The sequence below is a fragment of the Phyllostomus hastatus genome, unplaced genomic scaffold (genome assembly GCF_019186645.2).
Source record: "Phyllostomus hastatus isolate PE091 unplaced genomic scaffold, TTU_PhHast_1.1 phas_scaffold_78, whole genome shotgun sequence".
Lineage (NCBI taxonomy): Eukaryota > Metazoa > Chordata > Mammalia > Chiroptera > Phyllostomidae > Phyllostomus > Phyllostomus hastatus.
The window spans coordinates 7,045,767-7,189,048 of NW_025334041.1; the positions used below are offsets into that span (position 1 = coordinate 7,045,767).

General features: G+C 49.8%; 1 protein-coding gene across 1 annotated transcript; it reads right to left on the reverse strand.

Moving 5' to 3' along the window:
* Positions 1-4,289: 4,289 nt before the first annotated feature.
* Positions 4,290-105,643, reverse strand: NPSR1 (neuropeptide S receptor 1). Its single transcript, XM_045828423.1, has 9 exons — positions 105,500-105,643; positions 81,475-81,607; positions 38,925-39,028; positions 30,734-30,827; positions 27,335-27,536; positions 16,907-16,983; positions 9,487-9,573; positions 5,191-5,371; positions 4,290-4,380 (listed from the first exon to the last, which is right to left on the reverse strand). Exons 1-9 carry the CDS (start codon positions 105,641-105,643, stop codon positions 4,290-4,292), a joined length of 1,113 nt encoding a protein of 370 aa, XP_045684379.1.
* Between the last annotated feature and the right edge of the window lie 37,639 nt (positions 105,644-143,282).

Consider the following 143,282-nt stretch of genomic DNA (forward strand, 5'->3'; position numbering starts at 1 on the left):
GGGGGGTGGCTGGGACGATGTACTATTACCCAAAAGGACCCCCCAGGTTCATTATGTCCACTGCCAGAGGAAAGACGTCTCTCAATGCCAGAGATTCGTGAAAAGGAAAGGAAATGTTTATTTAATGCTGTACAGACTTAAAGTAGTGACCTAATGTCTTCATCAAAATCCCAAAGTCCCTTAAAACACCCACAAACACACACAGTCCTTCCTTCCTTCCCCCTTTGCCCAGTCCGGGGTACCGTATCTCAGGAAAAGAAATAGAAGTCTGTGGCTCAGGCAGCTCCCGGTTCTTCCCAGTAATCCGTCTCAGCTGGTAGGCCTCCCTCGGTTCCCGGAACCATCAGCCATGTCACCGGGATCTCTGCTAAAGTCGGGTGGTGGTTCCCCCTTCTAAAGCTGTGGGGGTCCCCACTCTGGCAAAGCTGTGAGGTCCTCTCTCCACTGCTCCAGCTGTGTGGTCCTCTCTGCACAAGGGCCTCAGGAGTCCCCACTCTGGCAAAGTCTTGTGGTTCTCTCTCCCAGGGCCACGGGAGTCCCCACTCAGCCAAAACCGCGTGGTTCTCCCAGCACAATGGCTGCAGGAGTCTGGGTTTAAACCCCCACACCAATCTTCCTCTGCAGCCCCATTTCCCACTCCTCCCACAATCAGCTACACCTGCCAGCACTCCCATATCCCTCCAGCTTCACTGGGCTGCCATCCTGAGTCTGGGCAGGTGTGGCCTCATGTCATGGAGCCTATCTTCTCCAAGCTCTCATGCAGGCGCTATAACTTGCCCCCCCCAGTTACATCTTGGTGGGCAAGTTACTTCCATTCCCCTGGCTCAGAGCATGACCACAGCCATTTAACATATCTATGCAACCCATTAAAGGTTATAGATATGTTAAATGACCACACCAGAGGGTAGCTGCAAAGCTGTTGTAGTACAAAACAGCTCTCAATGGCCCTGCTCCATGTGTCCCTTCCCCCAACCCACACCTGTGGGGAGTGGAGGGTGAGGACATCCTAGTATTTCCTGGACACCCTGAGTTCTGGACCCCATTCCAAATCCCTATTTGGGGTCCCCCCTCTTGCAACCCCCTCTTGGCTGCACCCTGTTACAGTTGGATGATTCCTAGATCCAGCCAGGTTGGGATTTTTTTTTTCAGGTTTCCGGGAACAAGGTGGTTGGCACGGAAACAGCTGGGGGCATCTCCTTTCCGTCAAATGCAACCGAAACCTTCTTTGGGGACTGCAGGGAGACCTGCATATAAAATGAGACGTGTTCAAGCGGCAGGGAAGGACCAGCAGTGGCAGCAGGCGGCGGCCCACCTAAGATGTTCCTGCAAGAGCAGAGCCACTTTCCTTCCCGCTAAATAGATTTTCGATTCCCCAGCAGACGCGGGCCAGTGGCTCCTTTCGACACCGTGGACGCGAAAGGAAGGGCCAAAGCCATTTCTGTGTGTGTGTAGAGAAGCGTCCGAATAAAGTGAGGAGGGCAGTTGAAACTGCATGCTTGTCTGCTTTAAAAGGGATACTCCCCCCCCATGCTTAACCACAAGGTAAAGCCATTAAGAAGGTGTTAGCCCTTTCTGGGGGACAAAAAGGTGGCAGATGTTGCTCGGTGAGATTGAACTTCAGTTAACTTATGCTCCCCACAGCCCCAGCAGCAGAGAAGTTTTACCATTCGTGTTGAGTTGACGTGAATAAAGTGGGAACGGTTATTTTCTACAGTGTGGCTAACTCTATTCGCTATGCGGACTCCTGTCATCCTGAATTTTCACTGTGCCTCAGCTATGTGACGTGCAGCCAGAGACGTCTCTGACATCCTGGTGTGGGAAGTAGGCATCTTTACTTCGCACAACACCCACCCTCTGACCCCGCTTGGCACCCGCGGCTAGCAAACAGTCTCAGCTTCCCATCCTCCTCCGGAGCTCCAGCTGTATTTGTCGGCGGGGAAATGGTGCCTCTCTGACTTCATGGCGAAGGATGGGGAAGTCACAACTTCTAAAGGGCAAATGACTCAGCGCTGAGTCACCGAGTCATCATCGGTCCCCTGCGGAAAGGAGTCCAGGAGTTCTGGCTCTCGGGAGGTAACTGAACTCATTCCAATCCCAGAGTCTGTATCTGCAAAGAAACCGCAGAGTCTTCGGATCCAGCCTTACTCTGTTCTTATCTGACAGATGAGACAGCCTGGTGCTCAGACACATGAAATGATGTGTCTACGTGGTAATGGGAAAAGAATAAGAAGAGCAGTTTTAAAAGACGATGTGTCCAAAGTTGGAATTACCAGTGTTCCCACAATGTCTCCATTAGGTTTCGCCGAGCTCAGCACATACTACGTGGAAATGAGGATTCTAGAGCCCGCACCAACGTGAAATGAGTTTCGTTCTAACGGCAGCAACCCGCACCATTATCTCTCCGATCCCCAGTCTCCGGGGGAGCACAGGACGCACCAAGCCACCCCCCAAATCGTGCTCACGGTGGGCAGAGCACAGAGCCCCCTCTCGCACTCTCCTTGACTTTCGGAATCTACTGATGGATGGGGTAGGCATGTGCCGTCTTCTGCAGATGAGAGCTAGACAGAGGTTGAAAACTTCTGTGGAGAGAACCCCGGCCCCCGGTTTTGCCATTTGGGACGCCGGCCAGGTTTTGCTCTGCTAATTGGCACCCGCGTGGGCAGGTGCCATTGCAGCCACGGTTCCGTGGTCTTCCGTGGCCCATCTAGATTCCAAGTGCGACGCTGAAAAGTCCTCCACCACCCCCAGGTCCCCGGGATGCTCCCTTTTATGTGATCGGAGAGGGCGAGAGCCTTCAAAACTATTGTGTAGACACAAAACCACATTATTCAGGCTCTCAGATTCAGAAAATAAGTTTAAGAAAGATAATGCCAGAGGAACCTGATTTCCACCTGAAGAGATACTTTTTTTTCCCCTGAGGCCGCATGGAATTGAAAAGAGAAATTTATGGAAAAAATGCCACCGTGACCTTAAACATGCAGCTCTGGGTTGGCACATAATGAGGAACGGAGCGCTATTAAAATATACCACACATTTTAATGATTCCACTGGCCGGGAGCCAAAAAAAAAAAAAAAAAACCACCAAAAAACCTGAGCTCAGAATAATTCTGGGAAGGAGGATTTTGCCAAGGAGATTTTAATGTCAAGAATGTATGGGAGGCTAAAAATAAGGAGCTCACGCACGCCCCAGAGCTGTGACTGGGGATGTATATATATTCAAATTAAATTCTTCCACTTCTGCTTATGGAAGAAATCCGGTGGTAAAAATTGACCAGCAAACATTTAGTCATATTTCACTTGGATGGTTCATGGAAATACCAAACTCAAGACTTGTCAAAATAAACCCACCAGCACTTCCTGGCTGAGGTGTTAGGGAGACAATAGCAGCCAGCAATATTAAAAAAAAAAAAAAAAACAACAACGAAGAGCTTACAGAAATATCATGCCTGAAAAAGCCACAGGAAACCGTGGATCCCCAGCAAAGCGGGAGTTCAGGGAGGTCAAAGGGGAGAGTGGCCCGGGAGCGTGAGGCACGAGCCCAGAGCGGCCCGCATGTTGAATGCAGAGAGGAGCCTCAAAGACACGGGAGACCCAGTCCCGACTCTCAGAGACTCGGCTCTGTGGTCCAGGGCCGTTGAGCACTGATTCTTTCCCCATCAGAGAAGGAACCCCTGATGTGGACCTGGCTCCGAAGGGCCAGCAGGTGCGGGCTTGCCACAGGCCGTTCGTTCGTGCACGGGAACTTGCAGGCGGCTGCTGCCAGCGCCCCCACCTGCAAACCAAGGCCGTCTACAGAGGAGACTCGAAGGGCCGATACCTGGAAGTGAACTTGTAGCTATTTCAAGGGCAAACATCTTCTTGCCTGTAACTACTGAACCTCCCACCCAAAACTGGGGTGGGAGAATCTGGGCCGTGGTAAGCCTTCTATTTACTTGTTAGATTGGAATGAGAAGACTCGTGTGCAGCCATGCTTCTGGGCCTGCCCCAGCCTGGGCCGTGGGCCGGCGATGGCTCTGCCCCTAGGGCTCAGTGGGAAGGGGGGCTGAGCGTTGGGGAGGGAGGGGGCGTCTTTTCTGGCTGGCAGGAGTAGCTGGTGACTTTAGTTCATCTTGACCAACACTTGCTGATGCGGGTGACACACTCGTTGGGATGTTCGCTTTCGAACTGCCCAGGCGACGACGGGAAGAGGGTGAAGACGTTGGCTCAGGCTCCATGCACGCGCCCAGGGTGGTGACGGGGACCCGGGAGGGCTGACGGGGCTCAGCCTGGCACTGCAGCCGCCCCGGGGCCTAGACGGATCCCGGCTTGGACAGGACCCGCATTTCGTGGCCCCTGGCTCTCTGCCGCCACCTCATTCTGGGGTCCTGTGGTCTTTGCTTCCTAGAGGAAGAATAAAGCGGACAGGGAAAATAATTAGACGTCATAAAAATGGAAGCAGGAGTGTTGAGAGAGAAGAGTTATGGAGAACGTGCGAAGGATCAGTCACTGCTAAGTAGTTCCTACGTGATAAACACCATTGACCTTCCTTCCCCAGCAATTACCTCCCTCCCCCCTCTGGTCAAACCGGAGCCCAGTGGACGGACATCACTGGCCCGGGGGGTAGGTGGTGCTGTTAGCCCCATTTTACAGGCGAGGAAACTGAGGTCTGTGGCAGTTCACTCATCTGTCCAAGGTCACAGGTAGCTATGGATCCACAATGGCAGTGTTGGAAACTCAGCCCCTGGGATCAAACCCGGCCTGAAACCGTTCTGTTGTTCTATTTCCTCTGAGCTTCCCCGTCTCCTCCCTGCAGCTGGTGCGGGCAGGGAGCTGAAAACCCACGAAAGGACCCAAGAGTTGTGGGAGGGGCTCCTGTCCACTCGGCTGCTCATCATTCCCGTAACCTCAGGAATGTCACTTCTCCCGGCAAGCCTTCGCGTGTTGTCTGTGAGGTTGTGGTCGTCCTGCTGCGTGTGTGTGGAGGCACCTCGCCTGGAGGTGCCGTGGACCCAAGGGAGGTCTTCTCCAGGGGACCCGGTGAGGACGATCGCTATGGAAGGTGGCAGGTGGCGTGCTCCAGGACAGAGAGCATGGGCCACGGCCTGGGCCTGGGCCGTCACACTAGTGGGACCTTCCTGGCCCCGTGTCAGCTGCCTGCCTGGAGCGCTGGGAGGAGGACGACACCCGTGGGAGCGGCCGGGCGCCCCTCACCGGCAGGGGGAGCCCACGTGGCTGCTGAACAGGAAGTAGACGAGGGGGTTGATGGCGCTGTTCAGGGCAGGCAGGTTCTGGATGATCGCGGAGGCGTAGACGCGCTCCCTGGTGTCCGGAAGGAGGCCGAAGTTGTCCAGCATGTCGAAGAGGAAGTACGGACTCCAGCAGCAGATGAAGGCTGGGGGGCGGGTGGAGACAGCCATGAGCACCCCGAGAGGCCACACCCCGGGGACGTTCTCAGTGCACGGACCCCTCAGACGTATTTAGAGCAGTGGTGTGCAGGAGCCACCACTCTCACACGCACTCAGATGTCCACAGAGACACACGCACACGCCCCGCAGAGACATGCCCGAGCTTCTCTTTACCGAAAGCTCGGGAACCTCTCAGCCGGGAGGGGTGAACTCGCCCCGGCCAGCACTTGGACGAGGTGTGTGTGCGCCGGGGGTGTGGTTCTGGTTTTCCCAGGACACACCCTCCCGTTCACAGGGCCCAGACCCCTGTTTGTAAAGACCCCAGGCTACCACTGGCCTCTACGTCCTGCAGGAACACAAGCCTTTTCCACCAGTGTGGATTTCCCACGAAGGCAGCTCCCTTGCACACGAGGAAAGACCCCCGTTTCCCTCGGAACCGCAGCGGGGTTTGTTCCCCTGCCGGAGCACCAAGTCCCGGCGTGACTGCCCTGTCTCCATGGCAGCACACCTGTATCGCTTTGTTTTGGGGGTTGTTACTGCGTCTGGCAGGCTGCCTCATTGCCCCTCCAGTGCAGCTGTGCCCAAGTCTTTAAATAATGAAGTCTGTATTGGTTTACTATGAATTATTTTCTTTCTATTCCCTTTTTATATGATTATGTATTGACTGTTGAAAATTTATGTTAGGTTCACAATGTTATGTACACATTTGGTTTCGGGATGGAAAGGGGCACTGTGGAATGTTCGTTCTAGAAAGGGCTGTGTTGGCCGGATTGGGGCGTTGGCACTGGCTGGCCCTTTGCGGGCTCTCCTGCTCTCGGACTAAAAGGCGTCCCGGGCCCGGGGACCTGGCCCCGGTCACAGAGGGCTACATGGGTGCTGGACTGCGCGTACGTGTCAGATATGCTTCCTGACACCCCACCCGGGAGTGCGTGTGTGTGTGCGTCCCGACGTCTGGGAAGGTGAGGGAGACCGGGGTGCCGCAGAGGCCTCTGGGACAGGGTTCTGAGCCCGGGGGTGGGGGGGGGGTGGCTTGTGCTGCACCCCAGCTCTGCTGCCCTGCCGTTCTGCGTCTGGATCCTGCCGGCCGAGCCGCACGGCGTGTGGCCTGTTGGGCATTTTGCTGTTGTGTTTAAAAAGGTCAGATTGACTGTCCTAGTGATTTGACATTCAGCGCACAGGAGGGCTGTGCTCTCTGAGGGCTCCAAAGGGCCGCACGAGGGGTCGGGAGGGGTGGCATCTGAGCTACACGAGCAGGGAATGGCACAAATCCCCTTCCTTCTTGGGTAGCCTCACTTATGCATTCACTCAACAAACATTAGCCAAGCACCTGGTGTCAGGGGCGGGGGCCCTGTTTAAGCCCTTAGTGATAGTGGTGAAGGAACACGAGGGCAGCAGTCACCGTGGGACTATTCAACACATACAAGGTCAGGTGGAAGGAGCAACGTGAAGGGAACAGAGGCAGGGTGAAGGCTGCAGGAAGGCCCTTCTCAGAGGTGGCTTTTTTGGGGAACAGTGGGGGGCGGGGCTGAGCTGGCCACCCTCCAAAGGCAGAGCGTTGCAGGTGGGAGACAGGGTGGGGTTCCCCGGGTGAGAACAAGGTGATGTTCCGAAGAAATAGCAAGAAGACCAGAGTGACTGCTCTTGATAGGGGACTCGGTGTTGGAAACATTTCAGTTTCAGGTACTAGCTAATACGCTGCTTAGTAATCAATGCGAGTAAAAAAGCTGTCCTTTCAGGAACTGAAGGGATGTCCCACCCAGACTCCAGGGGACCCTAAGCAGTCCCACCTTCGTGCCCCGGGAGGACTGCAAGCGGTCCAGATGGTAGCGAGGCCACCGTGCTCCGGGGGAGACGCCTACCGCCCAGGACACAGACGAAACAGAGGAAAGAATGCTGCAGCTTTTATCTGATTAACTTTTCCCCTGAATTCCAAACCTCTTACCTAGACTTTTCTTCTCCCCGTGAAAAGGGGTGGTTTGAAATGGAATGTCAGGCGGTCTGTTAGGGTACAAACCCACCACCTTCTCGGACCACTGACCGTCTGAATAAAGTGCCCATAAAGATTCAGTCCCTGTCTCTGCCTATTGGGTCTGGTAGGTGACAGGCAAGACAAATGCCGGCTTTTCGGGTTTCAGGATAGTGTGGGCAAGGAGGGGCCCGGTGGGGATGAGGCCGGAGAGTGGGTGGGGGGACCGGTCCCCCCGGCCTTGGGGGACACGGAATAAAGGCTGTGCTTTAGTCCAGCACCGTGGGAAGCCACCGGTGGGTCTGCGAGACAGTGGCAGCGTCTGGTCTCCACGTGGCACAATCACGTTGGCTGTTGGGCAGAGAAGGAATACGAGGAGACCCGCGGCGGAAGCTGGTGGGCGCCGTCCATGGTCAAGGACGTTGTTGTAGAGATGGTGAGGAGGGCTGGACTCGAGACCTGTCTTGTAGGGGCAACCTCCAGCCCTCGTGTGCGGACTACACATGTGGGGTATGAAAGGAATATAACAATGACAGATGCGTAACCCTTAGATTTTCAGCGTGGGTAAAAGATCGTGTCATTTATCGAATTGGAGGCATGAGAGCCCAGAACAAGCCGCCCCAAGACGTGCCCCTGTGGTGGCCGATGGTTTTGAGCTAAAGGCAACTTCAGCCACAGGCTCAAGAGAAACTTCTGCCCGGCCCCCCCGCCCCCCAGCTACCTGGAAGAATTTGAATTAGAGGCATTGTCTGTAAGTGTTTATCGGAGGGGTTCCCTCACAGATGTGTGCATTACGTTTGGTACGTTTGTCTTGCTGATCTGCTCGCGTCTATTTGGTGATTACGGCAGCCAGGAGAACCTCGAAGGCAGAGGAAAGTTGGTCCATCCCCGGCAGGGACAAGCCGGGGAAGGATCCTTCTGCAGGGGCAGAGCCTGCCCAGACGTCTGGCTTGCCGTGCCGGGTATGAGAAGCTTACTGGAAATACAAGGAGAGCTCTGATGTAGAAATAATAGATATAATTTCTAGGCAAAGGAAGTGAAGGAGGAGCCAATCGAATGTTGCTCAGAAGTCAGATGAGGTGCAGGTGGGTGACTGACGTTTGACATGTTGGGGGTCATGGCCACGTCGGCGAGGGTGGCTGTACTGGAGCGGCAGGAAAGGAAGCCGGCAGAAACAGGCCCCAGGGAACGAGCGGTGAGAAGCGGAGAACTGGGGGACAGAAAAGAGGGAGGGGAGGCGGGCCTGTCTCGAGGTAGGTCCTTGAGGGGCTGCTCCGGTCCGTCTGCGTGCATGTGACCCAGTCAGGGGAAAGCTGTCGGGGGCAGGAGATCCTTGGAGGAACAGAAGTCTCGAGTCGGCAGGAAGGGATGGGATTTGGGCTCCGGAGAACATTCTGGACGCAGAGAGAAGCAGTGCCGGCGTGTCCCCCGTCAGAGCAGAAAGGACAGAGCCCGTGGCAGAGACACGTCCCGTCGGTGCACGCACGAGCCAGAGAGCAATGAGGACGTTCTGTTCTGCTTACTTGCGTTTTCTTAGCGAGATAGGAGTCAAGGTCATTAGCTGAGAGGGCCTCAGGAAGAGGAAGTTTTGAAGTCTGAGGGTAACAAAGAACACAGACCAATGTGACACAGACTAGGTGCTCCAGAAATACCCCCTTTTTTTCTGAGAAAAGGTAACTTTTTGGGTCATAACAATAGAGAGAAAAGAAACGGGAGGGAGAGAGAAGATTCGGGAGGAATTTATAGTGACCTTGAAAGGAAGTATCCAGGGGAAACGAAAGGTCCCTCCGGTCTTCCTTGTGCTTATCAACTTTAGCCCTGGGGGAGACCGTGTCCTGAAGAAAGCGTCTGTGCCAGCTGGGTGACGGGGAGCACCCGCCTCAGCAGGTACTCAGATTTCCTCCGAATTCTGCACCCCGGGGCCTTGGTGGACAGCTACACTAATGAAGAGAGAGGTGAGGAGCAAATGCCATCCTTCGAAGGAGCCCCACACACAGAGAGACTGATCCGTCCCACACACCCCTCTGCAATCAGACACGTCCCTTTCTCCCGTGGGCTCTCCACCACGAGCCCCAGGTACCAGTCTGCTGTGGGAATGCCCACCCAGGGCTGCCATGCACGGAGGGATCTGCTCACCAAGAACGATGACCATGCTGTACTTGATGGCCTTGACTTTTGCCTTTGAGATGAGCCCTCGGTTGTATCGGGTGCACAGCTTCCCATCTGCAGATACAGAAAGGGGGACGGCAGGGTGTAGAGCTGTTTCTGCCGATGCGAACATTGCACGTTAGTCCCACAGCCGTCACGGGAGCCACTCAGACCCTGCTCACCCGTGCCCAGGAGGACCTGCTCGGACATTTTCAGAGGGACGATGGCTCTGGGATGGGTGTTGGAAACTGCTCAGTGTGCAGCTTAACAGAGAATGCAAATGTATTAGGCCATCCAGTCTCTCTCAAGACGCTTGCCCGGGTGCCCTGAGTTAGCTGAGGCTGGGATTAGCCATGTGACCACCCGTCTGGTTGCCCCAGCAACCTACGGCAAAGCCATTTTCTTAGAATGGTTACCCCAGACTAACTCATTCATCTAACTCAGAAACGCCACTCTTGGCAAAAGCTCAAACCAGGGAGATTGAAAAATAAAAACAGAAACATCCCACAGCATAAATATAAGAATCCATTAGGAATATCAGCTTGATGGAGACAGAAACTTTGTGGGGTTTTTTTTTTTTTTTCACTCCTGTGGCCTCTGAACTTCGTGTGTGATCGATATTTGTTGGATGAATCCATACCACCCAGTCTAGGCGAGAAGTAGCAAAGGAAAGGGTGACGAGGACCGGCCGAGCTCAGGGCGGTAGCACTCAGGAGCCGAGAGCTGCCGCACGAGGGGTTAGTGGTGGCCCAGGCCAGCTGCTGTGCTCACGGGTCCCCACCACATTGCTCGGATCTCACGATGAAAGTGTGCATGAATCCCCTTGGGAACTGCTCCGTTTACCTTTGCGCCGTTTATTCTGTCCCCTCTCCAGGTCAACCCAGACCAATCCAACAAGCCCAGCACATCTGCTGAGAGATCAGAACCGAACAAAACAGGCTAAAAGACAGAGTTCCTGTTCTCCAGGAACTTGCGGTCCAGCGTGAAAGGTCGCTCACGCCCCACAGAGCTGGCGGACAGAGAAGAGCCGTCCCCTCGCCGCTCTCTCGAGAAATAGGGGCACGGGGCTTTTTTTTTATGTGCCATGAGCTGAAATACTGATTATAATCCATGTTTTATGTCTTAACGCATACCCCGTAAGACCACCCTTAGACTTTCAAATCATTCTGTGCGTTTCTCAGAGCCACAAAACTTCCGTGGCTGAAGCTGCAGAGGCATTTGCAGCGGTGGGTCTCGACTGGGGGCAACCTTGCCCCTGGATGTTATGTTGACCGTGTTTGGACACATTTTCCTTTGTCACCTGGCTGGGGGTTTACTCCTGGCATCTCGTAGGTGGAAGCCAAGAACGCTGCTAAGTATCCTTCAGTGCACACAAAGCCCTCCCCGCAACAGGCTCACACGGAGAGCTATCCAGTCCAAACCCCTGACAGTGACAAGGTTGAAACCCCTGGTTGCTAAGGTGGTGTCTCGGGAGAGATTCAGGCTTCGGAGTGCGACCCGAGTGCATCCCCAGCCATGCTAATTACGGACGGCGTGCGTGACTACAGGCAGACCGCCTGCTCTTCCAGCCTCAGTCTCCCGATTTTAAAAATGAGGCGTGGAACACCACCAAGTTCACAGTTACTTTGAGGATTCAAATAAAATGATGTCATCAAGATGTCAAGCCCCATGCTGAGCATGTCAGCTCCCTTGTTAGTTGGGATGGAGGAGGTTTTGGCGCTATTTCGAGAACAGGAGCTGCTTCTATGGAAGTGAACAGGAGGTATTACGACATTTAGACTGGTTGTTATACACTGTTGTTATCTGTGTATTGGAATTATATTACATGCAGAAATTATCGGGGGCATTAGCTCCACGAGAGGCAAGTGAAAAAGATCGCAGAACAAAGCGTATCCTTTCAAAGGATCCTTATTTGCGGGAGTGTCGGCTGACTCCCGAACTGAAAGACTCTGAAGACTTGGTTTTTCAGAGAAGTTCTCCAGAATGACACTTGTGCCCTGGAATCTGCTTAAAATGGAAACTTGCAGTCCTTCTCGCAGGGCACCTGGGTGACAGTGAAATCAATTCCTTGCCCTTCCACCTCCCGATGAGATCAACGAAGAGCATCTTTAATCTGACCGCTCTAGGAATTGCAAAGCCTCTTGGCTCCCAAAGTTGTTTCTTCAAAGACAGCTGGGCTACAAAACGCCAGTAATTCTCCTTTATTGGGAGATAAAAGGATTAATTCCACCCAGGCCTGGGCGCTGAGCTGGAGTGAAGAGCAGTTCAATTCAGCTGTCATTGTGCATTAATAGCCGGGGGAGCCTGGAGGCGTCGGGGCTGTGAGCTTCTGCAAACCGCCTTAGGCTGTTTTAGTCCGGGTCTGAGCCCCGAGGGAGCCCGGGCTGCAAATGAGTCTCCAAGTGGCCAGGGCCTGCTCCGCACCTGCCCCACCTTCCTGCAGACGCCGGGAATCCGTTTTTTTCTGGGCCGGACACCGGAAGTGAGGGCTGCAGTGGGGGAGCAGCTGTTATCCTGGGATTTCAAAACGAGGCAGAATTTATTCTTGAACCATCTGTGGGCCCTAATGAGTGCAGGCGACTTGTTTGTTAGCTGGGAAGTCTACCTAGTAATATTTTAGAACAAATATTTTTTTCATACGTTAGGAACTTTACACACTTCAGCATAATTTTAAACATTAAACGTTTTTAGAAGGTGCGTCTGGTTTCTAAAACTTTGGAAACTTGTTTTTTTGACTTCTGATCATTGATGGCCTCTTTATCTACAAATATAACCTGCATGTTGTATTTGTAGATGTACTTTTTAGCACATTATATCTCATCGCTTAACTGTAGAATTTTGACCACTTCCTTCCCTTGGATTTTTTTTTTTTTTAACCTCCTGGCAAACCAGAGGTCACAGCTAGCTATGACAAGGTGTGACCTCACTCACCTCACTCACAACATTTTCTGGTCCTTAGCTCCTTAGCTCAGGCAGAACTGAGGTCCCTGATTGGCTTAAAATCACTGTGGCAGAAACAGGTTAGCTTTCATTGAATCCTTCCCTCTTCCCTTGGGCACACAGCTAGACTACATTTCCCAGCCTCCCTTTCGGCAGGGCGTATAGTCACATGACTGGGATCTGCTCCTGGGGACCTGGGAAGAGCCCTCACACACCAGACCCAGGCCTAGCTCGAGCAAACCACCTGGGCAGTCCTCCACTCTCTCTTGTCCCCTCTCCGCCGGCTTGACGCTGATGCTGAGAGACACCTTAGTGGCCTTCTGTTCTGGGTGGCAGAAGCTTCATCAGCTTGAGCCTCTGAAGAACTCTGTGCAACGGTGCCCTGCCCTTTGACCCTAATGGCACTGGGACATCCACTGAGTGAAATGCAAACTTCTGTGAAGGCTACTGTAGTTTGGGGGGTTTCTCTGTTGTGGCTGCTGGTGTTTCCTTAACGGAAGCGGAAACTGGCTCCTCATGGGACGTGCTGTCGCCGTAAGCACCTAGTACGTGTGGCGGTGGCGTAGGGGGCCAGCCGCCAGTGGCCGGGAACCTGGCGTTGCAAGCTGGCACTCAGGGGTCCCTCTGGCAGGACTGTCGCACTCGATGCCCGGGAAGGCAGGCTGTGAGTCTCCTGAGCCCCACGCCCCAAGGACAAGGTTGGCGTCGCAGTCCACGCCCTCCGAGAAGCGAGACCCGTGGGAAATACGCGTGGGCAGGGGCGCAGGGTCCGGCAGGAGTGAGGCCTGCTGGAGCGTGGTTGGGAGGGTACCCGGGCGCGCACAGCGGTCGGAACACCTCACCTACAATGTCACACGGCGTGCTTGAGTGTGATGTTGTTATGTTACAGAATCACGCGCTTATGATTTTATACTAAAAAGGGGGCATTTGTGCCGGGCCCTGTGTATATATAATGACAATGAAGCTGGTGCCAGTCCACACCTTAAGCCAGAACATCGTGAGATCGTGACCAGCAAAGGCCCAGATGAGTCATTCCTGAGACAAAGAGCAGACTGGGGACACAGCCTCTCACCTGCTTCCCACGGCCTCAAGCGAGCACGAAGGGGCAGGGCGAGGGGGCACAGGACAGTCAGACCTGAGGGCTGTGTTAGTAAAGGCGTTCCGGCTGTGGATCCCCCCCCGCCCCCGCCGCCCCCCGCAGGAAACCAACTGGACGCAAGTAGGTCAGAAGCCTGCTAGGTGTGTGAGAAATAATATTGCCAAATCAACCATCAGCTTTCTATCTTTGTCAACACAGAAACACCAGACTTTAAAATTGTTATTCATCCTGTGGGTAGAAGATTGTATCTAACTGAGATTTAAATGAGTTCTTTTCTGATTATCCGTGAGGCTGAGAATCATTTTTGGCCATTGTTCTTTTCCCTTCTGTCAGAAGCCTGTGTCTGGCTCATTTTTTCCTATTTAGCTTTAAAATTTTTCTTTATTGATTTCAGGTATTCTAGAAAATTCTGAATAATAATGTTTTCCCAGGTAATATGTTACACAAATTTCTCCCACTTTGTGGTTTGACTTTTTAAATATTAACAGAGTCAGATTTATCCATCATCACTTTTGTGGCTTCATGTATCTTGTACCTTGTTTAAGAAACTCTTCCTTACTCCAGCTCTGGCTGGTGTGGCTCAGTGGATTGAGATCTGGCCTGTGAAACAAAGGGTCACCAGTTCAATTCCCAGTCAGGGCACATGCCTGGGTTGTGGGCCAAGTCCCCAGTGCAGGGTATGTGAGAGGCAAACACACATTGATGTTAAAAAAAAAAGAAAAGAAAAGAAACCCTTACTTCAATATCATAAAGGTATCACCTTTTTTTTTTTTACAAGTTTTAAAAGTCACATATTTCATACTTAAGTCTCAAATTTACCTGGAATTTGTTTCGCCTGTGAATAGAGGCGAAAATCCAATTTCATTTCATTCCCTGTGATCTTCTGACATCTACCAAGTCCTCATGTCTGCGTAGGTCTGCTTTGGGGCTGCTTTAGTTTCTAGGTGCCTACTGCACTGTGTCAACACTGCATCCTGTTAGTCCCTCTGACTTTATGATAAATCTTAATATTTAGTGCAGTCAACCTCCCTATCCAGTCCTACTTCACCGGGAGTGCCCTAGCTATTCTTGGCTCCCGAAATGTCCATGTATCTCTCAAAATTGGATTGTCAAGCTCAATAAAATGTCCCATTTCAGTTTTGATTGGAACTGTAGATTAGGCAGGGAACTGACGTGTTTATGCTGTTGAGTCTCACCATGCAGGAACGTGTCGTAAGAGCCATTGATTTACAGCTTTACATCTTTTCCACGAAGTTTCTTATGTCTCTTGCTAAATGTGGTTGTCTGCAGAGAAGCCATTTTACCCACGTGCGTTGATGGAGAAAGGTGCTTGGGTAGTTCATTGGGCTTCCTTTTCTAAATTATGGGTTTATTTATTTACTTACTTTTAGAGAGAAAGAGAGGGAGAAACACATGGATGAGAGAGAGAAGCATCAACTGGCTGCTCTCCCTACGTGCCCCGACTGGGGACTGAACCCGCCACCCAGGCACGTGCCCTGACTGGGAATCAAACCGGCGACCTTTAGCTTTGCGTGACAGCGCCCACCCCACTGAGCCACTCCGGCTGGGGCAATGGGCATGTCTGAAGCTCATTCAGCTAGAAGTCAACAGGACCCAAACCCAGTTCCTAACCCAAAGCGCTTCCATCTCTCTTCCAGCTCATGCTACTTCACTTAGCCTGCAGTTTGGGTTCAGCAAGAATCACACCATGTCTTCCAAGTCATGATGGCCAGACACAGTTATATATCCAGATGTTATACTTTGCCCCTTCCACGGGTGTGGCTCCCCCACCTCTTGCCCCCCATGCACCAAATCTACCATTTCACAGGAGCAGACAGATACCCTGGGCGCCCAGACCACGCCGGCTCGTGAAGCACAAGTTTGGGAACCTCCTCGTCCCTACCTCTCGTCCTCCACACGTATTTGTGGGAAAGTCTTCCGATCGTTTAGTAGGTATTGTGTCTTTCTGCCAGCCTTTCAGAGGGGGCAGCTAGACACGTTTGCCAGGGAGAAGCGTGGTTGTCAAACTAACGATGACTCGAATGTTGCAGCCCGTGTTTACAGAGCGAGCTTCTGTTCACGCTAATTATGGCTGACGTCCCTGCTGCCGAGCCGTCCCCCTGGCGCGCTAACGCCGCCCGGGAGCCCGTCTCCCAGCCAACTCCAGAGCTGCTGGGCTGGGATGCCAGATAGGAAACGAAGTGAGTTCATTTGTGAGTGCGACACAGAGAGTGTGCGGGCTTCTCAGACTACCATCTGCTCCGCACTCCAGCAGGGCCATTGCTGGTGGTGACAGAAGGATAGAGGCAACAACAAAAAAAAATAGGTAGAATGGAGACACAAATTCGTGTTAAAGAAGGAAAATGGACGGCCCCCCCTTCCACCTTTGGGAAGGGGGAATGGGGTACTGCGTGCCAGTGGGAAAACTGGCCTCCGTGTGGCTTTGCACTGTTTTGTACCCAGGAGTATGGGGGACCCAACAGCACAGGGGCTGCAAAATCTAGTGGCAGGGCCAGGCGGACCCTGGGGAGCAACTGGGGCCCTGCCACACTGGCGAAAGGTCTGCTGAGAACAGGACGCGGGCGGTGGGAGGTGCCCTGGGTGGTGGGGTAGCGCACAGAGCGTGGCAGCGCTGGGGCACCTCGCCCCTCCAGTAGCACTTGCTCTATTCACTCTTGTGGGTGACGTGTTCAGGGGAAATGAGGTGGGTTGCACCCTGGCCCTTTGGACCAGGAGCTGGGGGAGCAGAGAGCTCTAGGTGAGACAGTGAGGGTGAGAGCGCAGAGCGACAGGCAGGGAGGGACACACTGCCCACCGCCCCTCCACCCCCCGGAACTGTCACGGGACAGGGATTGAAGCCAACCTGACCCCAGCCTGAAAGGACAGGAAGACCTCAGCCCACCTGGCCTTGCACCTGTCTGCATCTGACATTGAAGAGAGGACAGACGTGCTCATCCACCCTTGTTTTTTCAGACAAATATTCTTACTTTTGGCCAGAGCCACTAGCAGTGGATAAAATAAATGCACTTGTATGTATGCTCTCTGACTGCTCTTGCTGTTTGAGGAAAACCAGGGGACAGGGACCAGACCAGCAGGAGTTTCTTCACAGCTGGGCCATTTCCCAGCAGCCCTGTGCTGCCAAAGCGTGGCCAGGCTCCAAGTCCCCCGCCCTTCCCCCAGCTCCCAGGGAGGCCAGGTGGAGGAGGCCGGGCTGCCTGGGGCAGCCGCCAGGGGTCCCATCTGCCCGCTGGGCCCCGACGTAACAGTGCACACCCAGAGCCCAAGCTCACGTTCGCTGGGGAGAACCTCTGCAGAGGCGAGATGAGCCAAGAGCGGGGGGGGGGGGGCGGTTTCAGGAGAGAGACTTACCTGAGCAGCTGGAGATCACTATCTCGTGGGCCTTGCTCTTGGTCCAAATGGTTCGGATCACAATGGCGTAGATGACGCTGTGGAAAGGAGCAGAGGTCACGTGAAAGTGGCCGGTGGTTCCCCGTGGGGAAGACACAGAGAGAGGACTGCTCCCACTCTCTGAGCGTGAGGTAGGGAGGAGGGGTCACTCTGTATGTGCGGATTATAGAGTCACAAGCAGGTGGACACTGAAAGCCCCCTGAAAGGCCGGTTGGCTGGGGCTCCTTCTTCTTTAAGTCAGGAGGCTAAGGCTGGTGGAGTTCAAGTTCCCCAAGGTCATCCCAGTGGTTAGAGGTATAGCTGAGGCTGGAAGCCAGACACAGGGTTTAGTGTCAGAAAGTTTTAGATTTGTAACCGGCTCTACTGCTTGCTGGTTGTGTGACCTTGAGTTTACACAGTCTTCACTGTGGCCCCGTAATTTTTGCCTCTGGGGCGCAGGCATTTGTGTGGTCCTCCCCCGCTGAGTGTGATGGGGCCCATGACTTGCTTCCAACCCATGCATTGGGATGAAGGTGATCAGCTGTCCCTGATTACGTAAGAGTGTGGCGTCTGCCCTGCTAGTTTCTATCTCCATCACCGGCTTGGAAGGATCAACTAATTTCCCGGGACTGCAGGATTTTAAGTCCTACAGCATCAGGAAATTAATTCTGCCGAGAACCCATGAGGGATGGAAAAAAGACCCTCCTCCAGTTGGGCCTCTGATGGGCACCCAGGCCTGGCGACACCTTGACTCTCACCTTGCCTCAGCAGACAGCCCAGAGAAGCCACGTACAGACTGCTGATGCACAAGTACTATGGGATAATAAAGCACGTTGTTCTAAGTCATCAGGCTCGAGACCATTTGTTATCAAGCAAGAGATGACAAATGCGCTGAGTAATAGAGGCTGAAGGCACGTGTCCTTCCAGAACTCGGGTTGAAACCCTAATGCCCAGGGTGATGGTGTTTGGGGGTGGGGTCTTGGTGAGGTGCTTAGGTCATCAGGGTGGGGCCCTCAGGACTGGGATTAGTGCCCTTGTGAAAGGGACCCTGGGGAGTATTCCCACCCCCGCAAGGACACGGAGAAGTCTGCAGCCTGGAGGAGGGCCCTCACGGAACCCGGCTGGCACCCTGGCTGCAGACTTCCAGCCTCCAGACCTGTGAGAAACACTTGTCTGTTTTGCGTGGTCTGCGTGCCTTGTTGCAGCTGCCCAAATGAACGAAGACAGAGGGCCCCAGCGGAAACTGTAAGGTGGATTAAAAATACAAACCTCTTGAGACTTTCTAGAGGTCAACTGTGACATCATTTAAAGGGCCAAGCACAGTGCTTAAAAATTAGCAGAGACCCAGGAGATGTCAGTTTCTGTCCCTCCTTCCTCCTTGTTTTTCACGTAATGTCACATCTGCTCTCGTGAGATGTGATCTGCCTAACAGGAAATCAATGTGTTAACGACTCAAAAGCATCAGCAAATTGTGTGTCCTGTGTTCGCTTTGATAAATGTAAAAATTAAAACCCTTCTTTCACATAATTTGACATTTCAGATACATTAAGTATCTTGACTAAAAGCTTGGAAAGAAAGCACTACTTTATTTTATTTATTTATTTATTTTTTAGAGAGAGGGGAAGGGATGGAGACAGAGAGGGAGAGAAACATCGATGTGGGAGAGAAATATCGATTGCTTGTTCTCATGCGCGCCCTGACCAGGGACCAAACCTGCAACCCAGGCCTGTGCCCTCACCGGGAAGCAAACCAGCGACCTTTTGCTCTGTGGGATGATACCCAGCCCAGTCACGCCAGTCAGGGCAGCACTGATTTATTTTAAAACCACGCCAACTTCCCTCTTGAGAATCACTGGTTAAAAAAAAAATCTGAGCTCCAATTTGCAGCAGTCGACAAAGCACTAATTGTTTTTAACGAATTTTAGAATATAACTTAATTAATGACTGTGTTACAATGCTCTGCCTCTTAATGCTTTTCCTGTCTCGTTGAGCTAACTCCTCTGAGTGCTCCGAGGACGCTCGAGGCCTTGTGGGAACATCCCCCTTTCTTTTCGTGCACCTGCCCAGGGATGTTGCTGGAATCTGTATGTCTCCATTAAAGAAAAAAATGAGAAAAAAATTACTAGTGAGTCTGCTCTTTCCTTTGAGTGTTTGTTAGAGCAGGGAAACTTGTTCCCAGGTAAATGACATAAAAGGCCTTTGTATTTCAAGTGCCTTGAAGTGCTGTATGTTATAATTGCAAGCCCGGCACTTAAGTGACCAAGAATTCAAGTATCTATTGACCATCGACCACATACATGAGTGAAATTAAGAACAGTCTTATGTGTTAGGGGTTCGGGCCTAAGTCACCCCCACCTCATCTTTAAAGGGCCAAGCAAATAGAAAGCAAGCGCCAGCTTTATTGTTAGCCCAGAAAATGCCTAATAAGGAGGGTGTCCCTTTGATTTATTGCCTGAATCAGGCCACATCTCAGAGTGTAACAGTCACGTATCAGAGACCTGTGAATTATGTCTGTCTCCTCTCTCTTCCTCATTTCTTTCTTCTAACTAATTAGCAAGTTCTGCGGATTGTGCCTTCAAAATGTCTCTACTGTCTATCCCTTCCTCTCCGTTCCTGTTCTTCAGGACCCTACAATCTCTTTTTGCATATGTTGATGAGCTTTTACTGTGAGAAAAGAAACATAAATGAAATTGGCCATTTTAGCCCTTGGGATGTGCACGGTCCAGGAGCACCAAGTGCGTTCTCTCTGCTGTGCACCCGTCACTGCCGGGCACTTCCGGAGCTTTTTCGTCATTCCAGACGGAAACTCTGTATCCATTAAACACAAAAATAGGGAAAGCTTCATGAATGCAGGTGTCATCCTTACCCAGAGGCCATACTAATCCCAGCATCGCCCCAATGTTCGTACCCTTGCTGCCAAAGGGAGCACCCCTTATGACCTCTTGCCTGATGATGGCCACAGTCTTCTGAGGCCCCTGCTCTGCTACCAGCTGCAATGCTCACCCCAGCCTCTGAGCGGATGCGTGGGGCAGAGAGCCACGGCCTGGCTTTAGAGCCCACCAGTCCCCCTGCTTCTCTATAAGACAATAATGCCCAGTCTCTTCTGCAGGGCACCCAGAGCCTCCTCCCGTCTTCCGCAGCCTTCCTCCCCTTGATTTTTAGCATCCGGCCTATATGACACACTGTGTGTGATGACAAAGGGGCCCATGCTATGGAGATATAATGGAGGGTGACATGCAAATGAATGACAGGGGCCCTGACTTGTTCTGGGGGGTCAGAGATACCTTCCCAGAAGAGGGGAGCTCTCAGCTAAGATCTGACGGAGAAACTGGTGTTTCAAATGTGGAGGGTGGGTGATCATCCCAGCAGAGGGAACAGTATGTGCAAAGGCTCAGAGGCAGGAGGGAGCGCGGCCCATGGGAAGAACGTAGAGAAGGCCAGTGTGGGCAAAGGCTGTGTGCAGGCGGCGTGTGTGACCCTGGAGGAGGGTGGCCTCGTTCACGGGGTTAGAGGCTTTGAACTTCATTCTGAAACGATGGAAATTTCCTGACAGGCATTCATCAGGAAGGTGAAGCCTTCCTGATTAACACGGCTTTCAAAGGTCAGACATTTTTTTAGCATGGATACGTTGTTCCTGTGTAGATGTAGATGCCAGTAACTGAACTGAACAGTTCTGGCAAGGCATACAAAAAAATTCTTAACAGCACTACCTCTGAGAAGCAAGACAAGGCAGGGTGCAGTGGGAGGAATATTTTTATTTTTCATTTCATACTCTTTTGTGTGCTTAGCAATTTTCCAAACAAAATGATGGCTCTGGCTGTCGCATGGAATAGAATATAGAACTTGAAGGGGTGAGAGCAGATAGGACGCTATTGCGCCAGACAGAATGAAAGATGGTAATAACCCTGGGAGTATAAACGGACTCAATCGTCCTTGAATTTTATTCCATCTCTTAGTGGAATGACTACTGTGGTGTGGCCCCATGATAGAGAGGACAGAAGATGCTCTGAAAGCAGCTGAAGCCACGTGGTGCAGGCATCCTCAGATGGGAACAGAGTCCCGTGCCCGGCCTCCCGCGCCGGCGCCCGCTCACGTAGGGGGCGGTCAGTGCGGCGGCGGCCGGCGCCGAGCCCTGCTCTGCGCTCGCCCCTCTGTAAAGCGCTTGACATTAACTCTGCTGGTTAACAAACACGGTGCCGGGTGCAAGATGGGAACTGCTTCCTCCCTGCTGATAATGGTGTTTGTTCCCTGCAAGTTCTTCTTTTATGATTTTATGTGGGATCAAGGGGAAGGAGAATTTATTGTCCCCACTGTATGGACGACGAGGCTGAAGTCCCATGCCTAGGAAGTGTCAGAGACCAGAGTGCAGACCGGGTCTGCTGGCCGCCAGAACTCTCGCAAGATGTTACCATGACAATAGCAGCGTTTTGCTCGCCACGACCGTCAACCAGCCGTCATGCCAAACCCTTTACGGAAACCCTCTCCAGGTACTTTATATGGTTGGCGCTAGCATTATTCCCGTTTTCTACCGGGAAGGCTTTGGTTTTGAGAGCTTCTGTGTCTCCTCTGAGCTCAGACAACTGGCGGATGGCAGAGCGGGGCTGCAGTCTGGGGCCCCTGGCTGCAAAGTCTTGTTCACCAGCAGGGGACGCTGTCCTCAGCAGGGAAGGTGTGCAGGTCCCTTTGTGGGCTGTGCTTATTGTATCTATGGTTCTAGTTACTCCCTGAATGCTCTCTTTGATCTCAAGATGAGATTAGCGGCCCCTGCTTGAGTCCCATGGGACTCTCTGTGTACGCCGCCCTAACACTCATCGCCCTGGGTTATAACTTCTCTCTTAGTTGGCAGCCCCCGGTGTGATACAAGGAGTTTCCTGGACTCACACACCATGTACGTCTGGTCACTTCTGTCGCCCCCTTGCCTGGCCCCATGTCTGGCAGAAGGCAGGCGCCCTGCAGGTATTTCTAGAAATAACGAGCGAATGGGAAGAGGCATGAAAGTAACAGCATATAAGAAGTTACTTCCTTCCCCGATGTGGTGGATCGTCATCCTCCTTGGTCTCGGACCCCGTGCCCATGGCTGTGCTGACCAGATGCCTGACCCCCCTTTTTCCACCAAAGGCCTTGGACTCCACTGGGCTGTAACCACCTCAGCATGGGGCTTTCCCAGCCTGAGCCCCATTCCCAGAGCAAAATAAATGGATTTGTTTCGTATAACACCAATCAGCGCTCCGTGACAAACAGGCCTTTTTCCACTTACTCCTTCGCAATTGTCGGCCATGGATCTTTGCTGCCTCTACCTTGATCTCACAGAGATAAAAATGATAGGAGAGTGAGAAATCAGTGAGGTATCAAGAAAATAACCACGACTAAAGCCAAGCAATCACACCAGGGCTAATAACCTCCCCAGCGATGGCTGGAGAGTTATGACAAGTGACTTTGGAAACAGCAGAAGCTGTGCTGACCCAGAAAAACATGCTGCTGCCTTTGTAGTCAGTCCCTCTGACTCCGAGTCCCGGGAGCTGATTCAACTGAGGACAGAGCAGTCAAATCCTCGTCCATTCACTGTCGCTCGTGAGTTTGCCGCAGACCATGCGACCCCCTCCCCCTCTTTCCTGCCTTTCTTTCCCCCTCCCTTCTTCCCATCACACGGATGTGCGGAGGGTCTCCCGCAGGCCAGAAGTGGGTCTGGGCACTAAATGGACCGCCACGCCCATGTTAGGGGTGTGTGTGTGTAAGAGTGGTGTGAGCCCGGGTCCTGCGACAGGTCAGCGTGTCGGTCAGGCCTGCGTTGTTTATTCCACCCAACGTTAATGAGGTGTCCACTACGTGCTGGATTTGGAACCCAGAAATTAAGAGCCACCAGTTCCTGTACTCAGGAACTACGGCCACACAGCAGGCGGTGACAACACCACCTCAAAGCCTTCACTGCGACGTGACAAGCTGAGGGTGGAGGTGAGCAGTGAACCCCTGAGGCAGGGCGTGGCCTGGTTGGCAGGGACAGCTCCACGGCGAGGTGGCGTTTGATGTGAGAGCCGAGTAAGGGGGCCTAGCCTGTCGGAAGCAAGGCCGGTGAGTTTGCAGGAGGTTCAGGCGGAGGGGAGATAAGCACAGAGGCTCGGGGTGACGGGAGTTGGGGGGGTTGTCCTGGAATGGCAGATGGTTTGTGGTGGCTGGAGAACTCAGGGCAAGGGGAACATGTCCCCAGCACCTCCTGGAATAGCTGGGAATATTTGTAAGGGACAGCAATCTCGTCCTAACAGATATCACTGTACACAAAGCTACAGTAATTAAAACAATGCAGCATTAGGGGCAGAAAAGCCACTACTTTAGTTGTTTGTGCGTTCTCTCCTTAATTATGCCAACCACTATTAACTAAAAAAATTTAAAATACGTGTTCAAAATTAGGAAGAAAATGGCAAACTAGGAAAATATTTACAACACATAAAAAAGGTTACGGTATAAGAAATAGCTCTAAAGCTATTTTATTGTCTGCATGTGGAGCATTTATAATATAACAGAGTATTTATAATATAAATATGTACGATAGAATTGCCACTTCATACCACAGAGAAAAGAGAGATTATTTTGTAAGTGGTGTTGGAAGAAATAATATAAATATGCATATGATAGAATCCCACTTCATACCACGGAGAAAAGACAGATTAATCAGTATGTGGTGTTGGGACAAATAATATAAATATGCATATGATAGAATCCCACTTCATACCACGGAGAAAAGACAGATTACCCCACAGGTGGTGTGGGAGTGCGTGGCCTGGCGTCACGAAACACAGTTAACAGACCTCTGATTCATCTCCGACATCAAAGGTAACCGACATGGGGACAATCGGCAAGTCAGATCAAATGGACTCTTTAAAGTGATAGTTCTAATGTGCTCCCAACAGTCAAATAATTTTCAAATAATTCATATAATAAATCATAAAAGGTTAAATCAAAGCATAGATAAGTACATGGAAGGGGCAATTTCCTGAAAAAACAAATGAAATGATAACAGAAACAGACGCATGAGTAGCTGTGAATACACTAAGCAATATTCAACTTTTTCATCTCGTGGCATGCATAAACTAATTACTAAAATTCCATGGCACACCCAAAAAACATATTCTACTTTTTGCCGATCTGACCATAAAAAATAGGTATGATTTTGACTCATTCACACCAGCCAACTGTGGTTGTGCTGGCTGTTGTAATTTTTTCCCTTGACAGTCTCAGGGAAAAGAGGTCAGTGCCCCTGACTGAGCAGGCAGGTACTGCAGGTTTTAAAAATTCTTGCGGCGCACCTGCTGAAAATTGCTTCACTAACATTTAAAATGTCTATGTCCTACACACAGAAGCCATATTCATTTCATTCATATGTTCACATGTTTTTATACAAAGTTTTGCAAAGTGCTTTTCTCTGACTCTTTTAACGTTTTATTTGAATTTCTCATTTTTAATTTTGGTTATTCATGCTTCCTCTGCTTTTCTTAACTATGCCAGTTTTATGAACTGAAAGCAAAATAAAGCCATATTCAACACAAAAAAGGCAAAAGACAAACTAGGGAAATATTCTCAACACATAAAAACAGGAAGAGTTCATTATGTAAAGAATATCTTTAGTACAGAGAAAATAAAATAGAGAAATAATGGGTAAAAGAATATCAACTGGAAACTTATTTAAAAAAACAAAAAAGATAAATGTATAAAATGTGTTTGGTTTCAATGACAATATGCAAATTAAAACAACTATATATTTGCCTATGAATTCAGAAAGGATATGTGTACACACACACAATATACACACAATACACATATAATATACATACAATGCATGAGGGACAGTGAAGCATGAGACATGGTTAACAAAGCGAGTTATCCCCTTGTTTGACTTTCGCCTACTTAGGCTTGGGATTGAGAGTTTAACCTCATCTAAAAGAACCACGAGCGACAGAATCAAGCTCAGGGAGCCAAAGCGTGACTAGAGAAAAAGAGTTGAACTTGAATTCTGAGAGAGAGAAAATTGTAGCAACTTCTCCCAGGGATCTGTTGGGAAGTTCACTCTGAGCCTGGTCTTGTTTCAAGAAGGGCCGAGCAGGGGGACGGACGGCACCCCCATGCTCCCACCCCACCCCACCGGAGGAGCCTGACCACGCAAACGTCAAGGTCATGGCTGAGCAGACAGGAAACGCTTCCGAGAGGCTCCAGGGCGGAGGGAGGCCGCTCAGAGTATTCGTGGTTCAGCCTGGGCTGGAAGCAAGGACCCGGATTTAAGAAGGTCTTGCCTTGATGAGGAGCCCGCTTTAGAAATCACCCCTTTCGTCATCAAGTTCTGCTGTACTCTGCCCCTGCGCAGCGCAGAGCCACACAAGTGGGGCTGCGGCAAGTCTGCGGAGCCGGCCTGGGGGGAAGAAGTAGCTCAGATTAATGGGGACACTTCAGAGCGCGAGAGACCCACAGGCCACATGTGGCTGGACAGCACCTGGGAGCCACGTGGTTCCTGCACGTATCCCCCCCGCTGAGCAAGGGTTTTGACTGATTTCAGGAGCTGATAGGAAATCAATCAGGAGAGAGGCAAGGACCTGCCCCGCCACCAAAATCGATCCGTCAGCTGCCTGCGACGGCCTGAGCTGCCTCCTTCCAGACGCGTTCCTGCGCCTGGAACAAGCGTCTCCCCTCACCCCCGTGCGTGCCCCTTCTGACGCTGCTGCAACTTCCCTTCAACGGGTTGTCTACATGACCTTCATCTCTCCTCCAGGATTCCGCCCAGATTCAACGGGGCGGAGAGGAAGGGGCACCAGAAGTCGAGAGGAGCTGCAGATGTTAATTGATGCCTAACTGAGGCATAAATGATGCCGACGCAGCAGAGCTGACGGGCCAGCCTCCGATCTCGGCAAGACGGTGGGGCTGCTTGTGCGGATCACTCCGCCCAGCGCGAGCTCCGATGGAAGGGAAGTCACTTCGCTCCTCTTAGCCCGGAGCCTGTTCTTGTAGAAACTTCAGGGGCTGAACCCCGGGATGGAGAACATTTCTCTCGCTTCAGTATTTTCTGAGTGTAAAGGTGAGCAGCAAGCTAGAGCCAGAGATTCCTCTAATACCAGACGGCCCCTGGAAAATGCCTGACCACTTAGTGACATGCAAGTGCCCGTGGAAACAATGAGATCATTTGTCTTTAAATTCTATGACTGGCAGAGATTTGATGAAGAAAGGGTATCACCTTCCGCTGGGTCAGGAAGAGAAGCAGGGATCTTTTTTGCTGTGGGCAGGCATGCACCTTTCCCAGAGGACAGTTTATGAATATGCATCCGTCTTAGAACGAACTTCAAGTCTGATCTAGCAATTCGACTCGGATGAGCTCTGAGCAATAATCAGAGGCTCGAGTAACTTTCAGTAGAAGGATTTATTTTTTTTATCACAGCATTATTTATACCACCGAAAACCAAAGGCTGACCTTCCTGTGTCACAAAGTATGTGACGCACCACGGCAGGCTTGGGGACACGCAGAGGATGCAGGATCAGCGTGCACACCGAACACCCAGGTTCCCCCCCGCACTGCCCCACCCGTGCAGAGCCACCCTGCCAGGGGTGACCCTGCCTCGTCCCGGTGGCCGTGGCTGCCTCCGCTGAAAGGCCAGCTCTGGCCCACTGCTGGCCGAGGACAAAGGGTACACGCTGTGGCTTGGTTGCTAAGGCCCTTCATAACCAAGCTTCACCCCATCCAGAAAGAGCGTTTCATCACCTTCTCTCCCTCTGGCTCTGCCCACCTGTCCTCCCCTGTCACCACACTCGCTCTGGCCTCCAGTCACCAGGGCCTAGCTGTCTCTCCCACTTTTCTCTTTTCCCACCCAAATCTGTCCATCCTTCAGTGGTGGCTTCCGAGAAACGTTCGCTGCCACTACCTGACCTCACTGCACACACACTGTAGCATCTCTGCGGTGTTACCTGCTCAGTTTCGCTTCAAGCGTGTCTATCTTTTCAATGAGAAGATCTCTGACACTGGTACTATGCCTTAGATTTGAAAGGCTGGAGAAAGAGCAGGGTATGACATCAGACAAACCTGGGTTCAAATCCTGTGTGACGCTGAGTACGTTACTTGACCTCTCTGAGCTTGAGTTTTATCATTTATGGAATAAGCACAGCAGTAGTTATTTCAGAGAGCTGTAGCGCGGTTAATGGGGTAGCCGTTAGCCACTTCACACAACGCCTGCCCCATAGTACACACTCCGAAAACGCTAGTTTCTGCCCCTTCCTCGACCTCAGAGCAGTTGGGCTCAGCACAAGCTTTAGATGAGAGTGCGTGACCTGGCCAGTGCCCCCAGGGACGCTAGGAGCTGGGAGTGGCCTGCAGGGTGGGGGGAGAGGCAGTGGGCCGACCGGGAGCGCTCCCGCGGGAGCCGGGCCGGGGGCCTCTCACCTGATGATGGCCAGAGGGATGAAGTACACCAGGCAGGCCACGACGGTCATGTACGGCGTCCAGTAGGAGTCGTCGGGCCACAGGGCCCAGCACTGCACTTCGCCGTTGGCGAGTTTCCTTTTCCCAAATATGATCAGGGTGGGGATGGAGAACAGGAACGAGAGGATCCAGGCCGTGGCGATGAGCACCTTGGCTTGCTTTTCTGCTCAAAGGAAAGAGAGGGAGGTGGGGCATCTGGGGTCATTGCTGGGGAGCCCCCCTGGAGTCTCGCGTAGAAGAGAATCACCATGCGAGAGGAACTCGGGGCCCCTCGGAGCCTCCGTTTCCCCATCTGTGAAATGGGGGTCGGAGGCCCTGCGTCTAGGGCCGATGCCAGGGTTAAGGAGAGAGGGTTCACACAGAAGCCGGCACACTGCCTGCCATAGATCTGTGCTCCCCAGTTTCTACTTCCCTCCCCCTCCCGGATTTACCCGCCTGGCTTGAAGCGGTGATGTGCTCATTGGGGTACCTGTTCTCCTGCCCCCCACCCCCTCGCTCAGTCACATACACCCCTAACCCTGCCCCTCACAGCTGCCCTTCCGTCCCTGGGAGCCGCCACTCCAAGGCGGCTCTAGCGCAGGGCCCCTCTCACGCCTCTACTACCTCACCCTGTAACCACGAGGACCTTTGCCACATCCTACAAGGCCACCCGGCTTTCCCAGGTGGGTGGCGATCTTGTTAAATCTGCCCCCTGTGTGCGCAGATGCCTTGAGGTGTGTGGTGTTGGGATGGCCTCTCTCCTTGGCTCTCCCACCCCGGCTGCAGGTCTTTCCAGGTATTTGTGTTTCCTCCTGGACCTCCGTGGGGTTGGGCGGAGGGAGGGAGAATGGCTAAGATCTGTTTCTACGCTTGCAGCTTCCCTGATGCCATTGGAAATGGCAGTTTTCCGAGCGCCTGTGTGGAGCCTCTGTTAATTTTGTAGTGAGGAAATAAATGGCTTTACATATTTAAATGAACACTATAATAATATTCAGAGCTGCCTTCCCTGTAATTTAGGACACTGTTCAGAATATTGCACAGTGTCTTTCAGAACTCATCACATTTGCCCTGAGCTAAGCAGTGGATTTTTTGTTTTTTTTACCCAGTGACTATGGGGAGATGTGTAACCGGCCATGTGTCCCCTTGGCTGTGGGTCGCAGGCCCTCCACCCCCAGCTACAGGTGCTGAAAACACCCCTCATGTGTTTTCTGATACTTACGTTTCTTTGCCTCCCATTTCTTCACCCTTAAAATGCTCTGGTGGAGGAGTCGTTTTGTATAGCACCCTCACTACTCCCTGCAGCCCGCTGGGCACAGATCAACAGGTGGGCGAACAAGCGTGCCACACCTCTGTGCACACTTATCACAGAGTATCTCTTCCATTTCCCCCTCATCCCACTCCCTGCCTCCCTCTCTACCACGCTCACCAGGGCAGCGCAGTGCCCAGAAAGCTCGGTGCCGTTCACAGACACAGGCATGCACGCACAAATAACCTAGGAACAGCCTAAGAAGCAGGTGTAAATTCTATTTCTAAATCACTTCTAATTGCACACGATATATGGATATGTTTCAGTTTAAAAATTGCGTTGCTGCAGGTAAGTGCCTCTGGTCACCGTGGCTGGTTAGGCTCCCACCCCCAGAAGTCCTTGCAGACAACTGTAGACTGTTCTGGGCTCTCTCCTTCCCGTGCGCTCCCGCTCTGTCCCCCTCTCACGACACCTAGTATTGCTCTGAGTTGTCCTTTATGTTAGTTTTATCATACTGCATGGATTATGCTGCACGCTGTTTTATGACAGAAAATGAGATATAGGTTTTTGTGGGGTTTTTTTGTCAATGCACATTACTGCCCATGGGTCTACCACATTCTCATTGAGGGTATGTACTAGTCAAGGGCAACTGAGCTAGACCCCCACTGTCTGAGTTCAAATCCTGCCCCTGCACCTACTAGTTGAGTAACTTGGGGCAAGTTACTTTTACTTTCTGAATTGTAATTGCCCAGACAGGGAGATGCAGCTAATAATAGAACCCACCCCACAGAGCTGTTGAGAGCATTTAAGTGCCTGACATACATAAAGAACTCCCAGTCACGAAAGGCACCTAGTGTGCAATCGATACACCCAAGCGTAGCTAAGCATTCCTTCAAGGTTAGCATCAAATTCCCCGCCACGCTAAGCAGTGCAGCAAGACGCAACGCATGTCTGCACGCACACGGGGGTGCTTCCCTGGGGAGGGTACCAAGGAGTGGAACTTCTGTTTCAAAGGGCTGCACATTTTATGTTTAATTAGATCTTGTGGAGTTGCCATTCAAAGGATCTGTGCCGACGCTATCCGATGTATTCAGTGGTCTCTGATGACATTAGTTCTCCTTATTCTCAAGTTCTGCTTGCCCTATTAACTCCGTTTGCTTAGGTGTAAATTCTGCAGAATGGTATTCTAAATATGTTGTCTATTTTCCACAGTTTGGCTTTTGTCACATTTTAAAAAATGATATTTGATTACGCCTGCAGTCAAGATTTCACGTTAGGGTCTTTATCAGCGTTCGCAGCCTGGTTTGGAGCGTGTAGCGTGGGTTGCTAAATGTTGGGTTCTTACTTGCTTTCGGGGGTCCTGGTGCAGAGCGGGCCCTACCTGTGGGCAGAGTAACGAAGAGTAGTCCCTCGGCTGGGTACCCACTGTCCCTCCAGGGCACCCCTGCTCCCAGGAGTGCCGCTCTGCCTCTTCAGACCCAGCACCCCACTACCTGGAAGCAGAGATGAACCCCCCTTACCATGCCCAGGACCTGCCCTGCGGTTTCCCAGAGCCCTTCCTGCATGACCTGTTCAGGGAGCACTCTGGGCACTGCTGCAGCGTCAGCTGCGGGCATTATGGGCTGTCCGTGGTTTCAGCCTCCCCTCCCTCCCCTCGGCTTCCTTCTTGCAGGAATACCTCCCTAACCCTGGGCCAAGGAGGACGCCCCTTCTTTCCAGGACGATTATCAGTTAAAGACACCTTTCCGATTATTTCTTTGGTTTGGGGGGAAAGAGGGCAAGGTGCTTGTTTCTGGAACATGAACAAGGTGAGGCGGGAGCGTTCCTTGCTTCAGACAGGTGTGTGTATGGGCGTGGCTCTGAGGGAGAATCTGGAGGCATTAGCGGAAGGTGAATGGGCAGCAAACCCCCTTTGCTAGTGGGTCCTGGCCATCCATGGGAACCGCCAGCATTTTTCCAGGCACCGACCTTCCTTTTTTACTTTTTTCTGGACAGTCAGACCCAGAATTGAAGGGGGTGGAGGAGAAGAAAGGGGGAGGAAGAGAACCATCACCAAGAGCATTAGCCATGAAAACAGCCCCAGCCTCCCCGGAGCACGATTCCCGAGGAAACAGCAGTTGGCCGAGGCAGCTCACCTCCTTGCAGGAACTTCATGGGGTAGACGATGGCGTGGTACCTGTCTATGCTGAGCGACACCAGGACGTAGGTGGAGGCGTAGAGCAGCACAACCTGGGGACAGAAACGGGAGGAGCTGTGTGACCTCGCAGAGGGAGGGAAGGCCCACCGTGCAAAGTTCAGGGGTTTTGTGTGGCGGAGAAACCTGGGCACTGAACCCCGGGGCGGGGGGATGGGAACTGGGTTAGGCAGAGGAAGACCGACTCCAGCCCCAGGATGCAGATGGCTGCTGCTCCTGCGGCTGCCTCCGCCTTGTTTGTGGGCTCCACTGCGCATGCGTCCCGCTCACTCCTGGCTCCCACACTCCCGCAGCTTCTTGGAGGCGCCACGTTTCGGGACCAGCCCCTCTTGGGGCACTCACGTCGCACATTCCTTGGTGACTGACTTGGAAGGCTGAACTGATTTTCTCTGCCACAAAAGACACTCCAGAATAATTAGAAACAGAAGTGTTTTGTTTTTGTTTTTTTGTTTTTTGCCTTTGACCAGCGTGAGCTGTTGAGAGATGCTGAAAGAAGAAGGGTTTGGGGGTGACGGGGCTGGTTTAAACCCCTTCTCCCGGCTGAGCTGACAGCGCCCCTGTCCCACCTCCGTCTCCGGCAGAGCCGTTCCCCGCGGCGGGGCCTCGGGTCTCCTCTTCCTCCTCCCCACCCTCTCTTGCATTAACCTTGCCCATGCCCTTTAATTACCCTGTGTGCAGTGTTATTTGCATACTTTGCAGAGGAGGAAATGAGGATATAAGACCTTAATATCTCTTATGTGAAGAGCACACTCAAAATGTAATTGAATGAGAAAGCTCTGAAAGGACGGTCAAGGTGAAGAACTGCCAGCTAACTTCGGGCCTCTGTTTTTCACGAGGAGCCCAGCCGCATCTCTGCTTTATGACCCCTGGGTTAAGTCCAGAGCACGTCGGAGAGAAACACGAAGACTGAAGTCGGCAGGCGAGTGCCTGAAGTTTTTTCTAAAATAGAATTAATGTGACTCTGGCAATAACCTTTATCTGAATCTATGCTTTTTTGTTATTTTTTTCTCCCCTGGCTCAGACAAATACCAAGCAACTGGACTTTTTGTCCTTTCTTCTTTTTATTTCTATGTCACTTCCGCAGATGTGCCACAGGGCGGGGGTTCTGAGGACAGACTGGAGATGCAAGCCTCCGTGAGGAGTAGAAGGGGAAATTCTCCTCGTGCTAAAACGGTGCCACAGGGGCAGGACCAAAAACGATGGCCAAGTTTAACTCCCCGAACCCAACCACTGTCTCCCTGGAGAAAGCTGGGATTTCCGTGTGTGACCCAGGAGTGCACAGTTGTCACGGCGGGCCACTCGCAGCTGAGGAGGGGACAGCAGAGAGGGTTTTGCCCTTGGGAGCTCTCTTCCCCGTCCCCTCTTCGATGTCACCTCCTCAGCCATGTGCTGTTTAGAAGAAAAACCTCTAAAACCAAGTGATCATCACAGGTTACACGTGGAATAATGGCCAAAGGTAGATCCAGCAAGCAGAAACTAGAAGGAGGCATTCCTTACGATAGTACTCTTAGACAAATTAAATTCAAGGTGCAGAGCACTACATGGGATAAAGGGATTGTTTATATTAACAAAAGATATATTATAGCAAGAAAAAACAAACTTATGCAAACCACATAACACTAAATATAAACAAACTGTTGTACTAAAATGTTCATAGTCAGACAGAGGAAAAACATAGTAACGCACAGAAAAGAATTAAACCTCAAGCAGAATATATATTATTGTAAACTATCTAGGTAACATTTCAAAAATTGGTCATAGACTAGACTAGGAAGGAAAAAACGCTCACTAGATTCCAAAAAGCGGAACTTACACGATTTACATATTTAAAACCAGCAGTAAAAACTGAAGTTCGTATTATGTTTTTTGAATCCCACTTGAAAATTTAAATACCCTTATAATTAAACTTGAGTCAAGGAGGAAATCAAAGTCCAATTATAGTCGATTCATAAATGCCAACAATGAGGATTCCGCACACCGACAGCATATGGGGCGCCATTTGGAGAACAGGCGTCAGCGTGAGGACATATGTTTGCATTTTCACTACCCCACCCCTCAGCTCCGACAAAAATGACCTAGGAAATGTAAAGCCAAATAGAATCTTAGAGACGTGAGACTTAAATAAAAGAAGCTTAGATAAATTGTATTTTTTAAAATGCCAGATGGGGTTCCTTTCAAGGAGGATTCCTGGGCCGACTTTAAAACAATTTAGTGTACATTATGTTTTTAGAACAATTTTAGATTTTCAACAACATAAAAATGAGCAGGTAGGGTACAGAAAGTTCCCACATTAATCCTCTGCCCCGCCCCCGCCCCCCACACTTTCCCTTATCTTACGTTAGTGAGGCTGGGTTTCACAGTCGGGGCACGCGCACGGACACACTGTTGTTAACTGAAGTCCATGGTTCACATGGAGGCTCACCCTTGGTGTCATACGTCGTACGGGGTGTGATGAGCGCGTCATGTCAGGCACCCACCGTCGCAGCATCATACGAGAAACTTTCACTGGCCTAAAACTCCCCCGCGCTTTGTGCTTCATTCAATCCCTCTAAATCCCTGACGACCACTGATCTGTTTTACTGTCACCATAGTTTTGTCTTTTCCAGAATGTTGAGTAGTTGTGATCACACAGTCAAGTAGGCTTTGCAGATGGGCTTCTTCACTGAGCAATAAACATTCAAGATTTCTCTGTGACTTTTCACACCTCAATAGCTCGTTTTTTATTGTGAAATATTTCATTACATGGATATATCGTAGTTTACTTAACCTCAATTTTTCTGTGGCTTGATAGCCTATTTTGTTTTATTGCTGAATAATATTTTATTGCATGGATGAACCAAAGTTGACCCATTCAGCTTTTGAGGAACATCTGGCTTCCAGTTTTTGGCAATAATGAATAAAACAGCTCTAAAGATTCTTGTGCAGGTTTCTGTGCGGACATAAGTCATCCAACTCAATTGGGTGAATAACGGAAACGCAATTGCTAGATCACATGGTAAGAGCACGTCCAATTTCACAAGAAAATGGCAAACTGTCTTCTAAAGTGGTGGTACCATTGGCATTCCCACAAGGAATGAAAGAGTTCCTGTTGCTACACATTCTCTCTAGCATTTCGTGCGATCCGTTTTTTTGGATTTGGGCCATTCTAATAGGTATATGGTGGTATCTCATTGTCATTCTAATTTGCAATTCTCTAATGCCATATAGTATTGAACTTCTTTCCATGTGCTTGTTTGTCACCCGTGTATCTTCTTTAGTGAAGTGTCTGTTCAGATCTATTGCTCATTTTTGGGTGAGTTATTCATTTTCTTATTGTTGAGTCTTAAGAGTTCCTTGCTTATTTGCATGTAAAGCCTTCTTCAAGTATGTGTATTGCAGATATTCTTCTAATTCTGTGCCTTGTCTTCTTGGTCTCTTAACAGTGTCCTTCACAGAAAAGTTGATGATTTTCATGAAATCCAACTTTTTGATCACACCTACAAAGTCATTGAGACACCCGAAGTCCCCTAGGTTTTCTGTGTTGTCTTCTAGTAGTTTTACAGCAATGCATGTTTCATTCAGGTCTATGATCCGTATTGAGTCAGTTTTTGTGGAAGGTGGAAGGTTAGATTCTCCGCCTCCTCTCCCTCCTCCCCTTGCTTCGTCCTCATGTAGCTGTCCATTGACTCCAGCACCATTTCTTGAGCAGGTCCTATCCTTTCTCCATCGAACTGACTTTGTTCCCTTGTTGTATTTGTGTGCATCTGTTTCTGGGGTCTGTTCTGTTCCATTGATCTACTTGTTGATCCTTGCACCAATTTCAGCCTGTCTGGATTACTATGGCTTTATAGTGAGTCTTGAAATCAGACAATGCCAGTCTCCCAAACTCGTTCTTCAGTATTGTGTGGGTTTTTCTGTGTCTTACCTATCCATATAAACTTTAGTTTGTCTGTATCTGTAAAACAGCTTGGTGGGGTTTTGATTGGGATTGCATCAAATTTATAAATCACACTGGAAAGAATTGACATCTTAACAATAGTGACTCTTCCTCTCTATGAACATGAAATATCTACCCATTTATTTAGGTGTTTGATTTCTCTCATCAGAGTTTTGTAGGTTTTTAATATTTATCTTGAACATATTTTGTTAAATTTATATCTCAGTATTTCATATTTTGGCGGTAACATAAAGGCTGTTGTGTTTTTAATTTTAAATTCAAATTTTTATTGCTGATATATGAAAAAAATGAACTTTTATATACTAATTTTGTACTCTGAACCTTGCTATTTTCACTGAATAATCCTTCAGAATTTTCTATTATTTTGGATTTTTTTATAGGCAATCTTGTCATCTGTAAACAAAGTTCTTTTTATTTTGTTTTTTCCACCTGCAAACCTGTAATTTCATTTTTTGTGTCCTGTTGGCTACCTCAGTGTAGTCTGAAGAGGAACAGAGAGAGAAACACCCTTGCCTTGGTCTCAGGCTCAGGAGGAATCTTCTGGTTTCTTACCGTTAACTATGAGGTTCTCTGTAGGTTTTCTGTGCACAGTCTTTATCAAGTTAAGGAGGTTTCCCACTCTGCACAGATTCCTGAGAGGTTTGTCTTTTCTTTTTTTTAATCATAAATGGGTATTAAATTTTGTCGAATGCTGTTCTGTGTCTGTGGATTTGATTATATAAGTTTTCTTCACCTTTTTGATATAATGGACTATATTAATTTTTTAACATGTTTTGTAATTGTCCCACAGTTCTTGGCAATTTTATTTCATTTTTAAAAATATACTTTTTAGCCTGGCTTGAGGTTCACAACCAACCTGAGTGGAAGGTACAGAGATCTCCCACGAGCTCTCAGCCCTTGCGCACAGCCCAGCGTCCCTCATGCCCCACACGGGCGTGTTCGAATCAACGAATGCATGCCCTAGACCAATATGTCTTCCAGCCACCGCTGAGAGTCTCTGCGTGGATGTTGGGGCACAGTGTTGACACTCAGACAGATGACCAGCAGCTCGGCCTTTGCCTTCCCTTCCTGCTTGCACAAAGCTTCAAGGTCAGCCAACAGGAAGAGCTTCATCCTCCTGTGTTTCTTCCTGAGCACCGGCCCAGTCCCGAGCCTGCTCCTGGCCTGCAGGTCCTCGGGACTCTGTCGGGGTGTCCAGAGCTCCTCTGAATACCTCACTACTCCACTTATTTTTTTTCCAAATACGGTTTATATTTCTTTTTTAAATTTTATTAAACTTACTGGGATGACATTGGGTAATAAGACTGTATAAGTTTCACAGGTACACTTCTATGACACATCATCCGTATATTCCATTGTGTTTTCACCACCCAAAGTCAAGTCAGCTTCTGTTCTTAAGCTTCGGGTCAGTCTGCTGTTCCCACCAACTCCCATCCAACACCTCAGGCGCTCACGAAGTTAACCTGTTGCCTGTGATTGGTTTTGACAGATGCCCCCAGGTGGGAGGCTCTTCACAGCGCGTGAGTTCGGAATCAAGTAAAATGCAGGCAGCTGGGCAAGTAGGGTCTCACAAAGCACCGCCAGACAATCGAATACTGACGATTTCCCGGGAATGAGGTGTCTCAAGAGCTCTGGCCCTCTCCCTCTCTCTCATGGTTGCTGGGTTATTTGTTTTCACTGTAAAGGCAAGCTGTTCATTGTCAAGGCCGCCACAAAGCTGGAGGCTGGAGGATGAGACCAGTGCAAACTAGAACGCCACAAACACCATTTTTCTTACAAAGATTCAGACATTTTATTGAATGCGTGCTCCCTGGATTATTGCAAAGCTTTGTTTAATTTCCAGAATGCTTACCATTTTGACTCCGACAGATTTTAAACAGTTTCTTCTGACTTTATGGAGTAGAGAATTGTCAGAATTTCCTTTGTTAGTTAGAATATATTTTATATAAAGTGTTGTTTTGATATTCATTACACAAACGATGAAAAGGAATGTTACTGACATAAATAACTCTGGATCAAAGGAGATGTTATTTAAGTTAGTTATTGGGAAAAACATAGGCTATCCTGTGTTTTTGAAAAATGTGAAGTTAAGCGTGGCAGCCCGCCTCCAAGATGTGCCCAGGGACCCGCGCCTGCTGGCTTCACTCCTTCTGTGGTCCCCTCATCTCCACTGGGAATCAGGTCTGACTTCTGCTCTCGACAGAATAACGTGGAGGTGATGATGTGTAACCTGTGGGAGGAGTTCACATGCCTCTGCTCCCATGCTCCTTTGGGTCGCCGGTTCCCGGGAAAGCGGAGTGCACTGTGGTGAGGGCACAGGGATATTTGTGGAGAGGCCCTGGGGCGGAAGAACGGAATGTTCTGTTACAAGCTACACTAACTTGCCTGCTCGGTGAGTGGCCACCTCAAACCTGAGTTGTGCAGGGTCCAAGTCAAACCTTCCAGTGACTGCAGTCCCGGGCGGGCGCCTGCTGAACCTGGTGATAGCCTTTAGAGAGACCTGCCGGGGGAGGCTGTTCCCGAGTTCTTGGCTAACAGTCGCTGGGAGATAACAAATGGTACCTGTTTCAGGCCACTAAGTCTTGGTGTAATTTGTTTCTCATCAACTGATAGAACAAGCAGTTGAAAACATTTATCTACTAGGAAGTAAAAATCCCCAAGAAGAAATGTGTTGTAAAACATTACCCCCGAGAAAACACCAGCCCCAGAAAGTAATAAGGGCTCTTCGGTGTCTGCTAAACTTTGAAGGATAGGCCCAGAGCACAAAAGAAGATTTTTAATTGTAACTATTCTCTATTTTCGGAACATGGAATAACTCCATTATCGAGATCTGAAAATGACAGAGCAAGTGAAAATCATAATCTCACTTACAAATATGATGCAAAGATTCTTTAAAAAGTCATACTGACAATTGGAATTTAACAGGATAAGGTTTGCCAGAAACGTATTATACCCTATAAAGCTTCAGTACTTGAGACCTGAAGTACTGGCATCGGAAATAAAATGTATTAATGGGAAATCATTTTAAGAACTCAGGAACAGAACACATCAACCCTAACACCCGTTATAAAATATTCATTCTTTCCATGCTAAGTTGAAGTGTCTTAATCTATTTTATACATGCATGATGTATTAATAATGAAATATATGTATATGGTATGTAGATAATATTTTACACCAAATATATATATATTGCAATTATATTTTTACATTGAAGCTTATTCAATAGGAAAAGTGTAAGTGCCTTTAATCTAAAAATAGATATCAGCAATAATGGAGAAAATAAGTATGCCAGTTATTAAAGAATTGAAAAAGGATAATAAGCAACTTAGAGAACAAGAAATTCAATTCAATAGATACTTGAAAAGGTCCAATTGAGATGGTAATACAAGAAACATAAGTTAAAACTACTAGAGTTAATACCTATACTCTAATAAACTGCTAACATTTTTATTCAAAAGGAACAGTAGCCAGTATTGGGTTAGTTTGAAGGGGGAAAAAAGCAAAAAGATATTAATTTTTTTCCTGGAGATTACTTAGTGCTATGTATGGTCTGAATGTTTATGCCTCTCCCAGGTTCACTGTTGGAGTCCTAGGGCCCTGAGTGCTGGCGTTAGGAGGTGGGGCTTCGAGAAGCCATTAGGTGCTGAGGGTGGAGCCCTTATGAGTGGGATTAGTGCCATAATCAGAGAGCCCGGAGCTCCCCTGCCCCTTCTGCAACAGGAGGCTATAATGGGAAGCCAGCAGTCTGAAAAAGGGCCCTCGCTGGACCACATCGGCACACTGGTCTCAGACTTCTGGCCTCCAGAACTGTGAGAAATAAATGGTATTTATAAAGCTACCTACTCTGTAGTATTTTCATTGTAACACCCTGAATGTGCTGAGACAGCCAAGCTACATCAAAAGCTTTAACTTTAGCATTAACATTCCATTAACATGGAAATTTTATTTAATGCTTGCAATATGAATGTTGATATTCTTATGATTGCTTATTTGCATTTTCTTTATGTGTCTTATTTTTAGCCAAAGCAAAACATTAAAAAAAATACTACAAATGTTGCTCGTCCTCTCAACGAGAAGGGAGCAAGCCGTGTGTTGCGTGGGCGTGTGAGGTTCTGTGTCGCTTTCCCACCGCGAATCCCAGAGCCGATTTCGCGGTCAGTGTGCCCCATCGCGTCTGGAAGGCGCCACGCACCTGCAAATAGCGGACCACTCGGCAAACCAGGTCAGGCGCCATGAAGTCTCCCGTGAATCGCCAGATAATATCCGTCAAGATGTTAACCAGTCCCGTGAAAGAGTCTGAAACAAAACAAAACAAAACACACAGAGGATTAATTCTAGTCCCTTTCAGATTTGCTGCCATGCCACGATGGAAATGAGTTCCTGCAAGATTCCCCCCACCCTGCCCCCGAATGTATCAGGAGGCTGTTGAAGGAAAAGGAAGGCAAGGCAGGAGTCTCTTCCTTGGCTTTTGTCATTGGAGCTTGTTACCACCTAGAGGCAGCCCCCTAGGAGGGACTTAGGTAGGGACTGGAGAGGAGTCATACTGATTGCAGAGCTGACACTTTATGACACAGAAGAGAAGATTTAAGGGGGGTCAGACCTGTGCTAAAACAAGGACTCTGGATCAATAAAAGGCAAAATCGAGCAAAGGAGAATATTTGTCTTCAAGAAGCCCCTCAAAATTCTCTTTGTTGCACCCACTATTTTATAGCTTGCACCTCTTGTTCCCTCCCTACCACCCATTGCGGCCCCTCTCTTCCTAGGTTCCTCTTCTTTCTTTCCTTTTTAAATACCTGCCCTTGGAAAAGTGAAGCACATGATCTATCCATTCAATTCACTTTATCAGACTGGAGAGGAACCGAGGCCAAGGTCGGAGCCTCTGTGCTCTGTGACCCTCGTACTCGGCCCTATATTCGCAGACTGTGTAAGATGAGCCAATGGCTACAGCAGCAACAGGAAGATTCGGATGTGCGGAGGCTCTCTCTCCCCTTGATGACAGATGTCACTGTTGATCATGCGGACCAGCGTCTTCCTCAAAGCAGTGCCGCGGGGACTCTCTGCTGAGTGATGGGTGGGACTGGCACTTAAAACCAGATAAGCAAGAATTCGTTGACATGGGGTCACTTCCTTGGGACATGGGATGTAATACCGTCGAGGACCCAAGAACCGGGGCAAACTCATTGCTAGGGTAGATGTTAGAAGCTTGGAGAGATCAATGGTATTTCCTAAACACGGTGGAAATGCCTGGGTTGGCCCGGTAGGCAGTAGAGAAATGATGAATAAATAAATAGGCCACGGGAAATGGACATGCTGTAATTGAAAAATCCTGTGAAGCCAGAAGACCCATCAGAGAATTCTCTTCCCTAGAAAGTCTCAGAAGACACATCGTTCCCCAAGTTCACCAGGAAAGTACTGGGGAGAGGGGTATCAGCATTATGAGAAAGCTCGGGCGGGGGGGCTCCCACCCGTAGGCCAGAGCAGGTGGTGAAGAGGTGGCCGTAGAGTCAGGTCTACACACTGTGATGATTCCCTAGTCCTTCCCCGAAGGCACCTGTTGCCACTTATCTGAGTGGCTTTCCACTGAGGAAAGAGGAATGTTTAGATATTTTGAGGAGGGCCAAGCAAAGGGTGTACGTTGACATGATACCTAGAGGCCTGGAGTGTCGTCACGGCCCCACTAAAGAGGAGAGTCTCATGGGGCCAGGTGACAACTAGAACCCCGGTCTCAGTGGGATACTCCGCCAGACCTGAAGACCCATCACTGACCATTTCCCCACCCTCCCAGTATTTACTTGGAATGGATACATTTGACAGTTGGAACAAGTGCACGTTGGTTTCCCCATGATAGTGCGGAAGACCAAGCGGAAGTCCTCAGTTCATTCGAGTCCTTCAGTTCACATTTGGTGCCTGCAGAGGTGGGATGGGTCCTGGAGACTGGCCGAGGACTCACCGGCTCAGCCGCTGGGACAGAAGGCTGCACAGCCCCCTCTCTGCAGTACAGAGGATGCCTTCGGTGGGATCCAGGCCCTCACAACGTGGAACAGCCGGACAGCGAAACTCCCACTTTGGGGATGAAGCTAGGGCACTCACACTTCTGTTTCTAGTGGTTTATGTTTATTGCTGTGCCTCTGCTAAAGAAGAATAGCAAGAGCTGGGAAACCACACTTAATGACTCCAGTGAATGCTGGAAAATTTGTTTGTGTTAGAACAGGAGGGAGGCTGGCGTCTGGAGCAGCGTAGGGCGTGCAGTGGTGCTCAGAACATACCTGTTGACAATGAATCGTCGCAGTGGGTTGGCAAAGGCCCCAGGGCATTTTCTTTTAATGAAGCTTTTTATTTTGAAGTAGACTCACAAGAAACTGCACAATCATTACCAAGAGATTTCATGTACCTGTCACCCAACTTAGCCCAATGGTGACATCTTACATAACCAGAGTTCTCTCCATGGCTTAAAGAATTGTCACTCTCAGTCTATAATGAGCAAGCTATTAAGCTCTTAAGGGATGCTATGAAGCAGTTATTCAATCCTTGGGTAGGTGCTAAGTATTCGAAGTATTCAAGATTATCTAATCTAATAAAAAACTACAAAACAAGTCCCTCATTTTATGAATGAGTACACTAAGTGCGGATAGAACATTTTCTTGAGATTCAGAGGCAAGTCAGGCTTGTAACCCAGACTTTTGGGTATCAGTGTTCATGGTCTTCACCACACACCCGTGCTTTCTTTCCCTTTCTCTTTTATCTCTTCTTTTCTTTCCTTCTCCCTAACTCTCCCTCCCTCCCTTCTCTCTCTTTCCTCCCTTCCTCCCTCCTTCTTCTCCTTTTTCCTTCCTTCCTCCCTCCCTCCCTCCGTTCACAGTTCTCATTGTATCTGTTCTCTTTCATTCCCTAAGCTAAAGTGCAGGCCTAAGTCTTCCTTCCATCCCCTGCACTGGTTGCCCTGATTTCTCTTTCGGTCCCTTATATTTATATGTCTTCTCTACCCACAAATGTTGCTTTTATTCCTATAGAGAACTGGGGAGGTAAATCGTCTGTTTATCAATCATCAGTGTGGACGGGATGATCTGAGCCAACCCACCCCCCACCCCCAGCCGGTTAGCATAAAAGCCTTCTCTACCATCTGGCCTTGCCAAATTCCCCACCTGGCACTTTTGGATCAGACACCATTTGGATCACATATTTGTGTTTTCAGACATGCATCCCCTCTGCCCCGAATGGCCTCCCTCCACTTCTCAGTTGATTGAATTCTCATCTAAACTTTCACTATAAAGTGAAAGGGACCTGTCTGTTCCCTTCCTAGGCGCTTCCCTTGGCCAGTCACATGGCAAAGTCTATGCCCAAAGGGCCTGTGGCACTCCCAGCCTTGTGCCTGTCTGTCCCTTTCTCTTCGTTTCTCTGAAGGTGACAACAAGCAGAAGCACTGGCAAGCCCATGGGGACTGCGACAAAGGTGTCAGAAGACCTGGGCAGCGTCTTGAGTTCTGGGTGTGGCCCCATCACAGAGGAATTTCCTGTGGCTTTTCCTGGCAGGAACGGGCTGGATGAATGGATACAGGAGTAACTGGGATCCTCTCTCTGGGCTTATTTATTCCTTAACTTAAAACAATGGGGGGGGGGAACCCTAAGCTTGTGCTTCTCTAGACCAAAGTGGCTATGTGAACAATTATAATGCACTGAGGTGCGATTTCTTTTTTACCCCAGGAGCTCAGCCTTAAATAAACCCACACCTGGGAGAAGGCTCTAAATGGAAATAAGCATTTGTTATTTGCTATTAAGCAAATGCTGCTCTACCTGATCAGTAGAAAGCTATTTAGTTACCTAACTAATTGAGTACATGGCAAATAAACCTTTCCTAAATGGTAATTAACAGGGCCTGGGGAACAAAAGGTATACTTTAAAGGCTTAATCACTTCTATGTTATTACTCCTGCCTTTAAAAATTTATTCAGTCCAAGATCCTAGGAAATTCTGATACTCAGAGAAGCCAAAATAGGCTCACATCAGGCTTTCCCGTTCCTTTGGTGCAATTTCTTGCAAACGTGAATGGGGTTCCCAGTTGGGCAAGAATATGGGTGGGGTGTGGGGAAGGCCAGTATGAAGTTTGCTCCTGAGCCGAGCCCTGAAGGGCCAGTAAGGACAGGTCAGGGGGAAAGGGAGCGAAGGACAGCGATTGTAGGCACACGCGACAGCAGGCTCAGAGCTCAGGGGGTGAGAGAGAGGGAGAGGAGAAACTAGACGTGAAACAACCTTTGTTTGCTGCTGCTGACACCTCAGATAGGGGCTGGGCAGGGTTGAGAAACGGGGCTGGAGAGACAGGAATCCAAGCCTTTTCGGGTCTCATGCACCGATGAAATGCACTTGCATTTCTCCTGTGAGGGCTATGGAATGTCGATGTAGTCAAACAGGCGTTTGGCATAGATTTCTGTAGCTACTGGTGGGGGCAGGTCAGTTTGGTAGATCCAATACTGAGGTTACCGTGATCCCTGTTAGGGAACCGAGCAGGCTTCCAGGAACGAGGTATACCAGAGGATGCAGGTTTGAGATAGACTTTACCAGGTGAAAGGAAGGAGGTGTTGGGGACCGAGAAGTAGGCGTTTTCAACCCGAGGCAGCAGAGGAGGCAGAGGACGTCTACACTGTGTTACCGGCAGGGGTGTCCCTGGTGGGGACTTGTGCCTCCTGAGAACACACTAGAGAAGCTCATTGTGCAATATTGGGGCTGTTTTCAGTCTTTGGCTATTTCAAATGCAGCCGATAGTAACGTTCATGAGTAGGATTTTGCGTGAACTAAGTTTTATTTCCCAAGGATAAATCCCCAGCAGCAAGGGTGCTGGGACATGGGGTCGGTGGGTGTTAAACGTCCTAGGAAACTGCGCAGCAGGTTTCTGGAGCTGCTGCTTCACTGTGTCCCCACAAAAAATGAAAAAGAAGTGTGAGGGACAGAGTGGTTCTGCGTCCTTGCCAGCACTCGAGACAGTCTTCCCCCCATCCACAGGGCACATGTTTGAAGACCCCCAGGGGGTGACTAAAACCACAGATAGTACTGGACCCTCTCTATACATTGGGTTGGCCAAAAAGTCCCTTACATTTGCTCCCTACGATGGCTCTAGTAGCACTTACTTGTCTTTAACTTCATTACAAACAACTTTGTTAGACTGTATTGTGACAGCTGTCATATCAGCGTGCATTAAAAAAACATTAAAATTTGTGAATTTTTGTGGCCACTTTAATACTGAAGACAGAAGAAAATGTGCAACATTTTTGGTGTATTATGCTTTATTATATTTTATTTCAAGAAAGGTAAAAACACACTGAAACACAAACAAAGATTTGTGCAGTGTCTGGAGAAGGTGCTGTGACTGATTGAATGTGTCAAAAGTGGTTTGCAGTTTCTTGGTCCTATTGACATTTGGTCAAAGAAGTTTTTGCTGTGGGGCTGTGTGGTGCATTGGAAGATGTTTAGCAACACCCCTGGCCTCTACCCACTAGAAGCCAATAGCGGGAGATCGCTGACATACTCGAAATATCCAAATCAATAAAGTTATTGGTGAAAATGAAAAACGTGTCTTTTATTTTATGGAAAAAACATAACAGACTTTTTGGCTAGCCCAGTACTATGTTTTCCCAGTACACAGATACGTATGATACAGTTTAATTTATAAACCAGGTGCAATAAGAGATGAACAATGACCCATAATAAAATGGAACAATTATAACAATATACTGTAATCAAAGTTATGTGCATGGCTTTGGGGCCATTACCAAGTAAAATAACGGTATCGTGAGCGCAAGCTCTGCGATACTGCGGCAGCCAACTTGATAACTGAGACAGCTATGCAGGGGCTGAAGGGCAGGAGCGTGTCCACAGAATAGTGTGCAATTTACAGTCACAAATGGTTTACTTCTGGAATTCGCTGTTTCATGTTTTTAGATGGCAGTTGACTGCGGGGGCGCTGAACCTGCAGAAGGTGCCACTGTGGATCACGGGGACCCCTGGAGGGTCGGGCCGTTTCCTTTGCGTCACTCTCCCGGGCGTCTCCTGTCTCGCCTCGTGGCTTCCATTTGCATTTCCCTGCTGGCCAGCGACGACGGTGAACAGCTATTCACGTGCGAATTTGCCATCCCTGTTCCTCTTTCGTAAAGTGTTCTCTTCAAGCCTTTTCCCGTTTCCCTAAAAGAGTCTCTGGCGATTCCACATAAAGCTGATACGAGCATTCCATCATGACTTCAGAGTTTCGGTGTCATAGCTCCGACGTCTGAGCCAGCTGTCCGGTTCTGTTCATTGCTCTGGCTCCTGACAGCTGGTGGCATTCCCTTTCGTGTCCCACACATGTTGACTGAACGGTGGGCGTTGTGTGTAGAAGGTCATGAGTGACTGGGATAAGCAGCAGGTACGTCTGGACACGGGCACGCGTCTCTGAGGCTGCTGCAGAGGGGTGTTGAATCGATGTACTCGGGAGCCTAGCTGGGCCTGGGTTGTGTTGGTGCCATGGTCATTGTCAGCCCCTACAGGCTTCAGGTTTCTCTTTGGATGCTCTGTTGGGTGAGGGCCGGGGTGCTGGAGGGTTTTAAGGCTCCACTTTCCACTTTCAGTTGTGTTTTCGTTCCTGGTCCACTGCTGTTGTGGCCGCTCGAAGCTTCTGGGCTGGTGGGCGCAGGACTCTGCCTTGTCCTAGCTCCGCCTCAGCCTGGCGCAGACCTGTGTGCCTGGGCCTTAGGGGAGGGGCATCCTCAACAATCCAATTCTCCCCGCTGTGGCAGTCAACGCCTGCCTTGCTTCTGTGTGGGGCTTTGGTGGGAGAGAGTTTCATGCCTTCCTCCTGGGGGAGGGAGACTTCTCACGGAATCTGTGTTGCATCCTGGGCCAGCATTTTATGCCTCCATCTCCAAGAGTTGAGGGGTTTCTGTGGTTTATTTCCATGCCTTTCCTTCTGCTTCCGGGCCACAATACCTTATCCCTCTGTGGTGTCAGCTTCCGTTGAGAGAAGGGACGGGGTGGAAGGGTGGGGATTCATGGCTTCTTGTAGGCGTGGCCTGCACCATCCCGTGCTTATCCCCCCCCTCCCCCCACTGGCTCTGCAACAACTCCCGACGCTGCTGTTGGAGCACAGAAGCAGCCATGGGCAGTCCTCAGACTGAATGAGCACAACTGTGCCCCAATAAAACTTTATTTATAAAAATAGGCTTCGGACTGGATTTGGCCTGTAGGGTGGGGGTTGCCAACCCCTGTTCTGCAGATGAACTCCAAAGTGATTTGGGAACAAATGACTTTTGGAGTCCTCCTCAGTCTGACCTTTTCTCACTGCCCCCTACATTCACACGATAAGAGAAACCCTTTCAACTAGCATATCCCTACTGGCAGCTGGTTAGCTGATGAAAACATCGATTAAAGGAATAAGCACACACACTCCCATTCAAACATTTGAATAGGAAACGTTACTCTGCATTTATTTGTCCTTTATTGAAAGCAGGGCCAAAGCTTTGATTGGATGCATCGTCCTTTTTTTGTGTACAAAAGAACCCCATAATTTCTGGTCTCAGTTTTTTTACATTGGAGTGAGAAGTTGAGATATCAGCAAAGTGATCTGAGGTGGAATCTCATTGTAGGGATTTTTGTCATTGTCCTTCATTCTTTCCTAGTTGCACTTGCTGATCTGTATTCCACTGATGCTTCTTTAAGTGACAGTAAAGACAGATAAACAAACAAACTCAAGTCATTCCAAATTATCCATGTTAATTTTCACAGACACAGCCACGCTTCAATGTTCTTTATGTCGGTTATGTCATTTCAATAACGAGTACAACAGACATAAACTGGTTTGGGAACAAACACCTCTGACTCACAGAACTCGGGGGGTGGGGGCAGAGATGGGCGGGCTCGCCAGGGGCTATCCTGCTCATCCCGGGGGCTCAGCAGTCAGGGTGTCGTGCAGAAAGAATGGAGGGTGTTGGCTAATCCGGTGAGGCACGTAAGGAGAGTGGCTGAGAGAGCTCCTGCTGGACCCTTCCGGTTCCTTGACCACTGCCAGCTGTTCACCTTGCCCGCCTCTTTCTTTGCTTCGTTGCCTTGACCAGGAGGTTCTGTATACACCTCCACCTGAGATGCCTCCTAACTCCTCTTGGCTGAGTTCAAGGTTACCTCCTTTATGAAGGCTTTTTTGACTATGGAGTTTGGCTGATTCCCGCCTCTGGGTCTCTCCCTACCGCACTATCGAAGTACGTATAACACATGAATACATTTTGTGTTCCTCTCTAATTCCATTATACTGTGGGAGGATAGGAATGATTTTATATTTGCCTCCTGTCTCCGGATCCTAGCATTGTCTTGGGATGTAGTCAGAGCTTGGAAACTTCCCATGAAGGAGGGACCATGCTGTTCCCACTGTTGCAGGGTCAGCGGGTTGTGGCAGAGCCTGTTTCACAGAGCAGGAGGAGCCATTGGACCATCTTCTAAAGTGGATTAAGATAATGACTACAGCCCTGGCTGGCGTAGCTCAGTGGATTGAGCTCGGGCTGGGAACCAGGCATCGCAGGTTCGACTCCCAGTCAGGGCACATGCCTGGGTTGCAGGCCATGGCCCCCAGCAACCGCACATTGATGTTTCTCTCTTTCTCTCTTTCTTCCTCCCTTCCCTCTCTAAAAAAATAAATAAATAAAATCTTAAAAAAAAAGATAATGACTACAGAGTCAGGTGCTGAAAGAGGAACATGATTGGAAACTTCAATCCCCTAGCGGATTTCCAGGAGCGCGCTCTGGATTTTCAGGTTTCTGCTGGATTCTCAGCTCCTAGCTGGCAGGGTCAGCGCTGTTCTCCTGTTTGCAGCCTCATCCCTTTTCACAGGGTCTTGTGAGATGCTCACTGCTTGTTAAAGCAGGAAATGTCGGCCTGCTCAACATTGGCGAACTTCTTAACAATGCAAGGCCGTTGGGGCAGAACTCACCCTGCACAGAGAGCAAGTTGAGGACCATTTCTTAGATTCCTACTTGCTCTCGGTTGACGTTTGAACTTTCCCACGCAGAGCAGAACCGCAGGGATAATGAGCAGCTAGCGAGCCGAGTAACTCTTTTCCTTGGCAAGCGAGTAGCACACGAACATGTATTGCCCTGGATAGGAGGCTATTGGATGCAAACACAATTTTTATGGCTACACTGGTGTTTCTAATAACGTCAGATCATTTTAGCTCTGGCTTCAGAGGGCCTCTGGCGTTCCTGGAAGGACACCACGGGCAACAATGTCCACAGTGAACCCCGGCTGCACAATGCTCCCAGCTCAACTCCAGGGCTCCGGCGAGGGTTCTGTTTTTTCAAGCAAGGAGGGTGATAATAGCCTGCACTCTTGCAGTTGCACAGGAAACTATTTTTGATGTTGCTAAGGGTCTCTGCCTCTCCCACTTTCCAAACAACCGTATGCTTGAGGGCACTTTACGGGGAACAAGATTTGAAGACTTGATGTGAATGTTTGTTTAATGATAAAACTTGCGTCGCCCAGTCTGATGTCAGGAACTCAACTGCCAATTAAAATGATTTCTCAAACACAGTACATTCTCGTGTCTCTAATTTGGGGGCCCATTTTACAATAGCAGTATGATCCTGGCACGGCGCCCTTCACCAGGATGAACTGCTACCTGAGCCAATGGCCCAAACTGTCAGCTCCCCAGCTCTTCATTAATCCCCGGAGAGTGGCTCACACCCCAGTCATCACGGCTCAGTTAGGTAAATAATAGTCACAGTCATTGTCATTAGAGAGCTCTCTTCACAGAAAGCTTTGTTCCTGAAATTTTAAATTGGTCTTAGCAAGCCATTAACGTCATTAGTGTCTCTCCACTGGTCCACCAAAAATAAAAACCATGTATCTAATTTAAAGAACCTAAGTCCTCCCGAAACCTATTCGTTTTGTTTCTGTTGTGTGCAAAAGCTAAGGATCTCCCCGAATGAGGCCAACTGGCCCGCCTGGGACGCGGGTCACGGCTGAGTTGGCGAAGAACCCGTCCAGTGACGTGCAAACTTGGGCTCAGCAAGAGCGCACGCTTCCTGGAAATGAGTGGAAGTCGGGCCCTGAGTCACTGCCGTTCCTCCTCCTCGCTCCGTTTTAAGGTGAACTTCCCCGAAGCGTGGTCATGAAGTCAACACCGCACAACATGTGGCCCCCCAGCAGGCTCTGAGCTTCAGTAGAAGAAACGGACAACTCATTTCCTCCTTTAATGAGATTTTTGGTTTCCTAGTAAGAAGTAAGAAGAATTGAAGTCAATGGTCTGGGATGTTTAGAAATCTGAGCGAAGGAGAGGAGCATTCCGTCAGTAATTATGCAAGAGATGTGTTCTTTGGATGCCTTTTTTTTCTTTGCAGTTCTTGCGCAAGGACAGCTGAGTTGTGGCAGGCAGGGGTGGAAGTCGTAGACTGTGACAAGAATCCTTTGAGTCACATGGCACCTCGCTGCAGCCAGGAGCAAGCTTGTACACAGGGAGGTGAGGCAGAGGCGGAGAGACACTGCTCAGACACCCGTGGGAGAGGAAAACTCGCTGTCCAGCTGCGAGCGTGGTTCTCGGGCACCCTCCGGCTGTCAGGTTCAGCAGGGTTGGCCTCGGCTTGCTAGCTGAGGTCACGCTCACATGAGTGCGGACTCAGGCAAGGATGGAGCGAGGAGCAGGGAGAAAGGTCTGGTCATTTCCATCCAGCGTGGCAATCCTTGGATGAGCTGTCAGAGCCGGGTAGCTTGCCGCTGTGTCCTGATGGGCCTTTCTCTCCTGCGTCCCCCCTCTTCTTTTCATAGGTGTCACTATGAAACTGTTGAGTGGCTCATTCTGTTTTAGCAACTGTTTCCCAAAAAATCCAACACGCGATAGGAGGTCAGGCAGCAAGGGACACAGATCCTTCACCATCTGGGGGTGGTCTCACAGGCAGCCTCTGCCTGATCTGAGATCTCAGCACAAATCTTATTTGCTCAAGAATAAAGCCACCATAAAAGCTACCAGGATCTGGGAACTACTGTGGATGATGACTTCTATGCTCGGATCCCGCCCGCCAAGCAGCCTACCTGCCTGCCTGTGCTCGGGGACTGTGATACTGGCCCCTATTACTGGTCTGTGAGGGTCTCTGGCTCACCCATTGCAGGGATGTCGGTGAGGGTATTTTATACATGTGTTATCAAAGTCCTAGATATCAAAGCTCCACAGAGCAACGTTCATGATCAGGAAACATCTGTCGGGGCATTTTTCCTTGAGGTTAGAATGACTTGTATCTGATGAATTTTTTAAAAATAATTCAGGTATTTTTATTTTTTAATTTTTTTATCCTCACCCAAAGACATGCTTATCGATTTTAGAGAGAGGGGAAGGGAGGGAGAACGAGAGGGAGAGAAACGTGGATGCAAGAGAGAACCATGAATCGACTGCCTCTTGCACATGTCCTGACCAGGATCGAACCCGCAACTCTGGTGTACGGGCCAGCGCTCCCACCATCTGAGCCACACCGGCCAGGGCGGGATCTTCTGAACTGTGCCCTCCGTTTCAGCCACCGGAAAGCACAGAATGAAATACGTTCAGCTGTAGTAACTCGGCAGTGCCTCGAAGCCTAACTCTCTGTCTCTGTAGCAGAGTTGAATATTTTCTATGACCCTCTCATCCTGCATTTTTTTTTTCATTTTGTTGGGTGTGATCTTACACGTCTAGGCTGTGTGTGCAGCGTGGGTCCCGGAGCCTGAGTGGGGGGTTTCCAATGCTGGCTCCGCCACACAGTGGCCGTGCCATCTTGGGCGTGTCACCAGCCACCCTGAATCAGCTTCTCCGTGAACATTTGGGAATAAGAATGCCTGCTTCTCAGGGCTGTGGCGCAGGTGAAGTGAGCTGATGATGTGCAAGTCTTAGAAAGATGCTCGGGACATAGAGCCTTGGCACGTGTTCTCGGGGCTGGTGTAGCGAACACAGAGCTGAGTGACTAGACAGGGAGCTGCACGGATCGGAACGACAGGGCCAGTGTCCCCGCCGGCCCCGAGCTCCCAGCTGATGTGCTGGAAGATAGTTTCCTGAAGTAAAAAATTATAAGGAAGAAGTGACATCTTTGGTTAAACTCGATCTACGATAAAGACTGGCTCCTTTATTTTCTATGATGCATGCTAGTTAATTTAACACGTCTGACATCTACTAGGGAAACAGTGGTGGCTAAACGAACCAATGAACCGATGGACTGTCCAGGGGATAGAACCGAGCCAAACCCTGAGTGAACAGAACACGGAAAAGACACCCTGAGCCTTAGCGGCTACCTTATAACATGGAGATAAGTGTTCTTACTGCATTAAGCTTAAATGTCACTTAAGTGCTTGGAACACAGAGGCTCCCAGTGATGTAAGTTTTCCTTCCTCCCTTCTCCTCACTTCCCTTCCTACCCCTTCCCTCTTTCCTCGGAAGTTTTTAAGAAGAAATTGCTGGAAAGAGAGCCTGGGAGACAGGGAATGGGAAGATTGTGAGCGCCTGTTGGAGATTTGGGGAGAGGTAAATGGACACATAAAGAGGAATTTTAAGACATTTTTCTGTGTTTCATGCCGTTCGTCACCACTGACAAACGCCCAAACCTCTGAGGGATTTTGTGAAGACTGAAGTTGGGTGATTGTTTGGGGCACATCAGGCTGAGACTGGCCATAAGGGGGCTCAGCTTCGTTGGGGTTGCCCACGTGGCAGAGAAAAGATAGGACACCTTGGTCTGGAAGAAGATTCAAGGTCACACTCTTGACCTTAGTGTATATTCCCTTCAGAGCTGTCACTTGGGAGAAACAATAGACTTCTGACTAATATGGGGCTGGGCTCAGGGTCTTTTCTCAGTAACTCCTTGGTGCTTCCAAGCAGCTTGCTTTGAGTGGTGATGGTGCGGGGTGGGGGGTGGGCAATTATCCCCATTACTGAAAGGGATTATGTAAAGCTCCTCAATCCATTTGTCAGGGCTTCAGACACTGGGGGGAGACGGATGAAGTGACCCAAGCCAAGGCTCACAGACCTTCGTCCGTGATTCGATAGTGACCCCCTAGGTTCATTTTCTGTGCCCTCTGCCCCACCCCCAGCCAGAAGGTCCCCAACACTCCAGGTAGCCTCCTCCCACCCGCTCCCACCCTCCACGTCAGCCATCCAAAACCAAAGAGCTCTTGGTTGTAAACAAATGCAGCGGACTGAAAATCAGTCCTAATTCTCCAAGGCTAATGGCTAAAGCCGCTTACTCTCTCAACAGCCTTTTGATTTTAATGAGGGCATCAAACCTTGGCCCTGGAGAGACCGTCTAATGGAGGGATTCCAGGAATCGTGGCACACAGAGAGGAACAGAATGGGCTGGCCGCTCGCCCAAGGTCACACAGCAAGGTGGTGGCGGAGCTGTGACTAAAACCCAGCTGCCCCAGCTCCCAGCCTCCTGCTGTTGCCCCCCGCCTGGGGCTGCTGCTTGACGGGCCCCACCGGAGACTCTCCGCCTCACTCCCGAGCTGCGTGGGCGACTGTGGCCCAGCCTGAGTGTGAAGAGGCTGTGATGTGAGACCCGCACTGTCCTCCCTCACCTCCAGAACCTTTGCAGGAAAAACAGCAGGAAGCTCGATCAATAGATATTATGCAAATGCCTAGAGCAATAACATTCCCTTCCATTACCGAGCTAACAGTCCCAGTAAAGCACATGCCTGGATGCTGACACTTTTATTTTTCCTGGTTTGTCAAACCGAAAGCAGGGGCTGACTGATGCCCATGTGAAAGCATAAAAGGTACACGCCTGGCCGGGGCCCAATTCCTTTCTCTCTGAATTAGAGGCCCTGGCTCCACGAGCTGGCAAGAGCCCTGGCTTTGTGCACATCAATTATGCGCTCTGGCTGAGAGCCTTGCTGAGCGGAGCTGGGCGGGAAACATGCCTACAGCCACAGCCAGCCTCACTGGAGATGTGGTCCCCGCAGGAAGAGGGCAGCCGGGCGGCGGTACCCAGAACCCTCTCCTCCCAGTCCCTGTCCACCCTCTCCCACGGGTCACACCGGCTCAGGGATCCTGGAACCTAAGCGTGCATCATGCTTTTGTTTGAAGCCGTACACGAAAAATAATGTCATCTGTCTTCTAAAACTGAAATTAATTGCTAGTATAAACTCCTACTCTGCTGGATGTCAAATACTTAATTGCAGACCAAAAAAAAAAAAGCTATAAACAGAAAACAAACAGCAAAAAGGCAGATGTAAATCTTTCCTTGTCGGTAATTACTTTAAATGTAAATGGATTAAACTCGCCAATGAAAAGGCAAAGAATTGACAAAAGTCATTATCCAACTCTGTCCTGTTTCAAAGAGACTCATTTTAGATTCAGAGACACACATAGGACAAAAGTAAAAGGCTGTAAAATGTATTCCTTGTGCCCTGGCTGGTGTGGCTCAGTGGGTTGAGTGCTGGCCTGAGAATCGCAGGGTCGCAGGTTTGGTTCCCCGTCAGGGCACACGCCTGTGATGCAGGCCAGGTCCCTGGTAGTGGGCGCGCAAGAGGCAACCACACATTGCTGTTCCTCTCCCTCTGTTTCTCCCTCCCTTCTCCTCTCTAAAATAAATAAATAAAATCTTTAAAAAATATATTCCTTGCAAAGAGCAACCAAATGAGAGTTGGTGTGGCATTACTGATTCATTCACTCACCACGTATTTATTAAATGCCCACTATGTGCCGGGTGTTCTTCTGGGGGTAGTGAATAAAATAGACAAAACTCTTCTTCTGATGGAGTTTATACTCCAGTGGTAAGGTATAGGCAAGAGAGAACTCCTGGGCGGAGGTGAAATTGGGCCATCATCGGCACAAAGATACTTTAAAAGCCATGAGACAGGTTGATGCCACCAAATGCAGATGAAATCACTGATCTTAGAGCTGAAGATGTTCTACTGATATGACACCAGAAATAAGAGAAGGAGCCAAAAAAAAGAGGCTGAGAAGGAGCAGCCCTGAGGAGAGATGCAGAACCAGGAGATGTTTGTGGCTAGAAGCCAAGAAAGGAAGTATTTTCAGGAAGTGGGACGATGAGTTGTGTGAGATACCACTGTGAGTTCAAATAAGTTGGAGCCTGGTAATTGGCCCCTAGGTTTAGAATAGGAAGCGTATTGAGGAGACTTAGTCCAAGCCGTTTCATAGTAGAGGCGAAAGCCTGCCTGGCATGCATTTGAGTGGCGCTGGGAGGAGAGGAATCAGCCGCCATGTATATGGAAATAGTCTTCTCAAGGGCGGCACAGAAATAGAGTGGTTGCTGGAGGAATGAGTGAGAATAATCGACTTTTTTGTCTGCTTCTGTTTGTTGTTTGAGAAACAACAGCATTGTGAGTGCTGATGGCTAATATCTAGCAGAACAGGGAGCACTATCAGGGTGGAAGCAGTTTTCTGGAGTGACGAATGGGAGTGATTACGTGCTGTCTAAAGCACGAGGGGGTGGGTCAGCCTTGGGAGCGCGGGGGACTCAGCCACGTCCCCGGGTGGGAAGGCAGCAGATATGGGGGCTGATGCTGGCAGGAGGGGGCAGGCCTGCAGAGAAGGAGCGGGGAGCTTCCTCCTGCTGCTTCTGTTTTCTGGGTGGAGCAGCACGCAGAGTCGTCTGGTGGGAGGGAGGGTGGGAGGGAAGGCGTTGGAAGTTGGGTGGGAGAGAAGGTAAGAGGGAGTTTAGGACAGTGAGGGATGTGGTATGAGGTAACAGCTCTCTTATCACAAGGTCATATGAAAGATTGCAAATAATTTTTAAAAAGATTTTATTTATTTATTTTTAGAGAGGGAAGTGATGGAGATAGAAAGAGAGAGAGAAACATCAATGTGTGGTTGCTGGGCATCATGGCCTGCAACCCAGGCATGTACCCTGGCTGGGAATCGAACCTGCGATGCTTTGGTTCACAGCCCACGCACTCAATCCGCTGAGCTACACCAGCCAGGGCTTGCAAATATTTTTAATGATCTCATTATGATCTTTGGTAGACTTACGACATTTTTATTTGCATAACTCAATGAACCATAGGGAAATGGGCACATGGTTGCCAGGCAGAATCAGTGGCTTGTTTGGGTTCTGAGATGTGAAAGCAAGGCGAGTCAGCAGGATGGCGTGGTTCTGTTTTGTTTTTCCAGCCTGCTCCACCTAGAGATGGCAAAGCCATGAAAAATGAGATTGTACCACGGTTGTGGTTTAGCCAAGCAAGGTGATAAAAAGAGGCAGGGTAGAGGAAATTGAGAATGTAAGAAAGATGGGTTCAAAATGTCTATGGCATGTACTTTTTAATATAACTGGAGAAACTTGTGTATGTATAATTTTCTGTCTTGCTTATCAGTCGCTTTGTGAAATTTTTCTATATTGTTACAAATTTATTATTAACATTTTTAATGGTACATTACATGCTTTGAGGGGACGGGGCACATGTTGTTTAATTGCTCATTCACTGTTTGCCTTTGAAGTTGTTTACAGTTTTTTGCTGTTAGAAATAGCCCTGTGCTGAAAATCTCTGCAAAAAAAAGCCTCATCAGCAGTTTGAGATGTTTTCCTCAGGGTAGATTATCAAACCTTAATTACTATTTCTAAGAAATGAACATTTTTAAAGCTCTGTCTTGTGCTTTTGGAATTCAGCTCATTAAGCATTACTTTTCACAGGCTCGTTTTGTTTTCTCTGGACCCCGAGGTGAGGGCTGTCACTTTTTCAGCTCTTGTGCTCCTATAAACACTCAATATATATTTAAGAGAAAAGAAGGAAGTCTCACGTGGGGTTTGTGGGGCACATATGTGTAGGATCCAGACATTCATTCATTCATCATTCATTCATTCACTCATCAAAGGCAGCAAAACAGAGTGAGGAACGGGGCTCTGGGATTAGAGATGGGAGAAATGGCCGCGTCATGAATGGTGCACTGAACTGGCAATTCTCTCTAGCCTTTACCCCCAAGGTGGTCTTTTCTCTGAAACTGCCCGAGCCTCCCCATGAGCATGGCCATCTGTGTCTCCTCACATGGAGTCTAGGATGCATGGGGTCCGGGGCAGGGACGGGGAGCACAGTGATCCATGGACCACTGCTGGGGTTCGCCTGACCATGGTGAGGCTCGGTGGAATGGACAATTGAAGACCCATGGAAGTTTCTCTGATCACCTGTTGTTTCTGCTTACCCTACATATATGTCTCCTCTGGATGACAGTATCTCGATGGTCCTTCCCAATCCAGGTCTTAATCTACATGACTTGGTGTCGATCCAATTCCCCCCACCTAGGGTGATCTCAGGACTCAGGCCTGGCCAATCAGAGTGGTCCATCCCACGGCCATCGAGGCTGGGTACTGGCTCTAAGGACAATGGGAACCTGGTGCTGATGGGTCCCTTGTGGGGAGATTGTGCCTGAGAGGAGCACCACCTGGGAGAAAACACAACCACCAAATGCGGAGAGAGCAGCCAGGAAGAGCAGAGAAGACCAGCAGGAGATGGCAGAGAACACACTTGCAGGGGCACATGGGTTTTCAAGAAGCTGCAAATGGCCATGAAACTTTATTTAGACCGAGATGCTGAGAAATACGATCCTCTGAGGAGATGCTCCACTTCTGTCTTGAAGAAAAGAAATGACAAACCTAATCTCAGGCGGGAGCAAAATCCTTGGAATGCAATGTTGCTCTTTCGACACCCAGATCTCCCGTGAGAGCAGACATCTATAGTCAAACCATTTTTTTTTGGTGTGGCTTTTGAGCAGACATAATTTTTCCTACAGTGGAAAAAAAATGTTTTTCAAAAAATAGAGGCCTTCATTGCTAATGGCCACTCCAAATTTATAGGCTGATAGGACAGGCTAGGTTTTCAAGAGACTGCATAGTATAGTCTATTCAAAGCTCGAGGTGCGCTCAGCTGTGAGAAGGGCCTCCGTAGTGTCCCTCTGACTAAGTGCCGCCTTCCCCCGCAAGCTGTGAGGTCGACATTTCGCACCTTGAAATTAGATGCTTCCTGTTCCTCCACTCCTGTTAGTCCCCACGACGTCTTACCTCCTGAGTGGCGTTTGAACATACTCCCATGTCTTGCCAATGCCCGGTTGGTTTCGGGCAGCCGTCTCCGCTCTCCTCTTGCATCACAATCATCCGGGGAACCTTTACAGATGCTGATGCCCAGCTGCCGCCTTCAGAGATTCCGATAGACTTGATCCGGGGTGGTTTTCGGGAACCTGTGGTTTCAGAAGCTCCCCAGCTGACTCTACAGTCCAGCCGGGGTTGAGGACCACTGGGTTTGAGGCTCACTGCGATCTTATTCTCTTTTGGGGGTGCTGTTAAAGTAGCCGCCTGCGTGGTCACCGTGACTCCTGCAGTCAGGTTCCTTTACCAGTCTGTCTCCCCCACTGTTTCTGGGGGACTCTTTCAGGGGGATGGGTTTCCGGGGAAGCCTGTCCGGTTCTGTCACTCTCAAAGGCTGGGACATTTCCATGACCCTAACCTCCAGGCACGGCTTAAAGCACAGCCTCACCGTGGGCTTCTGCCCTCCCGTCTCTTCAATATCAACTCCCGTGCCCTTCTCCCCACTGACCCTAGCAGCGGCCCCCAACCTCTTTAGCACCAGGGACCAGTTTCATGGAAGACTGTTGTTGTTATTTTTTTAAAGATTTTATTTATTTATTTATTTTTAGAGAGGGAAGAGAGAGAGAGAGAGAGAGAGAGAGCGAGAAACATCAATGTGCGGTTGCTGGGGGTCATGGCCTGCAACCCAGGCATGCACCCTCACCGGGAATCGAACCTGCGACACTTTGGTTCTCAGCCCGTGCTCAGTCCACTGAGCTACGCCAGCCAGGGCCGTGGAAAACTGTTTTTGTAGGGACTGGTGGCAGTAGGGGGCTGGTTTTGGGATGATTCAAGTGCCTTATATTCAAGCTCACCCCCTGCCTGCTGTCTGGTTTCTAACAGACCCTGAGGCTGGGGACCCCTGCTCTAGCGGCACCAAGGTCGTCTGTGTTATTCATAAGAGAAATACCTCCGCACAGTTGGGAAGCTGCTTTCTTGAATGTCACACAGTTTCTTTTCCTGCAGCGCAGCACAGAGTAGCTGAAAAACCTGTGACTTCCGTGACTCTCTAAAGGCAGAGCTGAAGCCATTTAAATAACACTTGGAGTGCATTCTGTCAGGAAAACAACCCCCACAGAACCCTGCGTCGCGGCTCTGCAGTGGCACTAACCAGGAGCGTTGAATGGGGTTCGTCATCCCTACCGAGTCCACACTGGCACAGAGGTGTGATTAAGACGCTCTCTCTTCACAAAGGCCTATTATCTAACTTCTGCAAAGAAAAAAATACTCTCTAAAATGTCCGGCCAGCTTTTATTTTTCAGTCTGTGCTATCGAAGCCTTAATGGTGCTTCGTGGTGCATGGGCTCCTGCAGGGGTGTCGCACCTGCGGCCCGCGGGCCACGTGCAGCCCAGGACGGCTGTGCATGCGGCCCCACACAAAGTCGTAAATTTACTGAAAACATTATGAGATTTTTCTTCTTTTGTGATTACATGTCGCCACATGTGTTTTTTAATGCGTGGCCCAGGACAGCTCTCCTTCTTCCAGTGTGGCCCAGAGACGCCGGGATGTTGGACGCACCTGCGAGCCAGGCACCTGCCAACACTCCGAGTCGACTGCCATTTATGTCATCGTTCGTTTATTTTACCTCTCGCTGGATGAGCGGTGTCTGAACTGGCTCAGGGAGTCGCGAAAACACATTCAGGAGCCACCGTTGCTCCTTTCTAAATGCTAGACTCACTGTTCAGAGTTTAACAAAGAGAGGAGCAAAGGCTCTTCTTTGTCATTTATCCGAAACATCTCTTTTCTGCCCCCAAACCTATCCATCTCTTGCTCTCTAGGACCACCGCGGGCGTTGGCAGTCAGCACCTTTCTCGTGCCTACTTTTCACAAATCGCAGCCTCGCGATTTGTGCATGTAAAGGTAAAGGTGTGCATGCGTACGTGCTGACAGACGCACACGGAGACGCCCCGCAGAGACGTGCCTGCCGGGTGGCCCCCCTGGCTCGCTGGCTGGCTGGCTGACGTACCCCGCACACCACTCACAGAAGCGTGGAGGTGTCCGAGACAGCCTCAGTAAGATTAAAACGCATAAAGTGTCATGGACCTCTAGGGTGGATACCAGAAGGGCCCGAATGCGACCCTAGGGCTTCTGCTGAGGATGAACAAAATGGTCCGAAAGCTGCCCTCGGAATGCCCACCGGGTTATCTGGGCAACGAGCTGCTGGGGACAATGGGTTTCCCCGTGCTGGGAGGTGGGGCCCAGCCCGAACGCAGCTTCCCTGGGTCTCAGGCAGGCAGCTGGCTCTCCTGAACAATGGCTGGGAGCAGCCGGGACCTGAGATGCACAGCCTGGTGCCCCAAGGAGTCCTCCTCTTGTCTCCATCACTTCCTTCCTCCCTGCCACCGATAAGCTTGCCCTATTCCTTAAAGACTAAGAAAGGGCAGCAAGGGGAAGCTGGGTCCCTTCCCCCGAAGATACATTCGTGACCTGTCCCAGCTCCGCCCCACCACGGAGACCGATTAGAGAAACACGTTCTTTTTACTGAACCTTGCTTTGCACATTTCATCAAAAACTGTCTTTTACCCATGGCCAGTGAGGTGAACTTCACCCTGAGCCCGTGACATGGTAAACTTTTAGTGTCTGTCGTGAGTTCTGGAAAGCAAGGATTCAAGGCGTCACTTGTGTTTGGTGTGACAGGGCCGAGCTGCACGCCGTCCTCTGTCTGGGCACTTTGTATTCTCCCGCCGGCGTGTGCTCCCTCCTCTGGCCACAAGGAAAACCTCCGCCGGGACGGGCAGCGTTAGCTCTCGCGCCCTGGCCCTTCCCCACAGCACAGAAAGACCACCTCCTCCCCTGTACGGCTGAAAGGGGCAGCAGGCCCCGCCCACCCCCACCTCCTGCATTTCCCGGTGCTGTGACCGCAGTCCTCCCACTGGGAGCCAGAGAGTTGGCACAACCCTTTGTTTTTTATGTACAGTTCTTTCTTTTGTACATAAGTAATATTCATGGGTGAACAATTAGAAAGTACAAAGCAGCAAGATACCTAGGACCCAGACATACTTTGCAGTGTTTTGTTGAAACCATTTCGGATTTTATTGAATAAAAACAGCGTGACACTCTACCAATTTCTTGAAACCTACTGTCTTAATAGGCCAACATGGTGGTGCATTGTTAATTTCTTTTGCATCTATTTTGTTTGGGGTGACGTCAGATATCAAGAAAATAGCTTTCCTGGTGAATTGCATTTCCTTTTTGCATCTTGCTCAGTTGATCAGCCCCGAAATCCCTCAAACCCTCTGCAGGGTGCCAGTTCAGTGAGGGAGGCCCAGGAAGGCTCCCCGAGGAGGCGACAGGGAGGGGAGACCAGGAGTGCCTTTGGGGGAAGGCTGTTCAGTGGGAGGGACAGCCGGGTGCAGGGGGCTGTGGGCAGTACAGAGGCCGGATGTGGGCAGGCTGGCAGGCGCCTCGGTCTGCGGGAGCCCTCGGGCTTCCGCTCTATCCCACCTCTTACTTTTCCCCCAAGCATTCATTTCAAAGGCACTTTCATGTCTCCTCAAGTCTAATGTGCATTCGATGGGTTTCTGGCCTTTCGTCCTGTTCCCCCCCTATCCGGTGGCGAGCCCATGCAGCCCTGTTTTAAGGGCAGCAGCTGTGTATTTCACTCACTCTTTCTTTTTTACTGTGTGGGTTTATATATACTTCTTTCTATTTTTTATTACTTTTAAGGTTTAAAAATTCAAAAAAAATTTCATTTACAGTTTCCTTCCACTGTTATTTTGTATTAGTTTTGTTCACTGTTTTTCTTTTTGCTAGTTTCTTAAAAAGTATCATGAGTATGTTTCCAGGCACGCTTTAGAATATCTGCTGGTTTCAAAGCGAACAATTCAGCTGGAGTCTTCATTCAGCTGAATTGCATGAAACTAAATTCTGGTTTGGGGGTAATTGAAATCTTTACAATATAGTGAAGATTACAATTGACCACAATTGTAATATGGTAATAGGTAATATGGCAAAAAAGTGCAAATGTTTCTTCTCAACAGAAACATTGAATGGATTTTCAATTGCTATTTTTCTTGTCATTCAGTTAACTTCTGTCATTTTTTTAAAATAAGTCACTACATTTATTTCAAACTGTATTCATATGCATTTGGTATTCTGGCTGCTAATGAAAATGCCATCTTTAGTTTTTATTATATTTGTAACAGGTTATTGCTAGCATACTAAAAAGCTAATTGCCTTTTATGTTTGTTGGTTTTATAATGAGCTATTTTAATAAAAGAGTTTTGGGTTTTCTTTTTAGTCACATCACTTGCAAACTGGTAATTTCACTCATTTTTTTTTCACTTACACCGTTTATTCTGTTGTTTTCTTATTGGATCGCACTTACATTCCTTGGAGAGTTTCCTTTTGAACGACAGAATCTTTGCATGTGCTCATGGATTCTTCTCTCAGAGGTTGGCTTTTTCCCCCCCCCAAAATGCTTTAATATTACAACATGCAGAGAGACAACCCTTCTCTAAAATGGAACACACTTTGGGTCTTGTATTCACGAGGAGGTGGATATTGCGGGACACGAAGCGGCTGAGAGGGAGCAGTCAGGGCGGTCATTCTTTCTTCGCTCCCTCTCCAGCATCAGGTTAAGCTGTCTCCAGGGGTCCGGGCCCTGCCCAGCCTTCAGACAGCGGCCATTCTTGCAGAGCCCGCACCCTGCACCTGGCGGGATCCCTGAGAGAGCAGGGTGGGCTCCGGATGGTTTTACTCAGAGCTGAGAGGGGACTTGGAGGTGGAGGGTGGCTCTTGCACAGGGTAGGCGGCAGGGGCTTGGGCACCCGGCTCCGTTTCCTTGGATCAGAAACCATGGGCATGCTGTGAAATCGAATCTAACTGTCCGTTTCCTCTTGGGAGGCAGAGAAACAAGGTCCTCTCTCCTCTTTCTTAGGACTAGAAATAGCAAGCACAAATGCTTTCTCAACAACGAGAGGCTGTACCGAGGAATGTAAAGATGTGTCATGTTCTCTCTTTGCTTCTTCCTGCAGCTTATCTGGGAACGCCCCGGTCTTCAGGGCTGGGGGAAGAAACCCCGTGTGTGGTGCTCAGGGGTCTCGTGCTCTACAGAGGGGTTTTCCTGGGGGTCTGTCATAAGGCCAGGCTCGGAGCTAGATGATTTCTTTTCTTTTTTTTAAAGATTTTATTTATTTATTTTTAGAGAGGGAAGGGAGGGAGAAAGAGAGAGAGAAACATCAATGTGCGGTTGCTGGGGGGCCCTGGCCTGCAACCCAGGCATGTGCCCTGGGAATTGAACCTGTGATGCTTTGGTTCGCAGCCCGCGCTCAATCCAGTGAGCTATGCCAGCCAGGGTCGCTAGATGATTTCTTTCAGAGATGGTGTCACTGTTGTTCCAATACTCCTGTAGTTCCTGAAAACCCTCAGGTGAGCAGGCAAGAGAGGAGGGGGGATTCTTTCTGCCTGTCCCGTCAACCTGGTCCAAGCCCAGTTATCTTTAGAAACGGAAACAAGAGCTCGAACTCCACCTAGAGCGCTGGGGTCTTTGCAGGGTCTGAGGCACCGCTGCTTCCCTTTCCTTGGCTTCCCCAACCCCCCCAGGTAAGAAGGGGCTCTACAGGCGCACACCCCACTTCCACACGCCTGCCCCCCGCCCAGCCCGGCCTGCCTCCGGCCTGCCTCCTTCAACCCGGCGCAGACGGGGAGGGTGCCGTGGCCCCCGAAACGCCGTCTGGTGCGCTTCTCCCAGAGCTGGAACGTGGACTCGCTCTTCCTTGCAGCTCCCAGTGTGCTGGCTTCTGGGGCTGAGAGCAGAAATTTGACGGGTGTCCCTTCCACGTGCTGCAGAGACGGGTTCTTGCTTTTCTCCCCATGGGCTGGCTTTCCATCCTAACCAGCTGAGTCTGGGAAGAAAACCCCGGTTGTGTTTTTGTTTTGGAAGTCCTTCTCCTTTTTTGTTCCTTTGTGGAGTGGAGTGTGAATCGCTCATCCACGGGAGTGGCCTGGTAATGCACGCGGTCATCACCCTTAGGTGTTTGTCTCCCCCGACCCCACGGACGGATGACACTCGGGGATTTGTGTTTAATTACCGCTGCCCAATGAAAGGGAGGGTTTCGCCGCATGCTATATAGAGGGCTCTCTGTTTTGTACTTTACTGCAATGATAATGATAATTGCTTTCATTTGTTGATTACCTGCTGTAATCCAGACTCTGTGCTAAGTGAGCACTTGGCCTGTACACGCGATCTCAGTAATTTTTGTGTGTCATCCCCACTCAGTAAACGAGGAAACGGAGACCCAGCTAACTGACTTGTCATGCTCACCCTCCTGGTGAGACACAGAGCTGGGATCTGACCCCAGATGCTGTTTCCCTGTTCCCACAGCCGCCGTGTGCATGCTGCCACCGAAGCCTCCGCTCCAAAGAGTCCCGGGGCGTCCAACCGCTTGGCGTCTCTGCGCCACACTGGAAGAGGAAGGGTTGTCTTGGGCCACACATTACATGCATCATGGTACGTAATCACAAAAGCATTTCATAATGTTTTAAGTAAATGCATGATTTTGTGTTGGGCTGCATTCACCGCCATCCTGGGCTGCACGTGGCCCGCTGGCCGCGGGTAGGACACCCCTGGCTCTAAACCACTGTTCTAAACGCAACTGAGAGAAAGCTGCTTGCTTCCTCTCTCTTTCTGAACACACATTATCCACACAAACCTTTTACACTCCATCAGAAGAAAGAAACCTTTCAGATCCTGGGAGGAGGAAACAGATGCCTGGAAGTAAAGGGGTGTGGGCTGTTTGGTAGGGCTGGGTGAGCTTATAGCCAATGACGGACAGAGGCTACCGTAGTGCAGGGGAAAAGCTTATGTAATGTCCCTTCTTTCTCTAGAGGTCCTAGGTTTATTTTCCTGAATCTGTTTCTGTGGCAATATGGCTGTGCTTGTTTAGAGGTTTAACTTTCTGCTGGCTATACAATTTTTCCAGATCTACGTAAAGGACATGATGAAAAGGCAGTTGTCATTAATTACACTTCTGGAGAAACCAGGTAGGAATTCAGATTTGCATGACTTTGAGGACCGAGGTCAAAGTGAAAGTTTAATGGTTCTTTCTGGAAAACAGCCTATTCCTTAAAACAAAACCCTGACTTCTCAGCGTGGGGAGTACATGGGTTTTGGTTCAACCAAATGGGTAAGTTTTCTCTCTCTCTGACATCTGGAGGGACAGGCTGACTTTCTTTGTGTGACATGAAGATAAAACGAGGTGGGTCCACAACAGGGTCTGGCAAACTGGCCGATGTTCAGGTTGTTTTATCGTGACGATCCTTATTATCGCTGTGAGCTGCCCCTGGTGGGAGCTGCTGACAGATGCAGTGAGCAAGAAGCCCCCTGACAAAGAACTTCAGTGAGGTTCCCCGTGGGAATCCCGATGACTCCTCCCACTGCTAACACCCGCGGGAAGCAGGGGACTGCGGGCCGCCTCACTTCGCACCAGTGAGGAACCTGACCCACAACCCCTTCCTCCTTCACGTAGAAGGACACTGTCGAAAAATTCTCGAGTGCGTGGAGTCCTCGGGGAGGAGCTGTCGGTGTGACGGATCTCCACCGTCTGACAGGGGCTCACTCCGCTACACGGCGTTTTGGAGCGGGTCCTGGGGGAAAGGACACCGCGTTCCCAGCGAGCGAAGGTCACAGCGATGATTGCAGGGCAATGGAACGTAGCCCTGCAGTCGTAAGTCACTGGGGTCAAGTGAGAATTTCCTAGAACAGTAGCGGTGCCCCGCTGGGCTGGTCCAGAATTCCCAGGGGTCCCCATTCAGGAGTAAATGAGGCCCTAAGCAGAGAGTGCCCCTAACTGCAAAGCTGCCTCGGGCCGCATTGCCGGGGGACCAACCGCCTGGGCCAGGACTGATGAATTCGCTCTGACTTAACGGGCTCAGAGCTCCTGGAGGGAAACGGTGCTTTCCTCTCCCTCTGGAAACGATGGTTTAAATCACGGTGTGCTTGCAGTCTGGTTGGGAAAGGCCACTGCGAGACAGGTCCAATGGCGGGACACACCTCTGGTCGCAATGGCTTCCTCTCCTCTCCATCTGGCTGGCTCTCCCCTGTAGCTGACAACACAGTGATCGTCCGTGGCTCACTCCCAGGTCGGACCCGCCTCCCGCCTCATCCGTTGCTGTCTTTCGGCTCACTCAGGTCTGCCACCACCGGCTGGGGGCTGCCACCACCCCTCGGCAGATTTGCTTCAACTGTCCTGTCCCTCATGCTGACCCAGCTGTCCTGTCTCTGCCCTTGAAAAGCTAATTATGTTGCAGCTTTGTGTACATCTCTTCCATGTAGCATTCGGGAAACCAAGAAAGTCCAGGTGACAAACCAACACGTGAAACAGAAAACAGCAAGTGTCCCACACTCTCACCATCCACTTAAAGAACCATTAACGTTTAACTATAGGCATTGCCAGACTTTATTTTCTATTTACGTGCACATATATTTTTCCCAAAGTAGAATTATATTGTAAATATTGTGTTTTAACTTGCTTTTTTGTGTGTGATAACATATCACAGCTTATCACGCTTTCATACCATCCTGTTCCTTTACTCACCCTGTCTTTTTGCTGATGACACTTCCTTTTAAAAAAAGATGTTATTTATTTTATTTTTAGAGAAGGGAAGAGAAGGAGAGAAACATCAGTATATTTTTGCCTCTCATGCACCCCTTACTGGGGACCTGACCCACAACCCAGGCATGTGCCCTGACTGGGAATTGAACTGGCGACCCTTTGGTTTGGAGGCCAGCGCTCAACCCACTGAGCCACACTAGGCAGGGCCTGATAACACTTCCTCGTTGTGTCTTTTGACACCTTTGAATGACACAAAATCTTTATTTAAAATATCTTTTTCTGGTCACTGAGTATATATTTTTTCAGAGGTGTCCTTTTCTTCAGAGCCTTCCATATATTGCTTTTTTTTTGGGAGGGGGTGTATAAAGTATGCTTCTATAGTTCCAAATTACTTGACGGCTACCTTATTTCTGTTCAGAAAAGGACTAGGTTTCTTCCCAGATCTGATGATTGGAAGCAGATACGGTCAATGAGGTACTCTACTCCTGTCATCCGTTCGGCAGAGGAGACCAGGGATAAAGATCGTGTCGGGAGGTCTGGTCCGTGTGTGCCCACCACTCCAGGCCACTTCTGAGTCTCTGGTGGGTCTTCATCGCCTTTCACTGCCTGGTTCTTCGGGACTCGGTGATTACAGTTGAGTATATGCCCACACAGTACTCCCCCTCCATGTACCACATACACACAGGTGCACACCTACAACCACACACACTACACACACACACACACATTACACACCCCCACACACCAACCACACACAATTCCCAACAAAACACTGTTCCCAGAGAACTTTCACCCCACACAGTCAGCTCTTTACCGGGGAGGCTGCACGTGCCATGGCGTCCTGGGCCTGCTCCCAGTGCACACCCCGTCCTTTCCCCGGGACGTGGGTTCCTCTCCAGGAAGCGGTGGATGTGGTGGAGAGCCCATCCTCTGCTTGCGCTGCAGCCTGGCGACCTCTAAACACGACCCCTCCTTGTCCGGGGGTCAGATCGGGCCTCAGCGGTGCTGCTGTCTCACGTTTGCAGGCCGTTTTGTCAAAGGAATTCAGGTGTGGCGCGGAGGGCTCCTCGGCTTGGCGTTTCTCAGTGTAACCCCACCTCCTCAGAAGTGGTGTGAGTTCCTCTCCGATTCCGACGTTAGACGGTCTGTCCGTGGTGGTTTTCAATGGTGACAAGAGTTTGCATTTACGTCCGCATATGTTTAAAGTGAGACAATGGGCCAGGTCCCACGGAGGGCTGGGAGCCAGGCACAGCCTTGAACTGGAAGTCCATCTCGGTTTTTCACCCAAGAGAATGGAAACAGTCTGTCTGTGACTGAGGAGCATTTGGCGGCGGCAGTCTGAGAATGCATTCTAAATCCTCATGAGAGAATCAGGTATGAAATACGCGTTCGTTAGGTAAAGTGTCAGCGGTGGGAAAAGCGCCTTTCTCGTTTCCATGCCATTTCTGAATATCATTATCCCGCAGTGCGTAGAGACGGCAAGCCACCATCATCCGGGGACAGCGCGCTACCTGTTTTTTCTCAGGGCAGATCTTTTCTGGGTCACCTGCTGCTCCGGCAGCCCTGAGCAAGGGATCAGGCAGCCATCTGAGTCCATTCTCCTGCTACGGCCTGAGAGAGAAGCCGCTTCCCAGCAAGCTAGGCCAGGCGTCCGCGTCTAAGCGGAGGGCGAGGGAAAGGTGCAGGGGTGGGGCGGCTGCATATGGGGGGCACAGGCGCTCTGAGAGCGTTCACGCCCACGCTGCCCCTCTGCTAAGCGGCCACCCTTTGCATAGACCTCCCGGTGCGACGCGGTTATTCAGTACTGAGTGCTCACACACTATGCCATAGTCACTGCATGCCCCGGGCTCTGGAGAAACTTCCGGAACAAACTCCATCCTCCGCCTCTCTCTGATTCCTGCTGATCCTGGATGCCTTCTCACCGAGTCTGGGAAAAGCACGGGCTTTGAGGTCAAGGAAACTCGGGTTCAAGTGTGTGTCTACTGGTACGTTGTGGAAGCAGCGGACTCATCCGTTGCGTGTATTCCTGGGCTTACCCTCCCCAGACGCCACAGCGGCACTCTTCTTGGGCCAGAGGACCCCAGATCCTTTCAGGGAGTGAGGGAGCCGGCACGGACGTGTCTGATTGGCACTCCAGACGTCCCGTGCGGGGCATCTCCTTGGGAAAAAGCCTTCAGTCCCAGAGCCCACACCTGCGGGAGGCGCACACCGGTGGCCTCCCAGGTGCTGAGGAACGGCCAGGACGTGCTCTGAATCCCAGGACCTGACTGCCCCGCAGAGCCTTTGGTTCCATCTCATCTCGGGGCCTTCCAGTCCAGAGAAGGGGTGGGAGGAAGCTGGGCACCAGCTTCACCCCCAACACGGCTTCGGGGGAAGCGATGCGACCCCATGCGTCCGCTCCCAGTGCCGCAGCTGGACCCCGTTGGGAAAGGAAGACCAGGAAGTGGAATAGAGCGAACTTGAGGCATTGCTTCTGCCACAAGTTCAATGTAAGGGCACACAGAGAGTTCTGGAAGGCTGGCTGACAGTTCCTTGGTACAGCCTGCAAAGACAGGAGGGTTTTCTGACTCAACTGCTTCCACGAGTGGGCTTCTTCACGACCCCCCCTTGGGCTGATGGGCTGTCAGAAAGAGGATCTCTGTGGGAGGAGGTCTTTGCGCAGCCACAGCCCCATTCGCTTCTCCCGAGAGCAAGGCCGGCCTGGGCGGCATGGCCTTTAATTTACGTGCTTGAGCTCCTCGGTTGCACCGAATCAGGCCCTCTGTCGTTACTGCCTTCCGAACAGCCCGGAGTCCGAGACAGTTGCGCCCCTGCTCTGTTCCGAGGCGTCAGTCAGCAGAGGGGAGCCAGCCGCAAAGCCGACCGCCGGCGCCGACAGCCCGGCTCCTCGAGTTGGCTTTCTCTCCCCAGGTGTCCTCAATTAATCACCCTCCAGACACGGGCACACAATGGGACTTGTCATCTGTGCTCCTCGGAGCACACGTCTCCGCTGTGAACTGTGCAGCCTGGGGCTCCTTTTCAGAGATCCCTGAGACGGGAGGTTTGTGACCCGAGTGCAGCTTCTAGTGGGCATGCGTGTGCTCTTATGCTCTTCAAAATAAGAGCACAGAGTCAGCCACTCGGCTCCTGGTCGCCATGGCACGCCTTGAGGCACAGCTGGAGTCACTGGATAGCCCCCGCCCCCCGGCCCATCTAGCCCTGACCCAGCTCTGCTTCACGACTGGGTCTTGGATGGGGACCCCCACGTGGTGAGCCTTGGGGCTCCTATCCCAGGACTTCTAAGAGAAGGCTTCTGTGGGTCTGCCTTCTGTCTGAATCTGCCCTCTGGGGGCCTGTCATCTCTGGGAACTCGGGGAGAGTCCTGTGGGTGCTCTCATGCACGGAGGTCCCTCTAGAGGGTAGCCTTGTGGGTGCTTCGGAAGGGAACCATCAGCTTCTCGTGTTCCAAACCCGTGCTTCTATTCATACCGGGGTTTCCACAGCCACAGCCAGGTCCTGGCACACGGTACCATTCCAGCAGTGGGGCCGCGAGTCCCCCAAGATGCTCCGCCACCCACCGCCGTGTTTCAGGTTATTCACATCCTTGTGTGGTCCCCTCCTCCAGAGTCCTGGCTGGGCTCTGACTCCTGCTTGACGGGTGGAAAGTGGCAGAAGGGATACTTCGTGACTTCTAAACCTGGGCCCCAGACTCCTGGAAGCTTCTGCCCTGTGCTCTTGAAGTCCAGCGGCCACCCTTCAAGGAAGCTCTGAAGAGCCCACGTGAAGGGGAGCCGAGAGCCCTCAGTCCTGGCCAAGCTCCCGGTGGCCAGCCGGCCTCCACACGCCAGCCGTGCTGTTGAAGCCAGTCCCGGCCGCGCCCCAGGGGTCACGGAGCGAAGGAGAGCCGCCTCCCTGGGTCCCACTTGCTTTCCTGATCCTCGGAAACATGAGGGGAGACCCATTGGTGTTTTAAGTCACACGGCCGTCCACGACCAGAAGAGGGACACTTGTTTACATGGACAGTGTTCCCCGGAGGCGTCCAGTGAATCTGTGGGCTGTTTCTTGAGGTCCCTATAGGTGGAGGGACTTGGGGTGAGGCCGAGGACAGAGGGCTGGCTTCCCAGCCAGTGGGGAAACCTTCTGTTTCCCAGGCGCGTGTGCAGCCTCCCCAGTTCCAGCTTTGCTCTGGGAGCCGGTCCCGAGCTCTGGCGCCTGGACCTCCCCGCAGAGATGCGGCAACACAGCCCCGCAACGGGGTGTGTAATCTCCACCCCGTCCTGCAGAGCTTGCTCCCAGCGCCTTCCTGCCCAAGGGTTTGCTCTGTATTCCCAGCAGCTGGAGGTTCCACTTTCTGCCTTTGAGCTCGACCCATCGTCATTATTGTTTTAAATATCTGTTTTTTCTTCTAGAAGTTCTCATGCACAGTGGAGGGGAGGGCGGCGTGCAAAGGGAACTTCCAGAGGCTGCTCCATCTGACTAACTTGAAGTCCCTACTTTCTCTCTAGAATATTTTGGGCCATTCATCCCCCTACATCAGGACACTGTGCTAGCAAAGCCACAGGTGTGCTCACTCCTTGCAAAGAGGCGAGGTCACTCAGAAACATGAAATCATGTTGTAGATGATTAAATTCGCAGGTGTGTCCTATTGATCCACCACAGTGGATGGGACCTTTGGAATTCTGTCGCTGTGGGGACCAGCAATGGCAGCCACTGCTCAGGGGGGACCCTGCCCCTCTGCTTCTCTCCAACCGCCTCTGCAGAGCCGTGTCCCTCGGCTCAGACCCACCCGTAACCCGTCTCCACGGCAGACAACAGCTCACGGGCCCAGACCACCCACATGGGTCTCCCAGGTAGTTCAGAGGGGCTTTTTTTTTCCCCTCTTAGATTTTGATAAAACTGGCGAATGGGAATTCAAGCTGTAACATTCAGCAAGATAACTAACATACTGAAACGTGACCCTCTGACAGATACTAAAATAAGCATGAGGCTCTCAGGGCGAGTGCATGGAGACAAAAAATAATTATGGAGGGAAGGAAACCGGAAACAGACCTCAGATGGTGATGTGAGTCCTCTGATAAATGAACAAACACTCTCTCGTAAGTAATTAAGTTGCTTCCTTACGTCCGCACGCTGCAGTCTGGCTTGCACGCTGGATCACCCCTCTCTGCTCCAAGACCTCAGTGCTGACCCAGTGCCCTAGTCTGTCACAGCCGATTCCCGGTCCTCGGAGGTGTCCTCGGTCTGGCCTCACCCCACGCCCAGAGCAGTGCTTCTTAAGTTCGGGTGCACTTCTGAATCACTGGGCTCTTTATAAATATAAATGTATATGTTGTGTGTGTGATGCCCTCTCACTTACACACAAAGAGATAGAAGGCTGTCATGAACCTGCATGTTAATTACCTCTCCATAGGCCATTATGCCTACCACCCAGCTGGAATAATGGGTTTGAGTCCTGAAAAGACCCCTTTGTCTACAGTGTCAAGGAAGGACGTAAAAACGAAGCAACAACAAAGGAAGCCATGGCAAGGAATGTCGGCGGACAAGTAGATCAGAGCAACTGGAGGGTTTTAGGCGGGGAGCTGTGGCCTCGGACCATTAATCAAATCCGTATTCCTTAAATACGGACATCGCCCTCGGCGCCCAGTGCTCTGGGCCAGGTCAGCTCCCCGTCTGTCTGCCTGGGACACCCACCCGTCCCCGCAGTTCCCTCTCCTCCAGAGCGGCCCTTCTGGTTTCTTCGTGAGAATGTAATTTCGCCGAATTCTAAACCCTCTGAGCTTTCGCCTTTCTGGATTTTTTTCCCCTCATGCCGTCTTCCTGTGGCTCGCGTCAGCTCGACAAACAACTTTAATTTCTCCCTGCTGCAGGGAACTCCCCAGGGGACAGACTGTTCACTGCTCACACTGCTGTCCCTCTTCCCAGCCAGACCTCGCAGGGGACCCCACATCAGTGTCTCCCCACTGAATCTGCTCTGCTCACAGACCAGGGAGGGCTTCTCAACCGTCTGATGTTAGGCCGAACAGCAAGGTCTTTGTCTTGTTGGCTAGAGGCTCCGATTGTTCGTGGCCTTTGAGACATCAGCGTAGGAAGTGCAGAGGGCGGTGGAGTCACACGCGGGGGACTCTGGAAAAGGTCGTTCACGGACGGTGGGTTTCGCCCCCTCCACCCCCTCTGCTTTCTCTCCTCTCCCCGAAGGGGGCCATTGTGTAGTTAGTCTGAGGATCTCGAGGAGAGGGCCCAAAGAACTAGGAATAGTCCTTCCCGTACTAACCTACCAAGCTTGTCAGGTTGGGTCCGAAGTAGCCTATCCAGGTACTCCACACAGCAAGGGGCTGGGATCCAGGGAACTGGAGACTTCAGGCCACTCAGGGAAGCTTCGGCTTGAGTTCACAAAATCAAAAAGCATCTGCATGGCTAGAAAGCTGCCGTGGGTGGCCTCAGCACCTTTTGGTAGCCCCCCCCCCCCAGCTTTTAACTCAAGTATTCATTACACCAGCTCGGCTCCTGTCTTGGGGAACAAGCAGAATCTCAGGGAGTGGGGTGCTCGACCTCAGTCCAAGCCCATCAGTGCGCCTGTGTGTCTTGTTCACGCTGATGAGTTCACACACGAGCATGTGGGTCCAGGCAGGTTGGTGAGGGGCAGGGAGAGGCGGCCAAACCCTGCTGGGAAGCATGCCGTCCCACACCTCTAACAAAGTCTCTAAAAGCCACCGTCTTGCTCCGCGCATGTGGGCGAGAGAGTTCCGGGAGGCATGAGTAGGCACCTGTTTTATAGGTTGAATTGTGACCTCCCCCCAGTTTATTTGTTGAAGTCCTAACTCCCAGTGCCTCCGAGTACGATAGTATCTAGGGGGAGGGCCTTTACTGAACAGCGAAGGTAAAACGGGGACCAATGGGTGGGACCTAATGCATACAACTAGTGTGCTTATAAGTAGAGGAGATTAGGACACAGACTGTCAGATCACAGAGGGAAGACCACGTGAGGACGAAGCGAGATGACTGCCATCTGTAAGCCGAGGACAGGAGCCTCAGAAGGAACCAAAGTTGATGACACTTGACCTGCTCCTTAAACCACCCAGTCTGTGGCGTTTGCCATGCAGCCCCCGCAGACGAATCCAGCGTCATGTCCCCAGGAGGTGGAACAAGGTTAGGGGGTGCCAAACACCACGTCGGAGACAGAGTCCTTGGCGGCATTTTGGAATGGCGAAAGCAAAGCGAGCCAGGGCTTATTTTGCCACTGAACTTTGTGGGGCAAAAGCAAAGCTGCCCCCTTTACTGCTTTACTGGTCGAATGGTAACTTACAACCAAACGCCCCACTGTGCCCTTAGTACGGTAGCTGGAAGCATGCCTGGCCACAGCACGTGCGCGACAGGGTTCATTGGCTGGCTAAAGGGGTGGCCGAACGAACGGATAGCCATGGTGGAGTTAGAGTGCGTTGTTGGCCTGGGAAGCCTGGCAGGGCGGCAGGCCCCAGGGCACTGAGGCCGCCTCCTCACTACACGGTGGGCCACACGCCTGCAATGTGGGCCGCAAGCCAGACACCACCATGGCTTTAGGACACACCTAATTCCCAGAGGTGACAGGCATCCGTGGGAGCAACAGTTTTTTAATTAGCCGACATCTGAAGATGTACAATGTCCCCTCAACGTTTATGACTGGAAATGTCTAATTAGAGACACGGGACTGTTAGGACCAGATCACTTCTGGCCCCTTAAGAACATCCAGGGACCTCGGACACACCCCATTTTAGAGATGAGAGAACAAAGGCTTCATGAAGCCGCAGGCCTTGTCCAGGTCACCCGGCTGCTAATGGTGCGGCGAAGGCAGGGAAGGACAGAAAACCCAATTTCTCTGAAAGAGAAAAAGCTTCCCTGGGAGAAGAGTTCACTCCTTTCCATTCCATCGTTCCCACAGTGACAGGATAATACCTCCCTTCCCTGCGTGAGAACTGTGCGTTGCCCGTGTGAACACACACCATCTCTCTGCGGAGCCGGGAACAAGGGTGCATTGTGCAGCCGCCGTAGGAACCGTCTAAATGGAAGGCCTGGGCATGGACTCGGGAATCAGGCGGTGTCCGGTGGGACAAACCAGTCAGGTGGTAGACAGCTTTTGTAGCATTTTGAGTAAGTAGAAGAGAACACACACATATCAGAAAAAATATATAGACTCAAAAAGTCCTCGTTAGCTCAGGAAATATGCTTAAATGTTAAGCAGTGTGTGTTGTGTTCTTTTCACACTCTACGGGGGGGGGGGGAAGGTGGAAGGTGAGAACGAGGCGTTAGGCAGTTGTCAAAAGGGAAACACTGAGGAGCTGACAGAACGGAAAAGGTGCCAGATGACACCCGGAATGAATGAATGTACTGAAATGGTCACAGGAAAAGCAACTTTAAAGATACTTTAAAATGGACAAAAGTAGGGTTAATACTGCTAATAATAATGGAATCAAAAACAAATAAATGATTAGGAAAAGCTTAAATAATCCTTCCAAACATAGAACAATAGAACCAAAATATTTGAATGATGACTGAGAAACACCATCGTTACTGACGTGTGACGTGTTCCCAAACACGAGGTGGGAACAAATGGAGGAAAATAAATGTTCAGACAGAAATGGAAGAAGCCAAGACACCACGTCAATCTGCAGATCCAAAGAGCTTACTCGGCAAATAGCAGAACTGAATGAACAGATCAGTAAAGAGATACAGCAACGTAAAAGTGTAAACCTTCAAAGAAAAAACATCTAGAAAAGAAAAGACAAAATCTGATGACTTGTAAGGAAAGAAATCCCAGGCCGACTTTAGACTTCCCCTTTGTCACGCCAGCTGCCAGGGGTGTGGACAGCGACACCTCTGGAGGTTAGAGCTGTGAATTCAACACACCTGCGCGTGTGCCATCAACTCCTATTCGACAAGAGACCCTAGAACACTAGACGGAGAAAAGGAGTCTGTTCAATAAATGGTGCTGCAGAAGAATGAAACTGGACCCCTATTTTACATTGCTCACGAAAATTAACTCCAAATGTATCAAAGACCAACGTGAGACTTGAAAGCGTCAAGTCCCTAGAAGAATGCAGAGCGGAACATCTCCTTGCCATGGGTCCTGCCAGTGGTTTTATGGCACTGACACCCGGGACCCAAACAACAAAAACAAAAAATCAGCAAGTGGGACCGAATGTAACTAAACATTTCTGTGCGGCCAAAGAAATGATCAGCAAAGTGAAAAGGCAACCTAGGAAACAGAAGAAAATATCTATAAACCTTCCATTCGATAAGGGATTGATATCCAAAATACATGAAAAATTCATACAACTCAACAGCCAAAAGGAGAAAGAATCCACTTAAACTGTCACAGGACCGGAAGAGACCTTTTTCCAAAGAAGGGATTCAAATGGCCGGCAGGAGCGTGACAAGGTGTTGGAGGTCACCCACACCAGAGAAATGCGCATCACGAGATCCCCCGCACGTGTGAGAGAAAGACTGTGGACGGAAAGACATGCGTTAGTCTCGTTAGCAAGTGTTAGTCGGGATTCGGAGAAAGGGGAAGCCTCACACGTTATTGGTGGCGGTGCAAAGTGGTGCGGTCATGATGGACAAACAGTGCGCAGGTTCCTCAAAAGACTAAAAATGGAATGACCGTAGGATCCAAATCTTCACACTTCAGTAGGTATCTGAAGAAATGAAGTCTTTGTCTCAGGGGACATCTGTGCCCTGCCCCCCGCCCCCAGGTAATGGCAGCATGGTATGCAGTAGCCGAGACATGAAGACAACCTAAGTGTCCATCAGTGGATGAGTGGGTAAAGAATATCGAGTATATAGATGCAATGGAATATTATTCAGTCATGAAAAAGGGAGCTTCTCCCATCTATGACGGCACAGAGAAACCTTGAGTACAGTTTACTAAGTGTATACTGTACTTGTCAGACAAGTACTGTGTGATTTCACTTGTGCGTGGAATGTATTTAAAAAAAAACACCCCAGAGTCACAGAAACAGAGAACAGACGGGTGGTCGCCAGAGGCAGGGTTCGGGGAAATGGACAAGGCGGGTCAGAAGGCACAAACTTCTAGTCATAACATGGGTAAGTTCAGAGGCTCTCAAGTGGGACACGGTGATTACGGTAAACAGTCCTGGGCTGTGTATTTGAAAGTTGTGCACAGAGAAGTTTTCAAAAGTTCTTAACCCACACACGTAAATTGCAACTATGTGAGAGGGTGGATACTAAGGAAGATCATTACGGTAACCATTTTGCAATATCTACATCTCGCTCTGGACACCTTAAGCTTACCCACGTTCTGTGTCAAGTTTATCGCAATAAAGGTGAAAAATGTAAAAATCAGAAAATGGAAGAGCAGAGTTAAAATAAATAGAAGAATTAAGTGTGCAATTCCCAACCCCAGGGGGGGAAGGGGACTGAAATCACCGCACAGCAGTGGCCTTGAACCCCATGCGTGGTCTGGAACACCTCGGCACGCCTGGTCTCACCTCCGTGCTGAACCTCTCCATTTTCTGTTTTCAGATGATTAACAGGAGGGTTTGCGGGTGAAGCATTCCTTAGTTCATTAGTAAATTGCTCTACAGAAAATGCTTTGAGGCAGAGCTAATTTCTTTTACTAATAGAAGATTGGGCCCTCTCAGAAAAAAAAGGATGTGATTTGGCTGTGTGCCAAAAATGTTTTCCGTTCTTCCTTTGTCGAATGTTCAGTGGGCGTTCTCATTAACTCCCCTTCTTTGCTGCGTTTGAGTAAAGCAGACAAGTCTGTCTCAAAGATGATAAATGGCTAATACATTTAATTGGCACTTTAGCTCATAAAAATATAAACAGTCATTACATTCATCCAGAAAACGGTTAGAATCGAAAGTGCTAAAATTGCAGCATGTGCAGAAATCACAACTTCAGGATCTTCTGGTTTCCCCCTATTCTCCAGAGTAATCCCGCAGCTAGGATCCCTCGTGGGTCAAGAAAAGAATCGGTTAAGATGTCTCCCTCTGCACGCGTCAGAAATGCGGGGGAGAGGAAGGCGAGTTAAAACAGGTGCACAGCTGACACGCTTCCTCCGTCCGAACATCCCGGTCAGTGGGGGGGTTCTTTGTTTTCTCAAATACATGAGCACTGCTCTGAGCCAAAAAGAGACAAATTAGGTTTGGATTCTTCTCTGCCATGCCAGCTACCGTGGAAGAAAATGCTCCTTTCAGACTAAGCAAATGATACCTGAGGATGTGTGTATCATTAATGGTAAGCAGAAAGAATTGCCTCAAGAAGCTACTTAGGGTCCTACAGCTACTGCAAGCCAAGGGGGTTTTTGGGGGGGGCGGGGGAGGTTTTCAAACACAATTCCCAGTGTGGCTCTCTGTGGGTGGACTCTAGAGCTTTTGTTTATGACATTTTCCATCATCTTTGAGTCCAGGGCAACCCAAAGGGACCTTGGCCAATTCGAAGGCCACAAATGTGCCTTTCTTTGAGGCAGTTAGCCCACTTCTATAAACTTCCCTAAGTAATAAATCATGCTCACAAGATTTCACTGTGAGACGACGATTCATTGGGGATTTGTTTAGAACGGCCAAAATACTTCTTGGAAAAATACAAACAGCCAACAAGAGTTTACCTACATAGCGGGGTGGCCATCTGGTGGGCTGCCCCAGGGTTTGCGAGATAAGAGGCCAGGAGAAGGGAGAGTGTGGCCCCCTGGAGGAACACGCCCAGGGCTGGGGACTGGGCAGTCGAACTCCTTCGTCTGCACTTCTTCCTCAGCGGACGTGTTGGAAGACACTCAGCGCCAGGGACTGCCCCTTCCCTCTCTTGTCTCCTTCCGCCCCAGGAAAAGCAACCGGATTTTATCGTGGCCAAAGGACCCAGGTGAACAACACACACACACACACACACACACAAGCAAACAAACAGCTTTTTTTTTTTTTTTCAGTTAGAAATGGCAAATGAAATACAAGCAAAAACTGATGGTTGGAGTTGTAGGGATGCCAGCGGAGAGGGGGTCGGAGAGCTGGCATGGCCCCCTTCTGTCCTTCCTCCTCTCTTCCTCCCTGTGGACTAGAACTTGGCCGTGACGGCAGGAGTTACAGCAGCCTCCCGGACCAGGATGAGCTGACCCGAGGAGGAGAACGTTAGCAGGGACACGCTGCATCTTCATGTGAGAACAGCTCAGTCACGCTGAGTTGAAGCCGGCAGCCTCTGTTCTAACGTGGCCCTCACGGGGCCCAGGTCCTGCCAGAGTCTTATCCCCCACGGGGGGAAGCCCAGTCCATGCCCTCCTGATGGGAGGGCTTCAGTGATGAGCAGATGCGAGTGGGAACTGATTTCACGGTTCTCCTTCCTTTCAGTGATCATCTGCAGGTCGTGAAGACTCCAGGTGACCCGGGGTGGCTTTCAGAGCGTTAGAAAAGATTTCCTTTCTGTTTTTGTTTTCACCGTTATTGGTCCTGAGGCGTCTATGGGTGCGAGGTTTAAAAATTCATCATAAAAGAAATTGGCGAAGAAAGTCCTAACACATCAACTTTTTAAAAGAGAATGAATTTTGAAACTTTGTCCAACAAGTGACTCATCTAAACCATGGTCAGTGTGGAGTTCTTCACCTCCCTACCCCCAAACCTTAATGCTCTACCCACCTATGGAAGGTGGGGTTCAGACTGGGGGAGCAGGCTGGTATTTTACAATGGGACAAAGGTCAGGGTGAGGGTTAGGGGTTACAGTTAGGGTTAGGCTCTCCCGCCTAACCCCGGTGAGGCTGCTCCTCCCCACTTTCCTCCCATTTAACTAGAGAAACTGAGGAAGCTGCTTTTGAACCAGACTTGAATGAAGGTGACAGCGAAAGTAAAGTATCTGTAAAAGAAGAGGAAACTCAGAAAAATATGCAAGGAGCTGAACAGTAAAGTGGCAGACAAACCAAAGAGACGGCACGCAGCAGCAGTTGGCCGGGCAGGCCGAGCAGGCCCAGAGCCCAGGCGGCCCTCGCGCTGGTCCGGGCCGAGGTCACGGCCTCCCAGTCGGAGGAGCGATCGCAGCCCCTGGAACGCCGCGGCAGCAGCACCAGCTCTGCAGGAAGTCGGGCAGCGAGAGGCAAAAGCACAAGACGCATAAACAACAGCGGGAGCGCGCGGGCCCTGCAGCGGAGTTGGAGAAAGGCCACAAACAAACAACAAACCAAGAAAATGTCAAAAAGCAAAGATAAAGGAGGAGGCATTTGAGACTGTAACCTTTCCTCCATAGGGAGGTGGTGTGTTTTATGCACCGACTTTTATTGAAACAAACAACACAAAGGCCGCACATTGTAAGCCCATGATTTGGTGAATTAGCACAAGGGGAACAAACACGCCCCTGGAGCTGCGGTCAAGGTCACTCTGTGCTCTGCAGGCCCTCCGGCCTCCGTTCGTGCTCCCCCAGAGCACATGCTAAGACAAAGCTTGTCTTTCCACGAAGAGACACTTCCAGGAGAGGGAAAGCAGTGAGGGAAGACGGGACACAAGGCAGGAGCAAGGCAGATCGAGACGATTCTGGTGGTAGCTGAGCGTTTTGAAAACATATCATTTTTAATGTTAAGATCTTTGTTTTTTTCTGTGGTGCCATCTCCTTTTGCTGCCTGAAACATTTGGTAAAGTCTTCCAAACAGAGGAAGTCGTGTATCTGTGGATGATTTTCAAGACAAGGGAGCTGAGCGCCTCATAGAATAAAATAAAAACCGAGAGCCAGACTAACTGGAGAAGGCAAGATTCCCGTGAGACAGAGCAAGAGCTCAGTGGAGTGAGGAAGCAAGAACTAGGTATGAGGAGGAGGACTATGTGCCCGGAAAATTGGAAGAGTCTTGGGGGAAGCATTAACATGGGATAGGGAACTCAAATCTAATGCATATAAATCTCAAAGAATAGTAAGTATCCTTCAGTGGTATCTGAGTCACCCTTACAGACGTCCTTAAGACTCAGGTATTACTCTCTGCCCTCTTACTAAAAGATCTGAGATCGCGGGGAACTGTGTTGGAGGAAGTGTTGCTATTCTAAATAAGAAGTTAGCTCCATCTTAGACCCATCTCGAAGCTTACCGCTGAGAGAATTCTTCACTTGAAATACTCCTGCTCTGACACCTTGAGTTTTTCCAAGAGGGAATTAACAAATGTATAAATGCCAGACTCTTTAGAACATTCATGCGACAGTAAGTCCCGGTTCATACTGTACACAATGGATTTGAGTAGCACACACAACTTTTCTCTTTGACAATAGATGGTGACATTTCAATTATTCATTTATTAATTTTGACAGCACTTTAAATTCCGAGCTGATATCTTTGCCACCTGTAGGTCGTTACGCTTTCAGATAATACACGGCTCGAAGACCATTGGTTACAACATGGTCATCGAAGAACTATAATGAAAGTAAGTTATTACATCTTCATCCAGGAATTTTGCATCTCACTCAGTATTTGCTGGACATCTCTCTCTCTCTTTTTAAAGATTTTATTTATTTACTTTTAGGCTAAGGGAAGGGAGGGAGAAAGAGAGGGAGAGAAACATCATTGTGTGGTTGCCTCTCACGTGCCCTCCACCAGGGACCTGACCTGACCGCAACCCAGGCAGGTGCCCTGACTGGGAATCCAACCAGCGATCCTTTGGTTTGCAGGCCAGCACTCAAACCACGGAGCTACACTAGGCAGGGCTGGGCATTTTTAATTACTCTTTACATAGTTTCTCTCTCTCTTTTTGGTAAAGATTTTATTTATTCATTTTGAGAGAGAGAGAAGGAGAGCAACAGAGAAAGGGAGGGGGAGAGAGGGAGAGAGAGGTTGGTGCGAGAGAGAAATCACAATTGAATCAGTTGCTGCTCGTACACGCCCCAACTGGGGACCAAGCATACAACCCAGGCATGTGCCCTGACCAGGAATCTAACCCACAGCCCTTTGCTTTGTGGGACGATGCCCAACCAACTGAGCCACACTGGTCAGGGCATTGCCCTTTACTCTTAAAACCCTAGGAAGGAAACGGGGCTCCTGTTTGCAGGACAGATTGAAGGAGTTTTCTGCCGTCACGAGTCCCACCTCTGTGGCTCGGGCTCCTCATCGCCATACTGGTAAACAGCGCCCCTGCTTCCCACGCTGGTCGCGGCAGCCCAGCACGGGCGGGGGGTCGCCACTCTCTGTTAGAGAGGGGGCATTTTCAGGTGACCAATGAGGCACGGCGACAGCTCTCGTATGTGACAGTGGTGTGTTCTGCATAGGATGTGGCTCAAGACTAAGTTCTCCAAAAGTCGCCACAGCCGTTACTGCCAAGTGGCACAACCCGATAAGTTTGAAATGCACCGAACAGCCCTTTCTGAGCGTCATTTACCATTGCTTCTTGTTAGCCCTTCATGCTTAGGTTTATTATTATTATTATTATTTGCATTTGCCTTACAGTCTGATTCAAATTAAACCCATAGGACAGCCATCTTGTTCCGAGAGCTCAGGATACAAGCCCGTCTTGGCCTGGACCCCCTGGGAGTCCCATCTGCCCATTCCCTTCTCTGGCCTGGGGAATCGGACTCTCTCCTTGGTTTCATTTCCCTACCCTTTTGAACTGGACCCATCTCTGTGGGTGTCTTTTTTCCATAGGTCATTTTTTAAAATTTGAGAATGTGATGCTATTGCCCCTCTGGGTGTGATGCGTTCACACTCAACTCTACTGGCCATTCCCCAAAGCCACATTTAAGCATCTGATCCTGGGATGATCTTAGGTCCTCAGACCACGCCCAGCTTGTGGCGCTGCATGCCCCTTACATTTCAAAAGCAATACCCACAGATACAAATCTGCAAAGTGCCAGAGACTTCACATTTGTTATCGATTAGAAATAATTCTGGCCTCTTCTTTAAGTTCACAATATGGTGTGATATGGTAATATCGCCTTAGTGAACTATGGAGGCTGCTGTGTACAGGGAGAGTGGAACCTTCTAGAACTCTTTCGTAGCACTGATAATGGTATTTTCAGCTCTGCTGTATAGTGAGTTATTTTTATAATTGTAATGTGTTAAATGCGTCGGAAGAAACATTCAAATATGGGTTCTATATCCCTAAGAAATGACTCCCCAATTTACTGATACCTTTCAGATGGATAGCCTAGCGTTTCTACTGGTAAAATATTTGCAAGTGAGAAGCCTCAGGAACTGTGTGCCCCCCTTGCTCCTCCCCCACCCACACCGCTGCCTACCTGTGATGGCCAGCTGGGTCACAAAGAAGGTCATCCTTGACTTCCTCTTCCTCCTCCGCGTGGAGAGCAGCACGAGGGAGTTTCCCACGACGGTGAACACGAAGAGGACCCACAGCGTTATCAGCTGCTCGGTCTGCGGAGAACAAGCACACAGACCAGCCCGCCGTGAGGACCAGGGCACTTAGCAGGATGCGAGGCTCGGGCGCTGGTGCTGGAGCGTGTCTTTCTTCTTGTCTCGGGAGCCTGTCCCCCCACCCCGCCCCGTCAAAGCTCTGCTCTCGAGAGACCAAAGACTCGTGGTCCTTATTTACATTGCTAACAGTGGGAGTCGATGCAATCTTGAACAAAAGGCTATCTGGAAACATATGTCAAGAGACCCCATAGAGTATATATTCTTTGGCCAAGCAATTTCAAGTCTACGTGAAAGAATTCGGGGTTTGTGACAAAGAATGCTACCATTGCAAAGGTGTGCGTGTTTATTGTTAGAAGAATTGGAAACTGTTTAAAGATAACAGGATAGTTAAGTAAACCAAGCACTTCAATTCAACGAACAATGATGTGGCTATTCACCATGGCAGCCATGAAGATTATGTAGCAACATTAGAAATGCTCATCATGAGAAGTGAAAAAACGTGATAAAGTTATATATTGGGTATGATTGCAACCGCAGAACTGTACCTGTAGGAGAAAGATGGAAGTGTGCTAGATAGAATGCTAGCGTGGTTACTTTAGGGTAGTGTAGTCATGGCTTATCTCACTCTTTTTCCTTTGACAGAATTTTATAATATAGTAATATTAAAGTTCTCGTAAATAATATGTAATTAGTAAAAATGGGGGAGGGGAAGGAAAGAAGGCATCCTATCCTACTCATTTAAAATGCCAAGTCCTTCATACAGAGTTTGCCATGGTTCCTTCACATGGAGCTTTCCCCCTGTTTAAAGCCCGCAGCCCGGCATCAGCAGAGGCCCCGGGCGCTGGGACGGGCTGGGCCCAGGGCTGGGCTGGGGGCGAGGGGATGCACAGGCAAGCCCAGAATCAAAAGCCAAGAGACAGCAGCCCAGCAGGTGTGGGCAGAGTCCTGGTAAGAGCGCCAGAGCACAAGACCAGCCTGAGCGCTAATCTCTTTGCAGGGGGTGAGGAGGGAGCCTGGGGGAGCCCCTGGTCAGGTGAAAGGCGGGTGTCGGCTGGGCCAGGCCTGGGCGCCCAGCTGTTCGGTCGAGCAGCAGCGGAAGAAGGTGCCGCGCCCTGAGGAACATCGACAACCCCCTGCCTTTCCACAAAGCCCATTGCCTTCCGTTGTAGGGATTAGCTTCATCCCAAGGGCTGAAAATCTTAAGAACAGTAGCTGAGGCATCCCAGACAAGAAGGAATTTTTCTCCAGGAGTTCCTTGAGAAACACAGAAATCTTGCCTGGGGTTCCAGCCTGCTGCTTCTTTCATGGATGTCAGCCTTGCCAGCCCCGTGGTTCCTGGGAGCAAATTCCATAACACAAGCCTCTCCCCTGCTGGAGAACCCTGACGATGCACTCCCCGGGTGAGTGAGCCGTCGCCGCGGCACTTCTTCTTACACTGAATTAATTTTAACGTAAGCAAAGGCCCCTGAATACATTTTTCTTTAAAAGCCATGGCGGTTCAGACAAAGCTCAAATCTCCCTTGGCCACCAACTCTCCATCTCAGCCACTCCCCTCTCCCCCCGCCCCGCCAAGGGAAACAACATTTTGATTGGACCGCGTTCCCCCCAGCCCTTTGAAAGACACTTTGTAAGCCCGCACGTGCGCGCAAGTATTTCTGTGCGTGTGGGTATCCTTTCGGTATTTACTCTACAAATTGTATGACTTGCTTTTTTCAGTCAGGTGGAAGGATGGCTAAATGAAGGGTGATACTTTCACGCAAGGAAGTAAAAGATTTCAATTAAAAGAAATGGATTAAATTTACTGAAACAAAACGCTGTGTCGAAGATGTAGGGAGGCAGATGGGCTGGGTTGGGGGGACGGGAGCCAGGAGCCGATAAGCGTAATAATCGTGCCGAGCCAGCTGTGGTCCCCCGGCCCCCAGTTCTCGAGTTCTCCCCGAGGGGGACACCAGTGGGGGGAGGGGCATGGGTGGGTGGCCAGGTGGAAACCCCAGCCTGCTCTGCCACATTCCAGAGCTGGGGGCAGGCTCTGGAAATCGCTTCCCCAGCCCTCTGCTTTCCGGGAATTCAGGCTGGAGCTGGCAGCTGGTTCTCCAGCTCACATTTACAGATGGGTTCCTGAGGTCCCGGGTGCAGTCAGGGCCTGGGGGCTGCAGGATGGCGCAAGTCAAGGGGGCTGGCGTTGTGGGGGTGCTGGGGGGCATGGGGCGTGCACACCTGGACAGGGAGCGACACAGGTGACGACCTCTACTACTCTGAAGGGCACAGGCGGCAGGTTCCTGATGCCCAGCCTGCGTGCGTCATGTCCTCTCCCACTGGGAGGGCAGTGCCTGTGCTCAGTGCCAGGCCACATGCTTTGTCTCTGGCCCTTTTCTGACCAGAGGGGTGCCATTCTGCAGCTGGATGATTTCTGTAGCGGTCTAGGTCTGGGTGGCGCAGGGAAAGCATCAGGTGCGGGAGGTACGCAGGAGGGAAAGGGCTGTTCTGAATGGAGGGAGGGGTGGAGTCTGGTGAGAGAACTCTCTCCTCGGAGACAGAGGGAGGGACAGCGGTGCTGCTAGTAGCAGGTGCAGCAGAGGCGATGTTGGATGTACTGGACTGAGGGTCCCCACTCCGTAGCTGGTGGGTAGGTGGTGGGATATGAATCAATCAGTGGTTTAAACTTGGAGGATCTACCTTTTAAAGCTGATGAGCAACTTGGGGGCCAAAGTGTGAAACCAGGTGGTGCGGAAGTCCCCATCAGCGGAGGTCTCACTGCCACTCTGATGCTGACGGAGGACAGAGCTAAGGGTCAGGGCGGGAGGCAGCCTCTCTGTCTCCACTATGGTCCTGGCAGTTTGCTCTCAGGGAAGCACACGGTGTCCGGGGTGTCTGTGGTTCAGCACGAGACCAAGGCCCGACAGCGTGGCAGGCTTGGGCATGCAAAATCCCGCTGAAAATGAGAGATTTCCCAAGTTTCTCACCTGTTTCTTTCAGTGAACCTATTTCACGGGAAGAAGGATTTCAATGCTTTAAATTATTATTTTTTTTTCAAATTATAGAACACTGTATCACATCCACAGATTTTCTCGGCCCAGGTATTGCTGGGGGAGTGGTGGATTCCAGTACTCGACCAGGACTAAGTCGATCTCTGCAGAAGTCCTTCGGCCTTGGAGGAAGAAGGAACGGAAGGAAGGGTCAGGATGCCAAAGACGCTCCTTTTCCAGACCAGAACTCCAGACCTCTGCAGCAAGCGGGGAGGGAGCGGCGTCTGGGAGCAGACAAGGAAGGGGGTGGTGCTAGCTAGTCTGCTGCAGACAGCAGGGTGTCGGGGAGGAAGGGGGGACTGGTGGTTTTCCTTAGTGACCTCTGTCTCCTCCGAACCAAGGCCCTGCCCAGCTGCTCACGCCCCTCCCACTGGGAGGGAGCAGCTGCCGCCCCGCCCCGCTGGGAGACTAGGAGGGCTGCGCGCCGGGTGAGTAAACGGGTCTGTTTGCGCAGACCTCAGAGCGCCTGCTGTACCTTCTAGAGGTTCCTCCGATTTTCCGGCGGTGGGGGGTGGAGGGGGCAGCTGTCGACCTCAGCTATTTTCTGTTTCTCACACGAAATTGCTTTCAACTAAAGTGACTCTGAAGGCCTTTTGGGTAAGAACTGCAAAGAGCGGGAGACCAGCTCAAATAAACTCAGGTACTTTTGAACTAGAAGTCACGTGCTTTCCAGATTATCCGCTCTTCGTGCTCTCCTTTCACGAACGGCCTGTGGGGTGGCTTCAGGCCCCGTTTCCGGAAAAGCAGCACTACAGGGGGGCAGCAGTTTGTTGTTTGCAGGGCGGCGCGGTGGTGCTGATGCCGCCAGCACCCAAGTACAGATTTCCAGAAAGCAGGATTCTCTCCAAGGAAGGAGCCCTGAGGCCCCCAGTGGGTGGGGCATGGCTGCTTTCGTCACACCTCCGTCCTGAGCAGTCCCCACCCAGACCTCTCCTCTCCCCAAGGGAGCCTGGGGCTCAGGCCTGCTCTGCCAGGGGCACACAGCGGCAGAGACTGCAAGTCAGATTACCCAGGAGGACGTATCAGCGACTCGGACGCCAGGCCTCCGGAGGAATCACGCACTCCGATGGCTCTGTCAATTGAACGGTGCCTATGGGGCAGGCTGAGCAAGTCCTGGGAAATCGTCCCCTCCTCCCACTTTGGAGTTTTCTTTAAAAAAAATATATATATATATATATATATATATATATATTAAAGATTTTATTTATTTATTTTATTTATTTATTTTTTTTAGAGAGGGAAGGGAGGGAGAAAGAGAGAGAGAGGAACATCAATGTGCGGTTGCTGGGGGCCGTGGCCTGCAACCCAGGCATGTACCCTGGCTGGGAATCGAACCTGCGACACTTCGGTTCGCAGCCCGCGCTCAATCCACTGAGCTATGCCAGCCAGGGTCTTTTTTTTTTTTAAATTATATTTTATTGATAAGGTTATTACAGTTGTCCCAATTTTCCCCCTTTGCGCCCCTCTACCTAGCACTCCCACTCCCTTAGGCAACCCCCACACTATTGTTCTTGTCCATGGCTCATGTGTACAAGTTCTTTGGCTACTCCCTCTCCTATGCTGTACTGTACACCCCAGGGCTGTTCTGTAACTCCCTGTTTGTACTTCTTAGTCCCCTACCTCCCCACCCATTCCCCCACACCCCCTCCCATCTGGCAACCATCAAAATGTCCTCTGTACCCATGATTCTGTCTCTGTTCTTGTTCCCTTAGTTTTTTTAGATTCATTTGCTGATGGATATGTATTTCTTGTCATTTCATTGTTCATAGTTTTGATCTTCTTTTTCTTAAATAAGTCCTTTTAACATTTCATATAGTAAGGGTTTAGTGGTGATGAACTCCTTTAGTCTTTTCTTGTCTGGGAGGCTCTTTATCTGCCCTTTGATTTTAAATGATAGCTTTGCTGGGTAGAGCGATCTTGGCTGTAGCTCCCTGCTTTTCATGACTTTGAATATTTCTTGCCAATCCCTTCTAGCCTGCAAAGTTTCTTTTGAGAAATCAGCTGACAGTCTTATGGGAACTCCCCTGTAGGTAACTAACTTCTCTTCTCTTGCTGCTTTTAAGAGTCTCTCTTTACCTTTAACCTTTAGCATTTTAATTATGATGTGTGTTGGAGTGAGCCTCGTTGCATCCATCTTGTTTGGGACTCCCTGTGCTTCCTGGACTTGCATGTCTCTTTCCTTCACCAAATTAGGGAAGTTTGCTTTCATTATTTTTTTTCAAATACATTTTTAATTTCTTGCTCTTTCTCTTCTCCTTCTGGCACCCTTATGATGTGAATGTTGAAATGTTTGAAGTTGTCCCAGAGGTTGCTTATACTGTCCTCATTTTTAAAAATTATTTTTTTCTTCTTGTTCTGATTGGTTGTTTTTGCTTCCTTATGTTCCAAATCATCGATTTGATTCTTGGCCTCATCCACTCTATTGCTGTTTCCCTGTAAATTGTTCTTTATTTCAATAAGTGTACCCTTCACTTCTGACTGGACCTTTTTTGTGCTGTTGAGGCCCTCACTAAGTTGCTTAAGCATCCTTATAATCAGTGTTTTGAAATCTGTACCTGATAGATTGTTCATCTCTATTCCTTTTAGCTCATTTTCCGGCGTTTTGATCTCATCTTTCATTTGGGCCATGATTCTTTGTCTCTCATGTTGGCAGCCTCCCTGTGTTTGTTTCAATGTGTTAGGTAGAGCCGCTATGACTCTGTGTCTTGGTAGTGCAGCCTAATGTAGTAGGTATCCTGTAGAGTCTAGTGGCATAGCCTCCCCTATCACCCAAGAAGTATGCATGAGGTATGCCCACCATGTGGGCTGTGTACCCGCTCTTCTTGTAGTTGCTGTTGGCAGGTCAATGGGAGGTATTTACCCAGGCCAGTCAGTTGCAAGGACTGGCTGTGGCCACTGACCACCAACCTCTGCCCTTGATGGAGAATCAGCTGTGCAGGGGGAGGATGGTTGTGCTCCCATGTGGCTTGTAGCTGTCCACTGGTTGTGCAGGTCCTGGGGTTTTCCAAGTGGTGCAGGCAAAGGTCAGCCCCCACCTGTGTTCTGCCTAGAGCTACCCTGCATGAGCTATAAAGCAATCTGAGATGGCTGTTATTTGTGTTGGGTTTGGAGATTCCCAGGCAAAGCCCAGCTGTGAATCCAGGCTGGCTGCTGTTAGTGCTGGTCCTGGGGCCACTTAGCAAAGAGGTACAGTGGCTGGGGGCTCACTGAGACCAGCTATTACTTATGTGAGGGGATTTAGGAAGTTGTGAAGCATGAGCCAAGACCAGCCATTTGTATGGAAAAGTCACTGTTAACAGCTTGGGTGGCATGGAAGTTGAGTGGGACAGAGTCTCAGGGGATCTCCAGGGAAGGGCAAATGGTGTTAGTCACATTGATGGAGTCTCAGATATGGCGCCCGCCTGTTGCCTCTGTGGCTGTGAGGCGGGAGGGTTCAGAAAGGGGACAATCGCCTTGGCCTGCTTTCCCATCTTGGAGAAAGTGTCCTCCAACTCTCACCCGATGCCAGACACTTCCTCCCTGTGTGCCACTGGTGCCTCTTTAGCTGCGGTCCTGGTGCTGGAGCTCAGAGGGAGTGAGTCTGAGTAAGTCCCTGTGTGGGTTCTTTACAAAGAACTGCTTGGGACTCCAGAACTTTCTTTCACAGACTCAACCCCCGCTGGTTTTTGCATCCAGAAATTATGGGACCTTATGTTCCTGGCACCGGAACTCTGGGCTGGGGGTTGTGGGGCTGGGACTTCTTGCTCTCAAAATCTCCCTCCCAAGTTTGTACCCACCACACGTGGATGTGGGACCAGCCCGTTCCGCATCTCTCTGCTCCTCCTACTGGTCTGGATGGATGTAATTTCTATGATCCCGTATTTGTCAGACTTCCAATCAACTTGATTTCTGACAGTTCTGAGAATAGTTGTTCTATAGTTTAGTTATAATTTAGTTATAGTGTGAGGAGGCAAGGCTTGTCTGTCTACGCCACCATCTTGAACGGACATCTATTCTGGAGTTTTCTGTTGGAAGACAATCTCACCTGGCCTCATAGTCTTCAGGAAATTTCCAGATGGAGGAAGTCCCCCACTCTTGCTCTGGAGTCTTCCTAAGAGCCACATTTATTTATTTGTTTATTAATTCATTCAACATCAGTGAACTGCCTACAGTGTTAACATGCGGGCACCACAAGGGAGAGTAGACCGCGGAGCACATATAAATTACACTCAGCCAGGCTTAAATGCTGCGTCATCACGTAGGGTCATGACATGAAAACACTTAGTTGTGAGTGTTTCTCACTTATCCATAGCATTCTTGCCCACGCACACACGCACACACAGCCCAGGGGAACAGAAGGATTTGGAAAATGATGGGGACTGAAGAAACGAGATCAGGGGCATCTGAACGCCACAATCAGGTGAGCAACTTGGCATAAAGGTGGGGAGGCTTTGTCGCCAGCCTGACTTGGGGTCAGGCTCCCGGGTACTTGCTAGATGTGTGATGCGTTGGTAAGTGGTAAGCACTCCAAGCCTATTTCCTCATTTACACAATGAAGGTAAGAATAAAATCTGCCTCAGGGTACTTGTGATGGATGTATACCATGATGACAACGGAGGCTTCTTGCTCCGCGCCGGAAGCATAGCCCACGCCCGGTGAAAATTAGCTTACCACCTGCCTCGGTGGCATGGACTGCCGAGAGGCTTGAGGAGTGATTTATAAATAGCTGCAACATTTTAAGAACAATGCTCAGAGCTACCCTGCTCATCTTATTTTTCTATTGGAATTTCTCCTGAGCCTACCAGGCTCTCTATCCAGGTGTCCCCAAGCCACCTTCAGAATATCACTGGGGACTAAATGCTCCCTAGTGGTCACATGAGGAAATAATCCAGCCAGATGCCCAATACGGAGTAGAACAGGTGACATTTGGAATTTTCTCAGTGACTAATGGTAGTTACGTGGCTGTGGTTTCATGGTTAATTTGTTTTCAACCCCAAGTTACTGAGGTCACGCGGAGATGTGAGCTCTCTTCAGACCAGAGGATTCCAGCATGGGATTTAGCCTCCAAGGGGTGCTGCTGCCGCCACAGGGCCGCTACCTGGGGTTCGGCTCCAGGGGATGTGTTTTCGGGCCACGGGGGTGCCCGGGAGGGCAGACGTTAGGTCCAGGCCACCATGCCGTGGTGGCATTCTGTCCTCCCTAGAGGAGGTGCTCAATAAACATCTGTAGGGTGGCTATATGGTTGATGACAAGTGCAAGGGTCCTTAGATGTATCCTAGAAAAGGTTATTTGAAAGGGGAATCATCTCAGGGAGTGCAGGACATTTAGTTGGGCGACTCCGGTCGGACCTGGGTGGGTCAGACTGGTCTGCAGAGGAAGACACGGTTCCCCCAAACGCAAGGATCCTGATGATCCTCTTTCCCAGCTGAGTCCTGGGAACTGCGAGAAAAATGTCTGAAGGATCTTCGTCAGTCGCGTGGTGAACGGGAACTAATGTTATTTGACTGACTCCATCGATCCGCACTTAGTTTGCACTGTATAATAGCTGATCGATAAATGTGTGTGGTTGATTGATTGTCATGAGCTGAGCATCGCTGGGACGGTTTACCTACTGATCACGTCATCCTCACCACCTGACGGATGAGGGGCGCCCGTCCTCAGTCTCACAGGGGAGAAACGGGGCGCGGAGAAGTAACCTGGGGTGCCTGGTTCAGATGTGATGCCGCCGAGGTTTGAATAGGGCTGTGCTCGAGTGGAAGGCCCATGCTCTGCCCACGGCAGTGGCTCTCCGCTCCAGATGAGGGCCGGAGGTGTTGACGCTGCCTCATTGTCCCCCCATTTTCAAGTGGGAATCGGATCTTCATTTTCCCTCCGACCCGAAACTTGTCTGGGGCTGGGTTGGTTTCGTAACTATTTCTGACTGTTTCTCCCGGGCTGAGCAAAAGGTCAGTGCACGTTTGAACAGCTGGTCACTGAAGCTGTGTCTGACTCCCACACGACAGTCGTCCTAAATGTCACACAAGATGTAGCTCTACCATCCGGCCCGAGGATCACAGAGCCTTCTGCACCTTTACATTTTCGTGGTTCATTGTATGATTATGGTGAGTCCTGTGATGTTGAGGATGAATGTCTCAAACAAAGGAAAGAATAAATATATCTTTCTTCCCCAGGAAGGAAAGGAAGGCTCCGAGAGGTTATAATTCAGCCTCCGTCCTCAGTGAGCGGGCAGGGAAGCTGTGTCGTCTTGTCACTGAGACCCAGGTGCCACCTTTCATCCTCAGCACCCAGCCTCCGAGGTGGCTCACAGCCCCCTTACTTTGCAGGGGTGGGTTGCAAACATCAGGAGCAAAGATCTGAAAGCTCTAACTCCATTGATGAAGAACACCATGCAGCACAGGGAGCACACGATGCAAAGCGAGACAGATGGGGCCAGACCGCAAAGCTTTGGATTCCTTCATTAGACGTGGGGAATGAGATACAGTCAGGGGCTCAGAGACTCCAGGGAGGTAACCAAAAATACGTATGCGTGAAGGCAGAGGACAGATGGGCTGTCTTTGAACACTAAGTGTGGTCATAGAGCAGAGAAAGACTTGCGTGTAAATGAAAAATTGGGCCCTGGCTGGTGTGGCTCAGGGGATTGCGAGCTGGCCTGCAAACCAAAGGGTTTCTGGTTCGATTCCCAGTCAGGGCACATGCTGGGCTGCAGGCCAGGTCCCCAGTAGGGGGTGCATGAGAGGCAACCACACATTGATGGTTCTCTCCCTCTCTTTCTCCCTCCCTTCCCCTTCATAAAAAGTAAATAAAACCTTTAGAAAAAAACTTGTTTAAAAAATAATAAAACAGAAATTGGACCAGCGTCCTGAACACCAACTATTTCAAAAATGGGGCATGTCCACTCTGGGTCTTTGTTCTGAGTTAGAAGAGTTTGCTGCTGAGAGAAAAGGCTCTTCCTCATCTGGAATTTTCTCTACCTGCCTTCATTGCAGGCATGGCCTTTGTCCATCATCACAGGTGACAGAATACAATGGCTTTGCCTCCTTCAAACTGGGGCTGAGCAGGAGAGCCTTTCACTGCCTGACGTTTATCTCCTACTTTCGCCTCCAGGACATATTAAATAACTACATCGGCCCTTTCTCCTCTGACCAGAAAGGGTTAGCAGTGTAGGTTCTGGAGTATGTCCTCATTACTGCCATGGGTCAGTTCATGTTCAATTAGCAAAGTTCATTTCCCATTACCCATTTCCCATTACTGTTGCTCTCTTTCCACCAGAGTTGGGCAATGGGGGTTCATTTGCTTAACTGTCTGATGCAATTTTCTAGTTGCTAGTGAATCCTCCAATTTCACCAGAAACAGAAACGCCAGTGTCCCACGGTCATTTTAATGTGAGTTCCTTTCCGTGATTTGTTCTTAGATCACAAGAGGACCTCCAGGTTGTATCGGAAGCTTCGAGGCAATTGCATTCTGGGATTCCATCTGATTCTCATAATACACCAGACCAGAGAGGTAAGAAACCATGGAAGCCTGCGGGGCTCCGGGTCCTGGTACTAATTTTTTGAACAAATGAATGGGACATCTGCTGTGCAATGAGGTTAACATTTAAATTGCTATTTGAGTTCTAGACCCATCAACTGTAGAAAAGTAACTTACATTTGGTTCAAATTAGGTTCAACTCTCCACAAGGTAGTAGAAATCAAGGTAATTACTATGTAATAAAACTATCAAGAAGCTATTCTCCCTGATGATTCATGTAATTATAAAATAAGCCTGAGGGATTTTCTTTTTCTTTCTGGAGGTGCTAATGAACAGAGGACAGTGACCGAAAAAACTCCCCCCAGCCCCCACTGAGGGCTCATGTCTGCTCAGACCCTGATACTTTCACTCTAACTAATTCCCAGGCCAGCAGGAGGTTTCAAAGGATTCCGGGGAGCTAGCGCGTGGAAGGGCAGAGACACATACGAGGCCAGGGCAGGGGGCTGGTCCTCCTGCTGGAGCACAGGTAGGGGAAGAGGGTACAGGAAACACTCGGTACAAGGGGTCCAGGCAGAATGTCCCATACCACTGCTCTCAGCAGCTTCATTTCCTGTGCCTCTAAGTTGGGCGGTTGGTCAGCAGAATTTAAAAGGCTAATGAGTTAGTGTGTACCAATTCACAGAGTTGGTCATCTGTCTTGGTTTCTATTTGTCCTCTCATTCCCTTGCCTGCCTTCCCAGGTCCCCTACATGCTGTGCGAGTCCTGTAGTCTTGTAAGCCTCCCCTGCCCGGGATGGGACACCTGTCACCCCACCTCTCGTCAGGTACGCCGTGGGAACCTGTCTAAGGTCTGCAGAGGAGGCTGTTTATTGCCTGACTCCAAGCACCACTTCTGCCTGTGCCTCCTGGGTTTGGATGGGGCTGGCCACACCGCCTTGTGCCTATGCTCAGGAGTCCTGGTTACCCCAGCAGGGGCGCTCCCCTGGGCCAGGTTGGTCCTCTAGCTGATGCCTGCCCGTGTAAAACCCACCTTCTTACTGTTCTCCACTTGGCACGGAAGTCCAAGCTACCACGTGGTTCAGCCATCCTAACCATAGTAGAAAAATGACACGAGATTGGAAAAAGGGGTTTTCGAAGGCACAGACAATTCCCAGGTTGCGTGCCGAATCCAGAAATCGCTGTCAAGATCTCACCTGGGGGTTGGAGCAGGAGACAAACAGGAAGGACGGTGACAGGAGGGGAGAAAGAAATGAAAGGCGAGAACCACGCATTGCATCGCCCCCGCTAAACTCTCGGATTCTGCTGTGGCTCTGAAAGTGTGTAACACACACACACACACACACACACACACACACAAAGAGAGCAGGGATGTGACTATTAACATGTGTTCTTCTTAAAACCTGCCCGCTGGCCCATGGCTCAGAGGCAGGTGGCCTCCATGCAGAGCCAGAGCTGGCGGTGCGGGGAGGGCAGCGGACAGACCTCGGATGCCGTTGGCTTTAGATCTGGAGGTCGGTCTCCCCGCACCCCCCCTGCGGTGTGGCCGCGGTGTCAACAAGTCCCTCGAGTCACGGGGTCTTTAAAATCCAAACCCAATGGCTTGTAGAACAGGGATTAAGACTCCATCCACTCTAAACTCTTCCCACGAATTTATCGAGACCTGATGAATTAAGCGTTATGTAGATTGTTTTTTTGATATGCTCTTTGGTTCAACAAAATGTTTATGGGCCATGTAACCACTGTACGTCACACACTGCTGGCGGAAGTGGGGTTCAGAGCCGCCCCTAAACAACTGACATCTAGGGTGTGTGTGTGTGTGTGTGTGTGTGTGTGTGTGTGTGTGTTTATGTCCGCATGTGGTATGCGTTTCTGTGTGTAGGCAGACATGCATGTGAGATCATGTCTCACCGAGGTCTGAAGTGCTTTGGAACAGGGACGGGGCTGGACTCCGAAAGAAACCTGGAGCCGTCAGGGAAGAGGGGGGTGTTGAACTCAGATGTGATGTCAGAAGAGAAAGGTGTGAGAAAGGCACTTCTGCCAAAGGTAAACAGAGCCTCGTGGCCTTGGACTATGGTGACAGGGTCCGGGCAGTGTGGTGCCAGAAGGGAGGGGCGGGGCGGGAAGGGTGGCGGGTGGACTGTGAAAGGCTACAGGCCAGGTGAGGAGTCTGGGTCTTATCTGTCGGAGGCGAGGAGACACCACACATTAAAGCAGCGCATGGTGCTCCCCCACGAAGGGTTCTCGGCCAAGCTGCGTGTCCCGTGCCCATCGGCTAGTTGATTCTTGCCAATGGAATTGCAGTCCAAATCCTGTGCTATTTCAGACCAAAGCAGGTACATTTGCCATCTCCCTTGGAAACCGCTTGTTCTAGAACAAGTAACCTGCTTGCAACTGTGACATGAGAAAAAAAATAAACCTTTTATGTGTTAGGCCATTAACCTTGCGGAGGTCGCAGCTGATCTGAAAGATGGAAACAGGTGCTTCTTAATGTTAAGGGGTTGCTTTTTACTGCTGCAGAGTCTGACCTATGCTGACTGAAATCAATAGAAGACCGTATTTAAAATTATTCCTTCCTTCCTTCCTCCCTCCCTTCCTTCCTTCCTTCCTTCCTTCCTTCCCTCTGTCTCTGTCTCTTTCCTTCCTTCCTTCCTCTCTTCCTCTCCACCTTCTTTTTTCTTTCCTATTTTGTTTTACTTTTTAAGAAGTTCACATCTGAGGGGAGATAAGAGGGAATTTCAGGGGAGAATGGGTAAGGTTTACAGGAACAAATTTAAAGGACACATGGACAAAAACTAGGGGGAGGGTGGTAATGGGAGGGAAGTGGGGAGGGTTGGGTGGGTGGGCTGGAATGGGAGTAAAAGGGAGAAAACTGTACTTGAACAATGATTAAAAAATAGAAAAAATAGAAAAAAATAGAAAAAAAATTTTATCACCCACTGTGGTGGGTGATAAAATTAAAAAGAATACACCCCACAAAAAAAGAAGTTCACATCTTTGACTTCTCTTCCACTTTGTTTTCACCTCTGGTTAAAAGAAAACAAGAATGCTATTTCAAACCCTCCTAGAGCTGAAGGGAGGTTCCAGTGACATTGCCTGAAATTGTGTTGTGAGCTCCACGGTGCTGACTAGACTCAGTAGAAGATCTGTCACTTTTAGGCAGCCGTCAATACTGCCTAAGTGAGAAAGAAGAGAACCTTGATTACTCCTTAATGACTTCCCAGTGACCTTGGCTGCTGTTGCTTTCCTGTGGCCTCCAAAGCCTTGTCGGCCCCGTGGAAGCCCATCCGTCCTCTGTCCGCCTAGGGCGTGATTTTCCCATTCCTGAAAATAGCCTTTCACGTAGTCCGCCATTAAGCTTGTCTAGATAAAAATCAGACATTGTATCAGGACAATAAAGTCAGAAGTGGAATCTTCTCTAAATATCTCATTCTATACGGTCAACGGTCTAATTGAAAGATAAGAAACAGCTCAACTCACTACTGCAGTTTAAGGATCCAACGCTTATTGAAGACACCCTGGAGGGTCCCAACTCGGGGGGATCTCCCTTAGGGTCCTCAGAAAACGGTGGCTTGTCCCCGCTTAGTAAGCAGCTTTGAGAAAAGAGTGAAACTACCCATAGCAGCAGATATAATGACTCACGTTTATTAACTCTTGACTGCAGGCCACTGGCTGTGCTTCAAGTCTTCCCTCACAAGCGTTCGGTCACTTAACCTTTCCTGCCCACCCTCCAAAGACTGTCATTTGTTGGATGAGTAAACCAAGGCACAGGCAGAAGCCAGCTGTCAAGGTCACATAGCCAGATGGTGGCAGCACCAGGATGGACTTGACCCCAGCCGTCTGGCATTAGAGCCCGTGCCGCACTGAAATGATGAAGATCTGAGAACCTGAGTTTATTACAGCGGGGGATGGCCAGGCTGCATTTTCTACACTCGGCTGGACTGAGAGAGGCACCAAATTCAGTCACTGAAGTTCATGGCTGGGAACGTTCTTACCTAGTACATCAACAGGAAATTATTTCATGGAAGCATTAATGGATGGGCTCTATCCTACTTCCCTGATAAAACCCCCACCAGCCAGGCAGCCTTCGGGCCTCGGGGGGAAACCTTCACTCCGTCAATGCAGACAGACAGAAAGAAGTCAGCGTCAGGCTTTCAGAACGCTTCTTGGAGGGTGAAGAGAAACGGCCTTTTCCTTGAGAGAGGACGCGTCTTCCGTGCACTCGGAGCAGACGGCCTAGGACTAGAGGTTATGAGGAACAGTGTGGTCAGATTCCTCACCGCACAGCAAGAGGCTAAAGCTGTGGGAGTGGGAGAGGGCACAACGGTGGGCCCGGTGTCAGGAGAGCGGGACACTGATGCGAGGACACTATACTGCCACGCCCACAGGTGAGCACAGAAAGGGAGAGGAAGAGACAACGCCACCAAGTGTTGGGGGCTCAGGGGTGCAGGGGGGCTTGCTGAATAGAAACCACGGAATGGACGCCCCTGGGGGTTTCCCCAGCTGTTGCGGTGTGAATGTTTCAGTGTCTACCCAGGGGGCAGAGAAAGAACCGCGGACAACCCCACTTTGTTCTCTGATGCCCAGATTTGGGAGTGAAGACATTAACTTTTCATTCCCCGTAAGGGCGCAGACATTCAGCCAGGACTGAGGGACCTGTGACCGCCTGTGTCCCTGAGGGAAGCGTGACAAAGGGACACTGTGGCAGAAGGTAGGTGCACACTTCACCTGGGCCAGGTGGGGGTCCACGTGAGGGTCGGGGACAGAATGACCACTTCTGGAGGCCGGAATCCCTGCCACATGCGGGAGCATGCCGCACAAACACCCCCCTACAGCTCCCACGCCTCCCCTGAGTCAGACAGTGGGAAGACCCTTCGCAGGCTGAGAAACTCTGTAATGACTGAGTGTACTCTGATGAACTAAGATCACGTGTCTTGTGTCAGATGCATTAGTCACACAAGGAGAAGTGTGACTGATAAAGTTTCCCTTTCTTATGACTAGAGTATATGACTTGGGAATTGTACGGCATCCTTGTGGGGCCAGCCAGCAACATCTGTGCCTTTCCCAATGACACCGAGGGAAGTTGGACCTGGTGGAGCTGACCTAGGGAGCGGACTCGAAGAGGCGTATCGGGGCTGCTGTGTAACAGTAAATAGCAGACCTATAATAATTACTTCACTGAGCATAATCATAGTCATTTTCATATGAACAGCTGCAGGATTCAACAGTAGAAACTGAAAATGAACATATTGAGTGGAACTAATTAGAGGATAAAAATGCATAATGCAAATGCTAAGACCCCTTGTTATAACTTGCAGGAGATACACTGGAAGCCAAGGATGACCACCAGGATCCCTGGAACCAGGGATCCTGGGTTCCAGGAAGGGTCTCACCCATGTGGACCTGGGGTCCAGGGTAGGAAGGGGGACAAGCAAGTCCTGAAGGGGTGTGGCAGCCTAAGGGCTCCGGGAAGCAGGTGAGTGGGCAGAGAGGAGCTGAAATGACGGTCACTGACGGTGAAAATGCCGGTACCCAGTAGGGAGAATTTCTTACAAATAAATTATCCACCTAAATATAATGAAAACAAGCACAGTGCAGTTCACTTAAACTTCTTAAACTGAGTTCTTGCTTAAAGCTCGCTGTGAGAGAATGGAAACGGGCTGAACTGGAATTTGCTTTTGTTACATTAACGGAGGGAGGGCGTGTTAGGAAAAGGGATGGTAAGACAGCAGTCTGGGAGGGCCACAAGGGAGGGGAACAAACTGTGTCCCGTCACCCTCAAGCACGGGGAAGCCACCGTTTGCATATAAACAGCAGACTAATTGTGTACCATTTGTAACCGGCCACTAAAGGAGATTCAATAAAAGATCCTCATTAGATAATACCTAGCAGTCTTGGTTCCTGTTTCTCCCCTCACCTAAGAGCGATAAAACTGAACTCATTTGCATTATTTTATAACTTAGGCAATTTACTAACTGAGACAGGGTTCCCACCCAGTTACTCTGAGTTAATTTTCTCATCATTAAGAATCAGAGATTTGGAAAAGATTGCTAGCAAATTTCCCAGCAAAGTGAAAGGCTACTAAGCAAGGACCATTACTCCACCTTTATTTTTAGCTTGCACAGCTTTCAAACTCTCAAATAAACAGCTTAACCCTACATCTACAAGAACTGGAGGAACAACAACAAACAAAGCCCAGAGTGAGTAGAAGGAAGGGAATAATCAAGATCAGAGCAGAATTGAATGACATAGAGACTAAAAAAACAATTCAAGGGATGGATAAATCCAGGAACTATTTCTTTGGAAAGATAAATGAAATTGACAAGCATTTATCCAGACTCATCAAGAAAAAAAGAGAGAGGACCCAAGTAAATAAAGTCAGAAATGAAAGAGAAGAGAGTACAACTGATACCACAGAAATACAAAGGACTTCAAGAAATCACTACAAACAACTATATGCCAAGAAACTGGGCAATCTGAGCAAAAATGGACAAATTTCTAGAAACATACACTCTTCCAAAACTGAGTAGGGAAGAAGCAGAAAGCCTGAAGAGATTGCTAGCAGCTAGTGAAATTGAAGCAGTAATCAAAAAAGCCCCGGACCAGATGGCTTCATGGACAAATTTTACCAAACAGTTAAAGAAGAACTAACTCCTATCCTTCTCAAACTATTCCAAAAAATCCAAGAAGAGGGAAGACTCCCAGACCCCTTTTTGCGAGGCCAGTATTATCCTAATTCCGAAACCAGGTAAAGACACAACAAAGAAGGACAACTACAGGCCAGTATCTCTGATGAAAATAGATGCTAAAACCCTCGACAAAATATTGGCAATCTGGATCCAGCCATTCATTAAAAAGATCATACGCCATGATCAAGTGGGGTTTATTCCAGGGCTGCAAGGATGGTACAATATTCACAAATCAATAAATGTAATACATCATGTAAATAAAATGAAAGGCAAAAATCACATGATCATATCAATAGATGCTGAAAAGCATTTGATAAAATACAGCACCCATTTATGATAAAAACACACTCAGCAAAGTGAGACTAGAGGGAGCACAACTCAACATAATGAAGGCCACATATGAGAAACCTACCAATATCATACTCTATGGGCAGAAACTGAAAGCTTTCTCCTTAAGACCAGGAACAAGACAAGGGTGTCCACTTTCACCACTTTCATTCAACATAGCACTGGAAGTTCTACCATAGTGATCAAACACGAAAAGGAAATAAAAGGCACCCAAATTACAAAGGAGGAAGTAAACCTGTCCTTATTTACAGATGACCTGATAGTGCACCTAGAAAACTCTACAGTCTCCACCAAAAAACGACTTTACCTAATAAGTGAATTTGGCAAAACGGCAAGACACAAAGTGAGTATTCAGAAATCAAAGGCATTCTTGTATACCAACAATGAAATATCAGAAACAGAAACTAGAAAAAAAATTCCATTTACAAGAAAAATCAAGTACCTAGGAATAAACTTAACCGAGGAGGTAAAACACATGTACTCAAAAAAACTACAGAACACTCAAGACATTAAGGAAGATACAAATAAATGGAAGCATATACTGTGTTCACACATTGGAGAATTAACATCATTAAAATCCACGCTACCCAAAGCAATCTATAGATTCAATGTAATCCCTATTAAAATACCAATGGCATATTTCACAGATCAAGAACAAATATTTAAAAAGTTTATGAAGGACAAAAACAACTCCGAATAGCCTCAGAAATCTTAAGGATAAAAGAACAAAATAGGAGGGATAACAATACTTGATGTCAAACTATACTATAAGGCCACTGGAATCAAAATGGTCTGGTACTGGCATAAGAACAGATGCACAGATTAACAGAACAGAATAGAGAGCCCCCAAATAAACCCATGTCTCTATGGTCAATTAATAGTTGGCAAAGGGGGCAGGAGCATAAAATGATCTCTTCAATAAATGGTGTTAGGAGGTCTGGACAAGTGCATGTGAAAAAATGAAACTAGACCACCAACTTACACCATACACCAGAATAAACTCGAGCTGGATAAAAGACTTAAATATAGGTCATGACACCATAAACGTCCTAGAGGAGAACACAGGCAGGAAAATCTCAGGTATTCCACACGGTAATATTTTCCCCGATATATCTCCTATGGTAGGGGAACTAAAGGGAAAAAAAAAACAAATGAGACTATATCAAATTAAAAAGCTTCTGCAAGGCTAAAGAAAACATCATCCAAATGAAAAGGAATCCAATCATATGGGAAAACATATTTGCCAATGACACCTTGGACAAAAATTTGATCTCCAAAATAGATAAAGAACTTATATGATTGAACACCAGGAAGGCAAATAATCCAACTAAAAAAATGTGCAAAGAACCGGAACTGACACTTTTCCAGGGGGGGCATATAGAGGACCCATAGACATATGAAAAGATGCTCAACATCACTAACCACCAGTGAGAGGCCAATTAAAACCACAATGAGATACCACTTCACACCAGCCAGAAGGGCCATCATACACAAATCAACAAACAACAAGTGCTGGAGAGGATGTGGAGAAAAGGGGACCCTCGAGCACTGTTGACTGCAGGCTGGTGCAGCCCCTGTGGAAAACAGTGTGGAATTTCCTCAAGAACCTAAAAATGGAACTGCCTTTTGATCTGGTGATTCTGCTGCTGGGATTATACCCTAAGAATCCCGAAACACCAGTTCAGAAGAATCTGTGCACCCCTGTGTTCATAGCAGCACACTTTACAACAGCCAAGTGCTGGGAACAGCCTAAATGCCCATCAGTAAATGAGTGGATCAAAAAAATGTGGTACATTTACACAATGGAATTCTATGCAGCAGAGAGAAAGAAGGAGCTCCTACCCTTTGTGACAGCGTGGATGGAGCTGGAGAGCATTATGCTAAGTGACATAAGCCAGGCGGTGAGGGACAAATACCACATGATCGCACCTATACAAGGAACCTAATGAACAAAACAAACAATCGAGCAAAAGAGAACTAGAGGCAGGGAAACAAGGAACAGACTGACAGTGATCAGAGGGGAGGGAGGAGGGGCCTAAGGGTGGAAAAAAGGGGGAGGGACTAGTCAAGGAATGTTCATGAATGACCCACGGACATGGACAACGGTGTGGGAATTTACTGTGGGAGCGGGGCTGGACTGGGCAGAGGAGAGCAAAGGGGGAAAATTGGGACAACTGTAATAGAACAATGAAATATTTAATATAAAGACACATAATGCTATAATTAATACACAAACTTTGATTATACATGGTTTTAAGAAGAGGTGGGATAAAAATAAACTGTTATTTATTTTTCAAAAAAAAAAAAAAAAGGAAAGAAAACACGCTGGTACAGCCATTCTGGAGAGCAGTCGCCCAGTAAATCCGCATCCCTGTATCTGCTCTACAGAAATTTGTCCAGGTATGTCTGAGAAGGTATTCAAGCATCCCTTATAATTAAAAGTTAGAGACAGTTTAAACCAGTCTTTCTTAAACTTCAGTCATTTTCATTCCACATTCATTTTCTTCAAGATCTGACACCCCCCAGGTAGGCCTCTGTGATTTCTCTCCTACCCAAATATACTTGCACGATTTTGAAATGACTTTTTATAAGCGCTGCAGTATAATACGCAGACTTCAGCCAGACTATCTGGGTTCAAATACTGCCTCTGGCCCTCCTTTGTTTTGCGATATTGGATAGTTACTTAACCGTTTTCTTGTCTGGAAAATGGGGTTCAAACTAGTACCTATTTCATAGCGATGTTGAGAAAGACTAAATGACTAGTCTATGTAAAGGACCTAGAATCGTGTCTGGCACGTAATGCCATGTAAGTGTTGCTTATGATTGTTATGTGTATGACTTGTGTGAATAAAAGACACCCTTAAAGACAAAAAACCCCACAAAACTTGCACGGCTTTCTATTCAGGTCCTCAGTTTACTTTCTGAAGAGATGAGCCCCATTCTCCTTGAAGACTTCTGGTAGCTAATTCCTTAATGCTGGGTTTGGGACTTGAGGAAGGAAGCGGGATGAGACCCTGAAAGTATGAGAAACCGGAAACCATGAAGGAAACCAGGGCATGAATTGACCTTGAACCCAGGACCGCATGGTACCGGTCATGTGAAGTTCATGATAGAGGAAGAAGGCGGTGAACTCATTGCTGACGCCCTGCTGATATCCAAAGACATGCTTAGGATGGCCGAGGAGGTTAGACCAGTGGGGAGCACTGGAGGGCAAGGGTTTGGGGGTGGAGATGAGAAGGAAGAAAAGGAGCTAAGCCTATGAGGGAAGGGCTAGGAAGATCTAGGCAGGAATATCTTGCCTTCCACCCAGAGAGCTTTGGGGTTCAGAGAGGAATGGGGGTGCTGGGCAGGGAGATGAGTTAGAAGCCCAGGCCTGGAGACTGAGGCAAGGCAGCTGAGCCCAGGTCAGGCTGTAATGCAGTGGGTGCGTGTTCTCCAGGCTAACCAGGAATGGGGGCGCCGGTCCGTGGTGCCACAACTAATTCCGTAGCCCACCCGCCAGGATCTACAGCTTACCCCGGGCACGATGGGATGAGGATGTGCTGAGTGTGCCTGCAGAGAAGGACCTCCGTGCAAGTGGCTGGCAGAGGCCAGGCAGGGCAGGGCTGCCCTGTGCGGTGGTGTTTGCCAAGACCCCCGCCGCTGTCATGCAGAAAGCAAGCTACCTGTTGCCTGGTCCGACAACACGCAGGCAACGGACAGAAAGAGAACCCCACACTTCATTTCTGCAGTGAATGCTTGTTGAGTGTGCCCAGGATGGTGCTGCTTTCTGGAAAGAATTTGAAACAAACATCATGCGTCGCTTTTACTACTCGAGTTGCTTAATGGCTGTTACACACATTGAAAGAGCAGATGAAGACCAAGTTGGATTAAGTGGCCACTCCATGACGCTACTGGAACTCAGAGGAGGAATCAGTCAAGGGGGGCTTCATGGAGGAAGCAATGCAAAAAGAGCCTTGAAGAGTAAGTAGAACGTATATAAACACAGATGGAGATGGAAAGCAACTGCAGGTGGAAAGGTGTTCCATGAGTGGTGAGAATTAAGTGAGACCCTTCACAGAAGTCATCTAGAAGGGTTCCTGTCACCAAGACAGCCCGCAGCGAGACGTGTGGCGATTGCTGTTGTTATTAGTTCTTCTGCTTTTCTTGCTGTTCGAATTTTTATTTTTATGACATTTTTACTGTTTTGGTAAAGGCAGAGGGGCTTAAAAGGACCCACTGGGAAGGCAGTAAACCCAATTCTGACTTGCTTCTGGAGAAGCTGGTAGGATTAAAGCATCACAGTGAACACGGGTATTTTTCCTTCTTATCAGACCTATATCCATCTCAACGGTGTGCCAGAGCTGCTTAGGCTCCAAGGGAGCTGTGGGAAAGAGTTAGCCTCAGACACTTAAGCTAGGTTCCCAGAAACAGCAGCACTGACTGCCGTGTAACTAAACATTGCTGCTTTTAGTAAAGGCTTGCACGCCTCAAAAAAAAAAAAAAAAAAAAAGAACATTGTCAGCTTTTGGCCCGCTCTCTTTCTGTTTCTCTCCTCGGCCAAGTGGCCCACTTGTCTGATGGCAAACATATCAATGGGAATGAGACAAGAACGAGGGGGTTCCCATTAGCGCTAAGAGACACTGTTGCTAGGATGGAGTATGAGTACCAGTAGAGAGCGGGGGAGGGATTTGCTTGTCCAAATATTCAGAATGTCACTTTAGGAGCTGAAATGAAAAAAAAATGGCTGCCCTGGCTGGTGTAGCTCAGTGGAAGGAGCGTGGGCTGCAAACCAAAGGGTCACTGGTTCGATTCCCAGTCCGAGCACTGCCTGGGTTTTGGGCCAGGTCCCCAGTGGGGGGCCACGTGAAAGGCAACCACACACTGATATTTCTCTCCCTCTCTTTCTTCCTCTTTTCCCCTCTCTCTAAACATAAATAAATAAAAACAAAATCTTAAAAAAATAAAATAGAAAAAAGGCAAACGGGGTCTCAGCCAGGAGTGAGTGCTGCCTGAGTCTCAGAACAACCGCGTTAGTGCTGGTGGCCATCGCTTTTGCAATGATCAGTCTCCCTTCACCCTGTTGGCTGCCACGTTCTGTGACTGTCGCACAGGCTGCAGAGGCAGCGTGTCCGAGGGCAGCCCCGTGCCTCCTGGTGCACGCAGCCTGCTTCTCCGAGGCAGGAGCCCCGAGTCTGCAGGCAGAATTGCACAGCGGGGTTTATTCCGCCAACGGGTAAATGACAGCAAGCTCCGGCTTGAGCGTGCATTTTCTGCGGTGGCGCTGGGCAGCCGGGCTGTGCCCGTGCATGCTTTAGGAGGGTCTCGCAGGGGCGGGGTCCCATGCAGCCAGCCCGAGTGACAAATCTGGGCCGTGCTTTGCTACACGGCACGCCTTGCTCCTCGAGGAGCGCGAGGATGGCTCTGGGGCCGGCCCCCTGCTGAAAGTTTTATTCCGTGTTCTCGCGGAATCAAAGCTCCGATAGAGAGGCGAATGTTACAGTAATTCTATTGTGCCTTGGGTAAAAATGAAATCATTTCCAGGACACCAAGAAGGTTGTAAAAAAATAAAAAACTACTAGAATTTTTCTTGAAGTATTTTTTTTTAGGGTAGAAAGGGCCAGCTTGAGACCTGAGAATTGCTGCCACGTCCGAGGCTCCCGTCGGGCAGTGTGTGGAGTGACCCGACGCCCCACGCGTCCGGACGCAAGGAGCAGGAAGCTGTTGTCTTCCCGCTGCCCACTTGGGCCCCAACCACTATCTCGTTGCAGAAAAGGGAGCAACAGCATCGGCTTCATGAGAAACATCCCTCCACGCAGCCCTCGCATACACGCAAGTTGAAAACTCATCAAATTCTGGTCCCTTTGTTCTGGGACACTTGTTGCGAACAGTCACACCACCCACTACCACCCAAGAATCTTTTTCTTACTGATGCTCAAGGCAAAGAATCAGAAATCCCGGGACTACGTCTCTCCTGGCATTTCCTGTCCTGGGTGGGGGTGGGGGCTTGCCGCCCATGTCTGATACTCCCAGCAAAACACTCACAGCAATAGCCCCTGCAACACAGACATTTCAAGCACAACCATAGGACTGATCAAACGAACTTCCACCTAAGGAAAAGAGAACAAAATTAAGAAAAAAGCCATCCACTCCTATTCACACATTTCAGCAGCAGCAGCAGCAGCAGGAAGAATACCTGTGTTCATAACACACTACCCTGTAGGTCCTTTCTTGCCGCACAGAACCTGTTGCTGTAGCTCATCAATTTGGTTTTCATTCATTCTTTTAAGTAAAGAAAACCGACTGCCCCCATTTACGACGCTGCCTATTTATATTACAAAGGAGCCGGTCCACTTGTCCTGCTTTTTAAAATCGGTGTTCGGAGCGGAAGGCGGGACGCTTACCTTGAAGGAGGAGTAGAAGGAGCCCCACTCCTCCTCTCCCACCACCTCCGAGAAAGTTGTGGGGAGGCAGCCAGCTGCCTGAGCATCCAGCGTCTCCGCGGTCCCACTGGCGTTGGGGCTGCCCTCTGTGCGGTGGGCTGGCATGGCTCGGGTGGAGTTGAGCCTGTCTGTCCCCGCGCCTGCAGCCGAGAGAGAGAGTCCGGCTCCTCCCGAGAGCCAGGCGGCAGCTGCACCGCCTCTGCCTCCGAAGGCTTCTGGCTGGAGCTCAGTTACGTAGAGACACAGAGCCCCCCCGAGCCCCCCTCACTGAAGAGCTCTGCCTGGTGGCAGCAGGATCCACGTGCCGCTCTCTCCTCGGCAGCTCTGATCCGAGAGCTGTCGCAGCCTCTCATCCCGCCGTCCCGCCCGGGGCCCCGGCCTCACCCCCGGAGCAGGACGGAGCCGCCTGCAGCCAACCACACGGCTCTCTGGACGGGCCTCCCTGCCCAGATGTGCATTTCTTCCCCAGTGGACCCCTTCCACACCTCCCTGTGCTACAGGCTCAACAATATAGGAATTCGGGCTAATCAGCAGGTTGATTAATTCAGGTCATGCTCGCACATCTGATATCCAATCATAATTACGTGTCTGTTTCCACCGACGGTGCCTTCCGAGTTAATACCGCCTTCACCCAGCTGTTTACTGGGCGGCCTGCACGCTGTTTCAGGACACGCGGGCAAACAGCACATCTGTGGGTCATGCCCGAGGTTCCACCCCGGGTTTGCCCAGGGCGGCTCTCTGAGAAGCCTGGGGTCCGTGTTTGTCAATAAGCCCCAACCCCTCGTCCTGACTGGCACTGGTGCCCCGGGGAATACTTTGAACAGCCCAGCGCTCCTTCGTTTGATGTCCAAAACCCCTCTGGGAGGTAGGCCGGGAGGGCGTCTGTGCCGTCTCATTTTACACCAGAGCAGGCTGGCTCCTGGGGGTGGAGCGACTTGTCCAAGATCCCAGAGCTGGTGAAGGAAATGAGGTGCTGACCCCTGTCTCCAGAAAGTCCTAGATGGCGGTGCTTTTACTGGGGTGTGCACCGCGCTGCACCAAACCCCAGGAGTCTGGGTTCACCTCGGTGATGGGCCAGGTGTGAGACAGTGGGAGCTCAGCTACTGGTGTGGCCACCAAGTGTCATCCTGGCCACCGACCCTGAGAACGCCCTGTGAAGCCGCATCTGCTCAGCCGCTGGTTGGTGACACCTGGGCAAAGAGGTGGCAGGCGTAGTGATGATCGTACAAGACGAGCCCTCGTGCAGGCTCCTGGGCAAGCGTTAGCGTAATCCGTGAACCCTAGGAGGCATTGGTGCGCTCGCGATGAGGTACTAAGCCTACGATGAAGGGGCGGGGAGCGGAAAACTGTGTGAGCGGTAGGCTCCTAGGGGAAGGGCCAACACAGGAGAACCATCCAACAGCAAAATGAACAAAAGATATTCCCACTGGCCAACAAACATGAAAACTGCTCAATAACATTTTTTTTAAAAATAAGGGAAAGCAACTTAGAACAACAGGGCAGAATTTCTACCTATTAGCGTAGTAAAGCTAGGGTGTGACCCCCCAAGTGTTGACAAGGATGACAAGAAATGGGTACACTTTGTCATTTCCGATGTGAGAGTTAGTCGATACGGTCACTGCAGAGCGCTTTGGCAGGGTCGGTAAAGACGAAATTACCTGTCCTGCAATGCACCGTTCCTTTTCTCCACGGTGGTGATTCTCCCTCTCTTTATCTGGGTTACTTCTGTATGTTCAATTTAGGATCATGCATTGCACTGCACGCTTAAAATGCGAGCACTTTTTTGTAGCTGTATTTTACTCCAGTACAAATTTGTAAGACGAAATCTGGGAGTGACTTCCAGGAGAGGGCAGGTGCTGGTTAAGTCATACTGTGGTGAGGCTGAGAGAGAACATGGTAATGCGGCGGATGGGGAATAGGTGGGGAGAGAACTTTCTGGAAGTGTTGTTTTCTGTCCACTCATGGTCCAGGTGGTCATTTCTTGATCTGTGACTCCCAAGAGAAACATTATATGTGTTATATGTGTGTATATATATGTACAAGGAGACACGCATAGGCTTGCCTTTGCAGCCTTGTTTGGAAACAAAACAGAAGCAACTCAAGTATCTATGGTGACAATATCAACAAGATGCCCCCAACTGGAAACGGCCCCCATGCCCGTCACCAGCAGGCTGGATACATATATTTCCATGTGGTCACACAATGAAATAGCGGGAGGAGGGGTGACCTGCAGCAAATGATATCCACAGTGGAATACTATACAGCACTTAAAAGGAAGGGCTGCAGACAAAATGGCAGACCAGCATGGCGTGGCGGTTATTTGTCAACTTGACTGTGCAGCGAGGTGTGCCGACCTTTGCTCACACATTATTCTCTGTGTGTCCATGAGGGGGTGTGTGTGTGGTGTGTGTGTTGTTGTGGAGGCTGTTACAGTTGTCCCAGTGTTTTCCCCCTTTGCTCCCTCTTCCACGTAGCCGGCCCCTCCCCCCATTCCCCTAGTTAACCCCCACACCGTTGTCCACGTACGTGGGGCCTTCACACGGGTGCCTTGACTAAGCCCTTCAGCCTCTTTCAAACAGCCCCCACTTGAGGACGTTTTTGGATGAAATTATCTTCCGAATCGGCAGACTGAGTAGAGCAGATTGCCCGCCCGCTGTGGGTGACCCTCACCCAGTCATTTGAAGCCACGAATAGAAGAAGAAGGCAGACCCTCCCACCAATAAGAGGGAACTCTTCCTGCTGCTGATTGCTGGGGCTTTGATCTCTCCAGGCCTTTGGACTTGAACTAAAACATCAGCTCTTTTTGGGTGTCTGAAGCCTGACAGCTTTTGGACTGGAAGTACACATCAGGTTTCCTAGTTTTCCAGCTTCCTGACCACAGATCTTGGGTCTTATCAGCCTCTATAATCACATGAGCCAATTTCTAATATCTGTCTATGCACGCACCCATCCACCCATCCATCCATCCACCCATCCATCCATCCTATTGGTTATGTTTCTCTGGCAACCCCCAACTGGTACTCCTGGCATTGAACTCCTTACCTGAATTCATCCCTAGCGTTTCCACAGAAATGAAAGAGGCACGGATGGGCCACAGGAGAAAGGATGGACACCCACTACTGTGGTGATGTTAATTGGCACAAAATCTTTGGAAAACTTCTTGGTAGTCTTATCTAAAGCTGAACACATGCGTGTTCTGTGACCCACGGTTTCACCCCTCGGAACATTTGCGTGCACATAAAGATGAACTGAACACTTCTGTTTGCGGTTGCTCCTCGCTGGTCAGTACCTGCGTCTCACTAACAGTGAGTGGGATAAAGAAATGGTGGGGTATTCAATGGTGCAAACACACACTGATGAGAATGAACGATCCACGGCTACAGGTAACACCGTGCAGAAACCCGACAGGCACAAGTTTCGAATCACAGAAGAGTTAGACAAAAGAATGTGTGGTATTTGATGTCATTTATGTAAAATAAAAGCTAAGAGACCCTTGGGTGAGTGAGGACTGTGATGGGCTTCAGTTTTACTAGAATTTGTTCAGGTTGCGCATTTCTGCTCCTGTTTCACATTTGCCGTATGCGTTCAATTCAAGGTCTCACGTCTCCACATGCCCTGCAAAACTGCATGTGGCATGTTCACAAAGTCCTCCGTGTGACATGCTCATGGCTCCCTGGGACAGGGGCTCTCCCGTCTGCACCCTGGAGTAACCTGGCGTGCTTTGAGAGAATACTGACGCTTGGCTCTCACCACCCGACCTTCCGATTAGATTATTCCGGAAAGCATCCTGGAGCCTGGGCCTGCTGAAGCTCCCCAGGTGATTCCAATACCCATCCAGGGAAGGGACACCCTGTCCTAGGAGAGCAGCCTTCTCTAGGTCCCTGCGCCCTGCCTGTGCTGCTGGCTGCCGGCCTGCGGTCTCCATCCTGGGGCCCCGTCCTGCCCTCCTGGTCTGGCCGTGCCAGCCCCGCAGGCTGCTCCTGGCGCTCCTGGTACTCCCGGGCCCCAGCTTGAGCCCCACGTCATCTCTGGGCACTCCCTCCTCCAGGCCCAGTTTGAGCCCCTGCGCACCCATAGTCTCAAGCAGCGCGGAGTGGGAGGGAACTTTTTCATTTCTTTATTTTGGGGCCTTGAGTCTTCTCCCTCTCTGCCACAGGAAGTCACAGAGGGGGAGGGCTGTGGCCCAGGAAGAGCCTTCTGCTCTCCCGGCCTCAGGGAATCGATCCAGTGATAGGACGACTGCTGGTCCTTTAATGCCCATGTTTTCCTTCTCCCTTCTTGTTATAATTATGGCTATTTTTTTGAGCCTGTGTAAATTGGTCTGGGCTCTTCATTTAGTCTCCAAATTCCTGAAGGGCAGGAGCTGCCCTTTCTCTCTTAGTGTCCTCTGACAGCGTTGAACTTGATACCTCAGCCCTGGGACCCTGGAGACCTTTAAGGTGTCTTGGCTTCCCCAACAGCTCACTGCAATGAATCCCAGTTCCCCGTAGGACTCAAAGCAGACTCACGGGTGCCCCCTTGTGGGTCATCGACGCCTAGGACGAGGCCAGACACAGACCCTCCAATTCCCTTTCTTTGCCTCCCAAATGTTCAGCTAAACTGTTCAGTGCCCACCGGCCCGTCGGAACAAAATGCCGGGCAAACACACTCAGGTTAGGATTCTGCCCTTGCCCTCGGCCCGAGCCGTTCACTGGAACAGGCCGGCTGCTCAGAAGTCATCCCCCCCCGCAGGACCTGACACTCCCCTCCGCAACCGCTTCTGCCCAGCCCCCTGACCCCCTTTCGGCCTAACCCTTGAGGGGTCTGCAGAGACCCCGGGGTGGGGAGCGTTCTCCCTGCTGCCGGGGTGCCTCTCCTGCCCTCGCCACCCCCCTTCCGAACCAACAGTCTCCTCCTACCGCAGTCCCGCGGTGGTCGTCGTGGACCCCTCCCACCTGTTCAGAGATTTGGGTGGGACTGAGTCAGACAGGGGTGTCTGTCATCACAAACCACGCGCGCGGTCGCTGTGTGAGGGATAGATGACGTCAGGCGCCGCGGGGAAGTCCGGGGTGCGGTTGGAGAGAACACACAGACACGGTCCACGGTGACTCGCACAGGCCGCAGGTGATTCGGGCGGCGTGGGATGACCCTCCCAGGGCGCCGTCCAGAGAACTGATTGACGCCCTGTGATCAGAGGAGGAGAAGGTCATGGCCTTGAAGTTTACATGGAAGTTTGGGTTTTAGTTACTTCGAGAGAAGCGCGCCGCCTTTCTTCTCCACCGGCGCGGAGGAGGGCGAGGACGTGTGTGCGGTTAGGGCGAAGGGAGCTAAGTTGCTCTGAGGGGTTTCGATCCTTTGATGCGAAGAGGTGCCGCCGCCTGCAGAGCTGCGCTTGCAGGTGTTCACAGGCCCTCCGCCCCGTGAATTCTCTCTCCAAGGAATGAGCTGGCGGCCTGGCTTGTGCTAGTCGTACTGTCTCGCGCGTTAGCTGAGTCGGACCCACTGCAGCTCCTGCACTTGGACTTCTGTGTGCCGCCTTTAGAACCGGTGCAGAGTCGGATCGGCTAGAGGGGTTTAATGATGTACGCAGGGGTGGGAAAGGATGTGGGGGAGGGAAACGAGGCGAGGGGGGGGGTTCCCTCTAATCGCTGTGCTGCGCACTCCACGGAGTCACATCATTTAACTCCCAGAATATTTGCCTGGGTGCAGGGTTCCCCACTTTAAAGGTGCACAGAGCTCTCGGTAAGGGAGGTTTTCGAGAGGAGAGACGCGGTTGGAAATAGTCATTGCCTTCCGCGCCCGGTTGCCTTTCCATCGTCCTTTTCTTTTTGCCCCACGTTTTGATGCGGTGTGGCGGGCTCGCTCTAAATCATTCGCATGAACTAATAGGAACCTCTGAGAGAAAAATGGCTTTCCTTGAAGGCAGAGAGAAGTCCTCGGGATCCCGGAGAAAAGATAAGTGCAGTGCTACATCTGGTAATTGCTTGCTCTAATAGGGACGAAGGGTGGCACAGGTTCCGGTGATTTACAAGATACATATAACCCCTAAAGAAGCGGAGCGCCATGTTCCATTTTAAAGAGGGCACGAGACGAACGATGCTTTAGTAGTCCATGCTTTCAGAAGTGCGTTGTTCTAGTTCTAACAGTGAAACTTGCCTCCTCTGCGTACATACCTGAACATGCAAATACCTGAACAGCTACAATAATTGCTAATGTAGTCCTCAGTCCCCCCGGGATCAGACTGTGCACACGGATTCGCACCCTCCTTTTCAAGTTCATATATTGTGGGCTGTCATGCCCATAAGTATAAGGGTTGTTTCTAGTGTCTCTCTGTCGTGCTGATAGGTACTCCTGCCACGATGTACCCGGTCATCCCCACACGATTGAGATTTCAGTCGTGCGGCCTTTCGAAAACCGAGCATTGAACATTCATTTCTAAGCCCTTGTGGGGCAATTTCCTCAACAGACTTTCTGGAGGTGCAGTTGCTGCTGCTGCTTCTCCATCTGTTTCTATTCCTTCTTCTTGTCTTAACGTTGCTGTCTTTTATTAGGACCCTTGGATTAAATGCTTCATGGTTATTTTCACTCTTTTATGTTTAAGGCAATGAATTTTCCTCTGAGTATGCTTTTAGCAATGCCATCTAGATTCTGGTCCATATCACTGGTTTTTTTTCATTGTGTTTGACAATAGATGTCGTGTGTGTTTGGGTTTCTTCTTGGACCAGTGAAGTACTTGTGAGTGATTTCCAAATGCTGATACTATTTTGTTCAATCCAATGCCATTCCATATTTTTACTTATTCCTTGAATTATGGTCTGCAGACAAGACCTGTATTTTGAAATATTTTAAAATTTTTATATAATCCATTTCTCAAAAAACCATCGAATTCTCTTTACAAGATGATTATGTAATCACACACACAAAGTTCTCACACACACAAAGCTCTCACATGCCAGTATTTAATGGGCACCCTTATTAATTTTACTGTATTTTTGAGAACCTCCATTTCCTCACCTGTAAGTTTCTGTCCACATGCTTTTTCAAAGACTCAGACAAGTTTGCTTCTGTTTCCCATTTGCTTTGCTATCCCATAAGTTTCACCTGGTACTTCCTGCAGGGACTTGGTTCTTTTTAAAGGCGCTGTCCTAGACACACCCTCCAGTACCTCCCACTCCTGGTCCACCGGTGACACAGCCATTCCTATTTGCAAGGGAAGCTGGGAGGATTGTCACACCCCATACGATGAGGGTTATTTAATAAAGTCAGCTCAGCCTGGGTATTCGGGCTGGCAGATACCAGTCCCTGACACATTGGCCTTTATTATTTTCCATTAATATCCTCTGTATATCTTTTCTTCCTTATCTTTCTTAGTCATTGGCTTTAGGTATATCTGTAGATAGATTATATTTATTTACTTTTGCTCAGTATAAGAGTATCTTTTTTTAAAAAATTAATTTCTTTAATTTTAGAGAGTGGAAGGGAGGGAGAAAGAGAGGGAGAGAAACACCAATGTGTGGTTGCCTCTCACACGCCCCCCACTGGGGATCTGGCCTGCAACCCAGGCATGTGCCCTAGACTGGGAATCGAACCAGCGACCCTTTGGTTTGCAGGCCCATGCTCAATCAATGAAGCCACACCAGCCAGGGATAGTAGAGTTTCTTTTAACAGGACAGTGACATAACCATGTATTTATTATTAAACATTTTGTATTTGTTCTTTTTCTAGAAACTGTCTGATTTTTACCTGTTTTTTGTCCTTTATCATCATTTGAAATATTTTCTTTAGTCTTTATGTTATCTTTACATTTTTCTTTGTTATCTTCTTAAAGGTTTTCTTTAACTTTTTTCTTCTGTAATATGAAAGCTATATTTTTTTTTGTTCTACTAATATTTATTTTGGTGTCTTTAAATAAATTGACTAATCCTCATTTCGATCATTTATTAATGCTGGAAATGAGACATTATTTACTGTTTTCCCTTATGAAGAATGGGAAAAGCTGCTGACATACATTTTTTATCTCTCTGCTCCAACCGTCTTCTCACTCAAACTTCAGCTGGTAGGCACTGGAATTTGTAATGCTCTCAGTAAGCTGAATATAGTAACTGTCTTTCAAGAAATTTAACATGCACATTTTGCCCAGACACAATATTTACCAGATTGATTTATAAATAATTTGTTTTTTTTTAAGATTTTATTTTATTTATTTTTTAGAGGGGGAAGGGAGGGAGAAAGAGAGAGAGAGAAACATCAATGTGGATTTGCTGGGGGCCGTGGCCTGCAACCCAGGCATGTGCCCTGACTGGGAATTGAACCTGCAACACTTTGGTTCGCAGCCTGCACTCAATCCACTGAGCTACACTAGCCAGGGCTAATAATTTGGTTTTAAAATGGATTCCTTGCCCACCGCCGGTATACCATGGGCACTCAATCCATGAGGATCGCCATGGAATCACGGAGGAGTGATGAGCACCCAGAGCTGGGAAGAGAGGACCCCTTGAAGGTAGCGGGGCTGAAGGGTAAGCCCAGAGGCTGCCCCCTGCATATTCACTTGGGAGAACGGCCGGGACAGCGGAGAGAAGGCTCCGTGGCATCCCCGGCGCAGGGAGAACTAGAGAAAAGCTGTGGAGATAAGAGCTGGAAAGCGAAACTGAGAGAAAAGTGGAGACTTCAGCTTGTGAGTAGCGGAAGATAAGGCTTACAAACTAAATTGCTGGCCGATTTTGGAGGTTCTGAGGGACAGGCTAAGGGATGTGAACTTGACTCTGGAGGACACAGGGAGGCTTTGGGGTCTTTGAGCAAGAAAGCGGGATGGCACTACCCTGATCTGCTTGGGGGGGGACTTTCTTCTTCCTGTTTAAAGACAGGATTTTAATTGCTAGTCGATGGTTAAAAATAGGTGTTGGTTGGCTTGTTCTCAGGAACAGCTCTTTGCCTTGTATATAGAAGGTATAGATAGTGCTGGTTTATTAAGTTTAGATGGTGGGGGCTACAAAGATGAAAACTGATTATTGCAGAAATATAAAACAGAACACGGCCTCCTCCGATGCAGGCTGGCTGCATTGTTTGGCTGAAACAGTTCGGATGTAATATTGATATCGGAGTTGGCTTTCACCCAGGGGACTGGCACCAGACTCACTGGTTCAGATCCCGGCTCTGTTGCTCTTCGTTAAGTGATCTTGGGAAGTTACTCCACCTCTTTTTGACTCAGTTTCTCAATATGTAAAATGGAGGTACTAATAGTATGTATCTTTCCATATAAAGCACATTAGTAGGTGCTTGATGCATGGTAGTTATTAATAGCAATTGTTCGACTTGTGAATGTTTTTTACTCCCTGAATGCTCATTTAATGGCAGTCCACTCACGACAAACCTTGACGTGGTCTGGCTGGACGGGGAGAAACCCTCATTTGTGAAGCATCTGTTACATACCAAGTAGCATCCTCACTGCAACCACTTATTGAAAGCTTACGATTCTCTGGGCGCTGTGCCAAGTGGTTTACGTATGTTACTAGTTATCTTTACTTCTCTGCTGAGGAAACTGAAGCTCAAGGAGAGCTGTGAGACGTTCATCTAAGATCACGCTCACCTGGCTAATTAAGAGATTAAATTCCAGCCGAGGTAGGTGCACTGTCAAACCTCAAATGAATCCCACTCGGGGCGCAATGGAAAATGTCGTGTGCCGGGTGTCAGGAGGGGTGGGCGCTGTTCTGTGCACCGGTCCTTGATCGCCCTGTAATTTTGTGAAATTATTCATCTTGTGCCGTTCGTAAAGGTGGATATGATATTATCTGTTTCGGCGTGGGTGTGAGAATTAAACGGAGGAGGAAATGTGAGTGCTGTGAAGGTGTCTGGTGGGAGGTGATTGGATGGCATCTGAGGGCAGGAAACAGACGGTGGCCTCATCACCATCACCACCTCATCATCATCATCATCATCATCATCATCATCATCATCGCCCTCGTCGATAAACATAGGGAGTAAATGAGATAATTTCAGGAGAAAATGGGAGTCGTGCGTGAGCCTCGTATTTCAGCTCCATGGTTTTCCTCAGGAAAGCTAAAACACGCAGGAGCTGATGTGTAGCATAGATAAGGGCCTGAAAGGACTTCCATGGAAAGTAAGGCAGGCAGGACTTTCAAAAACAATAAACACAATGGACTTAAACGGATGCTCACCCATATATTGGATGAAATTAATTTCTCTAAATAGTTGTGGTCAAATTTTCCATATCAGTTAAATCTTCAAGTAAAAAATAATTTATTTTGTGGATCAAAAGATGGAATGCATTTTAAGAAGTAACGCATGCCGAAAATTTGAGCGGCATGTGACATTTTGAATAAATTAGGAATCCCTAAGCACAGAACCTAATCAGTCATCTGTCTGTCATAGTAAAAGGCTGGACATTATCTGGATAAGACTTCATTAATGTCTCACTGTTTTTCAGTTATTTGCTTTAATGGGACTTTAATCATTAACCCTGTATAACCATTTTCTAGATCCATATTGCCTCAACTTACGTATCACAATTAAAATATCTCTTGGAAGAGAATAAGTCAAATAGCACATGTGTAGATTTAGCATCTATTTTAAGACCTTTAGGAACTGATAGGGCAACCTGGGCTCTTGGAGTCGTATTGGGATCCTAGAGTACTTTTTTTTTTAAAAAAGATATTTTTATTTATTTTTAGAGAAGGAAGGGAGGGAGAAAGAGAGAGAGAGAAACATCAATGTGCAGTTGCTGGGGGCCGTGGCCTGCAACCCAGGCATGTGCCCTGGCTGGGAATCGAACCTGCGATGCTTTGGTTCACAGCCCACGCACTCAATCCATTGAGCTACGCCAGCCAGGGCTAGAGTCCTCTTTAGCGTGCGTTTGTGCCGTCTGGTCTCTAGGACCCTCCCGGAACAGGGAGGGCTGGGAGGGAGCCGCCACGGGAGCTGTGGCTCACACGGGGACACTCCTGGCCCTGCCCTCCCCGTGCTGACCTAGAAACAGAGGGCATGCGGAGAAGGATGTGTTTTCTAATTTGTAATTCCAGTTTTTTGGGATTCTCATAACGGGGCCAGATGGCAGATGGAATCTCTAATCAGGTCTAGAACTAACAAAAAACAAAAAGAGAGAGAGAGAGAACGTAAGTATTACATTTTGGAGATGGATTATCTGCTTTGCCTCTGAGGAGCTCGTGCCAAGAAAGTGCCAGGCAGGAAACACTTTGCACCCTGTCACAGATGGGGACAGTTGTGGCTGTGTTTCCTTTGTCTGCAGAAGACTTTCTGAAAGGCTGACAGTGCTCAGTCGAAGCTTGGACTCCACGGCCAGGAGATGGCCAGGCCACAGACACCGCAACTTCTGCCGGGACAGCGATTGCAACGACAGCTTCGCAAAGTGTGTTTTCAGGGGTATCATTGGTACCCACCCTCCCACCCCCTCCGGGCCTGAGGGTCTCTCGTGGGGCAGCGCCCGGCTGGACGGGGGCGTGTTTGTTGTCTGGAAGAGCTGAGTGAACAGCGGTGGCTCCTAGATATGGAGCTAGCTCCCACTTCTTGCAGCTGCTTAGATGTTTGCACACCCCCCGCCCTGCCTCATGGTGTCTTTGAGCCTGGGCTCCCGTCACTTTCTGTCCTTCAGGCTTGACCTCCACCCGACAGAAGGCCTGGCACAGAATGGCCACCTCCTTTGTATGACTGGAAGCCAGACGTCGTGTCTGAGATGTCATGAATTCAGGGGAGGAAGGACGGGAGGTCAACCGAGGGTACGATCATGAGAGGACGTGTCGTCCCGTTCTCACGGTTTTCTGTGTGCAGCATACTCAGGGCAAGGGCTGGGCTCGGATTGTGAAGAAGACTGAGAAATCCTCTGACCAAATAATTTCAGGATCAGAGGGGTTACCCTGTCCTGACTGGGAAGGCAGCACCCCCTCCTCCGAGGGCCCCCTCCTCTGAGCGTGTACGTTTGAATAACCCCAGTCCCTTCTCTGCCCTCCCAGCCCTGGGGGTGGTGGCTCCTCCTTGCAGTGACCACCCCCGTGCCCCTCATTTTCATTGTCAGTTCCCCAGTATGTAATTAACGCCACTTTGTGTTCAGTTATTTCTGCAGAAATAACTGGTGTGATCACCGCCCCCTTGCTGAGCACCTGCCGAGACAAGCCCGGGAGAAGGTCGCTGATGGGAAAGCACAGGTTCTTGTTTCTCGTTAGCGTCAGAAGTATCCTCCCAAACCAGATCTGCGTTCTAATACGATTCAAGTAATGAATGGTGTTCTGAGGGGGAAAATATTACAGCCAGAAGGATGGAGACCACACGTTGTAAAATAAATGATACTGAACTATGAAAACCACAAAATAGAACTGTCTGAATTACAGAGGTTAACATGATAAAAAGGGAACAAATGTGAAAGGAATTCTTAAAAGAGATGATTGAGCATGTACTAAGGAGAGAGATAAAAATGCATCAGATGTAATATACCTTGTTGTTTCAATTATATGTGTGAGTGGAAAAGGGCATCAGGTAAACGTATGCTGAGTGTTTGTCTGACGGTGAACATCAGCAGATGTAGCTGCGCATGTGTCGTTATGGCAAGACAAATTTGGTTCTTTTTTCTCTGAAATAAAGGCTGTAAACACGACAGAGATGGCTCATCTTTGTGTCCGGTATTCACGGGGCTAGTGATCTGGTTGCTCTTTCTATTAACAAGGAAACACAATTATCCTTTTATTATTTAAACTCACTGGCGTTAACTATTTTAGAATAACTAGATGATGCAAATAACCCAAAAGTAATATCACCCAGGCAGGTGCTAACATTGCTCTCCTGGTGTATGTTCTCCAGACATTTTTCCACGTGGTTATGCGTGCGTGTTCCCTATTTCTAGGTCTATGTGGACACTGTCAATGCTCATAACCTGTTTCTTTCCTTGAAGTGTATCCTGGATACGTTTTCATCCTCACTGAGCATTGCACAGTGGTTCTGTTGCCTTATTGCTGGTCTCTCTCAGGGTCACCCCCCACCTTTCACTGCTCTGATCTGAGCCGCCGGGGGGTTAGACTCCCTGCCTCTCTGCTCCGTTCTGGGTAGACTCACCAGCGGGAGCAAAAGCCGGGGTATTTCTCGGCCTCTCCCTCTGCGCTGTATTACTTCTGACAGTACCTGGTCTCTTGCTGGCCCCAGCCAGCGCGAGGCAACCCTTTCCTCTGCGGTCCCGGGTTCTTCCGGAACCCTGGCTCCCACGAGGAGGCCTCCAGGTCCAGCCCCAGGGACAGCACCGCCTCTGTCCTCAGCCCAGGCTCAGGGCCGAGCACTTGCTGCTGCTGCCGGGGGGCACGCTGCCTCGTCACCCCCTGGGCCTTCTCCCTTCCCGTGTCACCTGTCCAACCCCGTCCCCGGCCTGGACTGGGACTGGGACTGGGGGTGATTCTTCTGAGGAAACCCTTTCCATTTTAGGGATCGGCCATGATATCGATGTGTTTAACATCGCTGCATTATTGAATACCCGGGATGGTCCCCTGTCGCGCCGTTATAAACAGAGCTACAGCAAACATCTTGGTCGTTAGTCTAGCGACATCTTTTTTTAAAAAGATTTTTTATGTATTTATTTTTAGAGAGGGAAGGGAGGGAGAAAGAGCGAGAGAGAGAAACATCAATGTGCGGTTGCTGGGGGCTGTGGCCTGCAACCCAGGCATGTACCCTGACTGGGAATCGAACCTGCGACACTTTGGTTCGCAGCCGGCACTCAATCCACTGAGCTACGCCAGCCAGGGCTTCTAGCCACATCTTTATAGGAGTTTCCGAAAGATGAAATTGCCCAGCTATAATTAATTAATTAATTAATTAATTATTAACCAAGTTTTGCCCAGTTTCCCCCAGTAAAGGTTAAAACATTTTAAATACCTATGAAAAGGGGGTAGTAATAATCAGGGAGATGACGACCATAACGACAAATGGTTTTATGAGTCCTTAGTCCGTGCCGGCCTTCCTTACACAACGTCACGAGATGACTTGAATGTCTTAGTCCGCGCTGGTGCAGGGTGGTGTTTTCCTTTCAAGTTTATTTGAGGAAAAGTTCGTTTCTCAAATTCAATTGTAAGGAGCTTGCAGAGGCATTGAAGTTGAGTTTTCAGGGATAATCCACTGATGTTGTGATTGAAATGACTGTAATTCATAGGCAAACTGGAGAAGCACGGACACCTTAATGACACGGTGTGTTCGCCAGGGTAGGCGGCCGTAACAAAATGCCACAGGCTGGGTGGCTGAGACGACAGACCTGTGCTTTCTCATAGTTCCGGAGACTGGATGTCCATTGTCAAGGTGTGGAGGAATTTGGGTTTTGATGAGGGCTCTCTTCCGGGTTTGCAGGTGGCTGCCTTCTTGCTGGGTCCTCACATGGTCTTTTATTGGTGCAGGAATGCAGAGGGAGGGAGGGAGGGAGAGAGAGAGAGAGAGAGAGAGAGCACGTGCACACTAGTGTCTCTCCATATAAGAACACCAATCTCATGGGGTCAGGGCCCCACCCTTATAACATCATTTAACTTCAGTCAGTTCCTTACTCCAAACGCAGCCACACTGGGAGTTGGGGCTTCAACATACAACTTTTGCAGGGAGGCGGCGTAAACGTTTAGTCGGTCACACATGCACACTTTCTATGCAGAGACGCCTGGTTTCTGCCACATATTCGCGTTTTCTCATTTCAGAAAGGCCCTTCTAGTAGTTTTGCGTTATGTTTCTGCTAAATTATTCATCTCGTGTTTGGCCGCATATGAAAAAATGGTAATTTGTGCCCTCTTTTCTGACATTTATCACCCTCAATTTTTTGCTTTCCTTTTTTCCTTGCTTTTTAGTAGGGAGTAAGGAAATTATTGCATTGGCCAAAATATCCAGAACCGTATTTAATAATTTAATAATTTAATAATTGCAGCAAACTGTCAGGTCAGCCTTGACTTCAGTAGGGCTGGCCTTAGTATTCAGCTCAAGTCTGATTGTTTTTGTCCTTTTATTGCTATTTGCAAGTGCCATTTCATTTTTGTATTATTATACGCTTTGATTCATTTGTATGATGCATTGCTGTGATTTTCTTATATTGAGTTATATATTATTTATGAAATAAATAGTGCATTATTATTGTGCTAGTTTGCCTGTGGGCTCTAAAATCCATTCCCTGCCCTTGACCCACTCGTTAACTCTAAAGGTGACCTTGCAAACCACATTTCCCAGCTCCCCTGCAAACAGCCTTGCCATTAAATTTGGCTTGAGGGTCTCTACGCTGATGTTGCTAAGTTCTCAGTAGCTGTTTTCATCTGCAGGTGAAAGCTTCCTTACATCTCAGGACATTTTATTCTATTATTTAAAAAATGATGTTTAATTCTGTCTCTTTTATATGTTCCTTCTCTAATTCCTATTGTAGGTGAATAAAACTGCCTTGTCATTTTGACTGTGTATGTTCACCACATTCATTGTGATTCTTTTTTTCCTCGCTCTGAGAAAATTTCCGAAGCTTTTCAGACAATTAACTGATTTCAGTGTTTAAAAATACATATTTTGTCATTCACAGCCTCTCTTGTCTTTTTACCCTAATTATGTTGATCATCCAGAAACAACTGTCCCTCGTCCTAGCTTTTTAACTTCTGGGAGAAGCAAATTTCTCTGGAATCTCTTTGAAAATATAAACAGAAATTGTTAACATATATTTTCCCTTGACCTTCTCTTTAGTGGAAAGCCTTTATTCCGCTTTCTCAGAATGGTCCCTTTCTCTGGAACTATTGACTATTTTCATCGACTTTCAGCTTCTCCTCTATTTTACCCATTCTGACGGAGAGCTACCGCAGCCATTTGGTTTCTCCGATGGACTCGGAGAGGATGTGTAGACGCCTGTTCAAATGCATTGTCCCCGACGAAGGGAAAGGCAGGGCTCAGGACGTGTCTGTCTGGCTGGGAGGAAAGAGGTCGGATTGCTCGGGAGGCCCAGGGAGGGGTTGCCGCGGGAGGCACTGCCCACGGCCGAGCCTGCCCCGCCCGGCCCCCCTGCCCACGCGTGTGGGTGCAGACGCGGCTGCCTGGTGCTGAGCCGTGTTGGGAGCTCACACAAGGGAGGAAGTACTCAGGCCCTCCCTTCCCTGTGCACCTGACTTCTCCCCAGTGCTGCCCCGGGCGGGGGGAGGGGGGCTGCCTCCTCTCACAGAGGGGCTCAGCTGGGTCCCCAGCCCCGAGGCTGGCAGGGCTGCAGTCAGGGGGTCGGGAGAACTGTGTTCCTGTCGGAGGTTCGGGGGCACACCTGCAGGGGAGCTCACTCAGGCCCGTGGATGAGGCCGTTTCCCTGTGGCTGTGGGGACTCGGTCCCTCTCTTCTTGCTGGCTGTCAGCTGGGGCGGGTCTTTGCTGCTAGGGGCCACCTGAGTTCCTTGTCCCATCTCCCTTGCGGCCCCTCCAGTAGTGGCATGTGAAGTCCCTGTCACATGCCACCTCTCTCCCACACACCTCTGCCACACCCTCCTGACGTTGGCTGAAGAATTCTGTTTCTAAGAATGCACGAAGAACTGAGGGAGAAGAAAAATTGTCCTCTACCTCCGACCAATTTCTTTCCACTCCACGGTGAAAACCCCCTTGTTCGTGTCCCCAAATGCGTAAAAACCATCGGGCATGCGTGCTCCTGGCGGGGCGGGGTGGGGGGTGCTTCCTGCACAGAGCACTCGCCCCTCGGAGCCTTGCGCCCACCTCTGGAGCTTTCCCTGCTCATCGGTGACAATAGTCCACGCTAAGTGGCAGTGGTTTGGTTGGCTGTGGACTTCCTGTGGTGCCCAGGATCGTTCAATGGAAGGAGGGTCCTCCTGGAAGTGAAGCAAGCCACCCACTGAGCCTCACTCCATCCTGCCCCCAAAGAGTCATTTGGCCTGGCCAAGTCTCACCTTTACGCCTCCACTTCCTCGCCTGTACTCCTGGGACAGCAGTGTTTCCCCATCATTGTCACTGGGAAGATTACCTGGATAACCAAGGTGAAGGTGGGGTACACAGTAGACACTGGATCGATGTGGTCCCAACCGAAGATGTTCTGTTGATGTTTTCTGCACTCTAAGACTTTGTTTTTATTTTCCTTCCACCTCCACTGTCTTAGAAGAATATAGGAATTCATGAGCTATTTTCTTCAAGGATTTTTTTCCTACCTGAAGCATTTGTTTTTCTATAAATAAATATTTACCTTGTTTCCCATAATACTAATATATAAACTGGTTTCCAAGCTTGTCTTAAAGAGTTTGCGTGTGCTACAATTTGCCTAGAATGTACTCATTTGGCTCCTTACTAATTAAATGGAAATGGACGTTGGATGGATAATGGAAAGGAAATTAATGAATAAATCCAAATCATCTTTCAGAACCATTTCCCACATACCAGGTTTTCTCTAGCCGTCTTTTTACTTTTTGGGGGGATGGATAGCATTTGGGAAGTTTTGTCTTAGAGCATTTTCTTTGTTGCCTTTCCTTCTTTCCCCAGGGGCAAGTGACCCCCCTGAGACTTGCCTGCTTTAATTCTTAGGAATAAGGGGGACAACTGGGGCCTCGGGAGCAGGGACTGGTGGAGGGAGGGGGTTGGATCACTTACCAGCTAGCATCTCCCCGGCCTGATGAGTTAAGACTGGCCGGGTGGCCTAGTGTCAGCCACTCAAACACAAAGGACAGGAACCAGCGGTTGGGCTGTTTGGCCAAGATGGTGGCAGTGCTGGCTCATGGGTGGCGGTGTGGCGAAGGGGGTCAGGAGGATAATTGGGGAAAGAAGGGGAAGGGTCAAGTCAAAGAACACATATAAAGGACTCAGGGACAAGGCCAGTGGAGGGAGAGCAGTGAAGGTGGGAGGGGAAGGGCAGGGCAGGGAGAGTAATGGGGGAAGTATGGGGACAACTGTAACTGAACAATGATAAAAAAATAAGAAATATAAGAAATAAATAGATTGGGTATAATGAGAAATTGCCATTCCCTTGTATAAAAACTGAGTATATACTTTAATGTGATTCAATCAAAAAAATAAAAGTTGATACTGCTAATAAAATAATAATAAGATTTGCTCCATGCTTTCAGCATTTTAGGTACCGTGTCCGGCACTTCTTATGGGATTATTTCACTTCAACATCGCCCCACCTTGGAAGGGAGGTGTGGCAGTCTTCGGGACGAGGGCACTGTGGCTCGGAGAGAGGTGTTGCTCAGGGTCACAGGGCTGGGGAGCGAGAGGCGGCTCCAGCCGTGGTTTCACATTGATCCAGGAGAGAGTTGGAGAAAGAGAACAACAGCAAAAAAATTAAATCTGTTTGAGCTCTTTTTTATATAGATTAATTTTTAAAAAATTGGGTGGAACTTAAGAATGCAAATTTTAAAAACTCAGTGAGTGTTAAATTACCATAATTTACCTGAGGATCAAGGATTAATATCTCAAAACAACTGCTGATTCATTAGCTCAACTAAACATTCTACTTACAAGATGCTACCTTAGTTTTGATTAAATTATATTAGCTTTAATTTTCCTATAATTTTGTTTAATTGTGCCATTTACCCGATCCAAGAATTATTGGTTTACTCTATGTGCTAATAAAGTATTATGTTCAAAAGAAAACAGTTTGCAAATTCACACTTTTACTTATTGCCTAAATGATTATTAAGCGCCTATTGTGTATTTGACCATCCTGGGGCTAGGGAGATTTAAGAATACACTACCCTCACCCTGAAGGACTTCAGGCTAATGGGATGAGCTTGAAAGAAGCTGAGAATGTAACATACTGACGTGCTGAACTGATTTACTTTCCTTAAGGTTAATAGAATTATTGAGCGCATACTTGGTGCCAGCTACAGGAAGGCTTTGAGGAAACAGGAATGCATGAAGTGTGCATTCTATTTGGAAAGAGGGTAGTCGAAATGCCACACGGTAGACCCTGAAGTGATTACGAACAAGAGCCGTGTCATCCAGGAGGGAATGGTGGCCCCCACACGAGAGGGTCGTCACGACGGCCGTGTCCAAAGATGGGCTCCAAGAAGCGTTCGCCGGCTAGGCGAGCAGAGGCCAGGAGAGGCGCACCGCGCAGGAGCCTGGCGTGCTCTGCCCCAGAAGCGTGAACTGGTCACGAGGGTCCAGCGTTTCCAAAGAAGTGATGAGAAACTCCCAGTCACTACGGCTTAGGGCGTGGTTGCCATTGGCAGTGGGCGGAGCCCATGAGACGCCCAGGCGGCCACGAAGGTCAGCCCCAGTAAGCTGCCGCCCCTGGTTTCCAGTCCAGCTGCAGGACCGGGGGGCGGGGGTGGGGTGGGGGGGGCAAGGGTAGACGTGCTGCTCCCCGCGACCGAACAGGACCTCTGACAGCTGAGACGTACGCGGTCTGTGTTGGAAGCATTTTGTGGTCACACCGCTTACTATTCCGAGCAACCCTATAAAGTGGGAGCTATTTTTATCTCCATTTTACAGACACAAGTATGAAAACTGAGGCATCGAAAACCAAGGAACCTGCTTACTGTCACGCTAAAAAAAAACACCCTCAATGATATGAAGGATGTGAAAACCCAGTTCCACTTCAGGGTCCCCACTCTTTGCCACCATTTTTATCCCTTTTGTTTATAGTTGGATGTCAGTGGCCTAAGGTGCCTGCTCCTGGCACGTCAGGTACTGGGCTCATCACTTCACGTGCAGCAGCGTCTCTTTACAAATCCAGCGCAGGGATGTCGTCACCCTGTTGAACAGACGAGAACACCGAGGCCCCGGAGTCTGCAGCTGGTCACCGGCTTAGCCGTGGTGGGGGCCACCTCAGTTCTGTGCTGGAGCCTTTGTAATTGTTACTCGGTTCTGCCTCTGTTGAAAAATAACCCGGGGACCAGGGAGGCACACGTCGCCACCTTCTGGGCAATGCCTCAGGCTAGGCATCACGTGTAAATCACCTGGTCCTTCTGTGTCCAGCAAGGCTCACGGGGAAGAAAACAAGATCATGCTTTTATCACCCACTAATCGGACTCATTTGTCATAATCTCAGGCAATTATGAAGACCTTCCTCTCCTCTCTGAAGTCACCGAGTGATAAGCGAGAAGAAGCTCTTCAGCTTTTCTTCTCTGTGCATGTGTCTCTCCCACGGGGGTCCCTGTCCGCCCTCCCCTTACTCATTCCTGAATTAAGGCCTTGTCCTGTCCTGGGAGGTTTAGGGACAGTGGGGCGTCAGTGAGGAGGAGGCCTGAGGACATTGCCACAGAGAGAAAACCTTCCGTAGGGGGGTTTCAGAAGCCCACCAGCTTCCGGAACCCCATGTCACCCACTCTGGTTGGCGATGCGGTGGCTACTGTGATGAGTTGCAGGGGTTGCTGGTACTCCCGAACTGAAGTGCACAGATCCTCTCGTTTCATCGGCAATTAGAGGTAATAGCAGAGATGGGAGATCAGCCTGTCATTAGCACTCGGACTCTGCGGGGACAAGGAGGCGTCCGAGCTACTGCGATGGGAACTGCAGCAATCTTGCATTTATTTTACCTCGGCCAAGCCCACGGGGAGCTAACGGTGCTCATTTCTTTTTTTAAGTCGGAAGTTTAAAACATGAGGTTAGTTATATTTGTCATTATTTTTTTAAACAACTTTTTTCATTTTTTATTATATTGGTTTCCATGACAGCCCATGCCCTTCATGCCCTCCTCCCCACTCGCAATCACCACACCGTTGACAACTTTTTTGGGGGGAGGTAAGTGCCTAATGTCATTGTTTCTGTAATTATAAAATGCTTAAAATGCCACGCCAAGTCATTATGGGGGGACGATGCCGGTCAAAGGTGACTTGCGCCCGTGGGTTTGTGTCGTGCAGGTGCGCATCACCCCACACACGTGGCCCAGGAGGAGGACGGTGAGAACAGCTGCCTCGGGGGGACCCGTTGAACGGCGTCTCTGGCACTCCCACTGGCCTCCCCTGTGCCTGTCCTCAGGGTGGCCAGCTCTGGCCAGCCTGCGTCTGAAGGGGAGGGCCTGCTCTGGCATCCCCAGGCTCCCAGCTGGGCTCCTGCCGTGAACAGTTAGATCCGCCAGAAGCATGGGACAACTCAAGCACGCTGGATCCTGCTGGGTGGCAGTGGGTGGCACTGGATGGCACTGGATGGGGCTGGATGATTCTGGATGGTGATGCATGGAGCTGGAGGATACTAGATGTCACTGGAAGGCTCTGGTTGGTGCTGGATGGTGCTGGATTTGGGAGCCTGGATTTTCTTGCTGCAATACCCTGGTCTGTGGTCTGGCACCTCTGCTCTGATGCTTGGCTGAAGCCCACAGCACAGGACTGCCCAGGCGCCCTGGGTCCTCCTGGTGCACCACAGGGGAGAGCTCACTACTGCAGTCCTCTGGGCTCCTCTGTCCCTGACTTTCTAACGTCAGCCTGTGTTCCGTCCCGGACCCCAAAGGGGCTGTCGTCTCCCTGAGGTCAGGGACTCCTTATTCTGGCTGTTTTGAACCTTGACTCTGTATAAAGTGATGTCGAAGAGGAGTAAATACACGGGCAAATGTTGGCACACGTTGTGAAAAAATTAAAGTTAGTTCTAGAGAGTGTGATCCAAGCACACCCTAATTTTGCCCCGACAAGCAGCTTTCCTGACAACTTGACTTCTGGCAGTCCCAAAGAGCGCATCTGTTCATGCGTCTTATCTGCCCTTTGGCTGCTCTCCCAGCCGTGGCCGCCACGAGGGGCTGGTCGGCAGCTTGCCCCGTGCTGACGAGTGTGAAAGGCCCATCCTGGAACTTCTCCCTGCAGGGCGCAACCCACAGATTTGCCCGTGAGCTCTGGGCCTTTGGTACCGCGAAGCCAAGCCAGTGGATGTGACCGCACACGCAGGAAGTGGCTAGACGGGGTTCCCCACTGGCCCTGGGCTTGGTGGTCCTGCGTGTCAGGCTGGCGTGGTCAGAGCGCCAGGGCTTCGGGGATGCTCCGACCAGCCCCACTCTGTGTTTCTGAACTCCTGATTCCTGTTCTTTCCATTCCCCAGAGCCGTCGCAAAACTGGCAACATGTCAAAGCTGTTTTCCAGTTCAGAAGAAATGATTTTTTATATTAGTACAATGTGATTGGGTTACGTAATGGAGCGTTTCAGCCTTGGCCTGTTCTCTCAACACCCCTAAAGTCTCCCACCCCTTTTTAAAAATTTTTAAAAAATTTTTTAAAAGATTTTATTTATTTATTTTTAGAGAGGGAAGGAAGGGAGAAAGAGAGAGACAGAGAAACCTCAATGTGCGGTTGCTGGGGGTCATGGCCTGCAACCCAGGCATGTACCCTGACTGGGAATCGAACCTGTAACACTTTGGTTCACAGCCTGCACTCAATCCACTGAGCTATGCCAGCCAGGGCTTTCCCACCCCTTTTCTTAACACAGGTTCTCCTATTTTCCAAGTCACTCCTCGAGCATGTACAACGATGCACGTACTCACTCCTGACAAGGCAAAGGGCGTGTGATTGGCAGGAAGGAAGAGCCCGTCCTGACTCATTGGAGCTCACGGCCGCGTGGGAAGAAGGACAGGTTGACAACGCAGCGTAGTGCGGGGCAGAACATGGGGAGCGCTGGTAAGGACCTCAATGCCAAGAGGGAAAACCCTGTGCCTGAGCCACTGAAGGAGGCAGCCACAGGAAAGGAACCTTGTACAATGGGGAGGGGGGCGAGGAGCCACCACAGCTCCAAGCAGTTTGGGGTGGAGGGCGCTGCAGAGCCGCCTAGGCTCGTCTTCGAGTCCTTGGCCACCGCCGGCCACCACTGTCCTACCCCGAGGCTGCCCCCCAAGCTCTCTGGCGAGCGAACGCTCCTCTGTTCGGACCCTCAGCGGGGGGGACTCCCGCCCTGCCCAGGCGGCCTCTCTCTGCTCAGGGCTCTGCCTCACACTGGCGTGCAGCCCGCCTCCCGCGGCAACGACCGGCAGACACGTCTTCTCTCCTCTTCGTTTCTCTTTAGTTTGTATTGATTTTAGAGAGAGAGAGGAAGGGAGAAAGGGAGAGAGAAACATCAGTTTGTTGGTCCGCTTATATGATTCATCGGCTGATGCTTGTATGTGCCCTGACCAGGATCGAACCCGCAACCTTGGCGTATCAGGGGACGACGGTCTGACCCACTGAGCTCCCTGGCCGGGGCTCTGTGTTTCTTCAGCTGTTCCCCGTGGGACAATACTTCGATGCCTTGCCCTTCTCGGTCGTCCTCCGAGCGGGTTGCAGTTGGTTTACATAAGCTGTTGGTGATGATGAGTAGAATCCAGAACTGAACCTGGTCACGGGGCCGCTCAAGAGTATGACAGGCTCAGCCCACCCTGGGCTCTGACTTTCCCAGAAGCAGTGCAAGCCTCAGAGTCCCATCAACTGTCCCAACAGCCACACAGGATGCTGCTTTTCCTCTGTGCCTGGATAAGTAAGCACTTGCCAGGCCGATGGACAGCTGATACGGGGTCCATCCTGGACCCTGGATCCACTTTCTGATACAATAATAACCTCTGCTTCTCAAGCTGGGGCAGCCGTGCTGATCCCCACCCCCCACCCCTGCCCCATCGTCTCTGGTCAGGGCTGTTAGATGGGTGTGCTTTTTCTACCCACGTCCCCGTCACTGACAGCCGTATTGACCACAACAAAAATGAGAACAGAGCAAACCATTACAAGGGTCGTTTTCTTTAAAAGTCTATTCTCAAAGATAAGGGCTTAAGATGAATGGTCAGGCTGACAGCAGACTACTCACTTCGAACACGTCCTTTTTATGATTGGCGACCTTCTGTGATAGATGGTGTCCATGCAATCTCTCAGAATAATGCATTTTCATCTGCACACATGCAGCTACTCGTCCAGTTTTTATTGCAGGATAACAAAGAAGATAGGAATCTGGCCATTGGGGTGGTTTGCGAACTGAATATTTATTAAGGTAATCTCCAGCTGTCTTTCATTTGCAACTTTCTCACACTATTTTCTACAGTAACCTTTTATATAAAGAGGGGACATAGTTCTCGATGGATTTTTATAACTGTTTCTTAATGAGACTAGAGAATAATTTTTAAAGAGTTTTATTGAAAATGTGTTTCTTTCCTCTCTAAAGGAGGTACGTAAATGGAATAGTTTTACCAAACTAAAATTTTTCATCGGCTCAGGTACAGAAGTCTCTATTTTTCTTTTTCTTTTGTTTTAAAGATTTTGTTTATTTATTTATTTTTAGAGAGGGAAGGGAGAAAGAAGGGGGGAGAGAGAGAGAGAGAGAGAGACATCAATGTGTGGTTGCTGGGGGCCATGGCCTGCAACCCAGGCATGTGCCCTGACTGGGAATCGAACCTGCGATGCCTGGTTCACAGCCCGCACTCCATCCACTGAGCTATGTTAGCCAGGGCTCTATTTTTCTATTGTAGATAAAGAGCTGAGTTCCTAGATGATTCAAGTAACCCCAGGAAAGAGAACAGTGTGGCCTGAAGCACGTTTTTAAATCCCAAGGGATCTGATTTTAGCCCAACCGGGAACCATTTCGTAAGAAGCAATGTTCCATTTGACGAGAGCCACCCTGTCTGTCTCCTCCGAGCACACCGGTCTCACCACACGCCTGTCACTGGAAGCCGAGAGGTGCAGGGGGAACAGGAGAGCGGGAGCGCCTGCCAGGTCAGTGGTGCTCGCTCCCCTGCTCTGTTCTCCGGGTCGGGTCAGCGTGGTCCATCCCAGGCCCTCCTGAATGTCCCCCAGGCTTATCTCCCAGGGAAGACCTTCTCTGCCGAAGGGGCATCCTTCCCTCCTTCTTTCTCCACTGCAGGAAATGCTGAAGGTCTCCTCTTACCTTTGTCTAGAACTTTCCTAGGATAGAGGCTGCTAAAGTGTTTATTCCTGGTCTAGTGATTTTGGAGGAGTTGAAGCCAGTTACTCTCTGAACCCAACTCTGCAGGTCACAGACTCCTGGCCTGTTACTCTGTCACCAGTCTTTGATGACGTCTGCATTCCTGAGGACGTCCCTCAGAGGGTGTAAGAAGCCTTGGGAAAGGGCAGAAGGGGTTGATGGGATTTCACCGTGGAAAGACAGCACGGTCCCCTGTAGGAGCCCAGAGACGGGGCACAGGTTTGGGGCAGTGAACACACTCTGTATGATGTCATGATGGTGGAGTCATGTGTCTTTATGGATCTCTGTCCGAACCCATAGAAGGTACAGTACGGACAGTGAAGCTCAGTGTTCACTGTGGACTGTGGGTGATTGTGAGTGTCAGTGTGGGCTCAGCACCTGTAACAAACGCACCCTCTGGCGAGTGGGGTCCGTTACAGGGGAGGCTGTCCATTATTGGAGGCGGAGGGCGCCCGGAAAATCTACGTGCTTTCCTCTCGGTTCGTCTGTGAGAACCCAAAAGAGCTTTTTTAAAAAAGGGTCCTCCTTCTTCACTTTTATTACACATTTTAAATCACTAGCTTTGACTTTTTTGATTTTCTATACTGTATTTTTTTGTGTGTTTCCTTGAGTTTTGCTCTTTTTATTCTTCTGTTCTCATTCATTGGGTATGATTTGCTGATTTTGTTTCCTTCTTTGTTTTTAGCTTGTTGAGATGGGACTCTTAGAAGTTAATGACTTGGTTTTTCAGCCTTTCTTCTTCATATGTATGCATGTATACACACATATCTTTATCTATAAATTTCCCTTTAACCCTTGCTTTAGCCGCACCCTCCACCTTTTGTTATCTACATTTACATAGATCTATAAGGAAAAGCATGGGGATGTTCATTGTGCATTGTTTGTGAGGAAGTGGTCTTACAGGTGATTTAGTGGCCCTGCCTAAAAGCACGCGTTGTTAGAAGGTAGGGCGTGACCCCTGGGGCAGGAGGAAAAAGGGAAAGAGGATCGGAGCTCCAAAGGAGCAAACTGGTCAGCAAACCAAAAACAAGAGATGGTGCTTCTGTGTGCGGGTGGCATGGCTGGTGTTCTGAGAACTGAGACATGGTTCGAACCTGACCCTCGGCACCTGCCGTCCCAGCACAGAGCGAGCTGGACACTCCAGGGTCCCCTCCGACATGTGGCTTCGCATCCCGGTGTCACGCTGCTGCAGAGAAAGCATCCTTACGCCGATTTCTTAGGTCAAAGATTATAGGCACTTTTAATTTCCATGTGTATCCCCAGACTGCTTCACAACTTGTTCTTATGTAGTCCGATCCATTTATACTTTCGGTTGAATTTAGAGTGAATTAGTTCTAAAATAAACCTATGGGAATTTTTATTAGAATTGCATTCTAATAAAAAATAGCAATTTCAAATTACATTAAATGAATAGCTTAATTTAATAGGGTAATTGACCTATTTTCTTTCCAAGGAAATACTTTATAAGCATAAAAATGAAGAAGAAATCATAAATGCAAGCATTAAAATGTTAACTGTGGTTTTTTCTGGGGTAATGAGGCCAAGTGTGCTTTTTTTACTTATCTAGTATTCTGGGTTTTCCAAATGTTTTTTAATATGCATGTTTTAGTTTTATAGTGGAAGCATTTATTTAAAAAGTGAACCATCCACTAATAGGGCCAGGAGGGATGACTGTTTCCAAAACTTCCTTTTTCTTTTCTTTTTAATGAGAAGGGAGATTGGAGAGCTTCCTTTTAAATGTCAGAAGCTATTTTATCAAAGTTGGTTGTAATGATTAGAAAAGCAGAAAAACTGGTATTATAGTTTTAGGGAAGTTAAATTACTTTCCTTATTTATGAAGCGGCGCTCCAGACCCAGGTGGGCCTCATTATGCGGCGTGGTCCCCGAGGACCGTGTTACCGAGGTTCCCTTAACGAGCCTGGAGCAGAAACAGCCAGTTCTTGGTGGAGCACCCTGGTTGAATGCTCAGGAGTTCCCAGGAGGCAGGAGGAGCAGATTCTTGCCAGGAGACGTCAGGACACCTGGGTGGAGGGATGGATCGTGGAGATCGGTGCTTCTCTGGAAGTGAAGGGGAAACCTCGGGGGGTTGGTTACCCTCATGCAGGGACAGAAAAGAACCTGTGCATCATACGTCCAGTTTGCTGGTTCTCTCTGAGCAAGTGCGAGTGCACAGTGAAATCTGTGACAAGAGGAGGGATCCGTGAGACAGCGTCGCATCTGTCTTGCATCTGGAAGGGGCAGAGAGATACAGAGAATGCGAAGGCTGAAGGGCCTGTTGTGGAGGGGATCCGAGCCAGTGCACCCTGGGCCTCCGCACTGCTCCGTGGGGGCTGTGAGACTGGGGGGGCAGGCGAGGCAGCCCTGTGGAAGGCCCCCCCACCGCACAGTTCTGGGGTGCTCTGCAGGAAGTCGCTGGGGGCGGGGGAGCGGGGGGAGGTTAAAGGCTCTGAACTCCTTTAGCTGAGGTGAGCAGAATAGGGAATCAGAATAAAGTCGGGACATTCCCAAGTGCAGGTGTTGATAATCTTGGAACTTTCATTTCTGCCTGGCGTTGGATCGATGAAGGAAGATGTTGGACTAATCACATTCGGGGTGTATCTCTCTGGTTGGCAGTTTATTGATTTGTTTGTATTGCGGAACCTCTGGTGTGCTGGCTGGACGTAGTTTGGCGTGGGAAACAAAACAGAGACCAAGTTTTATCCTCAGGAACTGAGTGACTCTGGGGGCTTCCTGGTTAATGAACTAATTTCTGAGCCTTGTGGAGGCACATGATACATTGCCCACCAGCAGTCTTATGAGGAGGAGCAGAGGTGGATGCTGGGGCCAGGCTCATGGGGGTGCACCTGTAGCCCCGAGGGAGCAGCCACACCCCTGGCTGATCAGAAGCTTAAGCTCAGTGGGCAGAGACAAAGACAGGCAAGGCAAGGCAAGGAAGAGAGGCTGGCACCTCTCTCTGCTGTCCCCTGGAGGGACGCCCAGTAGTGTGATGCTCCTGGCCTCTGGAGTCAGTCACCCGGTCGGCGGGTCCTACAGGGGAGCTGTGCCCAGGCCCCCCTCCTCTCTCTCCTTCTTGGGACAAGCCTTCCTTAGGGGCACCGTTACCATCCTCACCCCTTGGCAGGACCAAGTGTCCATGGGCAGCTCAGGAGCCCTGCTCTCGTCCAGAGTTTCTACCTGAAATGATGAGAGCGTTTTTTTCATTTTGCTGTTGAATTACATTGATTTTCAGATGTTAAACCAACACGCCGTTTCTGGACTGAACCGTGTGTGGTTGCCACGCATTATTCTGTGTGAATCCGACAGGACCGGATCCGTCCCTGCTTGCCTGGGGCCACAGTCTCCATCCCTTCCTCCCTCTGAAGTCTCTTGGGAGGTGGCCTTCCTACAGCGAGCACAGATGCTCCGACTCTCCGCCATGCTTCCCATTTTAAAACTGCCTGCCCCTCCAGACCCCCAGTTCCCAGGGAATTCTCCGTGCGGAAGCCCGTTGCATCGCAGGGACAGCTCTGCTCTCCAGGCCGGCCTCTGGCAGGCGTCTCCAGCGACGAGGGGCCCTGCGTGCTCCCTTCTGACCGATCTCTGGGTTGGGCGTGGGCCCCAGCACCTCCGTGTCGTGGAAGGCTACTTAACTGGCCTGCGTGAATGCCGGGGCCATGGCCTTGATGCCTCATTGTGCTTTACGCTTACAGTTTGGGTTCTCAGACGAGCGTGGCAAGGAGGGGCAGCTCTCGTTCATCCAGCAAAGAAAACAGACAGACATCGCAGGTTTCAGCACTCTGACCCCTTGTTACTTCAGGCAAGTCCACTGCTCAGCCTTGCAAAAGAGATTTTCTCTAGCGGAGAGACGCTGCAGCCTTAAGTTTATAGCGTCATGTGCAGCTGCTGCTCAGACAGCCTCTGCACCGCCGGAGGAGCCTGCTGGAAGGGGCCGTTCGGCAGCCCCAGACTCACTCCCCCACCCCTCTGCTGATGTGCGGAGCGCAATTAAAATCCAGCTTTGCCGGTAACACCCACTTCACTCCATCCCTCGGAATGTTTAGGAGGCAGCCACTTGCTAAAGCTTAAGACTCAGAAATAAGAGGATTAGATACTTCACCCTTCCAGCAGTCAAGAGGAATAGAAGGGCCCTGGCTGGCGTAGCTCAGTGGATTGAGCGCGGGCTGCAAACCAAAGTGTCGCAAGTTCGATCCCCAGTCACGGCACATGCCTGGGTTGCAGGCCACGGCCCCCAGCAACCGCACATTGATGTCCCTCTCTCTCTCTTTCTCTATCTACCTCCCTTCCCTCTCTAAAAATAAATAAATAAAATCTTTTAAAAATTTTAAAAAAGAGGAATAGAAGAAAATCCTTCTGCATTTTGACTCGCGGCTCCTAACTACCATCCCCCCCCCCCGTCCCCCCCCCCCCCCCCATACATAGTTTGAAGCTGGTGATTTAGTTTGCATTGTATACACAGTCAAGGAACTTTTTAAAAATGATCATTTACTTTCCGTGATACTCTGTAGGTAAGAACAGGAACTCTGGCACCTGGGCTTGAATTTCAACCCTCTTACTCACGGGTTGTTTGAGCTTGAGAAGATGCCCTGCCCCTTACGTGTCTCTGTTTTCTCATCTGCAGATAGGGACTGTTTGGCCTCATAGGGCTGAGCATTAGGTAAGTTAATATTTATAGAGCTTCAAGAGTCCCTACCTATGGTAAGGCCTGTATAAGTGTTTTTTAAATAAAATACATTTAAAAATGAAATACTCATACTCGCGGCACGCTTACAATCCCCAGCTATTACGTTTAGCAACAAAGCCAGTGAAAATCTTCCGTGACATTTGATGGATGGGAACCTGAGGCTTCTCAAGGTTAATTAATACTTTCCCAAAGCCAGGAGGGCAGTCGGATCCAACAGGGCCTGGATCTCCGACCTTCCGACCTGTGGTCGCATGCTTTGTCCTCTGCACCATAAATGGAGCCGGAAAAGTCCAACTGGCCCATGACATTGCGGTTGGGGTACAGAGGCAATGGGTTGGACACCCCAGGACAGGAACCCAGAAATGCTCATGAGAACACTTTGGATTTTCAAGCCTACCTTTTTGTCATTTTCAGAATTCTGAACGGCCTCTTTCCTACATTCGCCCTTCCTAAAAGAAAGCCTAGTGCTGATGTGAGTGAAAATACCATTGTTTCAGCTTTTTGGTTCTTTTCTTTCCTCCTGCTCAGGGAGGAAGAGGTGTCTTGGGATTTGTGTGTTGAACTGCTTTTTAAGGCGTGACTCTTAACAACAAGTATTTTCTGGTTACATATTACTTTTCAGAACCACCTGCACACACACACACACACACACACATTTATTTCACACCTTATTGTTGAATTTCAGGAAAGTGTTTATGCTTCACATTGAGTTTATTCTGCTTAGCTGGAGCAATTGGCAGCAAATGTAACTCTGTATCTCTGTGTGGTTTCTTCGCAAGGACACTGACTCTGATTCACGAGTGACTAGACATCAAGGTTCCCTCAGGCAAGGTCGGGAACTCCAGTTCCTAGAACTCTCTGGACAGCGAAATACTGGGTGGCTCGTTTTTCTGCCCGCAGACCCGCTGACATGGTGGAGTGTGGTGGCCCTGGGGACAGCCGCGGTGATCGGTCCGTAGGCATCGGTGCTGCCCAGGGGTGGTGGACGGATGGCTTTTGATTGTTCTGTGCTTTGGCCTTAGCCAGTCGTTCAATATTCCCACTCTCAGCTTCCCGAGAGGTCTCAGCCGCTGTCCCCCAGGGCCCAGCGTGCACCAGGGGTGCGGGGAGGACCCTCCAGGAGGGTCTCCGGGCCCCACCTCTGCTGGGATTTCATCTTCTTTATATGTCTCCTTCCTCATTGTATTTCACCTGCAGAAAGAGCCCAGTAACTGCAAACGTTTCAGACCAGTGACGTGCGGGTGAACAGGGCCGAGTCGAGCCCGAAATCGGGACAGTTCTGTCCAAACAAGCAGCGGCACCTTGGGGGAAGCACTTACCCTTCTGAGGCTTGGTTTCTCGATGTTAAGGAAGGAAGGGGTGTGACCAGGCGCGCTCCGCACTTTTTCTCCCGCGCTATCCCTGTGCGGTGAGCCCGGGACTAACTGGAAAGCACTCGGCAGCCCAAGCTGTCTCATCAGAATCAAAGAGCAACAAGAGGCCCTGGCTGGCGTAGCTCAGTGGATTGAGCTCGGGCTGTGAACCAAAGTGTCGCAGGTTCAATTCCCAGTCAGGGCACATGCTTGGGTTGCAGGCCACGGCCCCCAGCAACCGCACATTGATGTTTCTCTCCCTCTCTATCTCTCTGTCTCTTTCTCCCTCCCTTCCCTCTCTAAAAAATAAATAAATAAAATCTAAAAAAAAACCAGAACCAAAGAGCAACAGGAGCGGCGCAGGTCAGTGGGAGCGGGGGTCAGGGCGGGAGGGCTGGGAAGGGCAGCGGGGCGTGTGTTAACACGGCGGGCCCACGTCACAGGCGCGGAAACAAGGCTGTGTGACCGACCGCGTGCGTGCCCAGGTGGCCCGGTCACCCCAGGAAGTACTTGAAATGCTAGAGTTTTGTCTCCATTTTTTATGTCAGCTAGATATTCAAGCTGATAAAGGGCTTGGTGCTGGAAATTTGGAATAGAACCCTAGAACTCATGTACGTAGCGGGTTTGGTCTCCCCGAGAAATCACAGCGGTTGCTCACCTTGGTTCACCGTGTACTCCCCCGTGGGTGAGGCTCGCGAATTTCTCGAGTTTTATTTTCAGACGAGTAGGCAGGCCTGAGAGTCTCAAGGACTTTCTTAATTAAGATCAGGGGAAATAAATAGTAGGATCTAAGTATGTTAAGGTAGGATTTTAAAAAAAATCTGCTGACACCTGAGTTTCTATGTTTGCTTCATTTGGGGAAAGAAGTTTGGAATCTCTACCTTCCTCTGCCCGTGTATTTTTCTGCTCACTTGGGAGTAGTAGGTGCTGAGTGTCTGACACTCAACTGGGAGCTTTTCATGTTTCATAAGCCAATTAGTATCCCAAACAAGAGGGCGCACCACTGTGGAGACAATACTAACACTAACAGTTAGAGAAAAATGATTAAAATGTATCTGGCCAAGTATGGTAGCATCCTGGTTCCTCCAGAAGAACATTTCGGTAGAACTCCTTGGACCTCTACCTGCGAGGCAGGTGCTGGCCAAACGAGTTTTCAGAGTCGCATCAAGATCGCGGCCTCGCCGTTTGTGGCGGAGTCAGCTCTTTGGAAATGTCACGATTCCGTCCTTTCCTTTGATGTGAGGGGGAAACTCCCTCCGTGCTGGCTGCACGGAACTCACTCACTTCACTCCCATGCCGTGCCTTTTCATTTCTGTCCCTGTGACTTGCTGGGGCTCTCCCGCGGCCCGAGGCGGCCCAGGTGGTCCTCAGAGCGCCGGCACCAGACTGAGGCAAACACGTGCCCGGCCGGCTGATGGGCCCCGGCCCGCTGCTTGGTCTGATGTGTCTCCGGTGGGCAGGTACCTCGTGCTTCCATTTTAGCAGAATGAGAGTTTAGGGACCTTGGTGTAAGGGCTCTTCAATCATTTCATCAGAATAGCTTTCCATTTTATATTTTACAGGGAGTCGTCCAAGGAAAAGGGGGAAGCTTGGGCTTCTTAGGTTCCTGGAAGGCGGCGCACATGCTCTGGACACCGTGCTGTAGAATGAGTAAAGCTGTCAGGTGAGTGGTTTCTTTCTTTCTTTTTTTAATCCTTACTAGAGGACTTTTTAGAGAGAGAGAGAGGAAGGGAGACAGAGAAACATCGATGAGTAACCCACCCTATGCAGCCAGACCAGGGATCGAACCCAGGACCCTTTGGTCACCTGACAACGCTCCAACCCACTGAGCCACAGTGGCCAGGGCCTGAGGGGTTTCTTAGTAAATCCCCTCTGCCTGCTGCTTTGTCCAGCCCTTGGTCGTGGCCCGTCTTCTCCTCGCTTGTGAGCAGAGGCGCGGGTGGTGGAGCGGCAAGCGGTCAGTCGGGTGTCAGCGGATGGAGGGTTGAATACCTGTCGGAGCCTCTGAATCCTGACCTTGACCTTGGGGGGTGAGCGAGTGTGTTTTCCCACTCACAGTCGTGAGACATGAATGAAGTAATCTCAAGGACAGCACTGCTGAGAGTAGTTTTTAAATGTTCACAGTTATCACTTGTTTTTGTTTTTAGGAGAAGCTCAAAGTTCTTCTCTGCTTTACCCTACTCTTGCAAAAGAGGCGTTAAGATGGAAGAGGTCAGGGTCAAGGTCATGTTATTGCCCAGTGAGGGTGTGGACTCTCACGGTCTGAGCGACAGCGAGTCCCTCGGTTACGCCTGGTGACAGGGGATCTCCAGGGACGCAGCTCGGCCCCCCGCCTCTGTCTCTCTGCAGACACCCCCTAGACCACCGGCATGGAGGTTCCTTATGGAACCCGAGTGCAGTGTTTTTTCCCAAACTGCTGAGTTTTTTATGATCGACATGTATATATTTTGGTGTAAAGGTCTATATGGTTTGTAGTGGATCATTACATTCTTAAATGGCAAGTGTTTGGGGGTTCTGACTACGTGAGTGGAGGTTCAGAGGCCTTCCCCCCGTTTCCGAGAAGAGAAAGCTTCCTTGCAGCCCGGGGAATGCTGGGAGGTCAGGGAATGGTGACTCAGGCCGACAAGTGTGGGAATCAGAAGCCCTTTTCTGGGAACTGCCTGGAAAACGTCAGGGAGCTACACCCACCTCGGAGAAGGGCTTCCCAGAACTGCGAGGAGTCGGTTGTTGCCTGGGGACAGTTTATCTGCAGACAGTTCATTTCTGCAGCCGACCCCGCCGGGGCCCCGCCCAGAGGCCCGTGCCTGTCCCCCGCGTCCCTTAAAGAGGGGCCTGAGCCTCTAAAGGGCCTGTCCGTCCATGGGAGCGGGCTCTGTGTCCGCCAGGCCTGCTGTGCAGAGAGAGCCCGGGACGACCCTCAAGGGAAGAGCCGTGGGAACTCGTGTTGTCGGTCGTGGCATCCAGGTGGGGACCCTGAGCACACAACACACCATGTTTATGCTGTGCTGAGCGCGTGAAGCGTTTCAGAAACAGGTCGGGTGAGATGGCGTTGCGGGGGGCACGGCCTGGCGATGGCCCCACACACTGTTCAGGAGGAGGAGGTGAGGATGGCAAAGCAGCAGTGCGGGCTGTGATCGTAACTTTGTAAGTTTAAAGCTCACACACACACACACACACACACACACACACACACACAGGCTGTAGATAGCTATGAGTGTGCCACTCTCAATGCTTCGCCCTGTACTTCTGGAAGGAAAAGCAGCAAACCTATCACAACCGTTAGCGGTCATGCAGAGAATTTGAAAATCATTTTTAGTACTTCTTGGTAACTTTCATCAATTCTGTGATGTATCCATTTATACAGTCGCATGTAAAAACCTACTATTTACAAATTGCTTTTACGGGTTTTTTTGGAAGAGTGTTTGACGGCAGGGGAACATAAGAATGCTGCCTAGATGTTTTATCCTGTGATTACACCTGGGAAGCAGCACATGATTTGGAAAGCTTTCAGGACTTTTTATTGCTGGTAACTAAGGAGAAATAGGTGAGAGTAGCAACGTTTATCTCTGAGATGTGCTTTTTGGGGACCATTTTTTCTAAACGCATTTTGTATGGCCAGATTTTCTGTAAGAACGTGTACTATTTTTACAAACAAAACGGTATTGCGAAGGGAGAAGACCCACGTTTCCATCCCAGAGCCCACCCTTCCTGTGTCTTCATCTCACGGAACCGTCACGGGTTTTGCGTGGGTGAGAACACACTTCCTTTAAAGTGCTGACACGAAGAACTTGTAACACATGTTGAGGTAGTCTTCCTCCAGCTTTTCACATGCATGGGCTTATCTTAGGTATTAAAAGCACAAGTACCTGGCTGGCGTAGCTCAGTGGATTGAGCACAGGCTGTGAACCAAAGCATCGCAGGTTCGATTCCCAGTCAGGGCACATGCCTGGGTTGCAGGCCACAGCCCCCAGCAACCGCACATGGATGTTTCTCTCTCTCTCTCTATCTCCCTCCCTTCCCTCTCTAAAAATAAATAAATAAAATCTTTAAAAAAGTACAGATAAGTCTTCAGGCTGTGCCGATCCCCCTCCCTTGAGACTCACTTTGCGTCGACTGGGTGCAGTGCAGCAGACTCCGCACACTGTCCTCTAAACTGGAGAGCAGGGAGAGTCAGTAGCAGGGACAGTTTTATTAGAACGTGTGTGCCTCGGGGCTCTCGTGCCCACTCGGGGCCCAGGGCGGCATCACTCAGTGGAAACTCGCAGACTGGTGGATGGGCTTGCCGCTGGTGCGCAGAGCCCCCAGGACGCAGCCAGGGACCCTCGGGGTGAGGTAGCTCTGTCTGTCTGCACGTGCCTGTTCTCTGTTGAGTGAAGCATCTGTCCCCCACCCCCTTGATTCCGGGCTGGCCTGAATGCTTTGAATGACAAAATACGATAGAAGGGACTCGCCAAGTTTGGGGTTGACTTTAGGAGGGTTGGCAGGTTCTGCTTCCTCCCTGAGCTGCATGTAAGAAGCCCAAGCTCGTCCCCTGGAAGGAGAGGCCAAGTGCAGGAGCACCGGGAGGGGCCCTGCCTGTGACTTCCTGCCGCCTAGCGCACGCTTTCTCTCTCTCCCTCTGCCAGGTGTAAAGCACCTGCCGTGTTGGGGGACCGTGAGGCCGTCCCGCTCTGGGGGTGACCGGGTTGGCAAGTTTGGGGTTTGTGTGGAGAGTGGCTGAGAGGGCAGTGGGTGGTTTGGGGTGCCCCTTGGGTGCTGAACGGCGTGTCCCCCCCGGCAGTTCGGTCCGCGGGGTGGGGGGCTCTGGCAGTTCCCGTCAGCCTGCCCACTTTGTCTGATGTCTCAGCCCGAAGGTGGAGGCGGGGAGAGGTTGGATGGAGTGTCACTCTTGTCCCCTCTGACGCCTCAGAGGGTTTTCCTTCCTCTGCGTCATTGGAAAAGTCGCCAGGCTGGGTTCCAGCGCGTGCCCCTTGTCATCGCTCACGCCTGCGTTGCGTGTTGAGACGGTTAGCCCCTGCCGTGCACGTGTCCCCAGCACCGAGGTTTTAGCTGGTGGGCAGAAACACACATTTCATTCTGCACATGAACGCGAGAACGGCAGGGCTTCAGCTCGTATTAATGGAAAAGAAAGTCAAGCATTAAGCTTTTAATATCGATAATGAGTGTTGGTAATTGCATACTGTAGATAATTATAATCTCTATCATTATGCAATTAACTTAAATAGGCCCAAAGCAAAAGGGATTTTGGTAATAGTAACGTCAGTGTTTGCCATTTTGCCAGGTTTTTTTGTTCTGTTTGGGGTGTTTGTCTGTGGAAACTACAAGTGATGGTTAAATGTGTCTGAGACACAATTTTGTAACAGATGAAAATATCGTTAAAGATGCATCTCTGTTTTAACCTTAAAACGGAAAAATACACAAGCAGAATTTTATGTCACGTGCCTCTGAGCGGACGACCACCAGATTCAACATTGTAGACATTTTTTAAAACCCTACATTGTGCAGCAAATGGGAGCAGTTTATCCGTCTGCGGGCGTGCTGCGTGAAGGTCACAGAGGTGGCGGGTGAGGGGGTGCACATCCCTGACCAGAGCTGCTGTCGCTCTGTGCCTGCGAGTTCATTCTGGAACGTTGGTCACTCACATCTGCCCCCCGTCGTCACCAGCGTCCTGACCGTCGCAGTCTCTGTGTATTTCCCGAATATTTTGGGAGTCTGATTTGTCTGCCCATCGTTACCAGTGGTTCTTGCATTTCCACGCTTGCTTCACGAAGATCATAGTTTCTTACGTGCTTCTGGAAGGTGAGCATGATGCTGCTGAAGGTATTTTGGTTACTAATAGTGGGCTGTCCCCAGCTGTCCCCAACGGTCATTGTTTTGCATACATGGTCCCATTGCAGGAGCTAGGAATCTGAGACCTAGGAAGGTCATACAAATGGTAGAAGCTCTTGAAGTTATTGAATAATGGAACTGAAATGCAAAACCTTGATTTTACGATTTCAAATGTCACGCTTTGAACCGCGAGATTATACGATCGTGCAGTTTCTTAAAATTTTACTCTGGATCTGCCTACACCACGTTCATGGATATTTCTCCTCCGAATCACCCACACCTAGGGCCACTTTGCTTTCCCTTCAACTAACAGAAACCCCAACGAGCCTAGCAGATGTCTCCTCTTCCCTTTTCCATGGAAAGCATACCTTTCCTTGCTTCCATTATCCATGTGTGTTTAATTTGCCAGACATAAGTTAAATCCATGTGTACTGCTTTTTCCCTTTTCATTTTACAATAAAAGAGGTTCCTCATCTTGCCAACGGGTAATTTTCCCACCTGCCCCACAGCTGGGAACGGAGACCCCAGCAGCAGCCTTCCACCTGGGCTCCCCGAGTTCGGTCTTACACGCTTTGTCATCCCAAAATGTGACCCCAGCCCCGTCGCTTTACCACCCAAAGTGCTTGAATGGCTTATTCCAAACTTAGGTGGAACCCAAATAACTCCCCATGGTATATAACCAGTGAATGCTGAATTACGGAGTTACGGGTCAGAATTCCAGCAGCGTGCCTGGTTTCCGTGGAGATGATCCCTCGGTGGTGCGAGAAAGAACCCTGTTTATTACAGATTTCACCCTTCACCCAAGTTTCTATTGTTACGAGTGTGAGGGTAACCTTAACAAAAAGACGGTACATAAAAAAGCACATTTCTTCTTTATACGAGGCCGTGAAGTGAGTCTTTCTGCGGACAAGCCGCTGTTCCCTGTTTGGGATTCAGGGACACCTTCCTGCCTCATCGCTACACGTGCCCCGCCGACAGGGAGGCACAGAGACCGTGGGGGACCCGAAACACAATTTCTGCTTTCTCGCTCTTCCCAGTCACTGTTCACTCGGCCACACGTGGGTGGAATGGGTTAGGAAGCGTAGTTCCAGT

Excerpts from the sequence above, each read along its gene's own strand:
- NPSR1 (XM_045828423.1), bottom strand. The coding sequence starts at position 105,643 with ATGCCAGCCCACCGCACAGAGGGCAGCCCCAACGCCAGTGGGACCGCG. Across the intron at positions 27,537-30,733 it reads CATGAAGTTCCTGCAAGGAG|AAAAGCAAGCCAAGGTGCTC; the intron begins GTGAGCTGCCTC and ends TCCTTTGAGCAG. Across the intron at positions 9,574-16,906 it reads AGTGATCTCCAGCTGCTCAG|ATGGGAAGCTGTGCACCCGA; the intron begins GTAAGTCTCTCT and ends CTGTATCTGCAG.